Source organism: Eubalaena glacialis, chromosome 1 (genome assembly GCF_028564815.1).
Source record: "Eubalaena glacialis isolate mEubGla1 chromosome 1, mEubGla1.1.hap2.+ XY, whole genome shotgun sequence".
In the NCBI taxonomy this organism is placed as follows: Eukaryota; Metazoa; Chordata; class Mammalia; order Artiodactyla; family Balaenidae; genus Eubalaena; species Eubalaena glacialis.
Genome location: NC_083716.1, coordinates 212,329,257 through 212,473,435, shown reverse-complemented (window position 1 = coordinate 212,473,435; position 144,179 = coordinate 212,329,257). Strand labels below are relative to the sequence as shown.

The following is a 144,179-nucleotide window of genomic DNA, read 5'->3' as shown; positions in this document are numbered from 1 at the left end:
GAAAAAAAAAGGTGGGGGGGAAAGGCCTTGGCTGTGGAGGGTGGGGCCTAAGCAAGGGCAAGGTTTGGGTGGTGGGCAGGGCCTATGCTTAGGACCCAGGGCTGGAAAATGTCCCAGGGGGTTGGGGGGGGGGGTTAGGCTCAAGGAACAGAAGAGGCCCAGGCATGCCCCCCACCCCTGGTCTCGGAGGGAAGGGGACCTCACCTGGGAGCCCAGCAGGCTTCCTGGGCTCGAGTGGGCAGGGCAAATGCCCTCCTCTCCTCTCCTGCTCCTCCCAGAGGGCCCCTCCCACCTGCCTCTCCTGATCTCCCTGGCCTCCCTCCTATACCCCCAGGACCAATGTGGCCAGGGAGGAGGGGTGGCCTTGGAGGGCAGGGGACCAGCCTGGGAGCTCAGCAGCCTCCCCGTGCTGGAGTGGGCAGGGCAAACGCCCTCCCTCCTCTCCAGGTTTTCCCAGAGAGTCCCTCTCGCCTGCCTCTCCTGATCTCCCCAGCCTCAGGGGCGCCAATCCTGTCTGGCCTCCACTTCTCCTCCCCTCTCTGTCCCCTTATATCCTACCTGTTCACTTTGGGGTTCCTCCCATCTCCTTGGGCGTCAGAGTCCCCCACCAGTGGCCGGCAGGCACCCTAGTTGTGGGGAGATGCTAACTCCGCATCTTTCCACACTGCCATCTTGACTCCCTGTACATAACATTTTTTAAAGGATGAAAAACAGACTCAGTAAGAATGTTCAGTTGGGTGGGTTTTATTATTTAATTTTCTATACTTTCTATGTATTATATGATAAAACATTCTGGAAACAAAAAGTTATTAAATATTCTAGAAACAAAAAATCCACTGGGATGACTATCCTTGAACATGTATTTTTATGTAAATCATTGAATATTGTCTTAAATTTTTAAATCAAAAATTTTGTAAAAAGATATGCTCAAATTTAAGACTTATTGTAGATATTTATAAACTGAACTTGTTTATAGTCATTGTGAAGCATTTCCTTACTCTCTTGCTTTCACTGGTATCTTTTTAGAATCTTGTCCATTTCGCAAAGATGACATATCCTTAATTTTTTTAAAAAAATTTATTTATTTATTTAGTTTTGGCTGTGTTGGGTCTTTGTTGCTGCACGCGGGCTTTCTCTAGTTGCAGTGAGTGGGGGCTGCTCTTTGTTGCGGTGTGCGAGCTTCTCATTTTTGTGGCTTCTCTTGTTGCGCAGCACGGGCTCTAGGTGCGTGGGCTTCAGTAGTTGTGGCACACAGGCTCAGTAGTTGTGGCTCATGGGCTCTAGAGCGCAGGCTCAGTAGTTGCGGTGCACGGACTTAGTTGCTCCGCGGCATGTGAGATCTCCCCGACAAGGGCTCGAACCCGTGTCCCCTGCATTGGTAGGCAGATTCTTAACCACTGGGCCACCAGGGAATTCCCGACATGTCCTTATTGTTTTAATTTCACTTTTTAGTTTATTAATAAGGTTGAGTATTGCATACATTTATTGGCCAATTGTGTCACTTCTTTTCAAAACTTATTCTTGCCTCTTGAGGGAAGAAATGAAGTGGCACACAGCTTGAAGACAGAAAGCCTGGGTTTGAATTCTATCCCTGCCACTTCCTAGCTGTGTAACCCTGGGGAAATTACATAATGTCCTTCCTTTTTCTTAATCTCCTCAATCGTAAAATGGAGAAAATAAGAGTACCTTCCTCAAAAGTTTGTTGGAAAAGTTAAGTGGGTTAACAAACATAAGCACTGAGAACATATCTGGTTCAGCGGAAATGCTCAATAAATGTTAGCTATTGTGATTAGTATTGTTTTATTTACTATTACTATTATTAATGATTTTAGTCTTGTGACCATAGTGTGTGAATGGGCAAAGGACTGTGGTGAGTTTGAGTGATTCTTATTTATGTAGAAAAGTACTATCTCTATTTAGAATATTAAGTCTTTTTCTGTTATAAATACTAAAATGTCTTTTCAGTTTTGTTTCTGGCTTAATTTAAAACGTCTTAATCAGTGCAGAAGTTTTTTTTAAAACTTTTATGGATCTAAATCTATCAATCTTTTATAGTTTCTTTCTTAGTTTTTAAGCCAAGAAAGAAATTGCATTCTAAAAATTAGAACATCTTTTCATCAGATCTTTTTCTAACTGTTTTTTTTTACTATTTCGTAATTTCACGTTTAACATTTTAAAGTATTGACTTTTTAAAAATGGTGATTTAACCATTTTCCCAAGTACGTAACCAGTTAACACAGCATCATTTATTAAAGAATCCATCCGTTTAATGAGGAAGATATTTTGAAGAAAGGTGGAGAATGAACTTTGCTGATGGCTCTAAAATCACAACTTCGGCTCCACATAAGGCCGCTATGCTAGAAGACGTTTAGAAATTATAGCAAGGTTTGATAGAGCATCTGTCCATTTTATCCAGGGTGAAATCCCATTCATCAAATCCAGATGTCAAAAGCCCCTACCAAACAGTTGGCAATGTTTCTTCTGAGTATCTGACTGTTAGATTTGGAGAGCTGTAAGAAATTAGCCCTCTGAAGGCCCAGTCTTGAAGGCTTTCTGGCTGGAACTCAGGAAGCAGGCAGATAGCAGCAGGAAAAAGCCTGGCCATTTAAACACAGTTATTGGTCAGTTACCCCAGAAGAGAAAATGTGCTCCACAAGGAAAGGGCTTCTGTCTGGACCCCAGAATGATGTTCTGCGGCTCATATGCAAGTGGTTTCCTGTGTGTTTCATCAGGGAAGGTTGTTCTTAGTAATAACCACTCGCCTTACAATGTTTGTGTGAGAATTAAACAAGATAATGACAACGTCAAAGAAAGTTTTACCAGTTGCACAGAATTACACAAATGATAGTAAGTTTGGTATTTACAGAATACTTTCATGTACACTATCACACTCAACTTGTAATTGTTAATATGCAAAGCCTATTATAAAATACTTAGTAATTAACTGGTAGCTTAAGAGAAAATAATGAAAAGGAAGCAATAGCAAATCTTAAAATTTTCCTACTGAGAATTAAAGAAAACAATTAATTAATTCAGAACCCACCTTAGTCAAGATAAAGCCAAAGAAAATTAAGAATTTGAACACTTATGTGCCTGGCACCATTCCACTTCCTCTCTCTTTTCTTTTAATTTTTTTAAATTTTATTGAAGTATAGTTGATTTACAATGTTGTGTTAATTTCTGCTGTACAGCAAAGTGACTCAGTTATATATATATATTCTTTTTCATATTCTTTTCCATTATGGTTTATCACAGGATATTGAATATAGTTCCCTGTGCTGTACAGTAAGACCTTGTTATCTGTCCTATATATAATAGTCTGCATCTGCTAATCCGAAACTCCCAGTCCTTCCCTCCCCGACCCCCTCCCCCTTGGCAACCACAAGTCTGTTCTCTATACCTGTGAGTCTGTTTTTGCTTCGTAGATATGTTGATTTATGTCATATTTTAGATTCCACAGAAAAGAGATATCAGAATGGCCATCGTTAAAAAGTCTACAAATAACAAATGCTGGAGAGAGCGTGGAGAAAAGAGAACCCTCTTACACTGTTGGTGGGAATGTAAATTTGTGCAGCCACCATGGAAAAACAGTATGGATTTTTCTCAAAAAACTAAGAATAGAGTTGCCATATGATCCAGCAATCCCACTGCTGCATATATATCCAGACAAAACCCTAATTTGAAAAGATATATGCACCCCTATGTTCATAGCAGCACTATTTACAATAGCCAAGACATAGAAACAACCTAAATGTCCATTGACAGATAAGTGGATAAAGGAGATATGGTACATATATATAATGGAATATTACTCAGCCATCAAAAAGAATGAAATAATGCCCTTTGCAACAACATGCGTGGACCTTAATGCGTGGAGATTATCATACTAAGCAAAGTAAGTCAGAAAGAGACAGACAAATACCACTTCCTCTCTGTTAAATCTACATTTGCCCTGGCTTGTTAAATACCCAATATTTTTCATTCATTTCTTGAATAATTAGATGAGAATGTCTTTCCCAATAGCTAACTAACACCTCAACTCAACCTTCCCTCCAAGACTTCTGCCCTCTGTTCCCTCTTTGTATTCTCTATCTATAGAGGTTTTAAAACTTGTCCCCAAAATTCCTTGAAACTCTTCCCTTCTTGGGGGATGTGGGGGACGGTCTGTCTCCTCCCCTTGATTCTGTGACTGCTCAACCTATAAAATACAGTGGAGGTAAACCCTAGCTTAAAGAAACTGGCAGCTTCCACTTCTAAGGACTCAATTTCACTCTTGGAATTTAGCCTCCATGCTCTGTGGAAGTCCAAGAAGCCCACAGAGGAACTCACATGGAGACAACTAAGGATCTTAGCTCTCAACCCTAACTGATATTCCAGGCGAAGCCAATGCCAAGGCAGCCATATGAGTGAGCCATGTCAGAAATGGATCCTCTAGCCCAAGTTGAGCTTCCTCAGCTAATGCTGTGGGGAGCAGAGATGAGCCCTGCCCAAGTTACAGATTTCTGAGCTAATGAATGGTTATAGTTACTTTAAGTCATTACGTTTTGGGTTGGCAGGTTATGCCGTAGTCATAACCGAACACTACCATGCCATCTAACTGCTACTCCTGTGGCCTCATGAACTTACCTACCAAAGTTTATATGGAAGGCAAAAGACCCAGAATAGCCTACACAATATTGAAGGAGGAAAAAAGCTGGAGGGCTGATGCTATCTGACTTTAAAACTTACTAAAAAGCTATAGTAATCAAGACAGTGTGTTAATGGTGAAAGAACAGACAAATATATCAACGGAACAGAATAGAGAGCCCAGAAACAGACCCACATAAATACAGTCAATTGATCTTTGACAAAGGAGTAAAGGCAATACAATAGAGCAGAGACAGTGTCTTCAACAAATGATGCTGAAACAATGAGACATCCACACACAGAAAAAAAATGAATCTAGACACGAGCTTTACACCCTTTACAAAAATTAACTCAAAATGGATTACAGGCCTAAATGTAAAATGCAAAACTATAGAACTCCTAGAAGATAACATAGGAGAAAACCTGATGACCTTGGGTATGGTGATATCTTTTTAGATACAACACCAAACATCCATGAAAGAAATAATTGATAAGCTGGACTTTATTAAAATTTAAAAACTCTGCTCTGCAAAAGACAATATCAAGAGAATTAGAAGAGGGAAAAAATATTTCAAAAGACACATTTGATGAAGGACTGTTATCCAAAATATACAAAGAAGTCTTAAAACTCAGCAATAAAGAACAAACCACCCAATTAAAAAATGGGCCAAAGACCTTGACAGTTACCTCACAGTGGCAAATAAGCATATGAGAAGATGCTCCACAGCATCATTAAGGAAATGCAAATTAAAGGAACAATGAGATGCCACTACATACCTCTAGAATGGCCAAAATCTGGAACACAGAATTGAAGCCATGCATGTGTGGGGGTAGGAGGTATAAGAAAAATCTCCATACCTTTTTCTCCAGTTTGTTGTATACCTAAAACTACTCTTTAAAAAATTAAATCTTGAAAAAAATCTTATCTAGCTGATGGCATAGGATATGAGAATAATTTGGTTTCATTGTTAGTTCACTCGTGACCAGGATTCAATCCTGACCAAGTGTTGACTGGACAGGTGACCTCCTCTGTCCTTTTAACTCTATTTTTGTCTTTCCAAAATCTACTGGCTTTCTCAGAGTTGACTCATTCTTCTGTCCAGAATTTCTAAGAACTATGATTCTTCTCTAGAAATGACACAGAATATTGGAATTTGAAAATTTCAAACTTTTCAACTTCTTCCCAATACTTAAATTGCCCCTACAAATCTAAAGCAATATTTCCTCAATAAGAATAATTCAAGTGATGAAAATCTTACTAATTCAGTAGGTAGTGAGATTTACACGGAAAACAACTGATTGGACTAGCCAATACCATGGATTAAATGGCTACAGCTGGCTGACTATAACAATAACTCATATTTTATAGTGTTGTATAAAATTTTTACAAACTTTACAAATTCCCTTCAAAAATTCATACTTTGCAAAATATTTGTGTCAGCAAAATATCCTGGTCCTTCAAACAAGCAAATAGTTAGGTAAACTAAGGCGCCCATTTTAATGATGGTACCCATTTAGATGAGGAAACTGCAACTCGAAAGAAGCTAAGTGACTTGCAGAAGAATACACAGCAGCAAGTAAGAACTTAAGCTTTGGTCTTCTGTTTTCACATTTATCACTTTTCCTACTATCCTATCCTACCTTTATATGACGCACCATTTAACATTCGTATGGAACTTCACAGATCTATTAAGTGCCTTCTCCTTCATTTTCTCATTTCTCCCACAAAGATAATTTCCTAGTAGAATCACATTTTTAATGATATCCTTCTTAAACTACAGGATTAGTCACATCTCAGACAGTATGACATATCTCTGACTGATTTGAGTCTTTCAACACAGGGAGCCATATGCTCCCAAGAATGTACCAAATAACACTAAAAAGAGAAATTTAACCTAGATAAGAAAAGCAATGATCCTTTAACTTGGGGATGGATTAGGAAAGAACATTGAAATTTTTGAACTAGTTATTCCTCTATTTCTTAAAAAAAAAAGGTGCAAGAACCCTTGAAAAAGATAATTTGGCTAAGATTTTTAAGACTTAGGGAGCATGACAGTTTGTTAGCAGTTTATAGTCAGTACTTTCTAGACACAAAAGCTCACTGTAAGAAGTAAATGTTGATAAAAACAAAGAAGGAGAACATATTGTTTGTGTCCTAAAGAATTTATATGACAAAGCAAAATATCAACATAGACAAAATAAGGTATTATAAAAGTAGCTACAGGCTGCGGAGTGAGGGGATGATCACTCTGGGGCTGAGGTTACTTTAAAGGTTCTAGGAGGTGGGAAGATATGCAAAGCTCCTTAGGTGATATAACGGAGGGAGAAGGTGTTTTATGTGTTTTGTGTGGCATGAGCTTACCAAGAAGCTGGATGTATTACATATTATATATTATAATTTTCTAATCTGTATAAGAAACCACGAAGAAAACTGCCTTGTTGGTAAGAATGGGAAGGTGAGAAGCAGCAGGGGCTGGGAGTCCCTCCTTCCGGGCTAAGATATGGAATGTGGAATGGCATGGCAGCCAGTCATACACCACTGGAAAGTTGAGATATGAAAATGTCTTTATAGGAAAAGCATTCTGTTCTCTCTGTGTAGAGCAGTGAGGAGGAGCCAGGGTATTGTGTAAGAGGTCCACGTGCAATAATAACAACACACCAAGCACTGTGTTAGGTACTAGAGCTTCAGACAGGACAGTCTCGTCCTGTCTCTGATGTGGTCCCAAGAGACAGCAGCGGATGCAGTGGGAGCCCACTGCACCCTGTGTGGGTGAGAGAAGATTTCCAGGGGAAACTCGGGAACTGAGTGTGAAGAGCAGCTATGTGTGAGTCAACACAGGGGAGGGACGCTGAAGAGGACATTCAAGGCGGGGAGCAAAGTCTGCGCAAAGGGAAGGAGATCGGGGAGAGCATGATGGAACATCAGTGTGAGAAGGAAGGGGGAAGTGCAGCTGCAAGTCCTGAGGATGACAATGACAAGCAGGAAAACACAGAAGAAAGGGCAGAGCTGAGAGAAAACTTGAAAGCAAATATTAACAGGACTTGGTCACCGACTGGCACGGGAAGATAAAAGGCATGATGGGGTTTTAGAAAGTCCCCAGTTTTGCAAGTCTTGGGGACGAAAAGAATGGGAATAGTGTTGGCTGTAATGGAAAGGCAGGAAGGGTACTGTTTTGAGAGGGAAGAGGAGCTAATCTTGACTTTCCTCGTATTAAATTTCAGGTAATATTAGAACATAGAGGTGGCAGGTGGGGAAGAATTTGGGGATTGAAGAGAATGTGAAATTGGAGAGTGGAGCTAAGATGAGCGCTAGAGCCAGATTTAGGAATCGTCCAGATACAGGTGGAAGCCGAGACCACCTGTGCAGGAATTACTTGAAGAAACTCAAAGTAATGAGAATATAAATTATTTTCTCATAGAACTTGTACACACACATCTAATATATAGAGTATAGCATAATCCTGTTGTATGCCTCCTTCAGACGTTTGGAGTATAATTAACAAATGAGCAGGATGTTGGTAAACTAGCTCTACTGACTCTCACGTATCAATATCCAGTTGGTTTCTAATCTGGAGCTATGAGGTCAACACTTGTCAAACATTTATTAAGATGCACTATGAAATGTGTGTTTATTCTCTCCACAAAACTTTTTTGCTTGTACGGAAAAGTTCAAGACATACAAATATCTGTGTAGACGTCAAATATCTTTTGATAAAAGACTATCTTGATTAGTTGAATTATAACACACATACACTGTATTTCCAATAAGACATGAATAGGCTTTAGAAATTAAAGAAACTTAATAGAGCCATTATATATTGAACTCTAGCTGGCCTGATTTGAAAAACGTTTAGATAAAGTTAAGTTATTGTCTAATTTTTTCAGATCTAATAATTTTCCCTAAATTAAAATAAATCAATGGGATCTGTATAAAAAGTTATAGATAATATAATAAACCTAATACCAAAGTAACCACTAACATAATTTATTCTGAACCATCCATTAGTGACCTGGGTAATGCTATTTTTACTAGGTTACCAGGTTAAACTAGACATCTAAAAAAAAAGAGGCTTTAATGAGAAATTCAAATTGCTCTTGCCATTCCTGAAAATAAAAGAATATCCCTTCACAGAGTAAATAGCCATAGCCCTTCATTTCAGGTGGTCCCAAGGATAGGTACTGATGACTAGCTCAATAACTGGGCAGATTTTTTTGGCAGGTACTTCTCAGGATATTATAATATTACAAAAGAGAAACATCTACTAAAGTCAATTCTACCACTTACCTTTTAAGGAATTTGGACCTCACTAGTTAGAATTCATATTTTGTTTTATTTGCAATAAACAAGTACTGTACTAGCCTCTGGACATATAACTACTATAATACAATATTTATTTTCATAAGTTATAAAAAGCAGCATTACCTGCAAAGACAAAATAGGTCAAATAACTCAAGGAAGTAGTCTGAGATTTAGAAAGAGATTTTCCAGATTTAGAGAGATTTAATTTTCCAGGTGATTTAACTGAAGACCTGTTGAAATAAAGTTTTATTTTCTATGAGGTAATTAATGAAGGTTTTAACTGAAGACCTGTTGAAACAAAGTTTTATTTTCTATGAGGTAATTAATGAAGGTTTAAGGCTCCAGAAAAAATGAGTGTCATTATAAAGGGCTCTATAAATATTAACATAGAGGTTTGCATCTCTACTTCAGATGCTGGAAAGGAAAAGGTAAGCAGCAAGCCTGCGAACTTTTCTCTATCAGAGGGAGAAAAAACCCTCAAATCTCTTTGTGAACATGCTGTATTGGTGGGGGGGGGGCGGGGAATCCCACAATCTTCACTCTGGATGAATTGCTAGAAGGACTCCTAGGACACAGAAGCTATTATATGCGTGGTTACAGTTCGTTACAAAGAAAGCATACAGATTAAATTCAACATAGGGAAAAGGCACATGGGGCAAAATTCAGGAGAAACCAAGCACAAGCTTCCAGGTGTCTTCTCCCAGTGGAGTTGCACAGACTTTAATTCTCTCAGCAATGATGCATGCAAAGCACTGCCAACCAGGGAAGCTCACCCAAGCGTTAGTGTCCAGGGTTTTTACTGACCTTACCTACTCCAGCCTCCCCCTACCTCAAGCCAAAACAGATGCTCAAATATAGATCCCTTTTTTAGCATAAACTATCTGGTCAAGTCAGCAAGGTCTCAGGCATACAAAAATACTTTCATCCAGCAGAATATTGCCGGGGCTCAGAGCTTATCTCTCAGGAGTCACCCAAGGGCCAATCCTGAAGACTTGGCCTTTTGCAGGAATGTGCAGGAGGAGATCCACCCAGGCCTGCTGAGCTAACCCCCTCCTGCACACACGTTAATGACCAGACTTCCCAGTAAAGATACAAATGGTATTTACTAGGAATGGAAAGATAATGGCGAGAGATCTATATGTGTAAAATGTTGTTAGGAGGATATATCTTGACTATGTATGCTGTTTATTATAAATAAACTTAGAATTTACATATTTATGGGTGATATAGTTTGCTACAAAATGAGATGACCATGCAAAGTTAATCAACAGGGTGTGAAGAAGAGATGTTTCATAACCAGAATTACACCCTTTGTTTGAACAATGTCTCTGCCTACATTGCTTAGAAAGAAACCCGTCTGTTTAATCTAAAACCAAAGCTCACTCTACTGCAGGAGAATAGGGACATTTTCAGAGGGACATTTGCTGAGAGGTATCAGACTTCTCCAAGAAAAGACTGTCTTATTTGTGCCCGGTGTTTGCTTGATCTTTTGAATCATTAGTCAAGTTTGGTGCTGGTTAAGAGCTAGAATTCAAGAGAGTCTAATTTGAAAATTCAAGCCTCTGCTGTGTTATCACAAGGACATAGGTCAATGAGTCAACTCTTCTCTGCTTTAAGACACATTGTTCTAGGTATGAATCAAATGGCACAAGATCAAAATAGCGAATAAATTGGTAATATAACAACTTTGGGAAAGACAGAAGTCCCTTTAAATATTGTTAGCGGAATGTTCTAATCGCATTCCTAAATCACATCCATACACCCAATGTATGGGCTCTAAAATGACTCTCTAAATAAATATATGTCCCTAAAGAAGCTTTTCCTTTTGAACCCAAGAGTGTGATTGTCTTCCTTCTCCCTTTTTCTGTGTCTAAGATTCTGTGCCTAAGATTCTATATCTAAGGACACACATTTAACTCCTCCACTAAATCACAATGGTAACTGGAAATGGGTGAAGCACTGATGGCAGCTGCTACAAAAAAATAAACACTTCCAACCAACCATCACTATAAGTCCACAGTGAGTGTGCTGTTCCATTTCTTGCATAAAACATGTGTGTGCCTTTCACGGCCATTCTGGCATCAGATCCTTGAAGAGAATTCCAAGGAGTACTAAGTGTGACATGGACTCTGTATATTGAAAATTAAGAAACATCACTATTTCATTATAGATAATGAAGATATATCTGTTATGGGACTTAAAATATTTCATTCTGAGAGAAAAAGAAACTAATATTTTTGAACAAAATGCCTAGGGTAGTAAATTCATTTTTGTCCATGATTTCTGTGGCTTACAGAACACTAAAAATCCAAAAAACTAATTTTCTATTCTTTGACTTTATTTTTAGGCTGGATGATAAATTGCTTTCTAGCAATAAATCACATGTATTATTACTACTATTATTCATTGAATAATAAATACTTTCAATTAATATCTTCTGATATGTGGTATTTGGAAACCAAGAAAAATATGACTATGCTCTCAAAGACAGAACTAAAAGCAACTTGTTTATCTTTCCAAAAAATATTTGTTGAACACCTACTGTGTGCCAGATGCTTTTAGGTTGTGGTAATACCATAGTTTTTTGGGTTTTGTTTTTTTAACATCTTTATTGGAGTATAATTGCTTTACAATGGTGTGTTAGTTTCTGCTTTACAACAAAGTGAATCAGCTATACATAGACATATATCCCCATATCTCCTCCCTCTTGCATCTCCCTCCCACCCTCCCTATCCCACCCCTCTAGGTGGACACAAAGCACCGAGCTGATCTCCCTGTGCTATGCAGCTGCTTCCCACTAGTTATCTATTTTACATTTGGTAGTGTATATATGTCCATGCCACCCATAGTTTTTTAGAATCAGGAAAAAATCTTTCTTCAAGGATCTTAAAATTTTGCTCATCGATAGTCTGCAATAAAACATCAGTGTTTGGCGCACTGTGTTAGAGGTAATAGCAGAGCCAGTTAAACCGTGATTCACGACTTCCCCTTCTGGGTCATGTACAGCCTAGACTTGGCAAGAAGGTGCTATTCCAGGTCTACATACCCACAGCAACCTGCAAACTAACAGGAGCTAAATCCTATTTATAAGCTAGAAATTAAAAGATGCGTTTCATTATCAGTCCTCCAGTGCTTCTGTTATCTTTTGACATTTATGAGAGTTAATAAACCGCCGTGGCTTCTGCAAATACAACTGGCAGTAATCCACAATTGATTGAGTTAATTAAGCAGAACAGTTGTCAAGAGCTAAAAATAATGTGAAGGAAGAATTTTAATGAAACGGTGCATAATTCTATAGAGCTGCACAAAAGAGGGTAGACAGTTTATTTGCAGATTTTCCCTAATAAACTGTGTGTGGGGTGTGTGTGTGTGTGTGTGTGCTTGTTTTTAATGTATCATTCTATAAAGTATTAGCATATTCCTAACATTCAGAGTAATGGAAAATAAATTTTTAGAAATTCAGTCTTTTCCAATAGCTTGACTGTATAGTACTTTCTGATGTTTAAATTCTGATATAATGAAAGCATCTTCTCATTATGAACGCCCATTTATTATTAATCATAATCTTTTTAAAATTTATTTATTTAGTTATTTATTTTTGGCTGCATTGGGTCTTCATTGCTACGTGCAGGCTTTCTCCAGCTGCGGCGAGTGGGGGACTACTCTTCATTGCAGTGCACCTGCTTCTCGTTGCGGTGACTTCTCTTGTTGCGGAGCACAGGCTCTAAGCGTGTGGGCTTCAGTAGTTGTGGCACGCGGGCTCAGTAGTTGTGGCTCGCAGGCTCTAGAGCGCAGGCTCAGTAGTTGTGGCACACAGGCTTAGTTGCTCCACGGCATGTGGGATCATCCCGGACCAGGGCTCAAACCCGTGTCTCCTGCATTGGCAGGTGGATTCTTAACCACTGCGCCACCAGGGAAGTCCATAATCATAATCTTTTGATTCTGAGATGAAGAGGGCAAAGATGTTGATGCTAAGGTTACTTTATTCAATTCAACATATTCATTAAAAAGGTTCAAATATTCTTTCATTGCTTTCTTATTATGTGTGTGCTATGCTGCAAGGAACCTGGGCTACAGGATATTCACTGCTTATATCCATGAGTTCTTACCAGGTATCAGACCCTGGGTGAGTAGAATGATAACCAAACACCAGAAGAAGCAGAATTTCAGGGATTTGGGCAGTGAATTGGTGTGTGTCATATCCTAATAGTTTGGCCATCATCTTTGACAGTTTTCTTTCTAAAGTCATGTTTATTTCACCACTTCTACTTTGTCTATTCCAGAGCAGTTACTCCTACTTGATATTTCAAATCACACAATCCGTAAACATGTATTTCATGCAAAGATAGAGGATTTCAGGAGTTACAGTAGCTAGATACCAACACAGAGTAGGTAGATAGATAAATATGACCTAACAGTTTACCCCAAGTCTTGATGGAATGGGACTCATGAGTGGACACAACAGAAGAAAGACATCTCATGGCAGTGTTGAGGGGTGGCATGAAATGTTACCCAAGATGAGACCTTCCTGAAAGTATGTGTGAAATTCTAACTTTAGTGGTGTTAGGTCCAATGCAATTGGTCTTAAGCTGTTGCAAGTTCATCCTGACCTCATCTACTACTATGCAGCCTAACTCCCCAAGGAGTTTGTGAACCGGCTTTGAGTGCGAGAGCCCTGCACCCAAATCCAGGTTCTGTCAGTGCCAGAATCATCTGTGATCCTAGAATAAGTTATTTAACCCTTAAGCACCAGTTTCCTGCTTTTTGTAAAGCAAAGCAGAGGAGAACGATACCTATATCAGAGATTTGTTGCAATGATGGAATCCGTGACTGAGACAGATGTGGTCACTCCCCTTCAGAGAATAGTCAAGTAAAAAGATTACAATACCTCTAAGTATATTAGTATGATGGTAGAATAAAAAAGCAAAATCTCCCCAATGTCATTTTGGCTCAGTCATTTTCATTATGGAAAGTGATCTAATTGCAAAGAACAGAGCCAAACTTTTAAGAGGGGATAAAAGTCTAATATGATTAAGTGGCTCTTCATTTCTGAAGCCCCAGGAATTGGTCCTATAGGAATCAAAGCAGCGGAGTCAAGAGCTCCAGCGATTGGGAAGGCAGGGACAGAGAATGTACTGGAGGGAGACTTTTAGGAGGGTGCGTAGTGTTGTAAGTCAGGAACTGCCTGTTGGATTAACGTTTTAACTTAAAATTCTACCAATTATTAATTATGTTTTAAATATAGAATATAAATTCTTGAAATTTTTACCTTACCTGTTATGGGCTGAATGTTTGTGTACCCCCAAAATTCATATGTTGAAGCCCTAACCCCCAATGTGATGGTATTTGGAGGTGGAGTTTGGAGCTCTCTTTCTGCCATGTGAGGGTACTGCAAGAACCCTAACCTTGAACTTCCCAGCCTCCAGAACTGTGAGAAATAAATGTCTGTTATGTAAGCAACCCAGCCTATGGTATTTTGTTACAGCAGCCTGAACTAAAACATTATACAAATAAATTGTTATGCTTAGCAGGTTCTCTTTTTCTGTGACTCTCCCTGCTTGTCTCTCCAACTCTCTCACTAATTATTGATTGATGGCAGTGTGCCAAGTGCTCAGAGCTTCACAAGTATCAATTTATTTAAGCCTCACAACTCATTATTGTATTGATGTAGATACAGTCCAGATGTATATGAAATATAGATGTAATTATACAGCTGTCTGTATCTATGTCAATACTGTATCTACAGCCATCTGTAGCATCTGGGTGTATCTAAATTTAAATCCATGGATCACAATACAGACACAATGTGTTACACATACACAATGTATACACACATTCATGTGAGTTATATGAGCACAACTCCTCAGGGATTAACCTGTGATGTCCAGAAGATGAATATGATGAAGGATATAAGTCTAAATCTCACTTTCTCTGAAATAAGGTAACTGGGACACCTTCTTTGTCAGATATATGAAACAAATGAAAGATGTGATGATTCAGATCTTTTCAAGGATTCTGTATTTGAAGAGACATAGTAAAATCAAGAGTGGAGAACAGTAATCTAGCTACTTAAAATGATTACTAACAGAACATGGTAGAAATGAATGCCCAGATTTCTGGGTCTCTGAGTCAGTGTAGGCGTGGTGAGTTTTTTCATATGTGTGTTTCAGGAGGGAAGAGCTGCTTGGTTTAATATGAAAAAAAATTTCTTTTTCTTATAGAAGAACTTTTGTCTCAGTTTAACTCTATTGTCCTGGTAATTGGTAATTTTGGCAATAAGTTATCTGTCAAATTTGTTTCTTTATCTTCCGGGTCTAGGTCTTCATAGGTCTTTTACTGTGAAGTTGGGAGAAGTCACATCAAGGCTGAAAGCCTGATTCCATTTCAAATCCAGAGCCCTACAAATAAATTTGACCTAGGAGATTGATTGGTAATATGTGGTTGAAAATTAGAGAATGAACCACTGCAAAAAAGACTACAGCCCAGGAGAGAATTGCAGCATTTCCCTATCTTTACATTACTCTGACACCTCTAAACCTCACCAGGGTTTCTTCCAATGACCACAGAGCTTTACGTAGCAAAGCCTAGAAGTGGAAATGCTGGGTCAAAACATAAAAATATTTTTAAAGTTTCTATTATGTGCATCAATTTGCACTCCCAAAATGTGTGTTGATTTGCAACCCTATCCATAAAATTTACGCAACAATTTTAAAAGTATTAATTTGAGAGGCAAAATCGCATCCCATCATTTTAACTTGCATTTCTTTGAATATTAGTGAGGCAATATTTTTGACGTGTTTATTAACCACTTTTACTGCTTGTTTCTTAAATGACCTGTTCATGTCCTTTACCTAACAGGCCATCTGAAAATAATCATAGCACATGTCCAATTAAAGAACACGGTTTCTTGGAACAGACTGTTCCTCTGTATTTTTTAAAGGAAGGTACTAAATGAAAGTATTATTATCACTATCAGGTTAACAATTGTAACTTGGAGAATGACAAGTACACATAAAATTTCCCTATCCAATATTTTAAAGCAAAGGCTTTTATTTCTGTTCTAAGAAGGGAGTGCAGGATGGGTTGATTCCCTGAGTCTCAACACAAAATTGATAGTGAACGGTTTTCATTGTGGATCATTACCACCATCCCTCACACCCAGACTTTAAGTTCAGCTATTAGCAATTGACATGTTCCCCATTCATTACTTCAACCAAATGTTGTATTTCTAGATTGTTTTCCTGGGACCGTTTATAGTCTACAAGAAATTTAGATAAAGAGGCTAAAAATAACCACATTTTTCTATGCTGCACAATATGGCCAGAATATATGAAATTTTAGAGAGTCGTTAGGGTTGTCACTGAATGTTGTCTGAGTTTCACAAGGACATTTCAACATTTAAGCAATTCTACCTTTTGCAACAATTCTACCAGGAAATTTAAGGAATTCCTTACATCTTCTAAAGTGCCTTGGGGTCCGTGACAATGTTATTATTTCTCCTTGGCCGTGTATAACGCTCCCCTTGTAAACCTCTGCCTTGTAGCTACACGAGAGCAGTTAAGCAGAGATGCCCGATTGTTGGAGGAGGTCATCAAGAGGACGTGACCGACACCTGACATATAAGCTGTACCTGGACAATCAGAGGCTCCCCACCCTCACCCCTGTCCTTGGAATGTACATTCTGCCCACCGTTCCCATAGCCGGAGGCATTTTCAAGGACACTACTTTGAAAGAGCAATGTTATTGTGTGTTATTGAGACCATCTGGACACTGAACTCAGATAAAACCTCTATATCAACTTTTAAGATTCTGGCAGGCAGGTGCAGAGATCTACTTCTTGTGGCCGCCCAAGACAAGCTTCATATGTAAGTTCCTTTGCTAATCAAACTGGCCACCTACCAATCTTTGGTCTCTCGTTGCCATCCATGTCCAGGGGCCAGCTTCAGATTTCACCCAGGGAGCGCCTAAGGTTCTGAAGCAACACAGATACACCCTTACTTCATATCCATGATCTTTAAAAAGTTTCTGTCCAAAGTTTAAGAATCAATTGGTATATGCTGTACAAATAATAAAAGGAAAATTGCCCTTGCTTTATATCCAAATTACACTTAAAAAGAAAGAAAAATATTTAGCACCTAACAATCTCTAACTACTTCCCTTGGAGTAGTTTTCTCACTGATGAATTTCTAGAGAACATAACAGTGTGACTGTAAAACAGTCTTGGCACAGAAATTGAGGGTTTGGGCCAGCCCTAGATCTACCCATTAGTGTGAAATAGAAAGAGTAAACTGGTTAGTGCCCAGGTGCTGTTCTTAGGCAGACTAGACTAATAATAATGATAAGCCAGAGCCCCAGGTCTCCCAAGGGGACAGTAATGGGAAGGCAGAGCAAGGAGCTTAGAGTGGAATCAATGCTGAAGGCCCAGCTTTATGACCCAGGGCACACTAACAGCACAAAATGAACCTCAGAGAATAACAGAGCGTACTGGTCAATGCTGGGCTGATAAACCCCAGGTTGAGTTGGCAGCTGGGGGTGACCTGTATGGCCAACCAGGGATCCATAAGTACAGAGTAATATCAAAATTTCCTTGAAATAGCTTAAGTTCTTTCTGCCTCTGTTTGATGGTTCAGTAACTAGAGCAGAAAAGGGCCTAAATCCTGAAGACTACCTCTAAAGGTGAGGGGTTCAGGAGATCAGACTCAACAGTGAGATGGGATGGGCAGTTTTCCAAGCCAAGTTTCCCATGTACCTGCTCCATCCACATTCTCCGTGTATCACCTGGACAATTCCTACATTGATGGGGAAGCTTTTTGATTCTCTAAGCTGGTGGATATATAGCATCCAAAGAGCTAGCCTATTTCTTCTTTTAAAAATCAAGTATGGTAAAACCATTTTGGAAAACAGTTTGGCAATTTCTTATCACCTTAAACATATGCTTATCATAGGACCTAGCAATTCCACGACTACGTATTTAGTTAATAAGGTAGCTATTATCACCCCCATTTTATAAACAAGCCTCCATGAAGGGTAAGTGATTTGCCCAAAGTCACAGAGTTAATGAGTGATGGGAGCTGAAATTGATATTTAGGGGCATGTCCCCTCTACCAAACCTGGCATTCCATTATACATGGCACCTCCTCAAAAAAAAAAAAGAAAGAAAGAAAGATTTTTATTCCAAGTTTGGTTTAGGAAAAAAGTAGTCAAAAAATGAAACACTTTTTAAAAAATAACTCATTAAGAAAACTGTATTTTTCTGAATATTTCCATCATAGTGATTTTAATAATACCATTCACATGTTTCTTGTTTTATTAAAATATATGAATATTTAATATGTCCAATCAATTGTTTATAGTGCTGACTTCATAAAAATGGGGCCTGTATGATTATTACTAAAAATAGCTTGCTAGAGTTTTTATGGAAATCAATTTCTCATTTCAAGGCTGATTTGGGAAAGAATGAAACATGCCCACTTGGTTAAATGTCATGAGTTAAACAACACTATTTTTTTCCTGGAAAACAATTTTACATTCATTTCCAATTTGTTTACTAGCATAGAATATAGGTCTGTAAAACTTATCTTTAGTAACTTCTCTATTCTCTGGATATAAACATAAACCTGATTAGAGAATAAAGAAATTACTAAAGATAGGTTCTATGGATCTATAATATTATGCAGCAAACAAATTGGAAATGAATATAAAATTTGTTTTTCTGGGGGAAAAAACAAAACAATTATACACTTTGATTAATATAAATAGACCAGAATTTTACCTCTAATGTAAGACGGAACCACACAGGGCTTGTGAGGGCTGGCAGTGTATCAGAATAAAAATCACGGGCTTCCCTGGTGGTGCAGCGGTTGAGAATCCGCCTGCCAATGCAGGGGACACGGGTTCGAGCCCTGGTCTGGGAAGATCCCACATGCCGCGGAGCAACTGGGCCCGTGAGCCACAACGACTGAGCCTGCGCATCTGGAGCCTGTGCTCCGCAACAAGAGAGGCCGCGATAGTGAGAGGCCCGCGCACCGCGATGAAGAGTGGCCCCCGCTGGCCACAACTAGAGAAAGCCCTCGCACAGAAACAAAGACCCAACACAGCCAAAAATAAATCAATAAAAAAAAAAAAAAAGAATAAAAATCATGACTGAACCAAAGAAACTTTTTACATCCTTTGTAGTAACAACTAGTTAGACTCCAAAGAGCATAGCTGAGAACAGGAATCTCTGTAAGGTACTGCTGGCAATACTCCTGTTTGAGAGGAAGTAGCTATTATTGAATTTTATTGAAACAGAAATAACTTTTCACCAGAATAAAGGGTATTCTTTGTATGTGAGTCATTGTTTTCAGTAAGTGAAGATCTGCCAGCGAAATGAGTCAAAAAAGAAAACTAACAAACAAACAAAGAAAAACTACCAAAATTTATAGAATCATAGATCAGGCTCTGTTTACAACTTCCATGATCTTAATTTAGCAATAAATGCTTGCCTGTGAATTCAGGCTTAAATTAAATTCATAGGAGCCTAATACAAATCCAGCAACAATCCTTAAATAATCTGGCTACTTTCTTGCCTTCCTGTATTTTTCCATGTCCTTATGAAATTCTTGAGCTTTCATGAAGAGACCATTATATTTCCCGCATGTATACTTATAGTTTTTTACTAGTTATAACATTTATTCATATGAAAGGTCTGGGTTAATCATTTAAAAATATTTGCTAAATGCTTTTAAATACACAGAGCAGTAGGAACTGGGAGAAAACCCACATTGTCAGGTGCCCTGTAAAGTCAGTGCCACCTGGAAACTCCTGAATGGCCCACTGAGTTGGCTTGATAACTTAATTAAATTAAACCAAAACAGATCTGAATTCTGTTAAGAGCTCAAGTCAGTCTTAGGCACTAAGGAAGGATACCAGCTATGCCTATGAGACCAAACATGTCTGAATAACAGTTTTTCCCCCATTTGAACCTGAATTCCTGGTTTTATGTGTACAGACAGCCCATTTTAGAAAAAAGAAAAGAAAAGCACATGTTCTCAAGCCCCTGAGGAAAGGAAAGGGGAGGCATTAAGTGCTGAAGACAATCATCTGTCAAATGTACCTTAGATACCTGAAAGAGAAATTTTCCATTACAGGGGTGGGAGTGGGAGCACATAATAAGGGAAGATGGAAGGGGGACTGGGTACCACAGAGAATAGAGCTCATATATGTGAATATGACCAAGGCATGTGCTAAATATTATGAATGAAGAAATAAAATGCTACATCATTGGGTGGAACCTAGATTTTAATTGATGATTCAGATTTCTTTTTTCTTATTCTTACTTAATTGCCTGTGTGGGTTGGGGAGCAAGTCCAAAAATAATAGCAAGACCCTGTGGGTCCTCTTACGAATCAATTTATAGATTGTAAATGAGCTTCTGCTGATCAATTCTTGTGGTAACATGAAATTTCGACTTCAAACAAGGACAAGTTTTACAACCATATTTAGTCTTCAATCAAACAAAACCTATCTGATGAAAATCACATATTTGGAGTCCTAATTTTATTTGTATGTACAAAATACGTTAAAATATAACAGCAGGTATTTGGATTTAAATAAGAACTAGTCTAAAATAATATGGATAATAAAATTTCTTCTCAAGCTTGCCTGGTTGGTTTTCTTTGTACTACTTTTTAACGTGCTCATTTACATTAAAAAGCATAGTATTTCAAGTTATGCCATTTAACACTATTTTATTTTGGCAAAAATGCAAGCATTACTGACTGAAAAACATAAAACAACATGGTGAATTTGGCATGCTGCTACAATGTGTGATATGGCAATGGAAGTGTTAATAATTCCTTCTAGAATTATTAGCGCCTAATAATTAGGCGCTAGACTCTCACAAGCTGTAAGGAGCAGGCTACTCCCAGGTCACCCAATAGGCATTTGTTACATATGCGTAGGAAAAAAGTAGCAAACCCTCGGACCTATTTGGGTTTCACGGAGAGCTAGAAAAGTCATTCTTATCCACGAGGAAGTGTCAACTCTCGCAACTCCAAGGTGTGCCGGAGACATGAACGTCTAGTCATCCCATCAGAAGCCAGCTCTCTCTAACTCCTTCTACTGAGCCCACAACACTCACGACTCACCTTCCCTCTCACTTTTTCCCTCTGACGTCCCATCCCGGCTGACACACACAGTCCCAGCTTCTACTGCCTTCCCCGGGACATCAAAACGACCAAGGGAGAGAATTTGACTGGATCCATTAGGCACTATCCAACATGGAGCATCTCTATTGGACTGAGTCCTCAAACCAGATCACCTCATTGGCTGGTGGGCTCTATGCTTTTAACCTATGTGGCGAGTTGCTTTGGGCATAAAGAAGGGTTCAATCCATCAGTAAGGGTCATGATAACCATGTCACATGACAAAAAAACTGAAGAAACTACAGCTAAAAGTAGTAGCACTCTGTCCCTAGAGTGCCATGGCCTTGTTTCTAGTTCAACTATGCAAAGAACTGTTACCGAGGACACAGAAGTGAGTAAGGAGAGGTCCCTGCCTTCCTAGAGCAGTTTCAAACTATTAATATGTTTTTAGGTGGGATTTCATGTAACTGTCTCACAAGGGTTTCCAGTTATCCTTCTGCCTTAACTTAGAGAAACCCCCTCCCTGAGGCATTCAGCATGTTCCATGAGGGATGCTTTAAAATTAGGTGCTTAACTTAAACTTTCCTGACGTTCACAGCGGGGATGTATCACTTTACAAAGAAGACTACATAAGGTTTGCACCTTAAAAATGAATAAATAAAAGATTTTTGCAACTAACATGATTCTCTAAAATTAAAAAAGTAAAAAACAAATCTCTTTTCTTAATTCACTTAAACAGCATTCTTTCAATCAGCAAAATTGTCATGATGCTAATTGAATAAACATTCTCAATTAGAGAATGTTTGCCTCCATCAACAAAATAGATGTTTATCAGTCTCTACTCACATCTTACGGTTATTTGTTTTAAATCCATTGCCATCACTGAACTGTAAGCTCCTTGAAGATGGGAGTAGTGTCTTTCATCTGTGCAGCACCAGGAGCTAGCCAACAGTCCATGTTCCAGACATGTTTGTTGATAGAATGAGTGAAGTAGTGCCTGGATTTAGTTGTTTTTAAAAATAAATGTCTTTTCAATTCTAAATGGTAATCAACATGTAGTTAGGCCATTAGATTTCACAAGTATGCTAACTAAACCAATGACCTTCAAAGGAGAGATCAGTGGAGTAGAAAGCAGACTGCAGAGGGTGAGGTGAAATTAGTATTAGGTAGCAGTGAATGTGGCATGTGCTTTCTCAAATTCTGTAATAGGAAGAAGGGGAAGGAGAGGATTATAGCATTAGGGAAGGTTGAGAGAGAAGACTGTGACTGATTGGAACTTCAACAGACCAGCATATGGAAAGGAAAGAGTAAATACAACAGAAGAAGCTAAAGGCATAGGGAAAATAAGGGCTAATTTTTGAGAAAGATCCAGCAGGAGACAGGCGAGTAAAGAATTAAGAATAAAAGAGGAGACAGGAGGTCATCTTTGAGAGGAGAAGACACTCTTCCTCCTTCAGGATGAGGTTGAGAGGAATACAGGTGAATTGAGAAATGAATTCATCTAATTCACACAATAGACTTAAAATACTATATAAATGTACGTAATACTGAGTAATCTGAGGAGCCATGAAATTTCACATGAACTGTAAAGCTAACATTTGCATGGATTCCGTGTTCATCTTATTCTAAAAATGATATGATGCTGCTGCCCTGAGAACAATAAAATTCTTCATTTATCCATATGTAGATTTTGTTCTGGAACGATAGCTTTTAGTTGGCAATTTTTTAGATCAGCAAGTGTTGTAGCAGATATAATTGCCAAAATTAAAAGTTGTAAGTCTCATTTATATGATTATTTAAGCATAAAAATTTCAAAATCATCAGTTTATTCATCCATTGCTGCATCAGTTAATATATTAAAAAATAGCTTCTACTATACACAACTTAGGTTTTCTCTGGTTAATTAAACTTGGCTGAAAGCAAAGCAAGAACAAAAGAAAAAGTGCCTTAGAAACACCCAGCTGTTGATCATTTTCCCTGCGAATTGGAGTATACATACACACAGCAATTTGGGAAAATGTTGCAAAATCAAACAAGAATTGAGAAACAAAATAACATGAATCAAAATAGCCATGGGCTGATTTATTCCAGGGAAACCCTCTATTCACTCAGTGGTTTATTACCACCAGGATAGAGCATAAAGTGTTGCTGATATGGTATGAAGAATAGCACATGCCATGTTGCTGAGAAGTAGCAGACAAAAATCCCACTCCTGTGGCAGCCAGACTGAATGTGCCAGATAGCATCTTCCCAACTTGGATTAAGGCAGTGAGTATCCACCTTCCAACATAACCAAAGAGCTTGGATTTCTCAGTCATCTCATCCAGTTTCTTCAGTGTCACTGATAATTATATTTACTTCTAATGGACAGAAGGAAAGCACAATCCTCTTAAAGTAAGAATAATCCTTGTAATTTCCACCTCTGGGCATTTATAGATGAACACAGAAAAGAAACAGCAGGAGCCCTGTACAGTAGAGATGAGACCAGTCAAAATATAGAATTTACTAAAGGAATCATTTCCAGAATGCCGAGGTGTACGCTTCTGGAAGCAGCTTGAACTGCATTCCCCTAAGGAGTAGCTCTTTAGTGATATCATGTTGTCGTTTGGCCCTTTAAGTGATATTACTGGAGGGGATGATGACCTCAGTCTGGGGGGCTGGAGCTGCCAGATGGGATTTTCCTGGATGAAGTGGCAAGTTAGCAGCAGAAATGACAATCAAATTCTATGTGGAAAAATCTAGAAGAAGCTACCAAGTTCTGCTGCCAATAAGCTAAAGGGCAATTAATTATACCTATACATTCTTGAGCAATCTCGATGTTCAGCAGCACTTTCAAGATGAGAAGCTAAAAGGCAAAGATGGTGGCAACACCAGGAGTCTGGCTCAGGTGTTGTATCTCCCTGGAGTGTGCTCTGTCCAGGAGATGACATGTATCTGTGGATAGGGGCACAAATATGCTCAAGGCATATTTTCCCATGTTGAGCTAATTAAAAATTTCTCTTTCTGGTATGCTATTGTCTATTCTAATTTGTTGCAGATAACAGGACTTCAGTTAGGAGAAGAGACTGGATTTTTTAAAAACATTTTTAAAACAGTAATGAATAGAGAACTACCTTTTACTTTGGACAGAGAAAACATTGTATCAATGATCCAACAGAGCATTTAGATATAATCGTTATAAAATTTCATATGACTTGGCCTTCTGCTTCTGGGCAAGGTGAGATAATAGGGACCAGATTTACCCTCCTGCTTGAAACAATCAAGAAAACCAGGCAAAATATACAAAACGGCAGTTTTCGAGACAGCAGCAGATATTAGCCAATAAAGGACAGTAATCCTGGAGAGAGAGGAAACAAGTCAGGTGAGCCCTGTTTGTCCCCAGTTATGCCTGGAAGGATCCTGTTCTACTCCCTGAGGTCAGGAGACAGAGCTGAGAATCCAGGGAGACCAAGACCCTGAGTTTGAAGGGCAGAGTACTAGAGAGGAGAGAGCTGCACAGAGAGAGAGCCCCAGAGATCTGCAGAGGATGGGTATCCAGCAGGGCACTGATCCGACATACATGAAGAAACTACCCAAGGCCAGGGAGAGAGCCATCAGAAATGGCTCTACAGTCATCCCTCATTATCTGTGAGGAACTGGTTCCAGGCCCCCCACAGATACCAAAAGCCACAGTTGCTCAAGTCCCTTGCAGTTGGCCATCCACATCCACAGATGCAGAACCCAACCGTGTATCTTCATTTCACTTGCTTAGCTTCAAAATGTAGAGCAATTGGTTCTTTGGATTGGGGAAAGAAAAAATATTTTAATAGGACAGTAAGAACAAAAAAGACGTTCTAACTTAATCTCACTAAAATCAACGTCTCTAAGGTAAGGCTCTTCCTATCCACTGTAGAATCACTCATTTTGTTGTTTTTGTTTTGTTTGTTGGTTTCAGAAGAATAGCAAAGATAGTATAGACAGTTTCCATCTACTACTATTGCTGTACCCTGTTTCTCCTGTACCCCGTTTCTCCTACTATTGATGTCTTACATTTAGTAAAGTACAATTGTCACAATTAATGAATCAATGTTGAAACATTATTATTAATTCAAGTCCACACTTTACTGAGATTTCTCTAGTTTTTCCTAATGTCCTTTTTCTGATAGTCATTCATTTGTACAGCCTTGACTCTACTATTTCAGGGATGTATGGACAACAGATGTATCAAGCATGTGCTCTGTCAAATGAAAAGCTTTTAGTGTTACCTTCATCTGAAAAAAGAATTATACTCAGTAAAAAATATTAAGCTATTTCCAACTTAAACCTCCATATGAAAACTACATATTCTAAGATTTAACGCACTCTTGTAAAAGAATAACTTAGGACTCTGGCAAAGATTTGGGGGACTTGGGTTCCCCCAGTCCCACTGGTCCCTCTAACGGCTTCATACTGCTCTGCCAAGCAGATTTGTAAATCTTAAGATCAAGTAGTGATACTTCAGAGCCCTCCACTGGCCACTGCTCACTACTGCAACCTCATTTTTGTCCATTCTTGACCCTAGCAATCTCCCTGAAAATATCTTCCTCCACCAACATGAGCGAGGTCAGCTTTTATGGCACCTTGCTAAAAGCCACATAAGTGCAAGCGATGTCTTAAAGGTGAAAATTTATACAGTTAAAAGTTTACACCCCGCCACACATACTGTGGCAAATTTGAAAAATTTTAAAGTAATAGTCAGCAAACAACAACCAACCAGGGCCAAATTCAAGACACCTAACTCTAAAGATGCATTAAAGGACATTTACTACAGTAAAATTATCTTTTCATAAATTTCATTTTCAATTTAACAAATCAGGAGAAGATATAAACTTAAAAACATTTTCTTAATTAAAAAAAAATTTTAACTTCCTTCAGTAAGGTGAAGACATCAGAAAAAATTCCTAGGGCAGCAACTGGTGATTTGCTCATATATCTCATTCATGACTATCAGTTTCAAAACACTTTTCTTTGATCTCTGCCTCATCTTTCTTCTCTTTTGTTTTGGCCTAAGACATCAGTATACATGTTCTGGAACAAAAATTTTCTTCGGGGGCATAAATTGTTAACAAGAATGAAATCATACCAAGTATCTTTACCAACCACAATGGAATGAAATGACAAATCAATAACAGTAGGAAAACTAGAAATTTCACAATATGTGAAAATTAAACAACACATTCTTGACCAACCAAAAGATCAAGGAAGAAATCACAAGAGATTAGAAAAAAATCTCAAGATAAGTGAAAATGTAAACACAACATACCAAAACTTAAGGGATGCAGTGAAAGAAGAACTAAGAGGGAAGTTCATAGGTATAAATATGTACATTAAAAAAGAAAGATCTCAAATCAATAACCTAACTTTATACCTCAAGGAACTAGAAAAAGGAGAACAAACTAAACCCAAAGTTAGCAGATGGAATGAAATAATAAAGATTAGAGCAGAGATAAACAAAATAGAGAATAGAAACACAATAGGAAAAAAAATCCAAGAAACTAACAGTTGGTTTTTTGGAAGGATCAACAAAATTAACAATCCTTTAGCTAGATTAACTAAGAAAAAGAAAAGAGAAGACTCAAATAAGTAAAATCACAAATGAAAGAGGGGACATTACAACTGATGCCACAGAAATAAAAAGGATCATAAGAAAATACTATGAACAACTATAGGCCAAAAAATTGGATAACCTGGAAGAAATGGATAAATTCCTAGAAACATACAACCTACCAAGACTGAATCATGAAGAAATAGAAAGTCTGAACAGATCTATAACTAGTAAGAAGATTGAGTCAGCAATTGAAAACCTCCCAACAAAGAAAAATCAGGACCAGATGGCTTAACTGGTGAATTCTACCAAACGTTTAAGGAAGAATTAATGCCAATCCCGCCAAAAAATTGAAGAGATGGAAATACTCCCAAACTCATTTTATGAAGGCAGTATTACCCTGATCTCAAAGCCAGAGAAAGACACTACAAGAAAAGAAAATTATAGGCCAATATTCCTAACGTACATAGATGCAAAAATCCACAGCAAAATACTAGCAAACTGAATTCAACAGCATGTTAAAAGGATCAGACAACCATGATGAAGTGGGATTTATCCCTGGGATGCAAGGATGGTTCAACGTATGAAAATCAATCAATGTAATATACCACATTAACTGAAGGACAAAAATACACTTGATCATCTCAATCAAAGCAGAAAAAGCACCTGACAATAGTGAATACAGCTTCATGATAAAAATAGTCAATAAACTGGGAATACATGAAAACTACTTCAACGTAATCAATGTCATATATGAAAAGTCCACAGCTAACATCAGTCTCAATGGTGAAAACAGAGCTTTTCCTCTAAAGTCAGGAACAAGGCAAGAATGCCCACACTTGTCACTTCCATTCAAAATAGTATTAAAAGTCCTAGCCAGAAAAATTAGGCAAGAAAATAAAAGGCACAAAAATTGAAAAGGAAGAAGTAAAATGATCTCTGTTTGTAAATGAAATGTATACAAAAAGCCCTAAAGAGTACACACAAAAAAGTTAGAAGTAATAAATTCAGCAAAGTTGCAGATACAGAATCAATGCAGAAAAATCAGTTCTGTTTCTACACACTAACAATGAACAATCCAAAAAGAAAATTAACAAAACAATTCAATTTATAATAGCATCAAAAAGAATAAAATACTTAGGAATGAATCTAACCAAAAGGTGAAAGACTTGTACTCTGAAAACTACAAAACATTGCTGAAAGAAATTACAGAAAGAGCAAAAATGGAAAAGCATCTTGTGTTCATGAATTGGAAAATTTAATATTGTTAACATGTCCATATTACTCAACACAATCTACAGATTAAACACAATCCCTATCAAAATGCCAAAGGCATTTTTTGCAGAGATAGAATAATTCACCCTAAAACACCTCTAGAATCTCAAAGGACCCAAAATAGCCAAAACAATTTTGGAAAAGAAAAATGAAGTTGGAGAGAGATCTCACACTTCCTTATTTTAAAACATACTACAAAGCTATAATAATCAAAATAGCATGGCACTGGCATAAAGACAGACACATAGACCAATGGGATAGAATAGAGAGCTCAGAAATAAACCCTTGTTTGTACAGTCAAATGATCTTTGATAAGGACCACTCAATTGGGAAAGGACAGTATCTTTACCAAATGGTGTTAGGAAAACTGGATATCCATGTGCCAAAGAATGAAGTTGGACCCTTATTTTACACCACATACAAAAATTAGCTCAAAATGGGATAAAGACCTAAATGTAAGACCTAAAACTATAAAATTCCTAGAAGAAAACACGGGAAAAGTTTCAAGACATGAGATTTGGCAATGATTTCTGGATATGACACCAAAAGCACAGGCAACAAAAATAAAAGTAGACCAATGGCACTACATCAAACTTAAAAACGTTTGTGCATCAGAGGATACAATCAACAGAATCAAAAGGAAACCAATGGAATGAGAGAAAATATCAGCAAATCATATACCTGATAAGGTGTTAATATCAAGAATACATAAAGAACTCCTACAATTCAACAACAAAAAAATCAAGTAACCTGATTAAAAAATGGCCAAAACATTTGGACATTTCTCCAAAGATAATATTTAAATGACCAACAGGCATATGAAAATACACTCAACATCACTAGTCATCAGAGAAATGCAAATCAATACCACAATATTATGTCACACTCATCAGGATGCCTACCATCAAAATAAATAAATAAATAGATAAGCATTGGAGAGGATGTGGAGAAACTGGAACACTTGTGCACTGTGGATGGGATTGTAAAATAGTGCAACTACTGTGGAAAACAGTATGAAGTTTCCTCAAAACATTAAAAAATAGAACCACCATATTATCCAGCAATCCCACTTCTATTTACCCAAAAGAATTTTTAAAGGAATTTGAAGACATATTTGCACTACCATGTTCATAGAAGCATTATTCGTAATAGCCAGGAGGTGGAAGTAATCTAAATGTCCATTGATGAATAAATAAAGAAAATGTAGCAACATACACACAATGGAATACCTTTCAACCTTAAAAAAAAGTAAGGAAATGCTACAACATGGATGAACGTTGAGGACATTATGCTAAGTGACAAAAGTCAGTTACAAAAAGACAAATACTGCATGATTTCACTTATAAGGACGAATCTAAAGTAGTCAAATTCATGGTAATGGAAAGTAGACTGTGGTGGTTACCACGAGCTAGGGTGAGGGGGAAAAAAGACTTAATGGGTATAGCTTCAGTGTTTGCCAGAAGAAAAAGTTCTGGAGATGTATTGTGCAATGTAACACTTCTGAACTATATGCTTAAAAACAATTAAGATGATAATTTTTAATTTCTTTTCCGTAATTAAAAAAAATAGGTTTAGGGACTTCCCTGGTGGCACAGTGGTTAAGAATCCACCTGCCAATGCAGGGGACGTTCAAGCCCTGGTTCGGGAAGATCCCACATGCCGTGGAGCAACTAAGTCCGTGTGCCACAACTACTGAGCCCGCATGCCACAACTACTGAGCCCGCGCACCTAGAGCCCATGCTCCACAACAAGAGAAGCCACCGCAATGAGAAGCCTGAGCACCGCAACGAAGAGTAGCCCCCGCTCGCCGCAACTAGAGAAAGCCCGCGTGCAGCAACGAAGATCCAATGCAGCCAAAAATAAATAAATTTAAAAAAAAATAGGTTTAAAAAGTCTCTTTTAGCGTTAACCCAGGAATTTTATAAGTAATTAATTTCTGACACAAGACATGTCAAGATAGTGGGGACAGAAAACTGGTACTATGCATACGCCTTTTCCACCACTGTTGGGGGTTGAGAGAGAGCAGAGACAGGCCGCCTGGGCATCCCTGGGCACAGGGGCCATCCCCTCTGTCCAGCGGTTCTCACTTTCGCCCTGTGAGTCTGGGCATGGTGAGTGGGATTCGCTGTGCTTACAGCTGCGGGTTGCAGCACAATGGATCCACTTCAGGGATCCTGTAAAGGGTTGGAACAACTAATAGTGGAGGCTGCCCTCCAGGTGGACTCAGCCATTCCCCGATGGGCAAGGCCAAGCTTTCTAGAGCACCCCATAAGGAAAGCAGAAACACAGAATTGAAGAGAGGCAGGAGGACAGAAAAGGCCAGGCCCATACTGGGCAAAGTGAACCCAAGGATTTAGCACCCCCTTTCTGAGACCTAAAGAGGAGGGTTATTTACTGGAGAAAGACTTCAATTCTCCCATCGGAAGGGGGAGAGAATGAACAGAAGACAACACTGCTGGGCCAGGGGCACCAACTCCATCTCCTCTTAATTTCCTCAAGCAGATTCAAAACAAAGAGAAGTTGATTCTCAGTTTATTGTAAGTCCTCTTTTTACAGTGTAAGTCTCCAAAAGGTCAATGCAGTTTTATCTCATAAATAACATGTCAATCATATAAAACAGCTGGAACCAAAGTAGAGAAATATATACAATATAATACATTAAGTATTTTCAATATTGTTAATTGAATTTTTCATATTAAATTAAAAGAGGCTATTCTGATTTACAATGTCATTTCTCTAGTTAAAATTAAACCTGTCAAAGACGTAATATACATTTTTTACAAAACAAGCACAGCAGCATTAATAAAACTGCTCATGATTGTAATTTTTATTTTTCTATAATACAACTGCACCCGTGTTACAAAAACAAACAAAAAAGGCATTGCACTAGATGGTTTGAATACTGCTTAAGTCAGTATGTTAACACTTGAGGAATAATGAATGGCCTGATCTGTTTCACCACCAAGCTCATTCGCAAGGGTTTTCACTCTGCCAGCTAAGCAAACTTTCTATACAGGTAGATTACTTTCCTCAGCAGTTTTATACAAGCCCACCACACTAATGGCTAAAAAGCCAAGGAGAAGCTAATGCCACAAAAAACAATACAACCCTACTATTTACAATACCCAATAAAGGCCAAAGCTAGAAAACCACTCACTGCTGGATCAAGGAAAAAATTATAAGTAGGACATTCTGTAGGAAAATTTGAGTATCCATAAATTTAAAATATTCAATAGACTACAAAAGGGCTTGCAACAGCTTATTCCCCTTATTTTTCTTAGGCTTGGGTAAGAAAAAAGTGAATCCTTTTCAGTTTTAAATAAAGTTTTGATGGCATCAAAACACTTCACATTTATAAATAAGATTTTTATACAATGCAACATGTTCACATAGCTTTCTTGTGCTACTATCAATTATTCTCAGAATTCATTTTTTTATTCTAAAGAAGAAAGTATTAAGATTTCTTCCTCGTTCTTAACTTATCATCATCAAGGTTCTCCAGGCCTCAAAGGGGAATTCAAGAGAGGTAAACAGCCATTCAGTGCCTGACACTGAGTACACAGTATTTGAAAAGCCTTATGTATCTGGTAGTGGCCTAAACAAGAGCAGCAAGAGGCCGGGTATATAGTTCTACCACTCAAAACAAATTAAATTTTATATTTCCCCTTCATTAAGACAGTTTTAAAAGGACAGATCACCCTTGCAAGGCAACAAGTACTGTTTCAGATTATATCATATTGGAATTTTTTTTAGCCACAAAATTACCTAAGCAACAGCAGTACTTTAAAAAAAAATTGGTTCTTCAAGTCATGGGCAAGGAAAACAAAATCAACATGACACATTATTGTCAAGAGCTATTCCTATGGAGCATTCAAGCTATACACTGAGACTAAAACAAAGAAACAACCTGATTACAGCTGGGGGAAGACACCGGCTCCTGGAAGTGCTCCTGACTGGGGTGAGGGAAATGGACAGGATAAATAACCCTAAGTCTCCTGACAGAAAAAATAAACAGATGCAAAATATGTTTGCATTCAAAATGAGATGCAAAATCCATGTTCCTGACACATGAGCAGTGAATAATGTTCCACATCTTTCAGCCCTGTACAACTCCTTTACTGGCCTTTGATATCAAAACTAAAATCGCCATTGTTTTGTACGTTTTCAAAAGGCACATCACATGTTAAAAAAAAAAAAAAAGAAAAAAGTGCTTATCATCAGATCAGTCATAAGTCCTTGGTCAGTTTGTTTCTAGTACAGAACAAACCATGTTTCTAATAAGCACCAAACACCAAACTAATGCTTTCATTTCCTCGAGCAAACTTTCCAAAATGTTCCTATTTTACATACTTAGTCTCTGTAATTGGAATGTAACCAGATTTTTTTCTTATTATGTGAAAGTTGCAATAGAAACGTGCTACTATAGGAAGCCTGAAAAGAGTGGAACCCTTAAAACTTTACAAACCCCAAATTATCCTTATTATGGAAAAGAAACCAAGAGAAAATATTCAGGGTTGTGTTATTTCCTCAAAGACAGTTTAGTATACTTCTGATCACTTTTTAAATAAACAAAAACTCTATTAAACAATAAGTTTCTCACTAAGAATATCTTATCTGTTAACATTTCTCAATAGTCAGAACTGGCCTAGAAACTGGTACAGAAAGTTAGAAAACAGGGATGTCCATACTGGAAACTTCTTAATTTTATAGATGCCACATAAATTGCTAGTTATATTGAAAAGGATACTTTACCTTTATAAAAAATAAAGCAAGTGCTTCCCTCACCCAATTTATTGGATCAGGCCTAATTTATTTTTTATATTAAAAAAACCCCTTCATTAATAATTATCTCTTTGGGGATTTAGTCATTGTAGACTAATTTACTAATGTTTCCCTGAAAGTGGGAGAAAACCTAGAGTATGAGCATGTGTAGACAAGTGCAGTTCAGCATACTACTTGCACAAAAGCTGTAAACAAGCTTAAAAAAACAGGTCCAGAAAAAGGCTTAAAGTTAATGGCTGCAGCCTCCTGTCACCCACAGACAAGTAGAGACAGAACTTGAAAAATATCAAACACACTTGAAAACAGGGCAAGATACAGAACATGACAGGATTCTCAATTTAAGTCAAATTCCTCAGTAAAACAAGAATAGATTCTATCAATCTGTTTGTTTAACTGGCCATTAATAAAATAATTCAGAATTTTTTTAAGGTTTCAGAAATTCTGCTAAGAGGTAACATTAAATTGTTACATAACAAACACAAAACAAATTCACCAGCTCTACAAATGCTTTCTAGGTAAAGAATCTGTCCAATATGATGCCGGGAAGAGTCATAATCTATGAGACACTGTTTTCTTAACAGAATTGTTAGCAAATATGACAACCCATTTTTTCACCCTATCTCATCTCTAACCATACATTTGTCCTCAGCCCTTTGAAATGTGCCTAGATTTCAGCTTAAGTGAACAAAAGGTTCATGCAATGTCCCAGCCTATGGATAGCTCATTTGTAGGTATCAAAAACCAAAGTGCAAATCCATGGAGTTTTAACCCTTCAGGCTACAGATGGCCTCCACAGCTGCAGAACTGAAAGGGCTTTGCATACAGTGGTGAATGTGATGAAGGAATAAAACATGTAGCTTATTTTTGGTCCTTGGTTCCAGGCCCCTTTTCTCCCTGGTCCATTTCAAAATATGTGCTTCGTTTCAGCAGTTCAGACCCAAGCCTGTCCAGTGGTCTGGTACCATCAGGAAATACTTGTCCATTGCTTCACAAAATCTGGTCCTATACAACTCTGGAGAGACAACAGTCGGCATTTTACCTAGATTATGAAAGAGAAGAGGGAAAAGGAAGCTGTTACATAATTGATAAGACAACTGACTTCAACGGCTATGTTCTTTCATGTAAACAGACATAAAATGCCATGGTCTGTAAACAAACACACCACGTCGGGCTCAGAAAGGAGGGAGGGTGTTCACTGTGCCACATGACAAGGGACAGGTCCTTCTCGGTAGGAGTTGACGCTCTTGCTTACAGATGAGAGATGTCTAAAAGCACAAATGGCGCTGGCAGCTCTCAGAGAACTTAGAGGATTTCAAGTGTTAATTCAGGACAACCTCCTGTTCAGAACTTCTGGCCTTTTTAACTTATCATTTTGAGAACCTCTGGCATCTTAACACAAATTTAAAACCCCGTATTTCCCCACCTAAACAATTCCCCTTATTATTTGATCACCTTGGAAATGATGATAAAATCAAAGATAACCACTTATGTTTTAGAATTTTTTTAAAAGTATCCATTTAGTATATGTTAACTGATGAGGAAGATAATGAGAACAGTTTAAAGAGTAAACAGAACAAAAATTCTGCTCACCTTGTCCTCCTAAAATTCCTGTTGATTTCACAACCATCTCAAGCTTTTTGTCCCATGTAAATGTTCGGATATAATCTGTTGCAGGGGGCGAGATTAGCAGTAAAGGTTCTCTTAATAAATATAAGCAGATGACAACCGCAATTACCATTACTATTACTTCTACAATAGTTATTAAGTGCTGGCAATACTGCAGGTGCAGACAATATGCCAGGGACTGTCCTAAGGGTTTTTACCATATTAATTCATTTAATCCTCATAACAACCTCATAGGGCTTCATCTTCAAGTGACTTTTGAATACAGATATTTTTGGTAAAAATAATGAAAATGGAAATGAGGAACCTGAATAAAAGGTACCAGAATAGAAAAACTATTATTTTTAAAATTTCAAATGAAAGTTTGTGAAATTATTCAATAAGCTATTACTAGACCAGATAGTCTTCAAATTTTACTCTGGCTTCAATCATGAACTATACATAAGGCATGCTCATCAACTTACCTATAATTCCAACTACCAGCTCATTGCTGGTATCATCTCGCCCAACCAGCAAAGAATAATCTATAATGAGGTGGCTAGAAAGGAACTGGGAGTCGCTACGGATTGAGGCTCTCAGCACAGCTTTGGAATGAGAACGGATATACAGAGGGTTGTCTCGAACCATCTTTAAGAGATTTTCATCCAGCAGGACTACATCACAACTCTCTTTCCCGGTATCGGTTTTTACGTTTCGATTCCTAAGTGAACCCTTCAAATCAAAAACCTAGCAGAAAGAAAACTCTCTGTCATTTATGTGTGAGTTGTTACAAATGGTTAATTAAATTAAAAAGGCAGAAAGCTTCCTTGTAGGCACTACTGTTATAAACACTTTAAAATTTAATTTTAAAACCTAATAACTTATGTAACATAAGTCACTAAATGCATACATTGTAATTGTACAATACATAAAACACATGGTCATGTAATTGTATCATATGAAATTAATAGCTAGGTACTCATTTATTGAAATATTTCAGAAATATACTGACCCATTTAATCAACTCTAAGAAACATTAACAAGTAACTCCAAAAATATACTGTTGAATCATAAAGCAGTTTAAAAAACAGATGCAAACATTCAGAGGAAACTTTAAGTATCGATACCAAAACTGTGCAATTACTTAGGACAATGTAGAAGCAACAGCATATCTCTAGGAATTTCTGGGCATTAGGAAAAGCAACGCACTCAAAGGTCAGAGACTTGGGTACTAGACCAGTGCGACCTGAAGTGTTATTCGACAGACCACTGCTAGACAGGCTTTCCTGGCTCATGATGACAGAGAGGCTAGTGCCAGAATGTAAATCAATTACGTCATTAAACCCACAATTTAGTTCAGCAGATGCTTTTTCCATAGCAAGACATTCTCGATGAAGAAAGCAGTGTATTAAATTACATTCTATTGATTAGTACAAGCTCTCATCTCACCACGGACTGGAAACAGTTCAAGGACCAGCACAGTGAAGAGTACTGTTCTAGAATCTAGACCAACCTGAGTTCTAGGCATAGCTGTGTGACTCTGATAAAGTATCCAATGTCTCTGAGCCTCAGTTTCTTCATCTTTAAAACTGTTATGTTGCATCTGCCTTCTTTTTCTATAATTCTGTGTTTCTAGGATACTGGATATGTTAAATTTTAGGACCAGTCCACAATATTCCTCTTTATTCTTTCCTACAGGGTTCAATAACTCAAAAGTTAAATTTTGCCTAGTAATCAAAGTTTAATATTTACTATCAAATATCATGTTACTCTCTGATTCATTATGTTCAGGAACCAGAAATACAAAGGGTAAATGCTAGCTAAATGCTTTGCATAGTCCAGTATCCTTACCTGTGCCATCTTTCTCCCATAGAAAAGATTTTCCATGACAAGGAGATCTAGCTTCTTCTCAGTGTTGTTCTGGGAATTCTTATAACCAATTCTGTAAACTCCAAGAATCTTGGCCAATGCAGTGGGCTTCTAATCAAGAAAAAAGTAAACTCTTATCAAAAAGGGTTATTTATGAATATTATGCTTAGTGAAATAAGTCAGTGAAAGATAAATACTGTATGATATCACTTATATGTGGAATCTAAAAGTAATACAAATGAATGTACACGCAAAACAGAAACAGACTTAGATATAGAAAACAAGCTTGTGGTTATTACCAAAAGGGAAAGGGAATGGGGGAGGGACAAATTTTTTGTATGAGATTAATAAACTACTCTGTATCAAACAGATAAGCAATAAGAATATATTATATACACAGGGAATTATAGCCATTATCTTGTAACAACTTACAATGAAGTATAATCTGCAAAAATACCAAATCACTATGCTGTACACTTGAAACTAATACAATATTGTAAATCAACTATACTTCAATTTTTCAAAAGGATTATTTATAATTTAATACCAATATCTGGATTATTCATGTATTACCCAAACATGATTTTCTATTAATATGATCAGTCAGAGGACCTTAAAAACAAACTCAAACCTTTGAATCTATGAAGCAAGTAAAGCAGCAATGCCAATAAAATTATTAGATCTTTAACATTCTCCCAAGGGGTAATCGTTCTCAATTTCTCAAACTCACAAATTTTATTATGACATAATTTCTCCAATAATAGGCAATAAACCCATAAATGGAAAAAAAATGCTATGTGACTCTTTCATATTCACGGAAGGGTCACTGCTTCATGACAAGTGGGTAATCTATATCTCTCTCTATATATATGTAGGAAAAAGAGTTTGAAATCCCTGCATTCTACCACACCTCAATAGCATAGCAGAGATCTAGTCATGTTCTGTTCACATATTACCATGGAGAAAACCGCCATTAGGACTCTCAGGATGTGAAAAAGCCCAGTAAACTTACAGATCAAGGTTTGGGTTTCTACCTTTTGTTGAACGGCATTTGTAATATAATTGAAGTAGTGTGGTGCAAAGTCAAGGAAAGACTGGACTTCCAGACGAGGCATTTGCTTCAAAATGAATCTATCATCTAAAAGGCAAAAATTTCATGTTTATTCAATTGCAATATTTACTGAGGTAATCTAAAATAAATCATTCTAAAAATCCCAAATGATTTGTTTGCTTCACATTTTTAAGGGATATTTTCTGACACCACTGAGAAGATTTTGATCAGAACACAGCTCTCAAGTAATTGAAGGTTTGGAAGGGCTTCTGAGGATTTACATAGTCAAGAAACCTCTACTTTCGACAGTACCACACCTAAAGTCATCGCTAAATGATCTATTTCTTTTTAGCTACCAAGTAAAATGTTATAAATTCCTTTGTTAACAATCCAATAAGTGACAGTTATGAAAGTTCTTATCTAGCACATCTTTCCTGATGCATTTTCTCAAATAATTTTGCTTTCAGTGAGTATGGAAAATGGAATGGGAAATAAAAATGGTCACGATCTTCTGCAAAACTTTGTAGGTTAAGAACTTGGCCTTCTGGTTTTCAGGTCAAATGTTTCTATTTTTATCTTTCTCTCATGAGCTCTGAGGTACCTTTTGAGTCTTCTAGAAGTTCTCTGTTATTATTTACATTTGGAAAACTCAGGACTAGAAAGAATTTAGTAAGGATTTGATCAATATTTGTCTCTCATTACACACCATGCATCATATGTTCTTTTAAATATGCTTCTTTCATCCTCTCAAGCATAAAAAGAAAAACATGTTTGCAAAAAGGCAGTATCATATTACCTCAGTTCAAGGGATTCATAAATTATCCGAGGGAAAAAGATGGATACCGCTTAATTAGTAAATGATTAAAAAGACTTACCTTCAGTTGCGTAAAAGGCAGCTCCTGATTTGCCTCCTCGGGCCTGCCACGGAGAAGAGTGAGAAAGGGAACGAATGAAATCTTCTTCGCTGCTGCCCAGAATCACTTCTCGCATCTTATGAAACTCTCCCGCATAGTAGAGCCGACAGTAAAACTTGGCGTTGGCATCGGAAAATTCTATAAACAGAAGTGTTTTTTTAAAAAAAAGCTCTTCTGGATCAGAAATACCTTTTCCTTTTCCTTCTTGCTCACTCCCCACCCCCACCAAATGCAATCATTTAAGTTTCTCCATGATAGCATTTTTCACATTAAGTCTACTACATCCCTGTTTATCACAATTCAGTTAAAGTTATCTTCAGGAAGGATTAAAGAGCATTTTATGACCACCCTTCATATTTCTAGAAAAATCAAACAGAAAATAAGACCCATTTCTAATTTTATGCTGGTTACTGTATTTTCATCATTGTACTTTTACATCTTAAATTTTTCTATAGTGTTATAATTCTGGATAATAAATTTTTGGCACTCACATGTACACACACAATTCTAGATGCCTTATTAAGGCTCTGTGGCTCTAGATTACACAAAAAGTAATTATTTAAACATCAGACATTGCATTAAATTATAATTTATAAATTAAATTATAATTTTAATTAAATTTATAAATTTCCTCCTAAATTAAATAATGTATATTTTATAAACTAAATTTAGACTAAACAAATGTTCATCAGTACACAGACTTAATATTCATTTCAAGGAGTAGAATATTTATCTAGTGAGAAGCTGGAAGCTTCAAATAATGGAGTTTGCTCAATTATAGTCCTGGTCCCCAAACCAAAGGTATTTATCTCATACTTACGGAGCTCCACATGAGGATTTGTGAGTTGTTTCTTCTGTGTATCTCCTCCATCTACTTCATCTAAAAGATTTAACATCATTAGTAAAGCCAAAGTTTTAGATAGTTATCAGGTCATTTTGTCTCTTCTTTTTCCCCTGATATAACACTAAAAACAAGTCAATTCATGTTATCCTAGTCAAGTCACTCTCAAGCAAGCATCATGTATACAATTAACTGTGTAAATTACAATAAAAATCTATGTACCTTTTGAAAGATCAATTTTTAGATTAAAAATCAGAGAATTCAGATTGAAGAATAATTTTTCTTATAGTTAAGTAATCTCTACGATAGCAATAAAATAACTCAGCTCTAACATCACGACTTTCTGTGTGGCTTCTTTACCAGAGTTTATGACCAGTTTTCCCTGTGTATGGAATAATGCTTCCCCAATAGTCTGAGATGCTTTCTTTATCATATACTAAGATATATGTACAATATAGAAAATATACTAGTGTCTACTTCAGAGCTATTTTTTTAATTTACTGATTTGTCTGGCAAACCTACTGCCAGATCCACTCTAATTATTGTAGAGTTGTAATACATTTTAATATCTAGAAGAACAAGTCATCCACTAAGTTTCACATTTCAAAATTATTTTTTTCAAAGCACCAATGCCTTCCAAGGATCACAGCCCAATAGCAGCCTATAGAATACTTAACGCATATCTTAATTACTGATGAAAACTTATCATGCAGTTCCTATTTTTTAAACTAATAATTCATGATCTAACCCAGGGGTTGCCAAACTATTCCTGTAAAGGACCAGATGGTAAGTATTTTACTCAGTTGCAACTACTCAACTTGCCGATATAATGCGAAAACAGCCAGACAGTAAGTACACGAAAGGGTGTGCCTGTGTTCCAACACAACTTTATTTACAAAGACAGGTCAGCATAGTTTGCCAACTCCTGGTCTAACAACCCTGTATTCAAACACAATCAGGTAGATATATTTTTTAAATATCCAAATGAAGGTGGGTATCAACAGCTTCCACCTTACAGAGACTGGAAAAGAAACGTCCGAGGGGGTAGTGGGATGAAAACATTTGAATATATACTGTGAGCTACATAGTGAGACAGATATTTTACATGTATAATGTCACTTAGTCCTCAGTAAACCTTAGTCCTCAGTAAACCCAGTAAACCTTGGAAGACACTGCTTTTCCAGTTTATGAGTACAGAAAGTAAGGATTTCTGATTCCACCACACAGTAAGTGATAGCAATGACATCTGAAACCAGTTGGATTCTCCAAGCGCCATGCTTTTCCCATTCTACCCCCACCAAGGTGTGAGAAGAGAGGGAATGCCCTGGTCTCAGCAATAGAAGCATCTACTTCAAGCTACAAGGAACATAACCAACTAAAATAAGTAAATCGAAACCTAGAATAAGCATATTTGGTCTCCTTTAACACACCTTGAGGCTCAATGCCTTGATTCTCCGTTCCCTCCTTGCCCGTCTGCCCAACCTGGTAGTAAGCACTATCTGCTCCACGTAAGGTCTCTCTCTTCTGGGAAGAGAGATCAGGGCTTTTCCCTGCTGTCCCTCGGAAGAAGGACAACATTCCAGAAGCCTTTTTGGCTAAAAATAAGAGGTAACATATTAAGTACAGGTCACTGCAGGTAGAAAAATAAAAATTTTCAACTCATTCCTTTGTTAGCAGTAACCATTATATGAGAGTAATAAATATGAGTAACACTGATAGTTTTATTTGCACAGATTATTATTCCACATGTTTTATGGGATCTTTAGGGGGCAGTCAAGTACTCTTATCATCAGAAACATAAAAGAAGAGCAATGTTCAGACAGCTATATATCAAAATGTGAGAAATTATATAGAAGGCCTTTTAAAAATATCTTTCCAAGGCTGTCAGAATATCTTAAGCAACAAGATTAAGTTACGGCTGGGTTCTTACAGTATCGCAGTATAGTTAATTAAACTAATACAAAACAGTATTCCCAGCTACAATGCGTCAAAGTTAAAGGTTTTTATATCATCTGTCTTCCTACATTTCAACATAGCAAAATATACAGTTTTAGTTTTAGCATTTTTCAAAAATAAGTAGTACAGGATGACCAAAAATATCACTAAAGCTTGCTCTATACTTTTATTCTTAGTTTTGAGCTTCATCATATCACTAATACATATGATCCTAATCTTGTACATTTACCATTAACAAAACCCACATCAAATGTCGATCATGAAGTGCTTACGTAGGGCAGCAGACACCATTATGGACTCCTTAATATCCAATCCCACCTTGTTCCTTGCTAACAGAACTCCAATTTTGTTTGAGGCAGCAATGTGTAGAGTCCCAGGAAATGAATCATGGTTTATTTAAGCCAACCAGGACAATGCTGCTTACCACTTTCTCAGTCTCCTTTGCAGGAAAGGGTGGCCATGAGACTCACTTCTAACCAATGAGATTGAAGGCGGAAGGGAATTTCCCAAGAAAAGAGAACAGTTGCAGCTTGTACCTCCCTTCCTTCTGCCTCAAGTGCAGAGGTTAAGTGGGACATTTTTGACCATGAGTAAAACTTAAGAGAATCAAAGAGAAACTACCCTTATGTTGTCATGACAATGCTGAGTAGCTGAACCAATGCTAGCAACTGTCTACCTGCAGTTGCTATCTTAGAAAAATAAACTGTCATTCAAGACCCAATAGTCACTTGAGTTTTCTGCTACTTGTAGTGAATATTCCTAACTGACAAAGTCAAAGAGATCCAAGTTCAAATCCCAGCTCCCCATTACTTGTGTAACCTTCAGCAAATTGCATTATCTAAGTCTTAACTTACTTTCTGAAAAATGGAGATATGTCAAATAACTCTTATGGGGTTATTATGGGAATTAACGGAGACAATACATGAAAAGTTCTTTTCACAATGCCAACAATGCTGCAAAAACAAACAAGCAAAAACTGCTGTTATATTTCTTCAGTTATATGCTTTAAACTGAAAGCTCTAACCAGGAAGGCAGATTCTGCTTCTTTTTGCATAGACCTATGAGTTTCTAGGACTTTCAAATTCAATAAACTTAAGGTAAGAATCAAAGAAAAGTGAAATATGTACAAAAGAAGATATACAAAAAATTTTACATCCATACTGTATTTCAAAGACCAGAAGTAATATATCCTTGCCAGATGGCATTTCTTATTTAATGTGTTTTCTTCTTCAAACCACAATTACAAATAAAACTAGGAATTACTTCTCTATTTGTAATCTTACTTGGTTGTGGTTCTACTTCTGCTGTACGGTTTGTCTGTCCTCCACTGATCTCAGGTAATCTAATAGGGCTGCTACTCTTTGGTCTGCTGTCCAAAGTACTAAAATGAAAAACAAAAGAAAAGTTGGTTTTATATGATTCAGACACAAAATAGCAAGTACTCTAATTCCTGTATTAATCTACCCCCCACCTAACCCCACCCACAATATCAGAAATCTGATTCATAATTTATATAAACACAGGTTAGCATGGAAGAAAAAGGCTTGAAATGTCTACTGGGCTTAAGAAAAAGCAAAATGTAAAGCTATAAAAGCGTATGGAAAAATATATGAAAGTATAGGCTCTTATAATACTTTTCACAAGTCTATCAGAGCTATATTAGCATCCATAAGTCCAACAATTATGACAATTTCTGTCTCAAATGTCTAAAATACTGAACACACTTAAAAGAACTGGTTTGGTGGGGGGCTGTTTTATTTTTTAACTGTTAAGATCTTTAATTATTATGGAAAATTCATAAATACTTTAAATTACAAAATCAAGCAGTAGTTTACTAATTTCAAAGTTACTATTTTTTAAATGAAAACAATAAAGAGAACTTAAAATGTTAAAAGTTTAAATCTGCAATACACAATGAACTTCTATGACAAATTATCAGAAAACTGTATCCTAAGAGACTTCTTAAGGTCCTTTGCTATACCTCAATTTTGTTCTATCAACTATTGGCTAAAGGATGAGTGCCACTGACTGTATTCTAGAAACTTTTATATTGACAATAAGCTAAAATAAAATTGGAGTAGGAGCACCTAGAAAATGATGACGTAGCTCAATGAAAATAGATTTTACTCAATAGCAAATCACCTGTTTGTTGGAAGCCCTTCTTCAGCACTGTTCCGCAGAGTCACTTTGGACAATTCCTCTAAGGCATTCCGGTATTCTTTACAACTTAGGGTAGAAATAGGTTGAAAAATGTTAAACATTATGGTCTTCTTTTAAAGTAAATCTATGCTTTAGAATAAGCTTTGCATTGTAGAAACACAATCACTGTAAGCATCCATAATTAAACAAACACGAGTTAACTAACAAAAGTTATCAAGTACAAGCTTCATGAAGAAGGTCAATGTCTTCACAAAAAAATAATACAAAATACGACCCGACACACCAACCAGGCTCAATATCCTAAACTATGATTGTCAAGGCCTCCACACTAACATTTAGATCAAATGCCTTCAGGGGTTGAACAGCTAACTGAAAAGCATGAAACTTCACCATTTAGTATAACAGAGAGGAAAGGAACTTAGAGTACTTTTCAACTTAAAGGTACTGAACTTTAAGAAAAAGCATATTTTTTTAGTTTGCATTGGCCAAAAGAATCCAACTCTTGGACTAGCAGTCTGGAAGGCCTGATTTAGATAAATCAGATGTTAGGGAACAACGGAAGCATCTTAGCATGTATTATTTTTCCAAAACATTAGAAAAAGGTGACCTCAACTAGAAAACTTGCTTCCTCATAGTACAAAATATATGTTTTTCTTGGTTGACTTTCTTGCCTTTCTTATCTATTAATGTAGTATGTCTAACCAATAAAAGGAGAAGCAAATACTATCTTCACAAACGTCAAAAGGCAAAGATAAAAAATTTATCATATGGAATCTTCTAAAGGAAAAAAATTCCTCATTATCCAAATAGTAACTCTAAACTACATAAATGCTGAAGCCTATAAATCTATCTTGTTTACCACTGTATACCCAGTACCTAGTATACCACACATTGCAGACATTCAAATATTTGTTGATAAATGGACAACTTGTAACCAATATTAAAAATAAAATTTTAATTTCAATGTCTTCCAAGAGGAAAAAAAATGTTTATTAACCATCTTAGATTCTACTTAAACTAGGTTCTACCACTGCCAAGATACCATTAAGATTAAAAAGCTTTGTTCTTTTAGACATGATATATAAATATTTTTAATGAGGGGTCCTTCTTTAAGACACATGATAACTGTGGGCATGTAAATGGGTTAAGGCATAGGAACAGCATTACTCTAAGTAAGGAAACTTTACCTGCTATGTGTGGGAAGCAGGAAGGAAATGAATGAAGAATACAAAAAAGACATTCAGATGATATAAGGCAGGTATGTTCCAAGTATTATGCCAATAAATAAAGCAAAGGAAAGGATACAATGGATACATATTATAATACAGAGAATGGTTAAAGGATATAAGGATTAGTAAATAACTTGCCTAGTTAATTTAATTATTAGAAGCTTAAGAATCATCCTGTTATTATTTGGGTAAAGAGTACATTATCAGATACAAAAAGAATAAGCTGTCACACCCAAAGAATATATTCCTTTACTTATATTTAATATTTTACATTTACTTATATTTTGCTCTACTCTATGTAACAGAACTCAAAATACAGCAATTAATAAATACACATAAAATATAAAGATATAACCATAGGTGAAAAGGCCCCATGAATAATACCTGAGAGCAAAAGCAATGATGGAGCTGGGCTCCTTCTCACAGACTGCAATGGGCACTCGTTCATGTTCATACATTAAGTAGTGTTTATCTGGATCACTGTTCAAAATTTTTAAATACATAAATCAGAACAAAATTAGCAGAAAATCACACATACAAACCATTAGCACTATTACAAGTAAATCTCAGGACAATTTTAAGTTAACTAAATAATGTACAATTACAAGAATATAATTAAGCCAAAATGTATGCAGAACTTGAACAAACAGCCAAGGAAAATACATCAACAGAAAGTTTTTGAAGACAACTGAAAATTATCAGAATTGTTTTTCAAATCAGAGGGTTCTGGAATCATCACTCCAAACAAAGCTTTCCACACTGGCAGTGTAGAAAGCCAGCCTATGTTTTTCCCCACTCTGAGTGAGTCCAGTACAAACAAGATCACACGAAAACTTGTATAGCCATTGCAATTCATCATCACTATTAAAAAAGCATCACGTCCCAGTAAACTACTGGGTCAGTAATATCCTCATATACAATCAGCAATATGTTTTTATGATTATGAGATCAACAGATGTAGCAGTATATCTTAATAATATATATATATATAAGCAATTCTTTTCAGAATCAGTACTCTTAAGCATTAAGTAATATTAGTTAATGCTTTTTTATCCACTCATTTACTATATAATGATTACATGTTCTACAAATTATATTATACCAAAAGACATCTCTTTTACTATGATGAAGTATAATTTTGGATTGAGAAATACATATATACAGTTAAATAAACATATTTAAATATGTAGAGAGTATATCTATAGAGAGATTTTTTAAATGAAGTAAAAATAAAACCACCCAACAGCCACTGGCTTTTATAATACTTACAAAGGAAACGGAATAGGGTTATAGCTGTTTCCTGGAAGCAAATTTGCAAAGATGGCTTTCATGGTTGATTTTTCCTTCACCTGGCTGTCTGCGGATCCCAGCAAATGTCCATCAAATACATCTAGAATGAAAAATATTCTATTTATACGTTAATATTCAGAAAGAGTAAAAGAAAGTATAAAGCGTCAACTATATTTCATTTCCTTTTTGGAACACAGACATGTGCACACCATAATTACCAATTATGGTGTAAAATTTTTGATCTAGGAATAATGACTATCAAACAGGAAGCAATAGTGAAGCATACATAGCACTGACCCCAAGTGGCTCATTTTTTTTTTTACACTTCAACATGTTTGAAGTTGAGATCATCCTGCAACCGATGGCCTCTTACCGTCACAGGGCCAGGCGGCAGCCATGGCATAATTACTGGCCGAGCATGCGTGAACTCAGTCACAGCTGTTCCTGTTGCCACTTCAACTCAGTTATGCACACTGTGGCTATTACATCTGAGTTTAACTGCAATTTAAAAGTTATTTTTAAAGTTTACGCTACAATTAAGTAGTTGGTGCTTAAACAGAAAGCAAGGAAAGCAAGAAAAAAGGTATACATTTGTTATTAGTGAAACAAATATTTGTTGTTAGATAAATGGCTGCAATTTCTCTTTCTTTCTTACAAGGCAAAAATCATGTGCTTTAATGAGACTTAAGAAAGTAATATCCCCAGAAAGTAGATGAAGCTGAATAACATTTTGTTACTGAGATATTTACATGTCAAGCAGTGCAACTGAAGAAGGGATATGGTAAAAAGCTGTATCTAAAAGAGCCCTTTCAATAGTAAAAACTTTAAATCCTAAGGGCTAAGAAAGCATTGTGTCACAGCACTTAGCGTGTTTGTCTCTATTGGATGAAGTGCAGTAAAAGTGACTTGACCTGTACCTTCGGAACTGCTGGCGGTATCAAGTTCTGGAGGCCCTCCCACGGCCTGCTCAGGCACGCCTTCGGGAGGAGTGGGCAGCTGGAGGTGGGGGGAATTGGTGGAGCTCTGACTGGACAGGGTAGCTAAGAAGCGGTCCTCTAAAGAAAAACAGAGTGCAAATGAGTCACTTTAAAACATTATGTCCATTTCTATCTAACAGCAATGTTTCTAAAATGCCAACTCCTATTTCTACTTCATAAACCAAAGAATTTTAGCTTCTTAAAAGTTATGTAGGCCATTTCAGTGCATATTTTAGAAATGGATACAAAAATCCAGACAGGTTATATGACTTGACGCCAATCAGATCTTAGTGACAGCACTGTGACTGGCAACCAATTCCGGCTCCTATGCCATATTCTTTGCACTAGACCATAATGCCTACCTAAATATTAGTTCATTCAATTAAATAGAGAATGCAATTATGACACTACTGGGGGGAAAAAATCACATGCTTATTCTCAGGGGGGAAATTCACTTATGATAGAAAAATGCCAAGAATTCTGAGTTGAGCTCTTGTTCTACAAAGATAGTCTAAGTAAATTTCCCTACCAATTTTCTAGGAAAGCACCTAGAAAAGTTATTCTATGAAATACTGAGGAAAAATTAAGTCTGGAAAAGATTTTAGTGATATAAAAATATAAATTAAACTTTATAAGATTTTTTTCCATGAAACCTGGCAGTTGACTTTATAACAGTCAAGACAGAAATTCAGTTTCCTTTTGTCTTTTTGTTCTTTTCCTAAAAGCAGTCTTCTCTATTTATCATGTACTTCTATATCCTAACTTATCTTATGCAATGTACTTTATGATAATCTTAAACTTAGAGTGCTACAAACGTTTTACAGGAAGGAAAAAAAAGTCTATGTCCAATTGCATCAGAAAAAAATTCTCAATATTTAGTAGTTAAAAACAACTTATAGACTAAGAAATGTCTTAAATTCAATGACAGGTGATCACCAGACTCAAGGACCAACCTTTTTCCCCATTTTGAAGTCCTGGAGAAGCATTCCGTGGAGATGCATCCATTGCACTTATCTGTAGAGAACAAAATACTCTGTTCTTAAGGAAACATTAAATTTAAAAATTTTAATTTTTAAAAAAATTTTTTTAACCCAGTGAATCTTAACCATTTTGGCCTCAAGACCCTTTCAACCTCTTAAGAATTATTAAGACAGTCAGATAGCTTTTGTTTATGTGGGTTATATCTTCCAATTTTTCCTTATTAGAAAATTGAAACTGAAAAAGTTATAGAACATGCATTTATTAATGCATTTAAAAATAACAATAATAAACCCATTACATATTAACATAAAAAACATATTTTAATTTAAAAGATTTTTTTAAAAAAATTGTTAAGAGTTTAAGGCATTGTTTTATACTTCTACAAATACTTTAATGCCTACCTTAATAGAAGACAGTTAAATTCCTCTCTGACTTCTGCATTTAACCTGTTGAGCTATATTATTATGATTGAAGTATATAAAGAAAATCTAGCCTCACACAGATATACAGTTGAAAAAGGGAAGGCTTCCCTGGTGGCGCAGTGGTTAAGAATCCTCCTGCCAATGCAGGGGACACGGGTTCGATCCCTGGTCCGGGAAGATCCCAGATGCTGTGGAGCAACTAAGCCCATGAGCCACAACTACTGAGCCCGTGTGCCACAACTACTGAAGCCCGCGCACCCAAAGCCCATGCTCCGCAACAGGAGAGGCCACAGCAATGAGAAGCCCGTGCACCACAGCAAAGAGTAGCCCCTGCTCGCCACAACTAGAGAAAGCCTGTGCGCAGCAACGACGACCCAACACAGCCGTAAATTAATTAATTAATTAATTAATTAATTAATTAAAAAAGAAAAAGAGAAACCTTGTGGAGCCCTTGAAAAGGGTCTTGGACCCCCAGGATCCTTGAACCATACACTTTGAGAATACTGTTCTAAACAGTGGCTCACAGACCCATTAAAGCATCTAGGAACTACTTATGATTATCCATTAAGCCTAGTAATCTTTGATTACCCAATGGACTTTCGCAAGTCCCATTATCCATAGATAAGATACATTTTAAATGACTATCAGCCCTGTGTACAATTTCATTACAAAGTCATTTCTTAGATTGCTACTTAAAATGTTCTTTGATTTGTTCACCATACCAGAGAGACCTCCCTGGGCACCCTATATAAAATAACTCACCATCACCTACTCCCCTAGCAATACTCTCCATTTCTCTTAATTTTTTCTTCATAGCCTTGTTTCCATTTGTTTTTTAAATGTTTATTGGTTCATCTGTTTATTGTCAGTCTCATTAGACAAACGCTCCATAGGGACAATAACTATGGCCTTCATTCACAAACGTGAATTCCTTGCACTCAGAACAGTGCCTAAAAGCACTCAAGAACTATTTATCAAATGAATGAATACAAAGGCAGTGCTACAGATTGTCAAATCAACTTTCCATCTTTCAGAAAGATAAATGATTATCTACTGACTGATTTTGTATTTTAAATTCTATGTCTCAATATTATAATTAGAGGTCTTACACCACTAGCTTCACTGTTTCATCAGTAGGCAAACGGAAAGGCCACTAGCAGTTTGTGATAGCCGTTAATTGTCCTAAACTACTTGGCAAATACTAATAAATCATCTTCAGTAATTCTTATTCTTACTCTCACCTAAACTTTAAGGAAAAGTGATTCCTACACAGTTATTTATGAGACAAAAAGGAAGAATTCAGTTACACAGTGTTACTACTAAATAACACAAAGATCCAAGGCACTTGAACCCATCATTCCATGAAAATACTCTGCTACAGATACTACACACTTGTACAAAAAGATATTCTCTCAAAAGCCCTCATGATAACAGAATATTAAGCCCTTATAATATACTGACATTAACTCATCTGTTCATGGTTAGCATGGTAAGCAGAATTCTGTGATGGCCCCCAGGAGCTCCGCCCTCTGGCATACACACACACACAGTTATTCAACCAAACATTAATCCAGATACTGTTGTGAAGGGATTTTACCATGTATGTAAGGTCCCAAATCAGTTAACCTTAAACTACGGAGATTAACCAGGTAGGCCTGACCTAATCACATGTGCCCTTTAAATCTGTGTCCAGAGGTCAGACACAGCAGAAGAAATCAGAGATTTGAAACATGAAAAGGATTCAATCCACTGCTGTAGGCTTTGAAGATGAACAGAGCCACATGTAAGGAATCAGGCAGCCTCTAGGAGTTGAGAATCGTCTCTAGTCAACTGCCAGCAACAAATGGGGGACCTCAGTCCTATAACCACTAGGAATTGAACTCTGCCAACAACCTAGATGAGCCTGGAAGAAGATCCTGAGCCTCAGGTAACAGCCCTGGCCAAAACCTTCATCTCAGTTCTGTGAGCAGAGAACCCAGCCACACTGTGCCAGAGTCCTGGCACACTGTGAGATAATAAATTTATGTTTTAGGTCACTAAGTTTGGGGTAATGTGCTGTGCAGCAAGAGAAAACTAATACAGTTAGGAAAGGTTAATTAAATCAACATGTAGAACTAACCTGGTGCAGACCCCTTAAGAAAAGCTTCTCACTTAAGCACAGAGATAAGAACACCCAAAACTCATAGTAAAGTAAATTAGGACTCTATTATACACTCAGCACATCCACACCTTCTCCTTTATAGCACTTACTGCCTCTGTGATACTATCCTCAGTGATGCCAGTAGACAGTAGCTTTTGATAAATGTTTCCAATAAATGAATTATAATGTATTTTATTTCAGGCTAAGATAAAAAAAATTAATCCAGGTCACACCACCAAGAAAGCTCATAACTTCAAAATTAAAAACTCCTACTATTATTAATAAAGTATATATTAAGCTACCACTTTATTTTTTTTTGGCTGCGTTGGGTCTTCGCTGCTGCACGTGGCTTTTCTAGTTGCGACGAGCGGGGGCTACTCTTCGTTGTGGTGCGCGGGCTTCTCACTGTGTTGGCTTCTCTTGTTGTGGAGCATGGGCTCTAGGTGCACAGGCTTCAGTAGCTGTGGCTCGCGGGCTCTAGGGCACAGGCTCAGTAATTGTGGCACACGGGCTTAGTTGCTCCGTGGCATGTGGGATCTTCCCAGACCAGGGATCGAACCCGTGTCCCCTGCGTTGGCAGGTGGATTCTTAACCACTGCACCACCAGGGAAGTCCTTAAACTACCACTTCTAAGTGTCATAAGAGAAATTAATTATATCTATACCAATATATATAGGCCCAAAGACAAAACTACATTTCATTACCTTGCTTTCTTCCCCTTGCCTCAGTCTTCCAGGACTTGGAGGAACTGAAGGCCGCTTTCTACCCTTCTCTTGCTGGAAAAGGTCCTGCAACCTATAGTTAATGAAAAAAAGGAAAAGAGAAAAGAAGAATATGATTTTCCTTCTAATATCCTGAATAATGTTTACACATATTCTCCTTATAACTTTGAAACCACAAGAATTAGATTTTCCTATTTCGAATGTAATAGATTTTAAAACTGTACATAACTAAGACTAAATTTTTGTTTTCTTTCTAATCAATTAATCACTTGTTACTGATATGACTATAGTTATAAAAGAACAGCAAGTTATAATGAGACAATACAACATAACGTAAAAAATACGGGTGTTAAAGACCAACAGACCTGGGCTCAAAGCCGAGCTCTGACAATTAACAGCTATATAACTTGGGCAAATCCCTTAGTCTCGTAGAGCCCCAGTTTCCTCTGTAAAATGGAATCAGTATATATACATTGCAGGACTCAAAATCAAATAAAAGAGTGCATGTCCATCTACTGCCTGACTTAGTGCCTAGCATGATCCAAGTGCTCAATAAATAAATGCTATAATAATCTAACTGAACTTTTCAATAAGCATTAAAGGGAAAGATTTCCCCAAATAAATATTTAAATAAAGGTACAAGATACACAAAATAATAGAGTTGAAAGTCACGGCCTAAAACCCAATAATCACTCCATGACATACTAATACAGACAAATTAGATTCAGTAAGCACACACACTGTATTTGAAACAGCAATGAAGGCTATTCTCATCTTTGTTTTTTTTATCTTCACAACCTACACTTTAAAGGATGAAAGAGGTGGAGGGTGGTAGTGGCAATAAAAATAAAGCTCCTACAACTTGAGAGTAAAAGGAAACATCCAAATTAATAAGGACATTTACATCAAAAACATGATAGCAGAGCAAATTTTGCAATAATATAAAGGAAACAGCAGACTGCAAAGTCACACCTGTTATTCCAAGCCTGCAGCACTTCGCAGAGGCTTTGTTTCTTGGCAATGAGTGACTCGAAGACCGACTGCAGTTGCTGAGGGGTCTCCACAGAGGAAGACAGGAGCCGTGCTTGCATCTTCTCAGTCCAGCTCTTGAACTCGCTTTCTTCCATCTACGAGGAACAGAAAGCACTCCAGCAATCTGAGACACACCCCAAAAGGAACCTCTAACAAGTTCACAGCTAACATTTGGGTTTCTGTCAGAAAAATGAATTACCTCTTTTTGTGCAAAGATATCTTCCATTTTCTCCTCTCTTGTTTTGCTAAATGTATCAGTTTTCAAAGATGCGAGTCTTTCATCCACAGCAAGATATACCTGTGAAACTCTAACAATATAAACATAAACAATATTAAACACTTTAGAAAAGTCAGAATCAAATTGTCTAATCTCACACAAGTAGAAAAAAGATGTACACACAAAACTTTAACTAGGTCTTATCTAATTAAGAATCACATTCAATTTTGCAGAACAAAAGAGGACGTATATCAAAATTTTAACAGTTGTTATGCCTGAGAGCGTTTGACTTCCTTGTTAATACTTTTATGAACTGTCTACACTTTTCCTTTTTTACATCAGGCATATATAACATACAATTAGAAAAATAGGTTATTTTTGTTTTCAAAGAAAGCTAAATGAACAAACATGATATTTAAAATAGTTTAGATTTCAGGCAGTACTAAACAAAAACAGATGATCAAAGAAAATAAAACTTACTTTTGAAAGAAGTCCTTCAGATCCTGAAGAAGGGACACTTTTAGTGGGACCTGACGTTTAATGAATATTTTGGGAAGTGGAACACACACTTCAAGAAGCCGAATGGGAGAATAACTGAGAGGAAAAAATACAAGTAACAGTAGAAAAGTGAAAAATATTTTAATATTTTGAGTAGAGGTATATCATTGACAGCCAACTAAGTCCTATGAGGTGCAAGAGATCATAAAGTTTCTATGAAATGGCATTTTTAAAACAATCAAAAATATTGAAGGCAACTTTCAGCCATTACAAATATCTTCCCCAGTTTTAAAAAGATTTTGTTTTATTTTTCCCTTGCATTGTGATGTCATCATTTATCCCCCGAGGCCATTCTCATGTGCTTTAAAAACAAATGACTGGGATATAAACCTCCATGAATGAGGAGAGGGACTCCTTCCTACAATTAGCTTAGACACAGGTGTTCACTACCTTCTCAGTTCCCAAGGATTCTTTGTGAGTTTCCTTTCCACCTGAAGTTCATGATGTCTAGTAAATGCTATATCCCACCTAGGCCCTAGGTTCATGGTTAACAGCTCTTGCTTAAAAAAGGAAATAGGGTTCAATTACAAGTATTTCCTATTTGTGCCTATTATGTGTCAGATGCTGTTTTAGGTGCTGAGATACAGCATGGAGTAAGGGCCAAAATTCTTGCTCTCGTGATTCAGGAATAATAAGACTTGGGCGATAAACAAAAACAAATACTTAAAACATATCTTACGCCAGATAGTAGGTGCTACAGGGCAAAATAAAGCAGGAAAGGGAAGCAAGGAGTGCCAGGGGTGAGAGGGAGTCAGGGCAGGTGAAATCTGAACAAAGACCTACAGGAAATAAGGAAAAGTAGGCAGATATCTGGGAGCAGGCAGCTCAGAGACAGAAGAGCAAGTGCAGGGCTCCCAGGTAGGAGCCTACCTGACATAGCTGAGGTCCAGCCAGGAGGCCAGTGAGGCTGAAGTACGGTGAGCGAGGCGGGAGTAGTAGGGGGTGAGAAGCCAGAGCGTGTAGGGGCTCACAGGCCCGTAAATGGACTCTGGCCTTCACTCAGGGTGAAACAGACACCCACTGGAGGCTCTAGAGCACATGAGTGGCCTGAGTTGATTTTCATATAACAGGACCACTCTGACTGCTGTGTTGAGAACAGGCTGCGGCGGGTAAGGCCAAAAGGAAACTGATTGAGGTTAGTGCAATAATCTAGTAAAAGACAACAGAGGTTCAGTCCAGAGTGGTAGTGGTGAAGGTGGTGAGACATGTTCTGGGTATATTCTGAAGGCAGAGCCTGAAGGCTTTCTCAAATCATTTAAAAACAAGTGTAAATACCCATTCTTTGAACTAGTGATTTTAGCTCTATCCGGAATATCCGATTACCCTTATGCTAAGTAATGTCTTAGCAAAAATTCTGATAAGCTCTCAGATGGAAAAACAATGGTTAAGAGTAATACCTGCAGTAGCAAGAATCATGGATCATGACTTCCTAGCTCTATTTGTCAGCTATAAGCTCTCTAAGTTAGGGTGATAATAATACATATTTCTTAAAGGATTAAATAAAATAATAACACTGAAAGCTCTTCACAGAGTATGGCCCTCTGCCTTTGCAAGAGTGGGAATGGGGAACAACACACACCAAAAATTAATTCAATCTAGTAATACTGGAAATGTTACAAAGCCTTCCAGGGAGTATGTGATTGTGACAAGGTCGCTCAGACTTCTTACCTGAAAGATGCCACCATCTGGTTATAGGAGAAATACTGGTGATAATCATGGTGGATGGAGTGACCACACGGCTCAGCATTGGCTCTACGGGTGTACTGGTGCCCATAAAACCTAAGTTCAAGGTATTTTGCAAATGACATGGACCAGGACTCATTGGAAAGAGCAACAACTGGTGTTACCTGAAATTCAGCATAAATTGTTATCTAATCACATATCGAGAATCTCTTTTTTAAAAAACAATGTATTTTCTTCTCTAGTACAAATCTAGTATATTCTGACTGCAGAAAACTAGAAGAAGAAAAAAATGCTTTGAGGTGGGTGGAGTTAGGGATGGCTGGGGAAAACTGTCTTGCCAGTAATCCCACTACCACCATCAATATGCTAGTATGTTTGCTTTCTTTCTATACATGAATACATATATGCTTAGCTGGGATGTTTATAAATAAAAACTGTTCCCTATAATTAGCTTCATAACCTTTTTTTATTAGCAATATATCATATTTTCCCACATAGAATATTCTTGTACAATTTAATGTTTAATGGCTGCAAAGTATCCCATAATATGGAATTATTTAACCAATCTCTATTGATGTGCATTTAAGACATTACAAGTTTTTCATTATTTTGATGAACGTCCCTGTTTGTGTGTGTGTGTGTATATATATATATATATATATATATATATACTTATAAATATCCATAATTATTATTTCCTTGGAATAAATTAATGAAGCTGGAAATTGGTAGGTCAAAGGGCATGAACATTTATATGGTCTTTGATACTTTCTGCCACATTGTGTAAACCAGTACACCTGTTTCGGGAGACAATCTCCAACAGTATCTGAGAATATCAATTTCCCTACTTTCTTACCAATCTCAGGAATTATAAATCTTTGAAATGTAACTTCTTTAAAAAATAAATAAATAAAAACACATTCCACTTATTTTATTTATTTATATTTATTTATACTTCTTTGATTATTACTAATGAGTAAAATGTATTTGCACATGTCTACTGGCCATTTGTATTAAATTGCTTTGTCACACCCTTTGCCCATTTTTCTATTATCATGGCTTACAGAAATTTAATAGTAAGTATACTAATATTTGGTCATATATATTATAACTTTTTTGGACACCTAAAAGTTTTCATTTCTGTGTAACAAAAACTGTTTACCTTTTCCTTTCTAACATAACCCCAAAGGCAGAAGTTTTTGTTTTAAAATAAAGTGCATACACCAAACATGCAAGATATAAAGATCGAATTTAAGTTATTCATTTAGTTCACTGGTCAATCTACAGAAGTTCACATATTCTACAACAAAATATTGCCAGCTGTCTAACAGCAACTAAAGGCCTAGAAGAACAAGTATAAAAAGACCAATCATTGCAAGAAATGATCTCATGGCTCTATGTTCCTACCGAAGAAGGAACTACCTTTGACTTTGCCCTCCTCAACCTCTGATACTGAAATAGGTTGCACTATTATTTTATCTGGAATTCCCATATGTGCTTCCAAACATACACTCCAAAATAAGCCAATTAAGATAACAATGAAGTTAAATTTGGCATATGCTCACTGTAAACAATTTGAATAAAAAGTATATATTAAAAACATAATATTGGCACCAAATATTCCCTCCAGAGTTAGAAAAACACACAGAAGAAATAAAACACATGGTTCTTTCCTCAAGAATGTATATGAAAACCAGCAGAGATCAATTAAACATGGTCTCTCATCTGTATGTCTTAAGATAGAAATGTTGACATAGACTTAAACTTACACAAACATTCTAGCATACTGTAATCACTGTAAGTCTGTCTCCCCGCCTAGAGGACAGGAGCCTTACCTTGTTCTTCCTTCATTCCTAGGGCCTAGCACAGTATCTGGCACCTAGGTGGTGCTCAATAAGCATTTACTGAATGAATAAACAAACATAATGGAGAACTGTCAAGATAAAATCTCCACCTATTTTACTGGACATGGTACCTATGTTTTATATAATGACTGATAAATCCTAAAATGGAATCTTTAGGAAACAAACATTAAAGGGAACATACAGCACTAGAAGGTAAAATAAATAAGAGCCCAAAGACAAATACTAAATCCAAAAAAATAGAGGCCACCCTCCCCCCCAAAAAAGAACTATATAAATATAGAAATAAAAGATACTATGTGATGTATTACAGCAACAGGGTACACTTACCTGTTTGCAGATTCTGCACCAGGAATAGGTGAGAATTGTATGCTGATATCCAGGTACTGGAGAATCCAGCTCCTTCAGGATTATCTGCACACAGCCTTGGCCATGGACAAAGCGTCGAATGTGATGCACCATGGGGGTATCACAGAACATGCTAGGACACTGATAGGAAGGCCTTTGACAAAAAGAAAGTCCTCACATTAACCACGAAACCGAGGAGCAGTGTATAGTGAATCCTGGCTAATCAGGACCACTGTAGAGAAAGTGCAGCATCCTCTCAAGAGTAAGGATGACTGGTGGATGATCTGCTCGGGGTAGCACTCATCCTGCTCAGAGCCTGCAGCTGAACATCCTGCCTTCAACCACATCACACTGACAGGTTCCACTTGTTAAGCACCTTCTATTTGCCAAGTATTTCTAAAACATCATCTCATTTTACCTATTAAAACTCCTGACATTTGTGGAGTTTGTTAATACCTATAAAGGGGGCTGGTAAAGATTAAACTACTTGCTCTTTGTCATATTAAGTGGCAGGTGATAGCTCTAAGACTTAACTGAGGTCCTTAGCTTCTCTTGCCTCTCATTTGAATCACTGTGAAAACAGACATTCTAAAAAAAGTCTGTGGGATTGAGGGCAATTAGATGGGCAAAGATCTGAGGAATGAACTGGAGAAGACATGCCGGGTTGAATATGAAAGGATTACTTCTCTGTATAGTAAACCCTGGCATGTGGCATGAACAGGAAGGTCACACAACAGTGCTCCAACTCATGTTTATATTTAGGTTGAAATTCTAGGCATCAAAAAAGCATAAATGGAACATAAGGAGAAAATTGGTTCTTACCGGAAACAGTATCTCTCTAAAAATATTCCTAATGTAAGATCATTTTTTCCATAAAATTCCATTGTTACAATCCTAAAAGAAAAGATTTCTTAGAAACATATCATATGAATTACCACCCAGCAAAAGATATTTCATGAGACTCCAAACTGATACCTGTTAGATCTGCTTATAATACAGTATTAAAACAGGTACTACTCTTTTGTTGTTACGGAACAGGTTTTACCTCATCTGATAGACCAGGTTTGTACTAGCCACACTACAGCATCGTATCCATTCCCAGTCCATTAGTATCCTATGAAACTATTTAATCAGGATGCACAAACTGTAATATTAAATGAGTAAAACTGATCTGAGTTAGGAAGCAGTAAAAGTTTCCCTTACAAAGCCTTAAGCCCGGTCAATATAAAATGGGACTCCTGCCTCTGCTCTCTAGTCCACCCCATTGCTGAGCACGAAGAGCAGCAGCTCATATTCCTCCAGGAAAGGCACTTCTTAACTTTATACCCAACTTATAAATGCCCACAAATAAGAGAGTTCAGCTATACATACCTGTCGAAACCCACATCTTATATCAAGCCTTGACCTAAACTCCCAGAGAAAATTCCCATGGGCTCACCCAGCCCCAAGTCAGACTGCTAGAGCTCTACTGATGCTGGAAGAATCCCTGATCTCACTGGTAGAAATAAGGGTTTCTGGTGTCCAAAATTAAAATAAGGAACACATTTTGTCATGGAAAGTACTCCAAAAACAAGCAGTTATGTTCTTTAGTACTTTTAAAACTGAACTATGTAATAACTAGGCTTTTGTGACTATTACTGGAAATAAATTATAACATTATAAAATGTGTTTCTATCAATCTACTTAGAATTAAGTTTTAGAATAAAACTTAAGACAAAAGACGGACTGCTTTTATGAAAACGATGCCTAAAGAAAACCTGCCTGATTTGTACATGTTATCAAAATGCTTAAAACTAGCTTTTATGCATCAACTTTCTCACTTTTATAACTACAAATTTCTCTTCCATCCCTCACATCCGTTTTCACTCTCACTAAAGGTACTTTCATTTACTTCTACCCATGAACAAATACAAATTTCATATGTAATTCACAAGTTCAAAAGTTCCATCAATTCACATATGACCAGCAGCATGCCATTCACCTAAAAACAGAGCCTAATGGCTGAATTTTGTTCAGACTTGCTGGAATTCTATCCTCAAGTACAATGGGGGGGGGGGTGCAAGGGGGGTGGGCAAGGAACCCTACCACGGACTGACGCAGGCACTGGGAGCGTTGCTGGACTGGGCAGAAGAGCTGCTGAAGAGCACGCACAGTCTCTGGTGGTTGGCAGGATTCAGACAGTCCACCTGCAAGAGAAGGAACATCCAGATGAGCACCCGCAAGCCATCACGCACTCCAACCCCAAGGCCTGTCTCCAACATCCGACACACTCCACTCGATTTGTAAAGCCTCTGCCCTCACTACAGGGGTTTCAGTGAAGACACTAAATATAAGGAAGAAGAGCAGTTAGTTTTTGAGGTAAAACAATCCAAAAGGTTTAAGTGAAATGTAAACATACAAATAGATGTCTAAACAGTTTGTTTTCTTAAATACTCTTATTTTTACAAAACTACATTAAATTATCTTGGAAGTAAATAGTTAATTAAATATGAAACAGTCTGAATTGATAGCTGGATATAACATCCACCTGAGATACCCAGAAATCTAAATCCTGAGGTATTTATTTGTACTTTATACCTGTTTTTGGTCATTACAAAGTAACACCTGTCTCTGCTGAAATTCAAACAGTACAGAGGTATATGAAGAAGTTCATGAAGTACTTAAAGCCTCTCCTCCTTCGATGCTGCCCCACCTCCCAAATTGACAAATTTGACTGTATGGTTAAAAACCATGTACTTTCGCTAGTTCATACACATAAACACACAAAAACACCCACATAAGTATACACAGGTGATTTTGGTTTTTTACAAAAAATGGTTTGATGCTATGTATATTAAAACACAATTTGCTTTTTAACACTAGAAAATATATCATGGGTTCTCTCTGGGTCATTAAACAAGATCCAACTCATCCTTTTAACAGCAAACAATCAGAAATAATGCTTCTAATAAAATGTAAGCATCCTTATACCAAATGCTTACTTATCTGCAGGAATAAGTTATAAAAGATAGGAATCCTAAATAAAAAATATATATGTGCTCATGTAAATTTAAAAGACCTCCCTATCACTTTTAGTAAGTTTACATAAATGTATATAAACATAAATTTATTTAAAGTTTATTATAAGTATTTTTCTATACCTCATTAACCATGGCCCTTATCACATTCTTTTTTGCCAATTTCATGTATTAAAAACGGTGTACCATTATTATTTAATCATTCCCAGACTTGTGAAAGTGAACATCTTTTTTTTTTTTTTATAGATTTTTTTTTTTTTTCTTTTTAATGAAAGCTTCTTTATTTATTTATCTATTTTTGGCTGCGTTGGGTCTTCGCCTCTGTGCAAGGGCTCTCTCCAGTTGCGGCGAGCGGGGGCCACTCTTCATCGTGGTGCGCGGGCCTCTCACTGTCGCGGCCTCTCTTGTTGTGGAGCACAGGCTCCAGACGCGCATGCTCAGTAGTTGTGGCACACGGGCCTAGTTGCTCCGCGGCATGTGGGATCTTCCCAGACCAGGGCTCGAACCCATGTCCCCTGCATTGGCAGGCAGATTCTCAACCACTGCGCCACTAGGGAAGCCCCCGTGAACATCTTTTTGTTTTATTAAAAAACTGTATTTCCTCATCTAGAGATAGATTTGTTCATTAGTTTTATTGTCACCATTATCAATAATGTATCCATGAATAAATCTTCCTTATTTTTTTAAAACACATCCATTTCCTACAATAAACTTCCAACCCTTACTGTCCTGCTCACTGCCATTAAAAGGATCAAGGACGCATCACACTAAACCCAAGTCATCATGCCAGAAATTTTAAGCAGCTCCACGCTGTCCCCCTACCTCAGAGCTCCTCCTAGTTTACTGTGAGCTTAGCCTGAAACCCTCAAAATCCAGTTTCATTACATTACACTCCTATTTCATACATTTTAAAGCAACACATAAGCTGAAAGACCTAGACAAAAAAAAAAGCATAGAGGAAATATTTAATAAATCTGCATGCAATTTGTCATATTTGATTATTTTTACCCTGCCACAGCAGAGATTTTCAACACATTTTTTTTAAAGACATGTATGCTAAGTAGATTTATTTATTTATTTGGCCGCACCTCAAGGCATGTGAGATCTTAAGTTACCCGACCGGGGACCGAACCTGCACCCCCTGCAGCGGGAGCGTGGAGTCTTAACCACTGGACAGCCAGGAAAGTCCCCAACACATTTTAAATTTACACAAGCACACAAAGTGATCTTGCTCACCTTTGTTGACCACACTGCATCACTTGTAATCAACCCTTTCTCTTCGTCACCTTCACTTTTGCTTCCGGATTTGCCACTTGAAGTATCCGATGCATCCTTAGAATAAGCGAAAGGGTCTGAATTTTTCTGCTGAATTCTTCCTCCTCTGGCCCGATAATCGGCCAGCATTCTCCCCAGGCTCTGGCTATCACCCAGGTGCTCGGCAATTCTGGTGCTCACTAGCTCGTGTGAGGGCAGGACTTGAATAGACTTGGCCTGAACACTTCCATTCATGCCCTGAAGGCCAGAGAGATCCCTGAGCATCTGTTTCTTCCGCCTGCTCTCCATTTCTTTGAACTCTTTATTGAGGAGAGGAGACCAGTAAACCTGCTCCGCAAAATAATCTCGGGTAGAGCATCTCATCCCCTTTTCAGTTAAAAGGAAGGGCTCCCGGAATGTGATTACTGGGGAGATACAGAGGATCACATCTTTCAATTCCTGTTTAAAGGTCAAACAATAAGTCTTTCGTTTATCTTCAGAGGAGGTAACTTCCTCCGTAATATACAGGCCAGTGTCATCCTGTAGAGGGTCTCTAAAGGCTCTCATCTGGCTTTTGGGATCCTGTAGCTCCTCTGTTTGCTGCAAAGCCTCTGGCTGCTCACTGCCTACGGCATCCTGTTGGTCGTCTATATGGAGCGGCAGCAATGATTCCGGTACCGATGGAAAGAGAGCACAGGGGGCACCTGCTGGGCAAGCTGCTGTGGCATGCTCTTGATGCTTCGAAGAGCCAACATCCTGTGGCACACTCTTAGTTTCCTGATCACCCTTCTCAAACAGAATCCTTGATTCTAGCAAACTGCTATCATCAGAGGGCAGAAAGTCCGGAGGGAAGTCAGGCTCCCGGGGGAGGGGACTTCCGCTGAATGGCTCTTGTGCGGCCCCTTCATCCTCCTGTCCCTCAATCAGAGAATGGAAGGAGGGGTTTGGTGTTAATGTAGGAGGCATAGCAAATTCATCCATGAGGAAGGAGATTTCTAGTTGAGAATGATAAGCTACACAGATCATAAATATTAGGATCTCCTTAACTCGAGCCAGCTCATAATCAGAGCCTCCTCTAAGCTTGATTGTACAGCCCAAGTGCTGTGGACAGCCTTCAAAAAACATCAGTGTTTTGGTTTGTTCTACAAATAAACAAACACAAGGTTAAGAAGGCTTAGGTGGCAATCCAGAAGTCCAGACAGAACTCACCATCTTAACATCTACCAGAGAAAAACCCTTAAGTAAAACCACAGTTGCCTGTCCTCACTTAACCACTGCTAATAGCTATTTCCTACTAAGTCAACCTTGTAGTACTGATGAATTTACTCACGTCCTCAGGTCCCCAATTCCAGGTAAATCTATACTAGAGATCACTCACCATTAGGCAGCTGAAACATCTGCATGTAAAATTTGTGACAGGTGCCCAGGTGAGGTTTTGTAAGCAGCTGGTCCATCGACATCACCAAATCACCTTGGGTCATCCGACTGATTCGTTCTAAAACTTGCTAGAACACAGAACAACATTATATTACAAAATTAGACAGAGAAGAATAAAATTCTTAGAAAATTTAATATGAAAAAATAATAGGAACATATGAAAATGCCCTCGCAATGAATTTCCTTGATTTTAATAATTAAATGGCTTTTACTGACTCTAGATTAGTCTCCACTTAGAAATCAATATGTGCCTACTAAAATATACCATACTCATATTAATGACATTATCAAAAGACATTTAAGCATCATGCACTGGCAAAAGGTACTGATTCAGGGGCGGAGGGTGGGAAGCTTCCAGGAGGGTGGGAAACTTCCAGAATTGACCTCTGTTCTGAAGAGGGTAACTTTTCAAGGGAGAGAACATTTTCTGCTACAAAATGAAGTCTCCACAAATACTTCTTATTAACTAATGTCTATTACACCTTTGGTCTTGTAGAACCTATGATGAGCATTATATAACTCGTATGAGTGCCATATGAATCATACTTTCTTCCAGCCTGAGATCCTCCAGTCTTATAAATAATGAAATCACTACCATGCCTGTCCTACTTTCAATATATATGGCACAGCAAAGAAATAAATAATTAAAGATCCCTGCATATCTACCATACATGCATATAAATTTACAAGCCGTGATTTTTTTTAAATGATATAAAAATAGAAAAATAAGAACACTCACTGATTTTACATTAATGACCAAAGTAATGCCATGTTCCAGTAACATATCCTGGGCAATTCGAGATACCGTTTTCTCAACTAAAACCAATGTGGGCCGAACATCAACTATTCGCTGAACGTAGTTCTTCAAGAATTCCCTTTCCTAAGTAAGATAAATCAAAAATATTATGTGTGGTACAATTCAAGATCTAGACATGTAAAAATATCAGGATAGTTTGACTATTAATATCAAACTCAGCCTAAGTTTTCTTTGCCCACAAACCACTACTAATAAATATTTCCTACTAAGTAAACACTGTAGTACTGATGTGTTAACTCATTTCTCAGGTCCCCAATCTCAGGTGAAACTATGCTAAAGATCACTTACCACTGCTATAAGCAAATTAACTCAAACACAACCAAGAATATTTTTCATCATTCTAATCTGCTGATTATGCTGAAAAGAGTTTCAGGAGAAATTTCATTCTCCAACTCACTAACTTTACTTTGAAGGATTTTGAATTCTTAATAACCTATGACATAAAAGCCAAGAATCCAATTATCTAGCTCTCAAAGGTTATAAATAAATAAATAAATAAATAAAAAACCCTAACCCTAAATGAAAGCAATTTCTAAACGTTTTTAATATAGTTATGAATTCCCCCTTTTACAATCTGAAAGTAACCGGAATATCTCTTCTTTTGGGTATCTGAATAAATAACTCTTTAACAGATGCTATTTCAGCTACTTCCTAATTTCAATCTCCGAACAGGTAATATTCTACCTAGAACAGCTATAGTTAAAAATTAAAACATTTTTAATACAATTTCATGACAAAGGCTTACTTTCAAAGCAAATGAATATTGTAAATAACAACCAGAGTTAAAACAATAAAATTCATTAATTGTTTCATAAAATTTCTGGGCTCAGAGAGGTGACAATGGAATGTGGGAGCACATCTATCACTTCTGCTCCCTATGCCCAGTGCTTTCTGAGTAAGACTGTATTCATGGTCAGTGCCACCAGCAATGGAAGAGCCTATTCCCTGCAATGAACCTGCCCTGTTATGGAGTATATTTCTTCTCACCCTTCTCTGTTTTACTGATAGAAATTGCACATTTTCAAATTCTCCCATTATTAACAAAATGGAATTTTTTTCCTTGAAACATGTTAATTTCCTTCTCTGCTTACTAAATTGTTATTTAATGACATTTTAAATGATTTTATTTGTGCAGCTCCAATAAAGAATAACTAAAATAAGGTGATTTTTTTTTTTTAAGTTTCTGGCCTCTGATACAGGGATAGCAAATACATTTCCTCTCAGTTCCAGCTCCAGTCAACTATTATGATTATACATGAAGCACCATGCTAAAAAGGGGTCCTGGGAGAGGCTCAGCAAGGAAAGAGTATCAGAAGGTAGGCCAGGAACACAATGGAGCAGTGGCAGACCAACAGATCTTGAGGGCTGACCTTGTGAAGACAGTATGGCACCACAGGCTAATTATCCCTTTGTCCACTGTTTCTCATCCTCCTTTTTCTAACTATCTACCTTTCAGCTTCTTCTTTGATTGGTTATTCCACAATGAGTGGACCAAAAAAAAGGATAAAAAAAAAGTCATATCAATTGATACTTTCTATCAATTCAAACTTTAATAGGTCAGAACTTAAAGATATAATAAACTATGTTTTATAGCACTGATGAACCAGATGCTTTAAATTATATGAATTAAATCATGTTTACTAATATACATTGCCCAGAGCATACTTCTCTAACATAAACATTTTAGTCTGTTAACCTGGTCATAAGGATGGAGTTAAAATAAAGCAGATAAATTTAAGTATAACTTCTTTGTAACTAAATAGCTATGGATTCTGATTACTAGTTCATCAACTCCAAGACATAAAATTTTACACATTTTAACATCTCTGCAATTAGGATGCATCTTGCAATCCATGTGGTTGTGATCTAAACCTAGAAAAGTCTTTTCACTGACACCTTCAGTGAGATCAAGAAAAGTCCAGCATCACAGTACCTTAGATTCCACGAACGATAATTGTGTTTCCCCTTTTTCCTTATTTCAGTTGTCATTGAAAAGTCATAGTAAATAAGAGCTAGAAGGAATGGTATAAATCTAGCTGAAACCCCTCACTTTTACTGATACACAGCTGAATTCCAAAAAGGAAACAGTCCCAGTTAACAGAGTTCATTAAGCAATAGAGCAGAGTTTCATAACCCATGGTGCCTTTCACCACAATTAAGTTTTTTCTGTTGCTGTCTACGAATTCAGAACAGAAGTTATTGCTCTTACCACTCTTGAGAAAATGTACCTATCACCTACGAATTTTCAAGCAATGCTTTTCCTAAATGTTTCTGGAACTGAATGTAAGTGTTTCTGCTATTATAGGAATACACATTCCTGAAAACTTCCCATTTTGAACAACTACAAATTAATTAATAGCATTTATGGGAGAAAAGAGGTTGGGGCAGACAACTTTTAAAACCTATGTAACTTCATATTCAGAGTACTAACAAGAATAAAAATTGGTACCTTGACAGAGAACTTGGACAGCCCAGACAGGCAGCTCAGTGTAGCTGGAGGTGGCCTCAAGGGAAATTTAAAATGTACAAAAGCAAGTGCAACAGTACAATTGGAAATGGAACTCTGAACAGTGAATGCCTAAGAGCCATCCAGGCCCAGGGGTTGCATCTCTCTAGGGAGAGAACTCTTCAAACAGGAGCTCACTTCTAATTTCTTAAAATAGAGCTAAAAGGGTTCCTGCCTTTACAGGAGCTGAGCTGAGGCTGATTTTCTCTCCAGCTGAGGGTTATAATCCTACCGCAGTTTTTCTGGGCCTCCTCACTTAAACAAAACAAGACAGAAACTGACACAACTTCCATCTGATGTTATTCCCTTTTACCAACTGTGTGTAAGCTACTTAGTGTTCTAGAAACACGTGTTTTAGTAGAACAGACTGTATTAAAAATCAGGTATTATCATTCGGAACCTGATTAAGTTAGAGAAATCCTTAAAGTAAATCCATGACCCAGGTGGGAAGGAAAAACAGGATTTGGATTGTCACTTTTTCTTCACATATACCCAAAAAGTCATGTGTTGCCTTTAACACTTTGCAACTAAAAATAGTGAGAGAGGTTTTGGTAAGCTTCTAAAGTGTGATACATAAAAACATCTTTTATAATAAATTTTTCAAATGAAACAACAGCAATTAAGTTTGTCTGTCCAATTTAACCAGCTGGAATGCGTTATAAGAGCTGGCAAGCATCATAGTATGCAAACATCCCTCCAGATTACTGTTTCAGTAAGTTCTTACCTGAAGCACAATAGGATCAATGCAAGTAAATTTAGTTTCTTCTCTGTAGAGATACTCAATGGAACACTTCAACAGAAGAATTTTGGGGTTTTTAATAGAAGAATTCATCTAAAAAATAAATGAACAGTTTGTTAAAACTTCGAAGTTTGCACCTTGTAGTCCTCCTTTAATCACAACTTTAAATTCACTGTTCATAATTCCTCTTAAATAGATAATCTCATTATATTCATATTAAAATACTCTCATTTAGTTCTTCTGTGGTATTCTCTTACTTTTTTTCAAAGCAAATTATTAGTTTAGGGCTATGCAAAATTCTTCAAAAATTGGCTTCTTTTCTAATAATGCTATTTTACCTAATCTTCTATACTCTTAACTATTTTTTTTTTTTTAATTTCTAATGTTGCAAGAAAAGCTATCCAGCCCTGGGTAGGGCAGAGAGGGGCTTAAAGACAGACTACTCCACAAACTCCCACAAATCAGCAACTCTGAAGGCAGAATTTAACTTTTCTGAAATTCAAGAAGGGTAGATGAGGGAGAAAAGAATTAAAACACCTGCTGAATATATTTTTAATGAAATAAATTTCCAAGCAGTCGTAAATTTGCAAGCCAAATTGGGTAATAAGAAGTTAAAACAGAAAACCTTAAAGCATATCCTGAAGCAGTGACTCAAACAATATATCCTAACCACGCAACTAAAGCCACAAGCAGAACAGCCAGGGCCTGCAATCCAAGTTTCCGACTGACCAAGCTTATCAGGGCCAAACCAGTAAATGGTCCTGAAAACAGTGACTCATCAGCTGGGAAACTACATTCAGGGCTCTTTTAGCAACTACAAATTAAAGACTAACTCTAAACATGGTCAGTGGAGCAAGACAGTCATTCATGCATATGCGTCTACCACACCCACATAACAGTTTTTAATTCCGGAGATGAGCACAACATACCTACCTCTGAATTCAACAAAGACCATTTAACTTGATTTAAAGTACTACTTTGGGGACTTCCCTGGTGGTCCAGTGGTAAAGAATCCACCTTGCAATACAGGGGACTTGATCCCTGGTCAGGGAACTAAGGTCCCACGCACCGTGGGGCAACTAAGCCCGCGTGCCACAACTACTGAGTTTGCGCACCTCAACTAGAGCCCGTGTGCCGCAAACTACAGAGCCCACGTGCTCTGGAGCCCACGCACCACAACTAGAGAAGAGAAAACCCGCATGACACAACAAAGATCCCGCGTGCTGCAACTAAGACCCGACACAGCCAAAAATAAAAAAAAACCTTTTTTAAAAAAAATAAATAAATCTTTAAAAAAATAAAGTACTACTTTGATGGGTAAAATGTTTTAATAAGACTCTATGTAGAAATATGAACTCTGGATCATTGCTATAATATCAAATCCAAACATACTTTTATTTCTCTTTGGTCACTAACAACTTTCAGGAGGCTTAATGACTTACAAAAAATAAATTATTAGACTCTGCTTAGAAAAGAGTGAAAACAGGACTGCAGTTTCTCCATCTAGTTGTTCAGGCTTGAGATCTGCCTGAGCTCTCACTGTAACCAAATCAGTATCCTCAGAGGTGGGGCCAGGGTGTCTCTATGTTTGATAAGTTCCCTTAGTGATTCTGAAGCACAGCAAGGTTTGAGAACACTGTTACAGATCAACGGTTTCTCAAAATGTGAGAACCAATAAATGACACTGGAAACACCCAGAGTGCCTCCATTAAAAGCAGTCCCAGCCGAATGTGAATTGGTGCAGCCACTATGGAAAGCAGTATGGAGGTTCCTTAAAAAACTAAAAACAGAGTTACCACATGATCCGCAATCCCACTCCTGAGGATACATCCAGAGAAAACTCTAATTTGAAAAGATACATGCACCCCAATGTTCATAGCAGCACTATTTACAATAGCCAAGACACGGAAGCAACCTAAACGTCTATCGACAGATGAATCGATAAAGAAAATGTGGTACATATATACACAATGGAATACTACTCAGCCATAAAAAGGAATGAAAAAATGCCATTTGCCAACAATGAGGATGGATCTAGAGATTACCATACTAAGTGAAGTAAGTCAGACAGAGAAAGACAAATATTACATAATATCGCTTATATGTGGAATCTAAAATATGACACAAATGAACTTATATACAAAACAGAAACAGACTCACAGACATAGAAAACAAACTTTTGGTTACCAAAGGGGAAAGCAGTGCAGGGAGGGATAAATTGGGAGTTTGGGAATGGTAGATGTAAGCCACTGTGTATAAAATAAATAAAACAACAAGGTCCTACTGTACAGCACAGGGAACTATATTCAGTATCTTGTAATAAACTATAATGAAAAAGAATATGAAAAAAATATATATATGTGTATAAAAAACTGAATCACTTTGCTGTACACCGGAAACTAACATAACATTGTAAATTAACTATACTTCCTTAAAAAAAAAATTTTAAAGTAGTCCCACCTTTCCCCTACCCACCCCCCAATTCCCACCCCTGTAAACCTACTGAATGAGAATTTCCAGGGTTTGGACTTAGGGATCTACATTTTTAACAAGGTCCACAGGTGATCCTGATGCACACTACACTTTGCTAATCAGTAGTCTTCAGAATAAAGGGAGGTACAAAGCCCCTGCCTGCTTCCTCCACAGCCCCATCTCCTGCCATTTCCCATCTTGCACCTTAGGATCTCAGAGTTTCCTTAGTCCACCAGGTTATTTCACCCTACTCTCTGTGCTAGTGCTAGAAAGAGCCTCAGGGTTGAAGGTAGAGATAAAAGGGGAGAAGGATAACAGAATTCCAGTGATAATTCTGAGCTCAGCCCTATGAGGAAGAACAAAGTTGTCAAATGGTAGGCCTCTGGAAGGACTCCAGTCTGTTAGAAAATCCTGTCTCCTTGAGATGCGGTGGGGTGAAGGGAGAAATGATACCAGTGTCCTGTCAGCCTGCTGGCTGGGAAGCCTTCTTCTGTCTGATGAGTTCCCACTGTCCAAGTCCCAATCATCATCTGCTCTGGGAGACTCTCCCTCAACCCCCAAAATTTCACCCCTATGGGAGACATTGCTAGTCACCCCTCAATGTCCAATCTCCTTTTCTTCCATGATTAAGGTACCCCCAGCTTGTTAGCTTGGCACACAGTCATAGTATGCTGAACGTCACTGTTGAACTGAATCACATTACCTTTTTATGGGCAATATTCTTGGTACAAACAAACCCACTGACAACCACAGAGTCAAACTTCTTTCCACCTGGGATCTAATGAAACAATTAAGAAAACAATAAAATTCAATGATACATCCTTAGAATCCAGTCAAATAAATTCTATTATTTATTATTTATTTCCAAATAAGTACAAAAAGTTCCAGGATGCATTTCTTCCTTTCAACCAATAATTAATGGCCTCTTAGCAAGATCATCAACACTCTAACGTACTACCTGGTACTTGATGCCAGATGTCAATTAAGACCACTATTAAGTTACATATCATAGGCAAAAAATACAGGCAAAACTCCACTACTCTCTAAATAAAGCAATTACCCACTGCTTTTACTCAGAACAGTGACAATAATCTGTGCGAAGAGGCCCTCTCATAGATGACACATCAAGAAGAGGAAGCAAGAAAGTCTGGGTTCCCAACTCATTGCAAGCCCAACTTACCCCCCACCCCCATTCACCTCTCACTTCCTAACAGTGGCTTCTATGACCCTTAAGTGCACTGCTAACAAATAGAGCAGGCAGAACAACTTCCCCCTCCTCACCTAGCACCCCTCCTGGTAATGACCCTTTCAGATTACCATTAAGAGACAAATTACTATCAGGCCCATCTCATCAATTCCTAGCATTAGGAAAGCATTAGCAGAGCTCACTTTTTTGATGTGGACAAACTGACGGACATCCATGTCATCATCCCGGTTCTTGACATCAGGTCGGACTGTCTGAACAACCTGGCAGACTAGTGATACAATGATGTCCCTCCAAGATGGTGACAATGACTCACTATGGAGCAACTGCTGGAGTAGTGCCATCATGTGGTTGTGATTAGCTGAGCTACAAAAATGTTACAGGAAAGAAGTCTGCATAGTTAATACTGCCAGAGACAACAGTTTTGAAGATACAACACAGTCTACCAAAGAAATAAGCACACAAATTATGGTTCACAGATGAGATCTTCTTGGTCAATTTTATTCTTTCTGCATATCTGCACCTTAATGATTTTTCACATAAAGAAAATCTGTGAATATCTTCAACTAAGATGACCCATTTAATTTGATTAAACTTTAACACATAAATGACAATGGGGACAGATAAGCACAATTTAGGACACTTTTTGTTTTATAAGAAATTTCACCAGAACAGGCTTTATTTCCTAAGTAATGTTAGTGTTTTTGACTTTCTAAGGAAGAACTATGCACATGCCTATCAAGTCACTGAAGATTATAAAAATGGAGAATTAAAATTAAAAAGCTCACTGCCTTACAGCAACCTCTCCATGGCTTGTTTCTCTCCATTCTCCTCCCTCAGCAGCTCCAGGTTGTTATGATGCCAGCCCAAAGGTGTGAAAGGCAGCTCTTTAGATTTTTCCTCAACTCGACGGTTAAATAAGGATTCTAAGTGTAAAATAAGAAATCATACAAATGAAAATGAAAATTATGCATATAAAAATTGGCAGGAATCAGATAAATCAATGCTTAGAGATAAATTTATAGCATTAAATGTCTGTATTATAATATAGCTGATTCACTTTGTTATACAGCAGAAACTAATACAACATTGTAAAGCAATTATACTCCAATAAAGACATTAAAAAATGAAAAAAAAAAGAAATTATACTTCATTGTCACGTTTTATACCATCTACTCACAGATTTAGAAATTGCCAACTTACGTTTTTACATTTTTTAAGTTAGCCAATTCAATTGTTGGTGTAAAAAAAGCAAGGACATGTTTAAATTCATAAATAAAAAAATGAACTCTGAGTTACATCATCAATATTCTCAACAGACAAAATCAGAGACAGAAGTGTGAAAAGTAAATTTACATAAGCAACCAGGACTCTCAAGAAAATAATTATAAATACGGCTTCTGAAAAGCAAATAAAATGAGATTTTTTTACAGTCTTTTTATTTATTTGGGGACATTAACAAAACAAGGTAGTTAATTTTTCCTATAAAATCACAAACTGAAAACTGCATTCAATAGAAATCAGAATGCAAGCAGAACATGTGATAGTGTAGGTGCTGAACTTTAAAGAGAAAAGCTCAGCCCTGATACGTCTGAACCAGTACATGACAGTATAGAAAGTCTACTCAGACAATCCTTTTAGTGTTTCTTTTTCAATACAGGAACAAAAGGCTTTCTTTTTAAATTGTCAAAACTTTTACAAGTCAGACCTAAAAATTAACTGTAAAGAAATTAAAACATGGTAAATAACAACTTATGTAAAATTCTGTTAATGGATCAAGACCAAAAAAATAATAGATAATACTACATGCTTTGCAAAAAAAGATGCTCACTAAATGCTGAAAAATGTGATTGAATAAATGCAAAGAAAAGAGGTGAGACATGCTTACAAAAATTCTCAAATCTTTCCCCTCTTAAAGCAAACTAAACAAACAAAAAAACTTTCAACTAAACATTCCAGCTGCTTACACAGTAAAGCAAGTGTCCATGACAAATGAAGTACAAAAATGGCACATTTCAATTATTTAAACCCCTGGTCTATAAACACCTAGTTGAACCAGATGCTTGGAGGTGAATTCAGAAACACTGCTAAGTTATGACACCAGCTGCAAGTGGCTGCCCTTGTACCAGCTTGCCCTACTTTCTCTCTTTTGTGTGAAACCCTCCCATTATCTGAGGCCTAAGCTGTAGAGTGTTATGGACCATTTAAGTAAGTGTGTCTTCACTCCACAGCAAGCTAAGTAGGGTCACGGTTAGAAAAGGCTTGTACTTCCTCTTGTCCCCAGGGAAATGATCAGCAGAATTAGTTCTTTATCCCCTTCTGTCCACTTGTCTTCCCAACTCCACAGGGCAAGCAGCATCCTCAATTGGATGAGATCTGCCTGTAGGCTTTTTGATAAGCTTGACAATCACTGATGATATATATATCAATACTTAATACTATACTCATGATATAGGAAAGCATAAACTATTCATGCCTTTAAATGAATAAAATTTAAAATCTATTTAAAAGCTTTTAAACAATTACTTTTCAGATCAGAGACCTTCTTTCAAACCAAATCCGAATTTATATTTTTGGTTCTCAACAGTCTCAAAGTTACTACACATATTAAAATCTGTGTTCCCATGATACTAAAATAATCATATACATTGTCAGTACCTACTCTGCACCTATCAATGTGCTAGGCCCCAAGTATATCCCCATGAACAAAAGAGACACCATCCCATGTATAGCTTTTGATAAAATTACCTTTGATGAAGGCATCACTTATTGAGAGCTGTTGTCCTCCATTGTCAGAAATCAAATACTCTGCATAGCAGGGAGAGAGGAGAGAGAGGAGGAAGGAAAGGAGAAGCTTATGACTATAACATGCCAGCATAATTATACAGAAAACACACCCACACACAAAGTATTACCCATACTAAACCCATCAGTACACAGCCAAGTCACGAAAACTTTAGGCTAAAATGATGCTTTATAACTTGTTCTACACACTTCATACTAAACTTGACAGACTTAAATTAATAACTCAACAGAACCTTGAAACAGTAATGACAGATAATCTTTAACAGATCATTCTTCCCTTATCAAAACTGAACTGGTTTATGAAAACTGAGATCGTCAGTAATTTTCATGACAAGCCTAAAAAGTTACTCTTTTTCTCATGCACAACTGTATTATTTAACAAACAATGAGTTCAGATAGAGAAGCCACCTCATAATACAATATAAGGTGGGGTTTTTTAAATTTCAGAATATAAGCTATAAAATAAATTAACACAAAAGTGACAATGGCAGGGAATAAAGATGTAACTCGTAAGGATTTATATTAGTTTTTAGAGTTTTAATTTTCAAAAATTCTAACCAAATACTTCCAAATAGTTGCTGAAAGATAACTTCTGAACACACTGTGAATGTGTTCTTTTAGAACTTTTAGAATAGTAATTATTTTTCTTATAAGTGAAACTTACTCTTTACTTCCCCATGACCTTTTCTCTAGGTCTGTGCCCAAGCACAGCTCAAATGAGGTTCTTTCTACCGTGCAAATTTAACCAAAATGCATTTTAAGCCCTTTAAGGCAAAGGTGCTCCACAAAATTCTTTGCAGGTAGAGTTTATTTATAAACAAATGGGCTTCAAAAGTCAATGTGTCTATAAGCCAATATGCTCATCCTTCAAACAAGAAAGTGGAGAAAAAAATTTAGAAAGTTCAAGTGTGCCATGTCAAATACAATAAAATCAAGTATTATATGGACCAGTGAAAACAGATGTTATACTTTATTCCTATACCTCCCGCACAGAAATTAATAATGCCTACCCCTATTTGTTCAACTAATGTAGAGGCTTTACAAGCTTTACTCTTCATACTAAAGGATATATATATATAAAATTCCAGAAGCGATGGATTTTCCCCATTATGAAAAAATTTCAAACATACAGAAAATCCTGTATACCCTCCACCTAGACTGAACAATTGTTGATGATTTGCCATATCTGATTTCTCTCTACATGTGTGCTTTTTTTCCAGACCATTTGAAATTACACATATCATGACATTTTACCACTAATACTTCAGCATGCATCTCTTAAAAATAAGGGCATTCTCCTCTATAGCCGTAATATTTACACACTTAAGAAAACTGACAATTTCTTAATATCATTGAGTTAGTCCATATTCTAATTTATCTAACTGTTCCCAAAATGCTTTAATAAATGTTTTCTTCCCCCTCAAACCTGGATCCGTTAAGGTTCATACATTACATTCTCTTTATTCTCTTTTAGTCTAAAGTAGACTTCCTACCTTTTTTTTTTCATGATATTGAATTTTGAAAGAACCCAGGCCAAATGTCCTGGTGAACATCCCACATTCTGGATTTGATGGACTGTTTCCTCATGGTGCTGTTTAAATTGCTCTTATACCCCCTGTTTCCCTATAAATGGGAAGTTAGGTCTAGAGGTTTGTGGAAGCCATGATTTTCACTTTCTTCTCTAGGTTCTACTTGCTAACTTTCCAAGAATGGTTCAGAATCCTGCGACCAACACAGAATAAAATATTTTTTAATTGCATAACTCTCCAAGACCAATAATGAAAAATTAATCAAACCAGAAGATCGCGCTGTCTCAGTTTTACAAGTTTCTGAAAATGAGAGGTTTGCTTATGTAACATAAAAAACATGACCAGTTTTTTTTTAAGTACAGCTATTTCAACCAATTTTATAAATTCAAATTTCCTCAGCCTTAAAAGCTTGCAGATGATCCCAAAGAAAAGACTTAATAAGTATTACCTTTAACTTTAATGGAAAGATAAAAAGCACCCATTCTCATTTTTATTTAAGAGAAATGAAAACCAGAAGCAGAGGAAGTCTTTCACTTCCCTAACTAGGTCACTCTGACGACCTTTATTTTCTGGTAACCAGTGTTCCTCCTAACTACAGTGAAGAAAAAAATAATTTATTGTATCTCAACTTCACAAGAAAAATAGAAAAAAGAATAATTCCTGTTAGTATGCTAAAAATTAACAAGAGAGAACTGTGAAAGCCAGAAATGTTTATTAAGGGATTTATAAAGTCCTCAAATTACAGGCTCTCAAGGTTGCAAATGACCTAAGAGGTCAATCTAATAATTACCTTCTTTCTGGGGTGGGTGGGTGTGTGTGTGTGTGTGTGTGTGTGTACACATATACAATGTAATATTACTCAGCCACAAGAAAGAATAAAATCTTGCTATTTGTGAAAACATGGGTGGAACTAGAGGGTATTATGTTAGGTGAAATGAGTCAGAGAAAGACAAATTCTGTATGATTTCACTTATTTGTGGAATCTAAAAAACAAAACAAATGAACAAACAGAACAGAAAAGAAACAGAGTTATAGATACAGAGAACAAACAGGGGTTGCCAGAGGGGAGGGGGGTGGAAGGAGAAAAGAAATAGGTAAGGAAGATTAGGGGTACAAACTTTCAGTTGCGAAATAACTAAGTCATGGGTGTAAAATATACAGGGTGGGGCATATAGTCAATAACTATGTAATATCTTTGTATGGTGACATACTGTAACTAGACTTAACTGGTGATCATTTCAAAATGTATAGAAATATGGAATCACTATGATGCGTAACAGTTGGAGATCAATTATACTTCAAAAACAAACTCAGAAAAAGAGATCAGATTGGTAGTTACTAGAGGAAGGGGGTGGGGGAGGGGAAATTAGACGCAGGCAGTCAAAAGGCAGAAACTTCCAGTACTAGGGACGGATGTACAACACAATCAATACAATTAACACTGCTGTATGTCATATATGAAAGTTGTTAAGAGAGTAAATTCTAATAGTTCTCATCACAAAGAAAAGAATTTTTTCTATTTCTTTAATTTTCTATCTATGGGAGATGACGGATGTTCACATAAGTAAACTTATGCTGCACACGTTAAACTTATACAGTGCTTTATGTCAATTATATCTCAGTAAAACTAGAAGGGAAAACAAACAACAACGAGGCATCCTCTAACTCTTCATTATTTTGGACTTCACTTCCTCTTAACACACAGTGTTCTTTCCTGGGTAAGATTATCTCGACAGAGGTTAAAAAAAAAAAAAAAAAAAAAGTTCAATTAATATTGTATCAACTTCCCCAAATAACTGGCCTAATTTTTCTTTCTTTGCATCACAATTTTAAAAATCTTTCCCAAGATATCCTTGGCATTTCCTCCAATCTTCAGTGCAGTCTGGACTTCTGCTATCCTGCCACTTTTCTAAAAGCACTGGCCCCTCTTTCAGACTGATCCTCATATGAAGGTTTCCTCTCACAATTTTTCTAGAAAAAGATTGTTAAAGGTTGAGATCAGAAAGTTGCCAGAGCAGTCATGATGGTTTTTTTTCAACTGCAGGTGCTGCCCCTTTAATTTTCCTTATAAATGCAGTTTGAGGTTGTACTGTAAAAACGTCATTATCGGAGCCTTCTATTCCCATTCTTCCCCCAACATTATGAAGTTAGGTTTCCTAAAGCAAATGCCTGACTGTGCTCAGCAGTCCACCTTTTGCTATTATTAGTTGCATGATGACAGGTCACTTTCTTCATGATTTTCAAAAGTTCCTTAACTTTCCAAGAGATGAAATCACCAGCAAGTCAAAAATGTATTTCACACTCTTCTTTCAGCATAATGAAATTGCCAACAGAAGTGTCCAGAGAACAGATACCCTCCGTCATGACAGATCATCCCACCTCTGAACCACATCTGTCATTTATATTACAAAAATCCAATATCCTCCATGTGACCAGAGTCTACAGTTAATTCTCACACAAGTGCCACGTCTGCTTCACTGTCCTTTCATACTCACCCAAATGTCTGCCATCATTTTTCCAATTTCTGCTTTGAGGATTCCCATAACGATGTGTATCTTACTTGTGCTCAATGCTAGTCAGGTGTCCTCTTTTCTCACACCCTCTCTAAGTTTCTATTCTTAAATAAGATATACCTTTTTATTACTATAACCCTTAAATGCCATTTTACCACATCTTGATGATAGTGGCTAATATCGACAATTATGAGAAATCTGTTGTAGAAATGTGAATTTGTTTCTAATTATTTTCGCATAGATGTTTACATTCAAAAGCTTCTCTCTCCTGATAATATTTTGAGGCTCAAAGTAGGCAGCAGCAAAGAATTAGGCAGGAATTTCAGATCTAAGTAAAGAGACAATTCAAATTTAGAGCGCTAAATATTAAAAATTCAAACTACAGGTGAAATCATGGAATAAATTGCTTCATCTGTAGAATAATGATTTTTCAGTTACTGTAACATAATGAAATGCCACAGTTACTGATTACTTATGTTTTTTTCTTTTTTTTGGCTGCACAGCATGCGGGATCTTAGTTCCCTGACCAGGGATCGAACCCGTGCCGCCTGCAGTGAAGTACGGAGTCCTAACCACTGGACCGCCAAAGAATTCCCAATTATGTATTTTTTATTTATTTCCCTTTACTAATGCCACTTTAGAGCTAAAATTTAAATTGCCTTTTAATTATATCCAACAAAGTAAACCTCACCATCCATTTTTAAAGAAAGCATTTCATTTCTATGTACCGCTATGTTAGATTTTAGTAATGGTTTACCTTATTTTTCCTTTTATACCGAATGTCTTTTGAATTATTATTTTTCAGTAGACTAAAGCCTCAAATAAGACAGCTAAAAGAAGAAATTTGTTTTGTATTAAAGAAGAAACCTTTTTTATAAATATAGCATATGCACAATAAGCATTTTAAATTAGAGTAGAAAGATGTTTTGGAATGTGTGAACGTTTTTCACCAGTCGAGTTCAAGCATCTGGAAAGCTTTAGTGGAATACTATGCTACTGGGTAATAGCATAAGCAAATAAGCTTTAAAATATTAAATGAAGAAAGAGAAATGAATAGAGCAGAACATCCATGTTATAAATGCAAAGAAATGCCACCTTGGAAGTTGCACATTATGCTAAGGGAAAAGCAGTCAGATGTAGTTCCTTTTAAAGACTGCAAGCTTTAAACTGGGTGTGGTGGTACTGAGGTAGAAAACAAGAAATAAAAGGAACCAGAACCAACCAAAAAAACAAACAAAAAAAACATGTGGGGAAGAGGTGTGGGGAAAATGAGAAGGGGTGGACCAAAACCCACACCAAATCCCCTCAGCCATAGGGGTCAGAGGGAGCCAGAAGGACGAGCTGGCTTGAGATCTCTCCAGCCTGTGTTTGGACTGCAGATGGTGACTACCTCCTACCTTTTTGGTCAGCAGGGTGAGGGGGCACATGTGGGTACTTGGAGGGCTTCTTGATATGGAAGTTCACGTTGTCCAGCTCCACGTTCAGGCTGATGGACGCGGCTGAGTCACTGTCCACTGTGGACTGGAAACTGCTGACTGAGGTGCGCTTGCTAGGACTGGCAGAGTCTTTTAGTGTTGGGGAGGGGAAAGAAATATAGGGAGAGGGGGGAGTAAAAATGGGTTTCATCAGGGTATCGGAGGAAAGGAGAAAAATGGTTTTTTTTAATATACAAGCCCAATGTGCAATACCAAAATGGATACAGTATTTTCATGTACTTCTGTGTAGACTTAATAAAATTTGAGCACGTTAAATATAAAATGAATTTTTAAAATGAAGAAATATGTTGGAGGTTCTGCAGAGAGAAGGTCTGATATCATAGTGAAGAGGTGAGAAAGTTGTCTACTGCAATATTAGCTCGGAGTTATTTTTAAGCTGCTGCAAACTAAAGACTACGGCAAAATCTGAAAACACCAGTAGCCTAACAAGTTGGTTTCTTAAGAAAATACTGTATCTAAGACAAGGATTGCTATCAGATGTTGTTACATTTAGTTGGAGCCATAAATCTGAAAAGTAGGACTGTTTCAACTAAATAAACAAAACACTCATTTTATCATACATACACAGTAATGATTCATAAAAACTAAAATGTCAGAAAGTGAAACTCACTGGTCAAATTGTCGTCACCTTCTTCAGCTATCTGCTCTGTGTCGCTGTCATCAAACTTGATGTCTTTAAACCAGGATGGCTCAGAGTGTCCTTCCACAGAGTTCACTGAGTCACTGTCCGGAGAAGGGGTCTCCGAAAATTCTGTACTCTGAAAGGGTCAAGACAGGATCCAAGCGATTGACCCTCAATGGCAACAATGTTGAGGCTGTCACACTACAAATAAATTCTAGCCCAATATCTGTACAAGGCTAACCACTAAATAAATTTATGTAAAAATAAGCAAATTAATAGAAGCTAAGTTGTAAACCAGCATCATGCTGGCAACTCCACTCTTACAATTATAATATTTATGAATCAGTAAGCTTAAAGGCAGCATATTACAAAGAAAACATACAGATTTTATAGTGTTTCATCTTTTATTCCTCAGAGTAAAGACAGCTCAGAATTTATCCTAACCCTGTGCCAACATACTGGAAAACAACTGTTAGATTTTAACACATAACACCACACTAGTGTTTTGGGTCTTTGTCTTTTCTAACCATTGATTTTTCAATTTTAGTTCACAAAGGTATTACTGAATATTATTTATATCAAATTAACATAAACCAAAAGTGAAAGTGTATCTTTTTTTAAAAGTTCTATCTTTAAGTAATTTCCAATTTCCTAATTAAAGTAAAAAAAAAAAAAACAGAAAAGAGAATATTCACCGTTTTACCATTACTGTACAGTTGAATACTGCTATAGAGTCAAAATCTATTGCAATGGTACCATGAAGTTTTTTCAATTGTTTTATTATGTATACTCCCTCTTAGTCCTAAAAATGCGGACATAGTAAAACTGAAAACCACTGAAGATAAATGACAAGCAACTACAATATCACAAAGCCAAGCTTAAGAGAAGCCACACCAACTGAACAGTGTTTGATTCCAATGGGTTTTTTAATCACCACTACCTATCAAGTAAAAATGTTTAACTTTCCTCAAACGGCAGGGAAAACATGTTAGAAAAGTGTATCTTTGGGTAATTCAGATAGTTTTTATTCCCGCTGATGGAGAAGACTTGGCAGCAAAGCTCACTATACTCCTCTTAGCGGTGCCGCTGAACACTACCTGCAGTGGTCTGTACAGCGCGTACTCATCCCGGAAGAGCTGGTCGTGATGGCTGACGCAATCCAGCCAACGTCCATCCACCATTGCCTGTCCAATTGCTATAGCTTGTGCCCTGAATCAAGACCAAGAAAAGTGAAAACTTTTAAAAGTCAGTCAGAATAATTTTACAAGTACAAGATCAGACAGAAACTGAATTTTTCTTCCATTCTAATCAGAGTTGGAATTTCAAATGGTCCTTGGATAGGTGAGGGATAAAACAAGAGAGACTTGAAGCTAAATTAAAAGATATTCCCATGTACCATAGTAAAGGAGAACCAGTCCCAAGAAAACCTAATTTCAATTACACAAACATTTACAAGTACTCAGTGCATGCACACCCCTGTACTTACTAGGAGTAAAAAGTGTTGAGAATAGCATGGCTCCTGTCCTCAAGGAGCTTACAGTCTTTGATGAGAAGACAATACCAAATATTATAAATATAGATATAAAATGTATATCTATATATATACATGAAATACACTTATTAACACATTACATTCATATGGCAGTTCACAATGTACCAAACACATTAGCCCATATTATTTCATTCTCACAGCTTCTTCATAGGATCACATATTGTCCTCATATTAGAGCTGAGAGGTCAAGTCTCTAAGAGATTGAATAACTTGACAAAGGGCACAAAACTAAAGAGAGATACAACCCAAACTGGAACCCAGGGCTTCACTGCTTACAGCTGTTTCTTCTCTTCCTACATACTTGTTTCTTCTAAGCAAGCAGAAAAGCCAGGTGACGCATTACCCTGAAAGGCAACAAGACCTGTCTGTCTCTTTCCAACAAATGATTTGTGAGGCAGGCTAGGACACTCCAGGTGTGGTTAATGGACCCAATTCTCAAGACAGGTTGAAAGTTCAGATTAGGGAGCAGTAGCAGGAGAATCTACTGTGGCCTTAGGATCTAGCTGCATTCCCCAATCCGGCTTAACTAGAGAGCTCTGGGCTTTGGGAATTAACTGCACATTTCTGCTTTTAATAAATAAGGTGAACTGTGACCCCATTTGGCTCCTTGCATGTATTCTTTACTGATTACAACTCAGAAGGGAGGAGGGTTGAGTAATTAGCAGCCCAAACACCAAATGCAGAACACAAGCAGCACCCCACTCACAAAGAAATTTGCTCCCTTTATATCTACATGATATGTCATTAAAAATAAATTCATAAATAATATCAAAAAGTCTTTCTTAAGCTCCATTACCTTGTAGCAATGTGTCCATTTCGGATTAACCAGTTGACTAACTCCTTTCCTACAATGCAGTTGGGATGAGTTCTCAGCCAGTAGCGGTGATCCTGAAACTCCATTCCACTACTGTGATGGCAAATTTTTTTCCACAGGTCTTTTAACTGAACACTGTCCTGAAATCACATTATGAGGAAGTAATTACTCCTGAGAAGGATGCTATATACCTTTTCAGACTGCTTCTTGTGATTTTTAGATTCATAAAAGGAAACTCAATTCAGATTTTTTTGTCATAGCTAACTTACATGATTTAATAGAAATGACACATGCATGGGGAACAGCTTGAACTCAGCTCATCTAATTGCAAACATAACTTTTTCTCTTGAGAAAAAAAAACAAAAAACTATCCCAAATAATTTTTTTTTCAGTCAATGGCACATACTATCAGTCTCCTGATTATCTAAACACAGAATGTCACACCCCTCTTTGGAGACAGAACAAAAGAGAAGGAGGGAACAGTAAATCACATTAATCTAAAGTAACTTTCTGTAGCTTTTACCCCACCAGATTCTTACCATTCTCACATATACCCAACTGCCAGGTGAATTTCCTAGAGAAAGGCCGTCAGGGAATTACTCCCTGCTCAAAAAAACCTCAACACTGCTCAGCACCTACAGGTTCAAATCTAAAACTTACAGAGACTGAATTCACCACCTTCCACCAAGTAGCCCCAAATGACTTTCCATTCTCATTGCCCACAGAATTGAACTTAATATCCCTCCCAACATCTCCCAATTAATCAACCTCACTTCAGTCCACAAAAAATGCCATGCTTATTCTCACCTCTATAGCTTCTGAATTATAAACCTGAGGACAGAAGCCATATCTTCCATTTCTTTGAGTCACTCTTATGATTGAACACAGTATTTTACAAAGATAAATTCAATAAACAACTGATTACTACCTACTTAAACATATAATATTAAATGTCTGAAAAGTATTCCATGTGTATAAGAAACATGTTCCAAAGTTTAAACAGCAATCTGGGACCTAACTCAAAGTTAAGCTCTAGTATTATGCAGGCATCTGAATTCTGATTTTGCCAGATGAAAGCAGTCAAGAAAATATTAATGTAGCATATGAGCATGGAATGCTTGACCAATTTCAGGTCATCCTAATAAAAACTTAGCAAATTATTTCCTCTATTTAATTTATATGATAACTGGCTATTTCATTTGTATTTGTCTTAAAAAAAAATTAGTGAGATAAACATTCTTTATGCTCAAAAGTTGCAATGGGTCAAAGATACTGGACCGGTACCAGAAGAATTTTGCGTTCATCCTCAGTGGTCTCTGTCCTAACATATGTTCGGTTAGCCTGGGGACTGACAGATGTCTCATATGATGGTACCATGGGAGACCCAGATCGATCCAGTGACAGGTTAGTAATGCTGGCTGATCTGGAAATAAAAACAGAAAGTGAAAACACAGTTGTAAATTCTTCATCAATAAACAGGATTATAATGAAAGTTCATTTTTAAATAAGTGGTTACTTGCCAATGTTAAGGGCACTTGTAAAAGTAGTTATGATGATTATGTATGATACTATCATTGGGGAAGCTGGGACAAAAGTATCCAGAAATTCTCTGCACTATTATTTCCAACTTATATATTAGTCTGTAATTATTTCAAATTAAGTTTAAAAGAAAGTCGTTATGGACCTAAGTGTCCATCGACAGATGAATGGATAAAGAAGATGTGGCACATATATACAATGGAATATTACTCAGCCATAAAAAGAAACGAAATTGAGTTACTTGTAGTGAGGTGGATGGACCTAGAGTCTGTCATACAGAGTGAAGTAAGTCAGAAGGAGAAAAACAAATATGGTATGCTAACACATATATATGGAATCTAAAAAAAAAAAAAAAAAAAAAATGGTTCTGAAGAACCTAGGGGCAGGACAGGAATAAAGACGCAGACGTAGAGGATGGACTTGAGGACACGGGAAGGGTAAGCTGGGACGAAGTGAGAGAGTGGCATGGACATATATACACTACCAAATGTAAAATAGATAGCTAGTGGGAAGCAGCTGCATAGCACAGGGAGATCAGCTTGGTGCTCTGTGACCACCTAGAGGGGTGGGATAGGGAGGATGGGAGGGAGACGCAAGAGGGAGGAGATATGGGGATATATGTATATGTACAGCTGATTCAGTTTGTTATAAAGCAGAAACTAACACACCACTGTAAAGCAATTATACCCCAATAAAGATGTTAAAAAAAAGTCATTATGAAAAGACTACAGGAAAAAAATTATAGATGTAGTTCATACACCAGTAATATCTCAAAGGAAATAAATACTAACTCTTCTTAAAATGCTGAAAATTAGGGTGTTTTCTTTTTTTTAACTGACGAATACAAAGCATCACAGTCTAAATGCAGAAATAATCTTGCAGATCAGGCATGGGAAATTATGGTCCACAATCCAAAAAGTTTTTGCATAACCACTGAACTAACAAGTTTTTTTTTAGTTGAACATCTGTAATATTCTGATGACAAGAAACACACTAATTTTGAACCCCAACTCAGCAAAATCATCCCCCAAAAAAGAATTCCTTTCTTCTCATTAGTAGACCTATGTTAAAAATATTGTCCTCAATTATTATTATATTTTGAATTTGATCGACAGAAAAAGTAGTGAAAATTAATTTCCTCTCTTGGTATATAAGTACTTACGAAATATCTTTTTTTTTTTTAACATAGGAAAAAAATTGTATTTCTAAAGTTTACAGTCAATCATTAGGTAAGTGTAATATCAATAAGTTACCAGATAAGTGACTTGTAAATGGAATATCAATAGCAGCAAGCAAGCTTTTATTTATAAATAAATTTTAATTAGAAATTTAGTTAGCTTCTACATAGAAAAAATGAAACCCAATTTTAGCTTCTATATAAAGGATAAAAGGCAGAAGCATCTACAATGTGTTCAAGTCCCTCTCAGGATGTATTTTCCCTCATTTGGTCTCACAGAATCCTATTGAATAGGTACAACTAGATCCATTCTACAGATAAAGAAATCAAGAGTCAGAGATTAAGGAATTTGTCTAACTCAGCTAATAAATAACAGGACTGCCATTCAAACCAGGTCTCAATTGAAAACCTATGTTCTCCTAGCATAAAGATACTTTTAAGATAATTTAAGAAATTATTCACAGGTCTGTAACAGGTTTAGGCAAAAAAATCATTCTTAATAAGAAACCCTGATATCAAATAAATATAGTCTATAAACAAGACTTTTTAAGTAACCAGTTCTTCATGGGTTTTTTTCCTTTTTTTTTTTTCTTCTTCATGACTTGGCATATTCTTTTAGTGAAAAGTTGCCACTATGTCTTATTCAACCAGTTAAAGTCTCTTGTCCAATATGTGCTTTATCCATGCATTCTTCTTCTCTAAAAGTCCATCATCCCTACACATATTCTGATATAGTGGCAACAAGAGTAAAAGAAAATTAGTCAATTTTGTTGTCAAATATTCAAATAAGTAGCCTAGTGGTAAGAATGCTAGCTAAAATTTTATTTAGAGACAGTACTCACTGACTAAATTACATCTTTCCTAAAGACATATATCAATATTAGCATTAATTCAAAACACACAGAGATATACTCTAAACTAGCACAGCTATCTCTACATTTGTATATGTGCCAACAGGAATCTTGGAATTTGTCCCATCTTTTAAAAAATTGTCTTGACTTCACATTCTTCTAGTGCATTCCCCTGCTTCAGTATAACAAAACTCGTCTCCAATTCTTCCACTCTCGCCAGAACCCCGAACAACCCATTGAAATTGCCTATACCAATGTTATTGTTAAATCCCATAGTCAGTTTTTACTCTTCATCTCATTTGACGTATCAGCAGGATAACTCCCTCTTCCCTGAAATACAATACTTTCTTCACTTGGCTACTAAGACAACACACTCTCCTGACTCCCTTTCACCTTATCACTAGTCTCTCCTTCTCAGTCTCCTTTTCTGGTTCCTCTTCATTTCCCCAGTCTCAGTCCCTGGTCCTTACTTCCTCACTTTCCACACTCACTCTTTTGATGATCTCCACACAGGTTCATAGTTTTAAATACCATCCACATGATAACAACACCCAAGTTTATATCTCCGACTTGTACCCCTCTCCTGAACTCTAGATGTATATATCCAACTATTTGATATCTCAGTTGGATGTCTAGAAGGTATCTCAAATTCAACATGTCTAAATGTTCCTCCCCCTCTTCCCCATATCAATAAATGGCAACTCTGTCCTTTCAACTGCACAGGCAGGAACAAGGTAAGGATGTCCTCTCAAGACTTATTTTCAGAATCATACTAGAAGCACTAGCTAATGTAATAAGAAAAGGAAATAAAAGGAATACAGAATGGGAAGGAAGAATTAAAACTGTCTTTCTTCACAGATGGCATGATCTTCTACATAAAAATCTGAAAGAATCAACCAAAAAACTCCCAGAACTATAGCAAGGTTGCATGATGCAAGGTTAATATACAAAAGTCAGTCACTTTCCTATATAACAACAATGAATAAGTGAAGTTAAAAATTAAAACACATTACCATTTACATCAGCACCCAAAAAAATGAAATACTTAGGTATAAATCCAACAAAATATATACAAGATCTGAATGAGGAAAACCACAAAACTCTGATGAAAGATATCAAAGAACTAAATTAATGGAGAAACAGTCATTGTTCATGGCTAGGAAGACTCAATATTGTCAAGGTGTCAGTTCTTCTCAACCTGATCTATAGATTCAATACAATCTCAATCAAAATCCCAGCAAGTTATTCTGTGGATATTGACAAACTGATTCTAAGGTTTATATGTTGAGGCAAAAGACCCAGAATAGCCAGCATAATACTGAAGGAGAAGAACAAAGTCGGAGGACTGACACAATCCAACTTTAAGACTTACCATAACGCTACAGTAACCAAGACAATGTGGTACTGGTGAAAGAACAAATAGATCAATGGAACAAAACAGAGAGCCCAGAAACAGATCCACATAAATATAGTCACTAATCTTTGATGAAGGAGCAAAGGCAATACAATGGAGCAAAGACAGTCTTTTCAACAAATGGTGCTGGAACAACTGGACATCCACATGCAAAAAAATTAACCTAGACACATACCTTCTACCTTTCTAAAAAATTAACTCAAAATGAATCACAGATCTAAATGTAAAACGTAAAACTAACTCCCAGAAAATTACATAGGAGAAAATCTAGATGACCTAGGGTATGCAGATGACTTTTTAGATACAACACTAAAGCATCATCCATGAAAAAATTGATAAGCTTTTGTACTTCATTAAAATTAAATTGTACTTCACTAAAATTAAAAACTTATGCTCTGCAAAAGACAACAGCAAGAGAGTTAGCAGACAAGCCAGAGACTGGGAGAAAATATCTGCGAAAGACCCATTTGACGAAGGACGGTTATCCAAAATATACAAAGAACTCTTAAAACTCAACAATAAGAAAACTCAGTTAAAAAATGGGCCAAAGCCTAGACAGACACGTCACCAAAGAAGGTATACAGATGGAAAGGATGGAACCATATGAAAAGATGTTCAACATCACATCATTAGGGAAACGCAAATTATGAGATAGCATTATACACCTATTAGAATGGCCAAAATCCAGAATACAGATGACACCAAATACCGCCAAGGATATGTAACAACAGAACTCCCATTCATTGTTGGTGGGAATGCAAAATAGTACAGCCATTTTAGAAGAGAGTTTGGCAGTTTCTCACAAAACTAAACATACTCTTAACCATAGGATCCAGTGATCACAATCCTTGGTATTTACCCAAATGAATGAAAAACATATCCATACGAAAACCTGCACATGGATGTTTATGAAGCCTTATTCATAGTTGCCAAAACTTGGGAGCAACCAAGATGTCCTTCAGTAGGTGAGTGGATAAATATAACTGTGGTACTTCCAGACAATGGAATATTCCTCAGCGCTAAAAAGAAATGAGTTATCGAGCCATAAAAACACATGAAAGAAACTAAAATGCATATTACTAAGTGAAAGGAATCAACCTGAAAAGATTATATACTGTATGACTCCAACTATATAACATCCTGGAAAAGGCAAAACTATGAAGACAGTAAAAAGATCAGTGGTTGCCATGGGTTGAGGCAGGGAGGGAGGGATCAATAAGCAGAGCACAGAGGATTTTTAAAACACTGAAACTATTCTGTACTTTACTATAATGGTGAATATATGTCATTACATATTTGTTTAAACCCACAAAACGTACAACACCAAGAGTGAACCCTAATGTAAGCTACAGACTTGGGTGATAATGCTGTGTCATTGTAGGTTCATCAGTTTTAACAACATACCTCTCTAGTGTGAGATGGTTATAGTGAGGGAGGTTGTGGGGAGCAGGGGTATATGGGAACTCTCTGTACTTTCCGGTCAATCCTGCTGTGAACCTAAAACTGTTCTACAAAGTGGAGTTTATAAATTTTTTTTTTAAGTAAAGGATGATGATGTCTGCAACTTACTCTCAAATAGTCTAGAAAAAAAAAGTAACAAAGCAAATGGGCAATATGTAAATTAGTGAACCTTAATGAAGAATATATGAAAATTTATTTTATTCTATTACTTGCAACTTTTTTGCAAGTATAAAATATTTTCAAACTAAATAAAAAATGAAACTCTACAACGGCTTCCCATCTCACTCATTAAATGACAAAGTCCTTACAATGAATTGTAAGAAGGTTCTACTCCTGGCACACAGGACTCTTTGTTATTCCCTGCCAGACATGTTCCCTCTCAGGAATGAGCAATTCCCTGTTTGTTTGGTAAACTCTTCTACAAAATTTCCACACGGCTTACTCCCTCACTTCCTCAAGTCTTTGCTTAAACGTCACCATCTCTGTGAGGTCTTCACTGACCACACTACTCAAAATTCCAACCCTGGGACTTCCTTGGTGGTCTAATGGTTAAGACTCGCCTCCAATGCTGGGGGGAGGGGGGGAGGGGGGGAGGGGGAGAAGGGGGGGTTCGACCCCTGGTCAAGGAGCTAAGATCCCACACACCTCACCACCAAAAATCCGAAACATAAAACAGAAGCAATATTGTAACAAATTCAATCAAAGACTTTAAAAATGGTCCACATCAAAAAAAATCTAAAAAAAACACACCAAAATTCCAACCTCCTCCCCTATTCCTTATGTTTTCGTATGCTTTAAATTTTTGTTTATTTGATTCACTGTTATACAAGTACATAGTTCGTAGGTACTTATTAATTACTTGTTGAAAGAATAAATTGAAAGTATGTTAAACCATGGTGAGTCAGATATCTTGTTCTTCAGGTTTATAACCACTTACCAATTGATTTTGTAATGACAGTATTTTTGGTGGGAAGGTGTGGATGTTAGTAACACCCTAGTAAGTTGAAAAGGAGAAGGAAGTGTGCAGGTATAGAACAGTTATGGGCTATTATTTCAAGGAATTTGGCTAAGAAAATAAATTGAGACTACAGATAACTAGAGGTAAAACACAAAGGAGGGGTTTTGTTTGTTTGTTTGTTTTTAATAGGTAAGGCTTGAGCTTGTTTAAATGCAGACAGTAAGGAGTCAGCAGAGAGAAGTGAAAGATAAGGAACACTAATACGGTAACTAATAAAAACTGGTAAGGGATGAGAACCAGAACACAAGTGGAGAACCAGAAGTGAAGAGAAAAAGGATGAGCTGCAACTGTAATCAAGTTGGTAAGTGATGTTAAGAGTTGAGGACACCCTCATCTGTTATCTCCCCTCTGCTGTGTAACTGAAGGAGAGGTCACCTGTTAAGCGTGAAGAAAGAAGGAATGAAGGTTCCGAGATCTGAAGCCAATAGAGAATAGTAGAAAACGGCCACTGAGAGAATGCAAGTGACAGCTAACTAGCAAAAAGGAAACAACAGTTTAGTTTAGCTTTTAGAGCTAAGAAAGTGTATAACAATCCATCCCATCCATTTTATGTCTGTTCTTCTCATTACTATAAAAAAGAAAAACCAGACACAGAACAGTGCTTTCATTTGGCAGTTTACCTATTTCGAGCAGGAGATTTCCCAGCGTCCTCTTGAACAGACACAAGTCTTGTTGAAAGAGCAGTATTTGAGGAGTCTGGATGAATCAAACTATAAAGAAAATAAGAAAATACTGAGATGATTTAAGAGAGTTACAGGCAAATCCAATTTCAATAAAATGCTTTAACATTTAAAAGCAGGTTGTTTTTCTGCAATAATGAGCTTATGGGTCATTTTTGTTTTCTTCTTTTAGTTGAAGTGGAAATAGGATGGTTTTTGTCTTAAGGATATCAAATACCAAAAGAGCGATAAAGAGAGTTTATTAAGTATAATGGGTGTCAATGAAATAATAAAATTGGCTGTTTGAGTGACTTGTAGAACTCCTTCTCACATCCCATATACAAGATTGAAGTGCTCTGAGGGGGGCCGGAATCCTGAGTTCAAATATTTTATTCTCAGTCCCCATAACTAGGTGGAATAGCACTGCAGAGTCACACAAACCTAGGTCCAAGTGCAGGCTCTACCTCTTACTAGCTGTGTGACCTTGGGCACGTTACTTAATCTCTCTGAACTTCAGCACCCACATCTGTCAAAAGGAGAAAGTAGTGCCTACCACAGAGATATGATGGCTAAAAGAGAATGAACATTAAACTATTAGCACAGAACCTAAAGTTATTCTGCCTTTGCAATCTATCCGGCATCTCCCAGGAAGTTTTCAAACCTGGTTTGTTTTATTAAATCACACTTGCCAATTCTGGGCTCACACAACAGGGCCAGGCATCCACGTGGCATTGCTTACTGAAGTAAGAAATGAAGAATCCCTCTACTTTCTTTCTTGTTCATTAAATGCAGAGTCAGTCTTTAAAACTTATAAAATATATGTAAGGTATAAAGAATCATGATGCCACAAACACCAATGCACCCATGGAGCAATTTAAGAAAAAGAAAATTACCACCGACTTTGAAGTGCTTGTTCCCCTGACCCAATCCCATTCCCTTCCCTGCCCTCAATGAAACTACTGTTGTAAATTTTATATATATCATTCTCCTCCTTTTCTTTAAGTTTACCATGTTTGTACCCCTAGATAGTGTATTCATTTGTATATTTTTGAACTTTCTATAAATAATCACTGGCTATATCATATGTGACTTTCTTTTCTCCTCCACATTATATCCCCGAGATTCATACATGTTGAATGTAGGTATAATTCATTCATTTTTTACTTTTGCCTAAATTCATTGGTTACCTATTAATTCCTCACTCCATTAAGAGGTAACTGAGAAAATAACAGAAAGATGCTAGTTAAAACTTCAAGCACTTTGACATGGCCATATGTGGTATGATGCATGAGAAAATTATTTAGCTAACGAAAAACAACCAGAAACTGATGAACCTAGGATTCTAATTCAAACAGTTCCAGGTAAAGAAAGAGTAACATCCTCCACAACCAGACAGTGTAGCATATTTAGACATATGAAAAAAGATGAAATGTTCCTCAGGAAGGGAAAAAATCTAATTTCATTTGCAAATATTATGAACACAAATCTTATGAGCATCCTCCTTCTCAAAGAAGGCTACATTAGAAATTATTAATGGAAATAACTTCTGTTGTTTATTCAACAAATATTATCAGGATCATATATACGCCATACACTGTTCTTGGTGCCAGGTGTAGAAGAGCAAACAAGAAAAAGTCTCTCCTCTTGTGGAGCTAACATTCTACCTAGTCAACATTATCACTATCCATAAACATCTTCTGTGATCCTTCCTAAGGCAAGCTGAGAAAAAAGGAGAAAACGGTGTATTTTCAGGAAACAATTCAAAGAAGTTAAATGTTAACTTAAAGCACCCTTAGGTCACAAGACTATCAGTATTTATCAAATATAAATAAAATTACATGTAAGTGACAGTACCTTTGCCAGGCAAAATCATCCTCTAAAAATATGTTGCGGCTGGCTTTTCTACTCCCTACAGGTGTTCGGGGTTCACTCGGATCAAGTACAGACACAGAGGAAGCAGAATCTGAAAGAGCATTCAAGTCTTCACCAATGGAATTACTGTCTGTGGAATGAGCATAACTTAAGGCTATTTTTCTACAGTATGTACAGGCTCGGAGGTCCCCTAGGAGGAAAAAAAAAAAGAAAATTAAGTAAAAGATAACTAATATATTACTTACCAGAACATATTAAACCCTTGGGTTAATAGTTAATCTAATAACAGGAACCATCCTCAAGTAAAGACTACCAAAAAAGACATCTTTTAAAAGTGAGAGATGCAAGGGAGATGCAAGAGGGAAGAGATATGGGAACATATGTATATGTATAACTGATTCACCTTGTTATAAAGCAGAAACTAACACACCATTGTAAAGCAATTATACTTCAATAAAGATGTTTAAAAAAAAAAAAAAGTGAAGTAACTCTGTTAGCTCTGTTATATATTTTAAAAACCATCATTATGCAAAATCCATCCAGGTATCCAAATTACCTCAAATATTTATAACAAGAAAATATGACTCAAGGTACTAGAAAACTCTGCTAAAAGAATATTCCTCAAGGTTCCAAAAGTGAAGTAGGGATCTATCAGAGACAGGAGGTTCAAGAAAAAAAATTTTTTTAATTGAGTACATAAACCAGCACAAATAGAAGTAACACTTTTTCCCTAAATAACAAGTAAGGAGGAAAATGTTATTTAGTTATCTATATGAAGCCATGAAGAGTGGCCTCCACAAGGGGGCACAGTTTTAAAAACAAACTAACAAAATTGGCTTACAAGCAATATGAAATATGGGGGGGAAATATAAAGGAAATTCTTTAGTGAAAGTAAGGGTGGAAATGAAATATTCTTGGGAAGACAAAAAATAAGGCTATTTAATAATTTTAAATGCATTTTTTTCAGGATGCAGTCCTGCCCAAATGTAAGTTTTCATTTCTACCCTCTTTTTCTGTAACAATTTTTTGTGTGACTCTATAACAATTTAGTGTACTAAAAAAGGAGGTAAGATAATTAAACTTTACTAATAACATGTTATGTAACAATTCTACCTTAATTCTTTTTTACCATTAAGATTAGAGAACTGAAGTGACATGAACAAAAGACTTCTGAAAGTCAACTGTACTGTGTTTTTACCATAATTACTACCAAGTACAATAAAGGGTCTTTTATTTTTCATTTTAAGACAACTATTACATAGTACTCAGCTTTATTAAATTATGCATGTATTTTAAGCAAAATTAAATATCACTTGTTGTGTTACTCATTTCTAACACCATGATTCAACAGATGAATCTAAAGAATGATATCTCCAATCAAGAGCCCCCCCAAAAAATTGAATTCCAGTCCAGGATAAATGAGAGTGCTAGGACATACCACCACCGGCTGACCAAAGTAGAATTGTAGTAAGGAGATGAAATTACTTCCTGCAGAAAGGTCTTTAAGTTGCCATAACAAAGGCTTGGTTCTTACACTGTAAAGGAAATCTCCCTTCATCGTTCAGCTATTAGAATGAAAATGATCAGATCAATAAAGGGAGCCAACCCTGACCAGAAAAGTTTTCATTTCCTGAAGAATCCTCACCAGCAAGGGCCTACTGAGCACATGCCTAAATTAAAGGACGTGGTAAAAAGGTCAATGAGACACAGCCCTGCCATCAAAGAACTCAGTCCACTGGAGACAAGAGACACATACAATCAGAAAGTTGCATGGCAGATACAGAGATAGCACTGCTACACCACTATAACTTAACATTCATTGATCTGTTTCTATGTGCCTAGGTATTCTAGGTATTTATTCGGGGCCTGGATATACAATTGTGTCCAGAATTCATTGTCCCATCTGCAATGGTTAACTTTATGTGTCAACTTGGCAAGACTGATTATTTGGTCCAACAATAGTCTAGCTGTTACTGTGAAGGTTTTTTTTTTTTAAGATATGATTAACATTTACCATCTGTTGACTTTAACCAGATTGCCCTCCATAATATGGATGGATCTCATCCAATCATTTGAAGGCCTTATGATCAAAGACTGAGGATTCTTAAAAAAAAAAAAAAATTCTGTCTCAAGTCTTATTTATTTATTTTTGGCTGTGTTGGGTCTTCGTTGCTGCGCGCGGGCTTTCTCTAGTTGTGGCGAGCGGGGGCTACTCTTCGTTGCGGTGCGCAGGCTTCTCATTGCGGTGGCTTCTCTTGCTGCAGAGCACGGGCTCTAGGCGCGCGGGCTTCAGTAGTTGTGGCTCGCGGGCTCTAGAGCTCAGGCTCAGTAGTTGTGGCGCACGGGCTTAGTTGCTCCGCGGCATGTGGGATCTTCCACACCAGGGATCAAACCCGTGTCCCCTGAATTGGCAGGCGGATTCTTAACCACTGCGCCACCAGGGAAGCCCTGTCTCAAGTCTTTAAGACAGAAATTCTGCCTGAGTTTCCAGCCCGCTGGCCTATCCTAAGAATTTCAGACTTGCCAGCTCCCTTAATCACTTGAGCCAATTCCTTAAAATAAATCTTTCTTTCTATATAAATGTGTGTGTGCTGGGGGTGGGGGACGTAAATACCCTATTAGTTCTGTTTCTCTGGAGAACCCTAATACAAATTTTGGTACCAAGAGAAGTTCTAGAGTAACAAAATCTTAAGGTTGAATTTTCTGAATTGGTTTTTGGGTTTCTGGAATTGGTTCTCTAATTAGATTTAAAGGCAATAAGTACTCTATTCCCAGTAGTAAAGAGAATGCTGATAGTCCACGGTGTGATGGGGCAACAGAGTCACGTAAAGTATCACCTATGGATACTCCTAATCAAATACTTATAAGAGGCAAAGACCTGATTGACCATGTACTGCACATCTTAGAACATTTTTGTCAAACTAATGAGTATGAGATTAGCTGCTCCTAATTGCACTGGACAAAAAGGGAAAAGAATGACATCAGAAATTCAGATTCCCAGCTCAAGAACTGTACAATGTACCTGAAAGTGTCTATGTCTTCCCTGAAAGAAACCATATACAGCTGCAGAGCTGAGATTGCTGAAAATCAAACCAAGAGTCTCATCATGCAAGTGACTGAACCACAACACACACTGAATCACTTAACCTTACATTGTGTCTATTAAAGTTGGGGCATTGATTAGAAAGGAATGAGATCCTGAAAACTGGAAGGGGATATTTGGGGAAGCTGGGAACACTGAACTGCCAACTTCTACTTAGTCTTCTTTGCGAGTAGAAGTAGCCTTTCCACCCTGTCTGAGATTAACCCTGCTTTGCCTGAGAAATTCACAACGGCCTCCCATGAGTTAGCTGCCTTGCAAGACCTTGCTTATTCTCCTCAGGACCCACTCCCACTACCCTCTTTGCGTCTAGGCCTATAATAAGACTCAGGTCCCCTGAAAGGAGAGTTATAAAGTGTGACCCATGAGGAAGTACACTACACTCCAAAAGAACTACATGATTTTTCCAATTTAGACAAACAGAAACCCAGGGAATACGTGTGGGAATGGCTACCAAGGGTATAGAATAATACTGGAAAGAACATAAAGTCAGATCAAACTGGATCTATTGATATGGACCCACTAAGCAGAGATTCTGGATTTAATGTTATAGCTCAAGGTGTTCAAAGGGGCTCTAACAGTCTGGTTAATTGGTTGGTTGGCTAAAACATGGACCAAAAGTGTCCTATACTAAATGAAGTTGAAATGCCAGAATTACCCTGGAATGCTATAAAGGAAGGGATCCAAAAGCTTAGGGAAACTGTTAAGAGCAGATTTACCAAGTAAGATCTGCTCACTTGCCCCAGGAGGATCCAGGGGACATACCTTTCACCATGACTATGAGAAAAAAAATTTGTGAGGGGAGCCCCAGCATCCCTGTAAAGCTTTGCAGTCACCCATTATAGTGGGAACTGCTGGTGCTGAACTGGGTAATCTAAACACACTGGGGACCACTGGATCCCAGGTTGGCAGGGGCAGAGTGGTGGCATTTAATCGCCAAAGACAAGGTAGGCATGTTACCAGAACAGACATCAGAGTCAAAGCTGTAAGCAGAATAGTGTAACATATACAGAGATCTATGACACATCTGATCATGGTGTTCCTAAAAGTAAATGGGAAGTCTTCTAAACTGTTACTGAATTTGCATAAGAAAAAGAGTTCTAGATCAAGTGAACAAAACTCAAACTTGAATCAAAAAGAGTCATGACCCCTCAACCAATTCTCAGACTTAAGCCATTTACAGACCCAGAATTCCTTGAATGAAGGGAGGCTGGGTCACCTTGAGGAAGGACCCCACTACACTGCCAAAAAATGTATACTGTTTATCTTCCTAAAAGGCTTCCCCAAAAGACCTATATAGCCTTTCACCAGAGTGACAGTGCATTGAGAAAAAGGTAACAGTCAAACTTTTAGGAGATGACTGGACTTTGGCACTGAATTAACACTAATTCCAAGAGGCTCAAAATGTTACTATAGTTTCAAGTCACAGCAGGGGCTTACAGAGGTCAGGTGATCAACAGAGTTCCAGCTTAGGTCCATCTTACAGTGGGTTCAGTGAGTCCCCGAACCCATTTGTGGTTATCCCTCAGTTCTAGAATATATAATTGGAATAGACATACTCAGCAAATGACAAAATCCCTACATTTGTTCCTGACCTGTGGAATGAGGGCTATTATGGTAGTTCTGGCCTCCAGAACTGTGAGACAACAAATTTCTGTCTGTCCTAAGCCACTCAGTTTGTGGTATTTTGTTAAGAAAGCCCTAGGGAATCCATACACCAACCATATTAACAAGACAGGATTTTATGCTAAAGGTAATGAGAACTCTGAAAGGGTTTTAAGCAAGGGAATTTGACATGATCAAATTAGCATTTAACAAGATACTGACTAGAGTATGAAAAATGAATTCGAGATAGGGAAAAACTAAAGGTAAAAAAATCTTTTAAAGGCTGCAGCCATAATCTGGATGAAAGATAACTGGGGTCTGAACTCTGAAGCAGCTTAGGTTAAAAAAAAAAAATCTTTTTTTTTAAAGTGAGTAAGGCCAAAAGGAAGACCTACATGATAATAAAAATAACATGAGAGAGATACTAAGTGTTCTCGGACTTCCCTGGTGGTTCAGTGGCTAAGACTCCGCGCTCCCAATGCAGGGGACCTGGGTTCAATCCCTGGTCAGGGAACTAGATCCCACATGCCGCAACTAAGAGTTCACATGCCGCAGCTAAAGATCCCGCATGCAGCAACTAAAAGATTCCCGCATGCTGCAACTAAAGACCTGGCGCAGCCAAAATAAATAAATAAATTTTTAAATTACATATATATATATATATATATACACACACACACACATATATACACACACACACACATATATACACACACACACATATATATATACACACACATATATATACTTTAAAAAAAAGAAAAGTGTTCTCTTTTTGGTAACTTCTGCCCACCTTCTACTTCCATTCCCTAATCACTACACACACCGTTTAGTTTTTTCTGCTTCAACAAATAATTTTAAATCTCTATATTACTAAAATTTAGGGAAGAATATGAGTAAATGCAATTTGCTAAAGCACACTGTCATATAACTCAAGGAATATCTGTATTTTATAAAATAAAAACTCTCATAATAATATAAATTAGTGGGCTTCCCTGGTGGCGCAGTGGTTGAGGGTCTGCCTGCCAATGCAGGGGACACGTGTTCGAGCCCTGGTCTGGGAAGATCCCACGTGCCGCGGAGCAATTGGGCCCATGAGCCACAACAACTGAGCCTGCGCATCTGGAGCCTGTGCTCCGCCACAAGAGAGGGCGCGACAGTGAGAGGCCCGCGCACCGCGGTGAAGAGTGGCCCCCCGCTCGCCGCAACTAGAGGAAGCCCTCGCGTAGAAAACGAAGACCCAACACAGCCAAAAATAAATAAATAAATAAATAAATTTAAAACACCGAAAAAAAAAAAAACATTCCTAAGTTCTCTGACCACCTAGACCACTCTTTCTTTAAAAAAAATAATAATAATAATATAAATTAGTGATCACTCCAACCAACTTGTCTAATAAACATTAACGGTCCCATGGTTTTTTGGTAGCATCTATGATACACTGTCTTTTACTCACGTTATTTATGAATATCCCCATCTACTTTATTATTTGACTATAAGGTCCTTAAAAGCAAAGCCATGTCTCCCTCATGTTTGTACCCCCCATAACTCACAAATGATGTCCAAAATTAAAAAAATGACTTAACATGGGTACTGTATTATAACTATCTTATTGTTATGACCTTTAAAAATTGTAAGCTTGTCAATGAGCTCATTTACCTGTATAACCCATAAATTTTCCAGGGATTTCTTGATTGCAGCAACGACTGCAGAAAATCTGCCCACACAGTCGGCAGTGGTGTCTGCGCCTAAAAGTGGTAAATTTCTCATTACAGTCATAGCACTCTTTACACTGGCTATCTGGCATCCAGTATTGCTTCAGGTCACTATCCTGTAACAATAAAAATGTGTGAAGGCTTCTTGAAACTATTGATTATTAAAATGCAATGGCAAATGCAATGCTAATCAAAATCCTAGAAGATTTCTTTTGCAGAAATTAACAAGCTATTTCTAAAATTCATATGGGAATGCAAAAGGTCAAAATGACCAAAACAATCTTGAAGCAGAATAAACTGAAGGACGTATAATGTCAGCCATTAAGATTTATTCCAAAGCTACAGTAATCTTAGAGTATTAGTGGAAGGAAAAAATGGAGCTGTGGAAGAAAAAGGAGAGCCCTGGACATATATGGACTCACCCTCACACATATAAATGGATTTCTGACAAGATCTGTAATGCAGTCAGTGAAGGGTGGTCTTTAAAAAAAAAATGGTGCTGGGACTTCCCCAGCGGTTAAGACTCTGAACTTCCGCTGCAGGAGACACGGGTTCGATCCATGGTCCAGGAACTAAGATCCCGCATGCCGTGTGGCGCAGCCAATAAATAAATAAATAAATAAATTTTAAAAATTTAAAAAATGGTGCTGGGTCCAACTGGACATCCATGGGGAAAAAAATGAATCTTGATCCATATACTTCACACAAATAATAAAGCTTCTTAAAGAAACTATGGGAGAATATTTACTACCCCAGGCTAGAAAAACATTTCTTAAACAGAACACAAAAAGCACAATCCATAAAACGAAAAAAATTGATAAATTAAAATTAGGAACTTATGAGTAAAAAATATGGTGTCCACAGGTGAAGTTAGTATTAACTGAAATTTCTTTCAAGTGGCATTGTACCATTTTTAGTGAGTACCGCATGGTCCCCATGTAAGTGCTTAAAAAGTAATCTTCTAAAGCCTCTAGACAGTACCTGGCTCTTCCCCTCCATGATTTCCTTGAGGCGTTTTAATACTGTGCTGAGGCTTCGGAGCTGAACAGCTGTACGAGGGTCATGACCTCCAAAGGCAGGTTCTGCCTTCCTTCTGGTATCTGAGTCAGATTTACAAAACAAAAAACAAAAAAAACTACCTTAATAGTCTCTAGTACCTCTTATTTTTAGCATATATCAATACTTACGTTCTCCCAGCCAGTGACACAGACTGAGAGTTAAAACTAGTCTCTATAAGGGTAAGAGGCTGTTGAAAGTGTTTCTTATTACCATGTGAAACACTGCTTCACAAGCAAATGAGGGCTACCTGAGACAAACACTGTCTGAGACCACTGATGATTTTAAGGCCTGGATGGGAGCATCACTTAACATGGCCCAAAATTCATTAATGATTTCTCGGGCTCTTCGGTCCTGCTAGAAATACCTGCGAGAAATTTAACAGAAGGAAAAGCAATTCCCGTGTGTTATCCTAGCCCAGTCTCTACAGTCAAACAGGTCAGCGACAGGGTTGAACAGTTCAGTTCAGTCTGCAGACCACAAACCCAAAGGCTCGTGGAGTAGATCATCAGAAAGGAATTTAATAGCCAACCCCATAGAGTCTGACAGACTTCAGAACATCCAGGATGGTAATTTATCCACAAACTTCCCTTCACCAATGTCCAAGCAGACTTCTCTTCCCCAAAGAATTGCTAGAATCCCAATGCTACCCTTCCCTGCCACCTCCCTACTCCTACAATTCCAAACTAGGCGGGATCACTTGCTCTTGAAACAGCAATACTGAAGCCAGTCCTGTCAATAATAAAACACGCCCATGTTCCAGCTTTGTGTCCACCAAAGCTGTCATGTATCATTTCCTTATTTTAGAGCAAGATTACAACTGAAGTTTCTACCTATTCCTGGCTCCAGCAGTTATTAAACCTAAGGATGAAGTAGAGGTGGCTTGACAAAAAGAATGAACATCCTTATTAGCTTAAACTCATTACCCTAATAACCTATGGTAAAGCAAGATGGAAAATAGCCCTCTCTAAATCCTTCCCAAACTCACTTGTTTGCTAGATTAGATTTAGGCGTTCTTTGTTTTGGTTGAGTGGGAAAGAAAAGATTACAAAAAATGTGAAGTTGGTATCTAAATCTAAATTGACGAAGAACTTTCCAAGATATTAATTACGGAAATAATTACCTAAACAGCACCTATGTTAGAAAACTTTGAAAACTTTATCTTTCTATAAATAATATCTTAATTTCAGCAGATACCTCAGATGTGTTATTACTAGAATAAAAATGTATGTGTATTAGAATGACCAAATTGTTCTTGAGTCTCTATGATAAACCAACTCTCCATGATTTACGAATTGAAAAAGGAGACAGACGAAGCTGTTAGAACAGTAAGGCTGTGCTCCCATGCACAGGCAACAATTAATTGTGAAGCCCCTTGCATTTAGCCACTTAGGAGTATGAGAAAGTAAAAACAGCATCATCCACAGAAAAAGCAGGAGCAAGACTGTTCCTGGAACCAACAGATGATGGTTTCATCATGGATGAAGATGAAAGAAACATGAGAGAAAATCTGGTCTAGCACTCTGCCCTCAAGCAAATCATCTTAGTTGCTTCCCTTGTAAAATGAATATTAGAAAATTAAATAACTTCCCAAGGTCACAGAGCTAGTAGATTGTGGAATCACAGCCTTTTAGTAGGAAAAGATTGGTAAAACAGTCCCAGGCTTGTGAAACGCAAATGCCTCTAGCAGCTAAGGCAGAATCAAAGAATCAAGTGGACTTGATAAAAGACAGTAAGGAATGGTGGGGATTGCAGCAAACTAGACATTACAAGCTCCACCTAGTGATATTTAAATTCAAGTTTATCAAAACACCAAGGCAAGGTTTGGTAGGCTGTCAGTTTGTAACCCCTAAATGATTAGATTCTAGTCCAACTCCTCAATTTTATAAACAAAGAAATCCTATGCTTGACTCAGTATAGGATTTAGTCAAAAGAGCTCCCTTAACAAAAATAGGAGTGTTGCCACAGGCCAGGTTCAAGAGCTAAGGAGAGTTTAAGGTTAAAAGTGGGGATGGTCTCTTCCCTCCATCCATTTGGAGTAAAGAGCTCACTTCTCTCTCTCCCCCTTCCTACCTTCTGATTCTTCCTTCCAAACAGCTGATATGACCCAGGCTGAGTCCCTTTGCCCTGGGAAACCTACAGAGGTGATACAGCCAGCTCCGCTCCAGTCCTTAGAGTGAAACTCTTCTTCTGCTTGGTTTCTCCTTCTCCTCTGACCCACCAGAAGAAGGTTCTGAGCCAAGTCTCAACTAGCAATAAAATATCCTTCAGCCAACAACCATTACCTGTGCCTGCCTACTTTTCACTCGAAGACCTCATGGGGAAGACTGGCCAGACAAGGCAGGATCTGACATTCACGGACACCTGATTTCCAATGCTACATCCCTTTCCCTCTCTTATGCCACCTCTCATTGCCTTTCTCCTGTCACCTTGAGTTGGGCAAACCACTGCACTGAGTTTAATAATCTAACAGAAATAAAACATAAAACAACTCACTTTATCTAGTCTGTGGATTCAGGCTGATCCCAGTCTGTACTCAACAGAACAGCATGAAAATGAAGGACATGACCACATAGCAGACCAGGATGGAGAACAAACAGGCAAGAGGAGCTCAGCTTATCCAGCCACACTGACAGTTTGCACCCCGACAAGGACAGAAGGCCAAGAGCAAGTGGCAGCCCACTAATGGAATTGAGAGACTTCTGCAGCCAGAGGCATGCACATCACATTACACTGGCCACCCCAAGAATAGATGCAGCAGTCAGTCACAAAGTTGAAACTAACCTGTGTTCTCCTGGGGGTGTCGCAAACTGTCCTCTGCTGAAACCCAAGCAAGTAATTAATCAAAAGACAGTCAAAGAAAGCTCTGCCTTGCCTGAAGTTTAATGAAATGTTTAAGACTCTTGCTTAGGTATTAACAGTTATCCAGGTAACAGTTTCATTAATTCTTAAGAGCACCTGACTATTCCAAATAGCAAAAAAGTTAAGTCAATAAACAACCTGCAAAACACAATGACTGTGGGAAAAGTCTAATACACAGAGAGGAATGAAACGAGAACAGTGTCATACCTAACACTGAAGATCGCCGCTGGAGCTCCTCATTAAGCTGTTTTTTATAAGGTGTAGGTGATCTCACAGATTGTGTCCTTGAAGGGAGCTGAGGGCTGGTCCAACTTCCACTCAGAGACTGTTGCTCTCCCTGAGCCCCTTCTCCTCTCTCTGCAGCAAACAAAAGCTTGGAATTATTGGAAAAACTAAGACTCAGAGTTCAGCAAAGAGAAGGAAATAGATGAGAATTTTTTAGGAAAGAATGTGTACTTGTATTACATGCCTAAGTAAAAATTAGGTTTTTCTTAAAGAAAAAAGAGAGAGAAATTCAAAGAAGGTGGCAAAATTACATCCTTGGTATATGTGACCTTCAGTTTGTTTCACTTTTTTTTTTTTTTTTAAATATTTATTTATTTGGCTGAGCCAGGTCTTGGTTGCAGCATGTGGGATCTAGTTCCCTGACCAGGAATCGAACCCAGGCCCCCTGCACTGGGATCACGGAGTCTTAACCACTGGACCACCAGGGAAGTCCCTGTTTTACTTTTCATTAGAAATTTCTTGAGCATATTTAAGGAAACAGAATGCAAGCTCCACACGAAGGCAGTGATTTTTTTTGTTGTTCCGCTTTATTTATGGGATAGATCCCTTGTACTATTAAAATAGTGCCCAGTGGATAGTAGGTGCTCAATAAATATATGCTAAATAAAAAGACTACTGTCATTTAATGGCTAAATGTAACATATCCTAGACAGGATCCTGGAACAGAAAAAGGACATTAGGTAGAAACTGAAGAAATATGAATAAAATACTTACTTCAATTACTAATAATGTATCAATAATAGTTCATTAATTGTAATAAACGTACTCTACCAATGTAAGATGTTAATAACACAGGAAACTGGGTGTAGGGGTATATGAAAACTTCCTGTATTATTTTCCTAATTTTTCCATAAATCTAAAACTATTCTAAAAAATAAGATTGTTGCGGTTTCTTTAAAAAAAAGATTATTGTCTTCAAAATGGACTAACAGGTTTTACAGAGCTTTAAACATGACTGCTAATAAAAGTCAGTTAATACTATTAAAATTTCTACTGAGTTAATTAAACTATTAACCCCCAAATCCGTTACAACTAGAGGGATTACTTTCTAACACATTTCAAACAATACAGGCAAATATAAAGCAAAAGATGTAGGCCATGTTTTTTTTTTTAATTCTTCTAACAAGTAAAAAATATATTACTTAAAAAGAGCTCATTTTAAAATTATCTTTCCATTTGGTGTCATTAAATGTATACCTTAACAGGTCAACAACAGGCCTGCTGACAGCTTTCAATTTTTGAAAAATATGAACCCTTCCTCCCATGTGCTGGTCCTTTAGTTTCATTGCTTTAATTAAAATCTTTTGGCTATTAACCCCTAAAAGAGAAAAGTCCATTCTATGAACTTAAGAAAACTGAGATATATTAAGAAAGGAAAAAAAAAAGAATGCTAACTTCTCTTTAAAAAGAGACCCCCTTTTAACATTTAGTTTTCAATTCTGATCTTCAGTTGCCAATAATTAATAAGATTAAAGTGAAAATTCTAGCTTTCTCTTCTTATGCAGTTAACCCCAGTGACCTATGATTATAAAGCTACCTCCTTGTTAATATTTCACTTTCTTGCAAAGACACAGCATGAAAGCTGAACAAGAGAATTTCAGAGAATCAAGATGGTAGGGGCTCTGATCTTTAAGAATAAGTCTTACCTTTGTTAAATCGAAAGAGATTTACAAAAGAACTATACGCTGATTTAAAAGGAGGTTCGTCCTGATCAGGAGTCAAAGGTTTGAAGTGTGTGAGATGAGAAGGACTAGTAGGAGATCGAGGCAAATCATTAGCAGAGTCCAATGTAGGGGAAGTCTTATCATCTGTGGCCATTTCATGAGTCTAGTAAACAAAAGAAATAAGCAAAAGTAAGTTCCTCAGGAAGCCCGAAGGTTGATTCCAAACAGCATCCAAATATCTAGAAATCTGACTTCAAAAATTCAGACCTAAAAAAACCAACGAGTAAATAAATCTAGTTCAGCATACACTCCAAATTAAGACTTGAAAACACTGAAGTCTAGATCATAAGGAAGAGTCTCAATTACCTAAAACTAGGAACATATAGTCAATCTCATTTTCAAAATTACTATTCAAATACAGAAAAATACCAAAATTATTAAAAATTTGAAGGCAAGGCATAAATGTGAGCAGGCAAAAAGGAAAAAAGACGATTTTTCACATGATTTATATAGTTTTCATTTTAAGATTTTTTTGAAAAAATAGCTTTTTAAAGGGGAAAACTGGTTTTACACAAGCATACAAATTCCTCAAAGTTTTATTTTACTTATTTCAATGTTTTCTTTCAAAAAAATATAAAAAATGAATATTTCCAAGAACAGGAAATGAAATAGTCATCCCTTAACGACATTTCTATATAACCTCAAGTTACCTCAAACTATGCCTCATCACCTATAAGAACTATCCAAATCAACAAGCTGATTGATCCCCATCATATGTCCTCCTAGGCACAGGAGCCTGGTTTTTCTCCTTTTAAGCCTAAATTCACAGGCATTAAAATGAAGATCTTAAAGGGCTTTTTTTTAAATAACCAAAAATTATAATTCAACCAAAGCTGTAAAGCTAACCACATCACCAGATGCAGGTAACAGAAAAGCACTGATGTCTATTTTCTGCCATATTGATTAATACTTCAAAGAGAAGACCATGAATTATGCATAACTCATTAAAATGCTATAGCTTGTAATCTAATTTATATTTACAAGGAGGACACTACACTCTTACAAAATGCTTTTCACTTTCAAAATCCTATCTACCATCTCATTTCATTTTTATAAAAGCCTGAAAGATACAGAGCTGGGCTTATTACCACATTTCACCTCTGAAGCAACCAATGTACACTGAACCTAAAACAACTTTCTCGAGGGTCACATAGCTAGTCAGTGGTAGAGCTGTAACTAGATGCCAAGTTGTTTTTTTTTTTAATAAGGGATTTTAATGGTTCTACAACTTTTTTTTTGTTTGTTTTTTTGTTTTGGCTGTGTTGGGTCTTAGTTTCTGTGCTGAGGGCTTTCTCTAGTTGCGGCAAGCGGGGGCCACTCTACATCGCGGTTCGCGGGCCTCTCACTGTCGCGGCCTCTCTTGTTGCGGAGCACAGGCTCCAGACGCGCAAGCTCAGTAGTTGTGGCTCACGGGCCTAGTTGCTCCGCGGTATGTGGGATCTTCCCAGACCAGGGCTCGAACCCGTGTGCCCTGCATTGGCAGGCAGATTCTCAACCACTGCGCTACCAGGGAAGCCCCTAGATGCCAAGTTTTACCCCAGAATTACTCTTTATTTTTTCCTGAGGGCAGCATTTTATTTAATTATTTCTTCTTTTAATTAAAGAGATATTTCGAGTTTGCATTGGTTTTGGAGGCAGACACTCTTGGTTTCAAATTCTGACTCTGAAATATCTTAGCTGAGTAAATTTGGGTAAGAGCCCTGTGAGATATGTATTACTATCTTCATTTTACATAGTGGAAACAGGCTTAGGGTGATTAAGTGGGACAGTATATGTGAAGCACGTTTAGCAGAGTGCTTGCCCATAAAAGGCACAGAATTAGTCTTTAGAGCAAAATTATCTTGTAGCTCTTCCCAGACTTTCAATTCTGGCCTACCTGAATTCTAACTACTCAGGACACTGCCAAATTAAAACTTTAATTGATTATTAATTAAACAAAGCAAAAATAAAAGCACTGATGAGGAGAATGTTGGCAACAAATGTTTATTGGAATGGAGGGAGGGGGAAGAAAAAGAGGAAGGAGAAGAGGAAGGGGCAGAGGAAGAAGAGGAGGAAGAGGGGGAGGAGGAGGGGGAGAAGAGGAAGAAGGAAAGAGGGAAAGGACACGTCCTTCTAAAGTGTCTTGACAACCCATATTCCAGCATAAAGGATTGGGAAATCAGCTGGTGATTGATCAAGTGTAAACTCAAAAAGGTAAAAAGAGGAAAAAAAAAAAAGAGGGTCCTGGAGAGAAACAATAATGTGATAGCAGTAACAACCTGAAGGCCTCAGAGAACATCCTACATTCTACTTTGACACAAGTAACATGAGAAGGAGAGTTAGCAACCTTCCTAAAGAGTCTTAGCATCACACCTAAGGGTCACCCATGCAGAAACTTTTATTAGGTTTTGAAGATGTGAGGATAAAAATTACCATGAAAACACTCACCAGTGTAGTTTCTAAAACAATACAATCACACAGAGTCAATATTAACAACTACATAATAATACCAGGACCCTGAAAAAACTACCTTACAACTCTTATTCTGTGGTAGCTTAATAACTAACTGTGTGTGATATAAACTAGGATTCTTTCCTATCGGAGAGGTAATTAGAAGCATTCACTTACTCATTCAAAGACCTCTCCTGTATCACCAGCACTTTGCCTCTTCTCACTTGAATGCGACTAGTATATGCAGACCCACTCAGCACTATCAAAAGGCTTGTCAGGAATTGAAATTTAGAAAATAAGCCTGCTCTACCAGCCAAATCAAAATTTTAGCAAACAGAAAAATGCAAGTATCAGTTCAGTCATTTCTAAGTACAGTGTTGTTTTTTTTTTTAATACTCAAAATATATCTAACAATGCAGGACAGCTGAATACTAGAAATGTTAGTTTCCATCTACAAAGATTTTTTTGTTCAATTTTTGATCGACATACCAACAGATGGAGGTTTTCTAAAGGAAAACCATATGATCCATATTATTCTTCCCAGAAAGAAGAAAAAGAGAGGACACAGGAAAGCAGTCTTGCTCTGCAAAAGAAACTTAACCTGCCCTTCTTTGTCACAAACTCGAATCTAACCGAAAGAAACTAAGAAACTTTTTTGTAAGAATCCTGATAGTGGGAGTGCCAAAAAACAAGATTCAAATAAATCAGAAATAAGACACTACAATATACCAAGAGACCACCTCTACTGTCAATATCGGAGTAGTTTTACAAAAGGATGCACTGAATCAGTACGGGATAATATAATAAATACACTCACCAGATAAACAGGAATAACTTGACTAATACAGAACTCCAGCATTTCTCATATTTCTCGAATGCCTTAACAGTGACTTCTACATAGAACAGAAGACCCCTAATTCCTAAAAATATTCCATTCTCATCTTTTTGTTGAGAACGTTCTAAACAAGGGGAAAATACTAACTGGGAAATCAAGTCTTCTCCTCAAGAGACTTTGAAACATACGTACACATGGAATAGCCTCAAAGAGCAGAGGCAAGCATTTAAGGAGGTATATACATATTTGAAACCCCACTACCGGTACCGTTTCTGTAGACGAGGAACTTTCTTGCCCAGTCTACGCATACACCTCCGAAACACAGGCTCAGAGCTTATCCATCAGAGGGAGGAAGAACTGGACTATGCATCTCCGAAATAAGTTCAAGTACACGGGACAAGAGAGGAGCAAGAGAACTTCAAATGCTTCCAAGGAAACCTCTTCCAGAACAGCCCCACCCGGCTCCCTTCCCCACTCGCCAGACAAGGGGCAGCCGGAGAATCAAGGGAGCCGCCTGAATGCGGGCACAGGTTCTCTGCCCTTCCTTGCCCAGCCTCGGCCGCAGCCGCGGCTGCAAAGCCCTAGCTCTCGCCTTCACTTCAGACTTCCCCTCCGCTTCGGCCCCAAAGCTTCCTAAACCCGCCTTCTTCACCACTCTCAGGCCCAGCCGGCCGCGCGCCAGCCCCCTCCCTTACCTGCGCCTCCCGCCGCGGCCCCGCCGGCCACCCTCCACCCGAGACCCCGCTTCACCGGGTCCAAGCGCAGGAAGGCAGCTTCAGAGCCCAGCGCCGCGGTTCTCAGGCAGCCGGCGGTTACGGCAGGAACCAAAGCTGCTTACATGGTTGCTGCGGCTTCTCTCGTCCGCCACCCCCCCAGGCTCCGCCCTCTGTTCCTCCTCCCCTCCAATCCGTAACTCTCCCGGGCGCCGGCTCCGCCCCCCCAGCTCCGCCCGCACGACGTTCGGATCAGACGCTCAGGCAGAAGGAGTCGAGCCCAGATAGAGTCGTGCTCGACACCTTGACCGAGATTAGGCCGCCTCAGCCTTCCTAGAGGAAACCACGGCGACTGCGCGCGTGAGCGTCAAGTGTACGGGGTCACCAGATGGGTGCTGGCTGGACTGCGGTTACCGTATGTGTCCGATGATATGGGCACTCATAATATGTTACAGCGCTCAGCGTTCTTACGGACTGACATTCACTTGCGTAACACTTGTGCCTAAAGCGAATACTGTTATCAGACTTGGGTGACTCCGCCAACAACTAGCCAAGTAACCTTAAATTACCAATTTCTTTAGGCTCCAGGCCTCTTATCTGTAAAACGGAGCTAATGATAGTACCCTTCACAGATAGTTTTTTGAAGATTAAGTAAAACATTGCACGTAAATGTTTGTAGACATTTGGCACAATGTCTAATCCGGAATAAGTGATGTTAGCTCTATAGCTATTTTTTTCACTCAAGTTTTGTGTTGCAAAGACTGGCGCAAATAAAGTTACCAAGCCCCGTATTGCTCGGCCGGGCTAGCATTATCCATCATTTTGTCCTGCTAGAGTGTTTTGCCATTAGCTAGCTGAAGAGAACATACCAAAACCTGCTGACAGGATTGTGGGACTTGGCAGGGGCAGTCAGAAAGGAAGTGAAACCCAAAGTGAGGTGCTGTTTTAATTAAACTCTGCAGACCCATTTTCCCCAAGAGTTTTGGCAAGTTCCCACCCATTTCTCCTTGATCTGGGTCTTTTCAGCCACTGGAGAGTAGCATCGAAGCCTGAAGGCTGATAGCAGTATAAATGCCAGTCACCACCCTCAGCTGAGCCCCTCAGCAATCTTCCTAGGAGTCAGCAGTCAACTTCCTCTTCCATTCCTCACTACTGCTATTCCGCACCAACACCACCTTGACTATCATTCTCACCAAGAGACTCTCATCTACCTGAGTGAAATAGCCGAGGTATTGGGTGCGATCCCTAACTACCTAACCACCCCAATCACATTTACCTGCATTCACATCCACCCTGGCCTGACTCTTGCCCTCATTTCTGGGAGAAAAGAGCCTCTTCTCCTGCTCAATCCTCCCAGCTCTCAAGCCAGTCTCTCCTCTCTCCCCTGGGAGCGTCACCAAGTCCAAGCTCCAACTGCTGGCAGCGCGACAGGCCAATAAATCGAGAGACGAGGTGTTGGGGCAAGCGACTTTATTCAGAAAGCCAGCAAACCAAGAAGATGGTGAACTCGTGCCCCCAAAGAACCATCTTGCCTGAGTTAGAATTCAGGCTTCTTTTATATTAAAAGGGGAGGGAGTGAAGTCACACATTTCCTGGTTCCACTCAGCCTCCACACGAGATGTGTTAATTTCTTCCTTCCTGCAGTCATCCACAGGTCCGCCTGGTCAGGATGTTTCCTATGAGCTAAGCAAAGGTATTTTAGCTTAATACTCATTACCTGGGAGGCAGGATTCCCAGAGATGGGCTATTATGTATAATTTAAGCTTACAGGCAACATTTCTTTAGTGATTAACTCATAATAGAGTACAAAGTGTCTTCCCAATTACAGAAGTTTGTGCCGTCTCTTCAACCTCTCTTTTTCCAATGACTCTTCCTCCTTAACCCATGAACGTGCTCAAGTCTATCCCTTCCAGAAACAAAAACAAAGACAAGCAAAATAATTCCCCCCTCTTGTAGTTAGCCTGGTGACGTTAATATTTCATAAACATACAATAAAGTATAAATTAGACCAAAAGATCATATGAACAGAATAGATAGCCCAGTAAAGACAGTCCACTGTACAGCAAAGTGATTCAGTTATACAGATGTATACATTCTTTTTTATATTCTTTTCTAATCTGTTTTATCACAGGATATTGAATATAGTTCCCTGAGATATACAGTAGGACCTGGTTGTTTATCCACTCTATACATGATAGTTGGCATGTGCTAACCCGAAATTCCCAATCCATTCCAACCCCACCCGCGCTCCCCCTCGGCAACCACAGGTCTGTTCCCTACGTCTGTGAGTCTGGAAGACTGGTGTTCTAAATGAATCCTCACATGGCATCCAGTGGAAAAGCCAAGCTAAATTCAAAAGAACCAGAATGTAAGCAGTGAGTTTCATATTCAAATTGCAAGCAGTAATTTAATTTCAGCCAAACATCGTTTGTTACATTTAATTAATGTTGACAATGGTAATATATTTTTTATAGTTTTGCTTCTAGTCATTTTGTCTATCAGTTTGTTATTTTATAGTTGTATGAGAGCTACCAGCATAAGGAGCATATATCTGTATATATTAATATAAGTCACTGCTCGGGATCTACAAAAAAACTTTTCAGTTGAAAAGTACTTCCTACATTACTGACTTAGGAAACGCTGTTTTAGATGCTGAGACCCCCTTAAGTGTTACCTTTCCTCCCACATTGGCTTAGAGCCAAATGTGTAGCCCCCTTTTGGCACTGTTCAGGATTTGATGGAATACATTTTGTGATTAAACTCACCTTGGTTCTGTACAATTTCCTGTATTTATTCTGTCTTTTCCTCACTATATTCAATGTCCTTTGTCGTGCTATACTGTATGTATCTTGAAGGTTGCCCTAAATCCTTTCTGGAACAAGAATGAATATAAATAATTTTAGTAGTGGACAAGGGATAATAACGTGAGCCTGATATAATATAGAGTAAATTTACAATCTCAGGTGATTTGGAGTCTCAGATTAGAGATGAAAATACAAGACCATATACCTCTATAATCAGTTCTATAGGAATAAATGGAAGTGACCGCTATTTTCAGTTAATCCATCTCAATAATCAACAAGCGCGAGGCTGTGTATGCTTTCCTTCTTCCTTTTCTCTTGGGAAAAATACCAGTGCCCTCTAGTGACCAAAATGCACCTCGCATAGTACCCTTCATAAGAGTGATAATAATAACCCGATATTAGAGATAATTTTAAAAAATAAATTTGGGGGCATTGAATCCTGGACCAAGCATGCGATTATCCTACAAATCACGATCGAAAATACTCCTCCCCCGCCTTCCATGTTTTCAAGAGTAAGGAATACACAAAAAATAATTCCTTGCAGAGGACAGAATTTTTTTTTAATCCACTGTTCTCTAAGACTTCCGATCTTTATTTGAACTTCTCTGGAACCCAGATAATAATCTCATTATCCTTATCTTCTAACGCAAATGCCTGCGTTTATTTATAGTACGCAGTAGTAATTGAAATTATAGATACAGAAGCTCTAAAGACTTAGTCATCGGCGGTGGCGGAAATTTACTGTAGCATGCCTGCTTGTGCAACTGTTCAATCCTTTGCATTCCAGCTGCGCGGAGCCCCCAAAGCGACGTCACGCTTGCCCAGGGCACTTTTCCTTCTGTCCAAGCGCGTTCCAGTCTACCCCACAGCCGGGGCGCGCAGGGAAGGGGATCGGTCCGAGCCACGCCGTCTCCGCTTTGCCTTTATTGCAGACGTGGAAACTCACTCCTCCGGGCCCTAGGTTGTTATAAAGCCCGGGGGGCCCTTTCGCGGCGGAGGATTCAGAATACCAGCCCAGGCGTGCCCTGCTCCCCAGCCTGCAGGTGGCAATCTCGTCTTTCCGCCGTAGAGGAGTGGAGGCCGACTCCAAAGGCGCTGCAAGGCCTTCCCCACCGCGAGCGCTTGGAATTCGCCGCGGAATTCGACCTAGCCTTCCGGGACCCGCCCCTGGCCCCTGGCCCCGCCCATCTCAGCGGGTCAGCGCGCGGCGATTGGCGGCGGGGCAGGGGCGGAGCTCCGGGAGGTGGACTGAGGGGGCCGGGCCTGGGTCGGGACAAAAGCCTGGAAGCGCCGCGGTTTCAGCTCTCGGTTTCTGCGGAGGCCGTGTCAGAAACCGAAACAGCTGGAGTGCAGCTGGGATTGCCAGAGTGTGCGCTTGTGGGGTTAAGCGTGTGAGGGCTGTGGCGTTCCCGGGTCATCGCCAGCGTACCTTCTCCTGCAGGTAACCGCAGGCTTCGAGGGGCGTCTCCGGCCCCTGGCTTTTGTGGGGAGGCTCTGTCAATAGCTGGAGTGGGAAAAAGGAAGGAAGCTCAGATCTTGGGTATGGTAGGGGCAACTTAGCGGCGAGTCGTGGAAGCAAGGCAGGGGAAAAAATCCAGGTATTGGGCGTGGGAAAAGGAAATGGGGAGGAAGAAGGTGCTGGATACCTGGATGTGTAGAAGGTCCGCTCTTAGGCAAGGGAGGACGAAAACTGGGCGGCGGAAGGTTGCATGCCATGACAGACGGAAGGCCAGGTCTGCAACAGAAAGGACAATCGGGGCGGGAGGATGCAGGGACGCGTGGAAGACGAAGTCTTGGGTTTACGGGGAAGAAAACGTGCGGCCTCGGGAGCTGGAGGACTTGGGCGTGTGCATCGAACTTGGGCGGCTGGGACTGGCGGTGCGGCTAGCTGGATGCGTCCGCCTGGGGATCCTGAAAGGGGGCGGCGAGGGGCGTTCGCTAGGCCACCTGGTGGCGGTCGGGGGCGGAGTGAGGGTGGAGGAAACCACGCCGCCGCCGGCATCTCGAGTTCTGGGGGAGGCGTCCTTCGGGCTGCTCCTGGCGCCCGGGTTTTAAAGGTCCCGGCACCTGGGAGGGAAGGGGCGGGCGTGGAGACCTGGAAGGAGAAACCGAGCCAGCTTCGGTTGCAGCCCTCTTGCACAATGGCCCCAAAGACGCATGCAGGCCAAGAGTCCGCTGGTCACAGCGTCCCCTAGGGACGTGCAAACCCCAAGACTAGCTAACGGACGACGAACCCGGGACTCCCCACGGGCGCACCCTCCAGTGTGTGCAGAGATATTTACTTTATTTGAAAGGTGCCTGCGGACCTAAAACTGCCCTTTGCCCCCCCTGTGTACACTCAGCACTGTACTTTAAACCAGACAAACCGGGCTGCCTGGCCCGTACTGAAATCAGCTAAATTCTCCTGACAGGAGTGCCTTGTACTTTACCTTTCTCTTCCCTTTTTTGATTTGTTTTAGGAGATAAACTGCACTCAGCTGAGTCTGAAAGATTGAGAGGTGTTGGGGTGATTAGAAGTTGTAAAGGTGAGAATTAGCAATTTCTTCCATTCTTTGATATGGCAATACTGCGTTTAATTGGTCTTGGAGATCTTGGAAGTAGTCGGAGCCACTGCAAGGGAGTGAGTCAGGAATATTTCCAGCAATAAATTGCACTTGCTTCCTTGTTTCTTTCAGTCTAGTCTTCTCTGCAAGAGACTGGTTTTTTGGGGGGTTTTGCCCAGAAATTAATGTAGTTTATGAACTCAGCCCCCCAAAAAATGTGGCTAAAAATTTGGGAATAATGAAAATAAAATTAAACAAGGTGAGCAGCTCTTTTTTCTTAAACTACTTTGTATTAGTCCAGGTTTATTTTCTAGCATTGCACATGTGTGTCAGGAGATTGGAATTCAGCTGCTTTCAGAATAAATTAACTGGCTTGTTGGAAAAGGCCTTCCTTCTGAAGTCAGGGTTTGGGTGGAGACAGAAAATCTGAGGGACTAGGGTAGAAAGTGAATTCAGTGGTGTCTAATGCTCACCGCATGGAATTCAAATCTAGGAGAAATAAAATAGTGTGCTACATTGTAGTAAGCCAGGGTCTACAATAAAGCTTCACATTTTTAGTGAAACGATAGTAAAAATGTAATGGATAAGTAACGTGAAGAAAACTTGAAATGTTTCAGTTATGCATTATGAAATATAGAAAGATTACTGCAGAAAGTGTTTGTTTCAATTGAGAAGAAAATAATTAACTAAAAAACATCATCACTCATTATTGAAATTTCAAGTATGATATATGACCTTTATTTTAAATACAAAGACAGATGTGACAGTGGGATCAGCATGACTAAATCATACACTTTAAGCTGTACTTTAAATTATCCTTGAAATTACAAATGGGAAGTAGCTGACTCATTCACACCAGTTTGTTCACTTTTTTATTCTAGTTGAGTTCCAGATGGTTCCCCAGTAATGGTCTAGGGAACCTCCTAAATACTAATAAGCAGGATCCCAGAGTTAGAAATTAGGAAGTGAAAATGGGCCTAGGGGTTAGGAATATATCCTGGCTTGTGGTGAGGAACTGAAGCTCACAGTCTACTAATCATTACGTTTTAAAATTTAAAGGCCTAATTACTTTAGCTTAACTTTTTAAGAAATACTGTGTACAGGCCTCTTACTTCATAATTTTTTTAGTCAGTTCTCCTGACTTCCAGTCCTCAGCCATAACTTAAAAGAATAAAAGCAATCTGCAGTTATGTTGCTAGGGGGAAAAAAGAAAGTTTCCATTAGAGCACCATGAAAGGGAACCTTTAGCAGGCTCAGGGCCTCCTCTGCCTCTCAGGAAACATGCCTTTCTTTAAGCCTCATCCAAAGGGTGTACCCCTGCCCTCTCTGGGAATCAGATTGATTTCTATCTGGCATCCGCCCACATCCCAGGAAGACACCTCTTCCTGGAACAATTCCAATCCCCTGTTCCACCCACTGGCAGCTTGCCTTTGCCCACTAACAGCCTGAAGAACAGTCCAGGAGTTGGGATACTGAGGACAGGACAGGGGCATGTCCTGGACAGTAGTCCTTCTCTATACGTACAGATTTCTCTAACTGAGAAATCACTTTGTATTCAGTGTGACATCCCCAATATCCATTATTGTCTCTAGGAAAATATAGTTCCACCTGGAATTCTTCATCTTTCACTTTTAAAAGGACTTAATTAAAGTTTCTTTAAAATGGGTCGCGCTAGAACTTGTTGAATCTCCTCAAGGATAGTTGTTTTAACCAAAACAGCCTCTTAAAAGAGGGGAAATAGTAGCACACGTCATTCTGCTCCTCTTGAGGGCCCAGTAAAATGAGGAGTTGGATAGAGGTTTTCAAATAAACATGATATTGTGGAAATAATCTCATTTTATAGGACAAACCAACAGTCAAGAATAATGATTACATTATTAAGGGCATGTGACAGGCTCAGGCTCCCCGACCCTCCAGCCGGATGGCCTTGCGAAAGCTTTTTTTTCTTTTAGCAAAGTAGAATGGAAAAATAATTTCCATCTTACAGGGTTGTTGTGAGTGTTGATTCAGAAACCACACAAAAAGCACGTAACACAATGCTTTATACAGCGAATGTATTCAATTCTAATGGTTAATGTAATTGTTATTATTAGCTTTTTATGCAATCATGCTGTTATGAATTGTTCTTTTAGTAGTCACCAAATTGTATTTTGTTTTTACATGGTAATGAGGCAAATGATGAGATATGTGTCTTATCATTTTTCCTCTTGAAGGTTTATTGAAGTCAAAATGTCTCAAAAAATCCAAGGCGGTTCTGTAGTAGAGATGCAAGGAGATGAAATGACACGAATCATTTGGGAGTTGATTAAAGAGAAACTTATTTTTCCCTATGTGGAATTGGACCTGCACAGGTAAATGAATCACTCTGCCAAGCAGCGAAGTCAGAAAGCATATGTGATTTCAGGGTATAAGTCGCTTTTTTACATAGATACCACTGTATCTTGTGTATAAAGCTTTTGGTGAGCTTATATGCAAATGAATGTGTAACTGGTGTGCCCCTGGTGCAGAAAGCCAAACTCTGACAGTAGGTGTTTGCAGCAAAGTAAGGGTTTATTTGCAGGGCGCCAAGAAGGGAGTGGGAGACAAGTCTCAGATCCACTCCAAATTCGTCTTTGAGTTGGGGTTATTCTTAAAGGGGAAGAACTGAGAAGCTTGTGAAATTTCTGTGACATTTCTTAAATGTTAGTTTCAGTGGGTCAGAATGTGTCCTGTTTACCTTCTCTGGCCAGGTGGTTCATGGCTTGGGGGTCTGTTAGCTCATCTTGACCTGGAGAAACAACCTGAGTTTGTAGTAACTGATGATATCTACAACAGCAATTTTAGTCATTAACAATGTTGTCTATAATAGCAATTTCAGTCATTTGATTCTGGTTTTTTAGTGTTAAATTAGCACAGGATTGAGGTCAGAGGGGACCAGCAAGGGGATAAAGTTTCAGATAGAGAGATTAATCATAAACTCAGGGAATTCGATTTTAGGGGAACTGGGTTTCAAATATATATGCAAATGAATCTTCTATTTTAATTTTAACATAATACTAGAAACACTGAAGTTGTCATTTTTCAGAAGAGAAGAATTATGATGGCAACAAAGTAATTCTCAGGTCTTTCCAAGCCTCTATTTCCTGTGAGGGTTTTATTTGTAATAAATCAGTGGCCAAGAGCAGCACGAGGCATTATTTGCGGAGGGGAAAATAATAGAGCTACATGCTCTGTTAATCGGTAAAGAATGTAGTTAACACAATTTTGTCCTTTCAGAAGGTTAGTGTATTTTCTGTCACTCTACTTAACTAGTCAGTGGGCCTTGCTACCTTTTCATTCCTTGTCTTTTACCCTTTTCATACAATTGTAGCACAGAAAGAATTCTTGACATTATCTAATACAACCCCGACCTTTCAGAAGTTCCCTAAACCATTTGTGTCCTGGAGATTGGAGCCTTTGCCCTGTATTAAAAGCATTTGGAGACAGATATGAAAATCTCTATAGAATTCTTTCATTTTTTTTTCCCCCTATGTTTTTCATACATTTTCTCATGCTCCTTGTACATTTGGACTAGGTAGAGACAGAATTTTCACAGGGGTGGAGTGGCTGAAGACTGGCAGGGTAATATGTTGAACAACACGTTTCAGCCAAACTATTGGCAACTGTAAGTGTGTTTGCCTTGACCCAGAATTATTCCTCAGACTGTCCTGAGGACCTGTTATTTGCTTGGGTGTAGACATTTAATTCACATGTTGTCATTAAATGCCCTTTTTAATTATTCTAAGCCTAAGGTGTTGATAATATCTATATTGCAGCCATGAGAGGGAGGGAGCAAATATCTGCAGAGGTCCACCAAACACACAGGAAATGACGCTTTTAAACCATCATCCAAGTGGTTAAAGAAGCATTTTACAAACACTTTACATGACAACTTGCAGAGCTCTTCCCAGTATAGTAGCTGCAAAGATGGTTTTGAACTTCTTTAGTATAGAGGCATACGGAGTTTTAAAGGACAGTCATTATGCCTAGAAGGCAAAGAGTCACTGGCTAAAGACTAAAGAATTTTTGGAGACTTAAACAAGTGTAAGTTGTTCCAAAATTGCTATTATTATTACATGATTGGTTCTTTTTGAGGGGAGTGGAGCGATTCATTTGTTTTATTTTCTGTTGGCTAGGCAGTAATCGAGGCCATTTATTCATTCTTTTCGCTTAGAAATGTTAAGAAGAGAAGCAAAAAATCCACTAATTTGCTGGCAGGTTCTTCTGATGAAAAATGTTTCCTACGAACATAAATACTGCTGACCACACTGCTTGTTTGAGTTAGGAGTAGACATTTATAGATATTGAGCACTCCCTAAACCATAAGAATGTCAGTGGCTTTGTAAGTGTCGATGAAAAAAAAATTAACCAATAATCGATCTAAGAAAGAAATGGAAAATTTTATTCATGCCAACTTGAGGATTATAACCCAGGAGACAGTCTTTCAGAAAGCTCTGAGGACTGTTCTGCCCGCTAGAGGTCAAAGAGCAGTTAAGGAAGTTTTTGAGTAAAGGGTTGTACGTCAAATGATGTATTGACAGTTTACACACAATCCGCATCTGTGCGTACAAAGCAAGTAGTGGGTCATCAAGACCCCTTACAAGACTAAGAAGGAAGGTCTGCTTAATGCAAATGCACGATACACCCTCAAGGGGAGGGAGGAAGCCAAAACAGTCAAAGCAATTTGGAATTATTTTTATTTGGAAATACATTGTAAGATTGGATTCCCTTTTGCATTTCCATCACAAGTTGGGATATCTAAGGAAAGGAAAATACAGGAACTGAAGGGAGAAATCTAGAGGCTTAATGGTTCAGCAAGTTTTGAAAGCTGAAAAAATTTGGAAAATTTTTAAAGCCTTGGAGAACAAAATAAACTGTTCATTACTGTTTTGTTTTTCCTGCTTTTGACAAACTATTACATACTTTAAATAAAGCTTTACAGTCTTTTTCTATACTTCACGGACAACCAGCATTCTTTCCTGCTCTGAATAACCTGCAGTCTGGGTGTTGGTGTGTATTAAGCTATAATTCACTGGGGTATATAAAACCACTGCTGGATTCCATTACTTATTCTATAAACTGCAGGCTTGTTTCCAGAAGAAAGAGATTTGCCCAAGGTTTAGGGAAAGGTTCTTCATATGACTAATTGTCATTAATGAAGGGGTCATTAGCTTTTTCTGGCAGTGTCCGTCTCATCTGTAACTCCAACACTTCAATGCCAAAATACTAGAAACCCTTTAAACCCTCTGGCCCCTTTATTTTTAGAGCACAGTATTTACTAAGGGAAAATTAATGTTTGGGCTTGCATTCTTATGTTAATCGTGCAGCGGAAGGCAGTCTGCAGAAAGGTGGCTGGTGTGCTATTATTGCCTCTATGGTGAAGAGCAGGCAGCAGGGCAGAGCGCAGTGGTTTCCATTTAGTTTCCTTCTAGACAGCTTCCCACAACACGGGGAGGCATGCGTGGCCTAGCAGTCCAGCCTTTCTTGGTGCTTTTTTTTAGTTGGCAGCCATCTTCTGTGTCTAGGATACACTAATGCTAAAACTTGGCAGATTTGGGTACATATGGAGTCTTCACTTTCTGCAGGGCAGGCCCTGCATGCCATCACCATGCACAGAGTGGTACATGGGGATAGAATAGGAGTACCCTCAATCTCCTGTCGGTTTGCCTGGAAAGTTACGCTTACAGTTTTCCCCTCCCAGCTATGATTTAGGCGTAGAGAATCGCGATGCCACCAATGACCAGGTCACCAAGGATGCTGCAGAAGCTATAAAGAAGTACAACGTTGGTGTCAAGTGTGCCACCATCACCCCCGATGAGAAGAGGGTGGAGGAGTTCAAGTTGAAACAAATGTGGAAATCACCAAATGGCACCATCCGAAATATTCTGGGTGGCACTGTGTTCAGAGAAGCTATTATCTGCAAAAACATCCCCCGGCTTGTGAGTGGATGGGTAAAACCCATCATCATAGGTCGTCATGCTTATGGCGATCAAGTAAGTGTTGTTGGCCTAACTTGATTTTCCATATTCTTTTTTCACGGGCTTTGACTGCCCAGCAGTTCTGATTTATATGTGCTTTATTCTTATCTTTATTTTATCTTATCTACTCCCATTAATTGAGGTACAGAATTGAGAAATGAATATATGTATACATTTAGATAAAAGTAAATACAGATAAACTTACAGATAGGTACCTGTCTCAACACAAATGATTTTTTTCAGGCATGTTTTTTCTTCCTTATCTTTTTATTAGATTAAACCATATGATGTAGACATTTTTATTTAGATAGTTTCCTGTGGTTCGGCCAAATCAGTGGTTCAGCCAAACCCTGTGGCTGTACAGTAAGGTCCCTTTACAGGTTTTTTGGTGTTTGTTTTATTTTGCTTCGCGTTTTAAAAAAATTTTGTTTGTTTTAATTCCAGTGCCTGAGTCCCACCCTACACCAGCTAAATCTGAATTCCATGGCATTTTAAGGCTCCCCAGGTGATTCTAATGTGCAGACAGAGTTGAGAACTACCAAAGATTATATTAAACATGATCGTTTCATGCATAAAAGGAAAAACTGACTCAGCAGTTGAAAACAGTCTCTTTAAAACATTCCCTTCCTGCTTGGGAAAAAAAAAGTATAGTTTCTGTACTTCTATACAAGTAGGCTTTTTGCCAAATTAAACAAAAATTGCCAACTAAACAAAATAAAAGTTCTGTGTTGAAACTGAAGTTTTAGACTTTCATAGAAAGCAGCTTATGTCTTAAAAGAACCTTAAAAACAAGACTCCCTGATGCTGACGCCCAGAGGCTTTGATGTAGCCGTCCTTAAAAATAGTATGGATAGAACAGACCACTCTCCGTTCCTGGGGGCAGGGTCACCAGGTCAGTCCTTGAGGGGTAGTTCACTTTGTTCTACTGTGTGGCTCAGACTATCCCTTCATCCTGGCCAGTCCCTTCACAGATACCTCTCAGAGACCCAGGAGAGGGGATGTAGATGGGAGTGCTACAAGCTCACTAATCCTGGGAACACCACTCTTAAGTTCTTACGAGTTCAATGATGTCCTTTTCCTTTCTTTTTTTTTTTTAATTATTATTTTGGCATCAATCACCTGGAAGAATGGTCATTCTATTTATTAAAGTCTAGATTGAAAATTCCAAACCTCTAGAAAGCATTTATTGTACTTTGGTGCCTCGGTTTCTGCCTTTTGAGAAATGGGAATCAATTACCACCCATAGTGAAGGACTTTCTATGTCAGAAATATTCTGCATAGAGTAGATATTTAATCTGTATAGTTATCTGACAGCTTTTCTACCAGCTGTCATTAGTATTATTCTACACAAATGTAGACAAATAGGTTTGGCTGGCATCAGCTGGTACCTGACTCTGAAAGTATTCTAATCTAAGCCATTGAAGAAGATACAAAGCAGCAAAGGTTGACATAAGCCTAGTGTGGGCTGGGCACATTTTCCATACCCATGACAAAGGTAGCTGTCCTCCAAAGGCCCTTTCCTAAGGGTTGTCAGCCTGTTGGCAGCTGCTTTCAGAATGATTGCTTCATGTGGAAAGGTCCTGGGCTGGGCATTAGTAGCAGTGATTACCATGAAGAGACCGAGTCCTGAAGGTCCAAGGACCAGATCCCGAGTCTTTTGACCCTAGATGCATTATTTCCACTACATCACAGTTCCTCCCTTGTAAGATTGATGGAAGAATCAAATGAGGTAATAAGGGATACAAGTTAATCACTTACAGTATGTCATATACTGAGAACCAGGCATTGCCATTGGCATCATCATCTTCAGTGCTACAGCTAGTATATTATCTCCCTATAGGAAGACTTCCTTGACCTCCAGGTTATAGTCATTCCTCTTCCTCTGTCTTCCAATAGCATTTTTTATCTGTGCCCCCTTTTGACATTTGAAAGCTCTAATGTTACTTCTTTTGTATGTCTTTGCTAGGTCGTAAGCTTCATAAGGGGAAATACTTTGTTATTCTCTCTCATACCCATATCTGAACTCAGAAAACTGCCCCATGCATGGTAGGCGCCTGATAAATATTGATTTCTAATGTGTACTACCACTAACTAGCTAGGACAGTTTTGGGTTTTTGTGGGGGGGTTTTTTGTTTTTGTTTTTTTAATATACCTTTTTTCCCCCATACAGTACAGAGCAACTGATTTTGTTGTCCCGGGGCCTGGAAAAGTAGAGATATCCTACACGCCGAGCGATGGATCCCCCAAAACGACATACCTAGTACATCACTTCACAGGTATGTGTAAGTCCACCATGAGCTACATCTTTCATTTTTTTAGCAGATCATTTAGACAGCGTTATTGCTGGTTTTTTAAAGTTCTGTGAAAATTGTGTGGCTGCCTAAAAATACAACCTGAATCTACAACATTTCCATAGGACTCAAAATCAGTGCCATGGCTTCCTGTGGCATTGCTAAAGGCATAAAAAGAACTAGCCACTTAATTGGAAATGCATATAGATAATTGGAAATGCAAGTAGATAATTATGCGTCTCTCTTAAAACATGGAGGGAAGGTTGACAGGAGTCTGTTGTGCACAAATTATACAAATTAAACATTAATAGCCCCAAATCGCCTGTCATGTAATCCTGCCGTTTGGCTCTGGTAGGGTTTGTATTTGAAAATGGCTGCATTATTTATTTGCTGAAGTTTTCTTCTTGTCCTTCTGTGTATTTGTTCTGTGAAAGTGGAATGTTTGGTTTTTTTGCCTCTTCTTTCCCCCCATCCTGCTGCTTCTAAGGTCCATTATGGCAAATCCCTCCCAAAAGCTGTTGAAAGAACAGAGGACCTTCTTTCTCCACTGTTGAGTTTGCTAAAAGCACTCACAAAAACAAAACCTCAAAACTTACCTAGCTGTTGTTTTCCTTGCCTCCTCTAAATCATATCATTTTAATGGAATCTAGTTCTGCCAGTTTCAGCAGCTCTAACATCCTCAGCCCAAGCTGGCCCTGGGCGGTGGCACAGATTCAAGTTCTAGCTTTCAGTAATAACAAAGTTCAAACAATAAGAGCTGTGAAACACCAGTGATTACATGGAGCGTAATTATTGCTACCAATGACAGAATGAACTTTCAGTATCCACCAGGAAATTACAAGAATTTTCATCCAGTATTTGAAATGCAAAGTTTTCTCAGTAGCTAAGGATTGAGTTCACACTTAGAGTTTAAAAAACATGCTTGAAAATTTTAAAGTATGAAAAGAGAGTTTAAAAATTATTCACCTCTTGAGTGTATTTCTGGTTCGTATCAGCAGCTTTTGGTAGAACTTTAGAATCCTAAAGACCATGTTTTTCTCATTTATGTTGCCCTTTCAGAACAAGTTAGAATGTCCTTACCTAGAACTGACTTTCCTCCGATTATGTGTCTCAAGAACTCATGGAATATTGAAGTTTGAAGCCTGGACTCAGACATGAGAGCCGGGAATTGGGTGTTTTGGGGGTGGTGGGTGTATATAGACTTGTTACAACTATACCCTGTTTACCTTTCTTTTTTCCCTCATTGTTGTCCCCCCACAGAGGGTGGTGGTGTTGCCATGGGGATGTACAATCAAGATAAGGCAATTGAAGATTTTGCACACAGTTCTTTCCTGATGGCTCTGTCTAAGAATTGGCCTTTGTATCTGAGCACCAAAAACACTATTCTAAAGAAATATGATGGACGTTTTAAAGACATCTTTCAGGAGATATATGACAAGTAACTACAGTTCTTTTTCTTCTTTTTTGTCACATAAGCTGGCATTTATAATATAGAATTTGTATGCTTATCCCTTTGATTGTGGGACAAATTGAGTGAAAACCATCACTATCCCATTAAGATAAGGACAAAACTGAGATTTAACAGGAGTGAAACGAAACTCTTAAATTGCTTTTAGAAGGGAAATGTGTTCTCAGATAAAGGCCCCACGTTTATTTTCTTCAGGGTCAGAGTTATTTAATGTGTGAGTAAAGGTACCCTGTTAGTGATAGAAAGTTCTGATTTTTCATGGGTGTGAGTTTGAGTTTGGGCCCATTTCCATTCTTTCTGAAGCCCACTGTTATGATTTAAAACTCTGCTTTTGGGAATTCCCTGGTGGTCCAGTGGTTAGGACTCCACGCTTTTACTGCCGAGGGCAGGGGTTCAATCCCTGGTCCGGGGAACTAAGATCCCATAAGCCGTGGGCCAAAAAGTTTAAATTAATTAATTGATTGATTGATTGATTTTATTAAAAATAAATAAAACTCTGCTTTAGTGGAGTCATTGGAACTTAAGTCTACATTTATAACAACTTTGTGTTCAACACTACCTGAGCACTTGATGACTTTTAAGGTGGCATTCCTCCCTTTTAGATACAAGCATTCAGGCCAGGGCTAGGATTTTAGGTATCTTTCCTGAGACATTTTAATTCTCTGTCTACTACCTATCTATATCAAACCTAGAAGCTGTCCTAGTTTCCTGAATGATACTGAGCAGTAAAGTAGTCTTTTTCTCCCCGATTACATTCTTAAAGTAAGCTGAATCTCATGAATCTCATTAGTGGTGTATTGAAAACTGTAAAAGTAGTACTTGGAACATTCCACCGTCTTGCTTAATTCTCACATCTCTGCAGAGTGGATGAAATCACCCTTGCAGAAGGGGAAATTGGGGTTTCACAACTAGAAAATGAGTGGGCAGAGATTTGAGCCCATGTCTGTCTGGTTCCCAAATTTGTGTTGCTTCAACTAAACTGTGCTGCTTCCAACCCCACCCCGACTCCTTTGGAGAGGCACATGGTATCCCAACAAAACCAGTTTTCTTTGTCCGTTGTTCTCTTTTCTTTCTTGTTTCTCAGGCAGTACAAATCTCAGTTTGAAGCTCAGAATATCTGGTATGAGCACAGGCTCATAGATGACATGGTGGCCCAAGCTATGAAATCAGAGGGAGGCTTCATCTGGGCCTGTAAAAACTATGATGGGGATGTGCAGTCGGACTCCGTGGCCCAAGGTAAGGAGCTGGAGAACCAAGTGGAGGTGGGCTTGGCCTGCAGCAGACAGGTCGTGCCCTGCTAGCTCTCTGGCGCAGGAAGGGGGATTCTATAGCCCTTTGCTGCTAAAAGTCATGAAATGTTAACACCGCAAGGCGTCCAGGTCCATCTTCTCAGCTGACAGATGAGGAAATTAAGCTCAGACTGGGTAGGCGACTTCTGGCAGGGACGAGATTCCCGGCTCCAGCCTCAGAGGCTGGCACAGCTCATGTCTCAGCCCTTTCCCTGCTTGAAGCTTCCCTGCCTCCAACGGTAGCCCAGCGGCCCGATCTGAAAACCACTCCCGACCCTTATCTGTCTTCTGATGACAATGTAAAAAGCTAGGGTACTCAGGCAAGGAGGGCCCAGGGTTGTCTGCTAAGCGAGGGGCCTCCCTCCGAGAGCCCATTCATCTGGAGACAGTTACAAATCATGCCCCTTTTGCCAGCCTTGACGGCTCTTCTGTCACCATGTAAGACACATGTGTTTACTGCTTAGCTTGAAACACACAGAATTGAGCAAAGAAGCCCCGGGCTCTTCACAGAAATTCCAGGAACCAGGAGCTTCATGCCAGAGATAAGGACCAAATGAGCAAAAATGCTCCCTTCCCTGATTTCCTCGGCACCAAGTTGCCCTCCAACTTCAATTACTCAGGGTAGCTGTGTAAACTGAATTTGCCCCTATGAATGTTTGTGGTAGCTTTAATTATTATGTTTGCTTTTCCCCAGGAAGTACTACTTTTTCTTTCTCTTATGAAAAGTTAATCATCTCCTATCAGTTTGAAAAGCAGTAAATCTGCCTGGTTAAAGATAACTTTTATGTCAGATAAATGAGTTACCCAGTTCTCCTTCTTTACCCTCCTTCTGTTTCTCTTAAGTCCTCACAATCGTTTATATTGAATGCAGCAGAGGAAGGAGTGTTGCTTTGTGGTGATTCTGTGGTGCGTAAAAAAGCTTCCTGGTAATCAGAGTTCTTAGAAAGGGACCCAAATCATTCCATCATTTCTAAATGTCCTCATGGCAATAAGAAGAGGGTATCTGGAGGGGTATCTCCAATATAATTGTCAAGTTATGGAGGTTCAAAGGACTTCAAAATAGGGATGTGGAATTGCAGTGTCCAGCAGTGCACCGATAAGACACCTGGAACCAAGGCTCTGTGTCTGAGCAGCGCCTGTAGATAAAGGTGACCTCAACGTAGCTAAACAGATTAAAAGGCAGCCGAGCTGTTCTTACGTTCATTCTTCTCTAGAGGCATGAACTATCACACCAAACATTTTGTTTCTGTCCTCAGTTTTGACAGTGGTACCAACTAGTGTCTCCTAATATAAATAGATAGACACATTCACTGTGGATATGGCCCTAAACGTCTCCAATCAATGAATATTTGCGACTCTACTAAAGCCTCATACCAACACAGTGACACAGTGATAGGAAAGGAGCTGCTAATTCAGCACAGAAATTGCCATTGTACTCAAAGATGAGTTTAAAAAGTGTTTATTTACTTACTCTCAAACAAACAAAGTAGCAGCCTATTATAAATTCACATTATTAACTCCACAGGTGTTATTGGGAGGTAGCAAAAATGGAGAAAAGTGTTCTTTGAATTCGAGTGTAAAAAAAGAAAAAAGAAGAAAAATCAATTGTATGGACTTAAAAGTTGTAATGTGGTTCTCTGAATAGGAAACCACAGAATAGAGTCATTCTGGGGAGGCTGTGAAAGAGAGCACGGGCGAGTGGGAGGTGCTTGGATCTATCCCATTCTGTGTTTTTTTTTAATTTATTTATTTTATTTATTTATTTTTGGCTGTGTTGGGTCTTTGTTGCTGCGTGCAGGCTTTCTCTAGTTGCGGCAAGTGGGGGCTGCTCTTCATTGCAGTGCGTGGGCTTCTCATTGCAGTGGCTTCTCTTGTTGCGGAACACGGGCTCTAGGTGCGCGGGCTTCAGGAGTTGTGGCTCACGGGCTCTGGAGCGCAGGCTCAGTAGTTGTGGCGCACGGGCTTAGTTGCTCCACAGCATGTGGGATCTTCCCGGACCAGGGCTTGAACCCGTGTCCCCTGCATTGGCAGGCAGATTCTTAACCACTGCGCCACCAGGGAAGCCCTATCCCATTCTGTTTTTAATCAGCTTTCTCTTCCCAGTCCCACATGAGCCTGTGAGCAGCTTGATGGCAGGAGACAACTCATTAATCTTTATTTTCCTGGAACAGCAGAGTATCTGCACATAAGCATGACAGTAATATATTGAGCTCTTACTCTGTGGCGGGTACTAGTCTAAGGAACAGGAATATGTATTCTCTTCATATATATTCACGAACGTATGCATATTCATCTAATTCTCACAACAACCCTATGAAGTAGGTGTTTCTACTATTCCCATTTTACAGGTAAGAAAACTGAGCCACAGTAGTTAGGGAGTCACGGAACTAGGGTGGAATGCCGGCAGTCAGACCATGAGTTCTTCATCATGGAGCAGGTGCCTCTGAGGTAGATAAGTGAGGAAGAAGCACAGCCTTTTCTGAAAGGCAGAAGAATTACTGGTGACTCCACGTGCTCATGTTTATTTTGCTCACTGAGACCTGTCAAGACGAAGTCATTTTCTCTCATCTCTGGGAGACCCAGTGCTCTTCATGCAGTTGAATCCCATACTTCATGTTCTGCCACTCATAGGTTATGGCTCTCTTGGCATGATGACCAGTGTGCTGGTTTGTCCAGATGGCAAGACAGTAGAAGCAGAGGCTGCCCACGGGACTGTAACACGTCACTACCGAATGTACCAGAAAGGACAGGAGACATCCACCAATCCCATTGGTAAGATAGTGTTTGCTGCCACATTGATTTCCAACCAGAATAGAAATCTCCAAAGGAGCTCAGACGTGTTCCTTTGGCTGCCCAATGCCTTGTGTATAAAATCATCACCAAACAGCTGATTTGCTCTACTCATAAGAACTGTTTTAATATGTTTCTTAAAATATACACAATATATGCTTTTCCAGTTTGTGGGAGAATATTCATTACAGAGAAGAATGTTATCAACAAGCATTTTCCTTTTCCTCTGCTGCAGTGAAATGTCACATGTAGCTAAGAATCTAAAGCCACATTGTTAGATCCTTTTAACTAGGTTTTAGGGATAGCACTTTAAAAACAGATTCTAGCCTGGAAAGAGGAGAAGAGACCAATATAGACAAGAGGTAGAAGAGATTGTGACCTTTTCCAAATTCGTAAATGCCTTAAGCGTCATGTATTCCTACCCTGAATATGTGCTTTCTTAAAGGTCTAACAAAATCCAAAACATTTCCTCTACAAAAATGCAGGTTTTTTTAAAAGTTTCAATTTGGTAAAATGTTTCCAACTTTCCTAAAACTTACAGCTCATGCAGATAGCATCCAATGAAGTCAGTTACCTAAACAAACAAACAAAAAAAATGTTCAGTTTTGGGGAACTGAGGCACTTGGGAATATTTCTAACCAGTGTGATTGAAGTGTGCTTTTTTTTTTCTCCCTCTCTTTTAGCTTCCATTTTTGCCTGGACCAGAGGCTTAGCCCACAGAGCTAAACTTGATAACAATAAAGACCTCAGCTTCTTTGCAAAGATTTTGGAAGAAGTCTGTATTGAGACCATTGAGGCTGGCTTCATGACCAAGGACTTGGCTGCTTGTATTAAAGGTTTACCCAAGTAAGTATAAGATGCCCTAAGCTCTGTGGTCAAATTACCATTTATCCTCACTGGACTCAAAATATCAAGTGCTTTTTGGAGTTGCATGAATTAGTATTTGTCATCTGGTTTAGGAGTCAGCAGACATCTGTAAATTGTCAGATAATAAACATTTCAGGCTTTGTAGAACATACGGCAATTATTGAACTTTGCCTCCATGGCAGGAAAGCAATCAGTGGTGACACAAAAGCTAATGGGTGTGGCAGTGTTCCAATCAAACCCTGTGTACAGAACTGGGCTGCAGCCCAGACTGGGTTCATGGGCCAAGCTGTAGTTTGCTCACCCCTGATCTAGTTACAATCAAGTGGGTGGCAAGGTTCTGCTTAATTTAACAAGAAAATTATAGGCATTTAGAAACAAAGGGACCCCCAAGACTATTTTATTCCACCTCTTTATTTTCTTCAATTTACAGTAAGAAAAGTAAGCAGTGCAGGTATAAGATGTCCGGTTTATCATAGTCCCTTCCTTAAGTATCTGTAACCAGCAGTCAGATATTTGAGGGCCCATGTATCGCCCAGGACTTTTTTGAGAACATGGTAGCCTGTGTCCCAGCTGGATCAGCTGCTGATCAGGGATTCCTCCCTCAATCAAAGTTGGCTACTATGACTCACATCAAGAAACAATACTAAAATTTAACACCAGTCCCGTGTCCCATCCATGTGTCCTCAGAGATCTCTGTTAGGGTCAGTATACCTCAGTAATGGGGATACACTCCATCACTACATCTTTCTCATCTTAAATTTCCAGCAAGAATACAGTGTTTGAAATGTTCCTATGAGTTTGTTACTTCCAAGCCGATTTGAATAGGCACCTATTAGCAGGATTAGATAGCCAGTCCATTGTCTTTTGCTTTTTAAGTAAGACAAAGGTAGAAATAAGAGCACTAAAGCTTTTCTTTTTTTTTTTTTAATGTGAAAAGAAGTGATGAAATTGTCTTTATTTTCAGGTTATAAATTATATATCTATAAAATTCAAACAATTCAACAAAAAAAGGCTAAGGTAGCTGGATACTAGATAAATAAGCAATAACAAGGCAGCTTTTCCTTACACCACCAATAAACAAAAATGGAAATGGAAGAACCATCACATTCACAGTGGGAACAAAACTTTTTTTTTTGAAATATTTGAAAAACATATTTGAAATATTCTATTTATGATAGCATCAAAAAGAATAAAATACTTAGGAATAAATTTTTTACAAAAGGTTTTTTTTGAGGACATGTGACATTTTGTGGGGATATGAGTAAAAACATGACTGTACCTGGATATGTTCTATTATTTTTAAGAATGAGGAATAAGAAGTGGGATGATTTCAGTGTCCCAGGCATTAGTCTGAATGAAGCTCTGGGGCAGTTTCACCCTCAGAGCTACATGGCCAGGAACCTCCTGTGAGTGTGTGTGTGGCCCAGCCTCTGCTCAGACTGCCTGTAACCTGGGTTAGCCCCTTGAACCTTGAACGCAGTCATCGGCCATAAACTTTCAGCTTGTTCACATTAATCAGTTTCCTTCTAGAAATAAATAGAATGTTACTTTAAGTAGCATGTCTCGGACTTTTCCTCTACCTGCCACCAGATCAAAGACAAACTAAATTTCCTTCTTTGCTTTTTCCTCTGCTATTAGTGTGCAGCGTTCTGACTACTTGAATACATTTGAGTTCATGGATAAACTCGGAGAAAACTTGAAGACAAAACTAGCTCAGGCCAAACTTTAAGGTCATCCCTCGTCTTTGGAGGATGTGTGTTTTTGGTAACTAGGTCCACTGGTTTACATTTTTCTCTATAACACTCAAGAGTAAAGGCAAAATCAATTCTGTAATTTGTGTAGAAGCCAGAGTTTATCTTTTCTATAAGTTTACAGCCTTTTTCTTATCCATACAGTTATGCCACCTCTGTGAACGTGGCAGGGGACTTTTTTTAAATCTTATTTTATTTTCTACTAGTAGCCTAGGAATTACTTTTAGTGTCCATTTGTACTCACTGTCACTTTTCTTCATGTTCTGATATAAATGACCAAAATGAAGAGTGCTTGAAAGGGTAAACTATAGCCACGGTACTATTCCCTAAAATTGTATAAAGTAGAAATTCATTCCCTTTCCCACTTTCCATGGCCTGTGGCACTGGGTAGATTTGATTTAACAGATGTCCCATTATGTGAGGTAGAAGCTGTACGTTAAACTTGCGCATGACTTGGAATGAAAAGCATGGCTGTAACTAAAAGGTGTTGAAGACACAGTCATCCTTGTAAAGAGCTCTAGCTGAATGTTTCAAAAATACTACATATTTTTGAGCTCGCTGGAGAATCCAGAATAAATACTAACTGGGGGTTTGTCCTCTGTGTTTATCTCCTCCTCCTTGCCTTGTGTGGCCTAAGTATTATGCTACCCTGAACAGCGTATTTCATCCACGTGCAATACTACGAGCTGCACCTTTCTTGGACTTCTGCTCACCTGTTTTATTTCCTTTATATAAATGTGATTTTTCAGAAGTTGATTGTAAACAGTATTCTAGTCCTGTTCTTAATCTAAACTATCAATTTTAATTAAAATTAAGTGCTGATGAGTAGTCTTCTGAGTTTTTATTTATCAAGTATACTTCAGTTGCCAGGCTACGTCCTAGCCATAGGAATTTGATTTTAAAAAGTCTCTGTCCTCAAGGAGTTTACTGAGGGGAAAATGGATAAGTAAACAGACAGTAAGATGTAGATTCTACAGTGAAAGGGAAAGAAGACCAAAGAGAACAAAAGGGTAATAATGGAATATTGGGGAATTGAGTCTATGCATATGCTAAGGGGTTTAGGTATTATTAGCACGTAAGTTAATAGGGAGCCAATTAAGACTTAGGAAGGGAGGGACGTGATCATATTTTCATTTAAAAAAATAGCACTCTGGGCAGCTTTTATGAAGAATGGATAGTAGTGGAGTGAGGCAGGGAGTAGTGGGCACAACTGAGGAAGGAAGACCAGTTACAAGGTGGGAAAAGGTGAAGATCTCAACTGGGACAATGGCGCTGAAAGTAGAGAGAATGGGGTGGATCCTGAGAAATGAAAGTGGAATGGATGGGGATTGGGGGATCCCAGGATATGTGAGGGTTGAGGGAAAGAAACAAGTCAGAGATTTCCCAAATTTCTGACTCCATACCTGGAGAAAGGTTGGTCCACATCCCAACATTATCTGTATTTGGGGGAAGAAAATTGAGGCTTGAGAGGAGTTTTGATCAAGCTGACACAATACATCTGTGGCCATTTTGGCCTGGAATCCAGGAATCCTTAGAGCTGAGCTAGGGCTCTTTCTACTATACCAGCATACGTTCAGGTTTGGATGGAAGGGGAAAGCATCCCGTGAAACAAAATGGTGGCGTTGGATTGGTTGATCTTAAATAGTCCTTCCAGCACTCATCCTGGGAGTCAATCAGATGAGTGTTCGTGGCACCAAACCCCACTCTGAACGATGTCTATCAGGATCAGCATTTGGCCAAGAACCAGTTAATGTTCTAAAATAATCAGCAAATGAACAGATGCTGACCAATACATCCAGAAGCTAATGGTTTATTTTGTAACTAGAGGATCAGAATTGTTGGCCTGGAAAATGGCTGGTGCTTAGCATAACACTGAAGGCAGCAGGATCCAGGGACAGAGAAGATGAGAGTTCGAAATTCTCTGTATTGCAAGTATCGTTTCTTAGGTAGAATTTTTAACTGAAAATATTTAAGATCTAATCTTAATTAGAATCACAGCTGCCTGTATTCTTGCCTGATACAATCTTTCTGAGACACTTCTGACAAGTGATTTCCCATCTTCCATTTGAATATTTACCTAATAAAAATTTCCCCCAAATTCAGGGTTTTATCTCTTCCTGTGAAGAAGGAAATAAGATTAGAAACCAACATAAAAAATATTTAGGAAGACTTTGAATATTTATATAAATACTAATAAAAATGTACTTTTATCACTTAATATTTTGTTTCATAGTCCCTGTTTTTAATACTAGGGAGAATATAAAATCCAAACTGCTAATTCCTCTGCAACAAGAAATTTGAACAGCTCTGAATTTGGATGGTTTCTCAAACTCTGAAAGAGGTGAATTTTGCAGACATTGTAGCATTGTTTATAACTTGTAATTTTGATACTGCAAATTTACAGAAAAGTTGTGAGAACGGCATGAGGAAATCCCATAATCCTTTACCAAATTCTTACTCAAACACACACTTTTTTTTTTTTCTGAACCATTTCAAAGTTGAAGACTTGTAACCATCTATCCCTAAGTAATCCAGTGTGTACTTCTTAAGAAGAACAAGGACGTTCTCTTATATAACCACAATACAATGATAAAAATCAGGAAATTTAATATCAATACAGTATAGTCCCTATTTAAATTTCAACAACTGGTCCAATTATCTTTACAGCTTCCCCTCCAGGATCCAATCCAGGATCATGCGTTATAGATAGTTGTCTTATCTCTTAAGTCTCCTTTTGTCTGAAACAGTTCCTAAACGTTTCTTTTTCTTCCTAGAACTTGACATTTTGAAGAGTATAGGCTAGTTATTTTGTAGAAAGTCCCTCCATTTGAGTTTGTCTGATGTCTCCTTGCAATTAGATCCAAGTTACACATTTTTGGTAGAAATACCAGAAATACAATTGAAGTGGTATAGTATCCTTCTCAGGGTACAGTAGTGGGGAAAGGACATATGATGTTGGTTTGTCCCAATATTGGTGAAGTTAGCTTTCCTTTTTTTGGGGGCTGCACCTTGTGGCATGTGGGATCTTCGTTCCCCGACCAGGGATCGAACCCGAGCCCCCTGCAGTGGAAACGCAGAGTCTTAACCACTGGACTGCCAGGGAATTCCCCCTATAAGATTTTTGACACTGCAAATTTCCCACATAAATTCCGAAGTGTTTTACTATTTGATAGAAACTGAAAACTTTGATTCTGAATTTTGATTCTAACATTCTAGAGCTACTCTCACCTGTTTAAAAATTTCCATATTTTCTGGTTGCAATTATTTCACTTGCTAGAATTACTCAATGAATTTATTTTTCATGTTTCTATTTTTATTGTTTGAGAGAGCCTGCATGTTGGTGACTTGTTTGTTGCTGCAAATTAATTAACACAGTGGAGTACTAGACCATGAAACCTGCAACTTGGATCTCAGACAATGTTTTAATTCTGTTTTTTCCATTTGTATCAACTTATTTATATGAGGGTTTTTTTCTTTTCTTATATCTTTGAACACAATTCACCCAACAAACAGATGAAGTATATCCTCTAATTCTGACACCTTCTTGGGATATCAGTGTCCCATAAGGCCCACAACCTCTAGGTTGGGGTACTTCTCTTACAGTTAAGGTTATACCAGATGCTCAAATTGTACCGGGCAGCTTGGGTTTTGAGTCATTGGGTTCATTACAGTGTTTCTTTACTGTTGTAATGGGAATGACTTTCAGAATTTATTTAGAGTTAACTTGGGTCTGTTTCCATGAATACCTTCTTCAAATGTCCTAAAACTATGGCAAGACACACAACATCTTTATCTGTACAATAAGTGCTTTAATCCTCGCCCTTTTACACAGTTATGTCTAACTCACCTGGTTCAGTGATACTGGTTCTATTTCCTCAGACAATTACTGGAAAAGTATCAGTAATTGTGATACTGCTTCACAGACTCCCAGCTGAGCACAGGAGGAGATCTAAGACATCAGAGGATGGAATTTTCCTACCGACACATTTATTTCTAGTCTAATTCTCTTTTAGGAAGTGGTTGGAGGTTATTCCTTTCTCAGAGTCTCCGGTGATAGACTCATTAGTGATTTTGTATATAGAAGTGGTATTCAGATCTTATCATTTGCCTGTACACAAAGCATTAACCCATTTTTGGATTCTCAACTACATTTGGAATGCTTTCAATGCTTCCCGTAAGAAACAAGGTGGCATGTGATACCTTCTCAGAGTCAAGAAGACATAAGCCTTTCCACTTGAAATAGTTTGCAGATGGTTATTTTAATTATATAGTGTCAGTCACCCTTGAGAAATAGCAGGCCACTAACTATTTTGCCTATAAATACCATAATAGGAATCAAGTCCATAGGCTTATTTTTTATGTAACTAATACCATGTGTTTCTTTGCTATAAACTTCGTTGGGTTCGAAGCCACAGATTAAAAATATAAAACCTGAGTGGAGGCTGAAAGGAGGAGTCCGCGCAAGCAGCGGTGTAGAGGTGACGGGACGTCTGGATTCCTCAGTTTCCTTCTTTTTCCATTCCTGGGCTGGAGGAAATACCTGAACATGTGGAATCCCAATGCCGGGCAGCCAGGGCCATATCCACACCCTCCTAACGTCGGGTACCCTGGAGGTTGCAATCCTGCCCATCCACCACCTGCCACCCCTACCTTTCCTCCAGGCCCCTTTCCCACTCCCCCAGGAGCACCCCAGGGGAATCCAGCCTTTCCCCCTGGTGGGTCCTGTCATCCTGTGCCACAACCAGGGTATCCAGGATGCCAACCCTCAGGTCCCTACCCCCCTCCATACCCACCACCTGCCCCTGGCATGTGTCCTGTGAATCCATTGGCTCCTGGCATGGTAGGACCAGGAATGGTGATTGAAAAGAAGATGCAAAAGAAAATGAAAAAAGCTCATAAAAAGAAGCAGAAACACCACAAACATGGCAAGCATTCCTCCTCCTCCTCCTCCTCTTCCAGCAGTGACTCTGACTGAATACAGGGCCTGGACCCTTCCCTCAAGTCTCTCCAGTTCTGCTCTCCCATCAAGCTTCAGATGCCATCTTGTACTGGGGGAAATTAGCCCTTGTGTCCCTCCCCCCGCCACCCCTGCAATCTAAGCCTCACTCTGCTGTTCAACCCTAACTGGCTAGGGAAAATGGGAAAAGAATTGCCATGGGCTAGCAAAGGCCATCTTCCCACTGCTTGGATAGAACTTTTAGCTGGTGAATTTTGCAGGAGAACTAGTTTTTGAAGATGGTGAGATTTGAGCTAAATGCTGAAGACAAGTCTAAGATCTGTAAAATGTGATTTTTTTACTTTCTTTTGTAATACTCATGATTGGGGAGATACTGTGGAAATTTAATTATGGAAAGGAAAAAATGACCTGTACCTTTCTTGTAATTGTGGCATGCTTGGATGATTTAGTGGCAAATAAACATTTCCCAGCAGGCCTTTTATTGATTGCACTCACTGCAAGGCTGCTGGGAAGTGGAGTCCATTTGGCTGATGAGCTCTGCCTGCCATTTTGGAAACTGATCTCTACCCCTTAGCTCAGTATGCTATCTCAGGTCCTCCTCTCACTCTCCAACTCTCAGTCCAAATAAAGCTGTTTCTCCTGGTCAAAAAAAAAATATATATATATAAAACCTGCTATAACTGTGAGGTAATCTGATTTTGCAGTAGAGGTTACCATACCCCATTAAGAAGAATCTGTCAAAAGCCAATGGCAAGGAGAAAATCTTGAAAGCAGTGAGAGAGAAGCTACTTATCATGTACAAGGGATCTTCAATAAAATTAACAGCTGATTTCTCATCAGTAACCATGGAGTCCAAAAGGCAGTGGAATAATCTATTCAAAGTGTTGGGGGTAAAAAAATAGTCCAGACACACTTGAGAACTGTTGAGTCTATATGTAAGAATAGCCTAGGAATTGGAATGACTTCTGAGGGTAGTTAGATCACTTTTTTTTTTAATATATAAACTTATTTATTTGTTTATTTTTGGCTGCATTGGGTTTTCATTGCTGCGAGCGGGCTTTCTCTAGTTGCAGTGAGCAGGGGCTACTCTTCCTTGTGGTGCACGGGCTTCTCATTGCGGTGGCTTCTCTGTTGTGGAGCGCAGGCTCTAGGCACGCGGGCTTTGGCAGTTGTGGCACGTGAGCTCAGTAGTTGTGGCTTGTGGGCTCTAGAGCGCAGGCTCAGTAGTTGTGGTGCATGGGCTTAGTTGCTCCGCAGCATGTGGGATCTTCACGGACCAGGGCTCAAACCCGTGTCCCCTGCACTGGCAGGTGGATTCTTAATCACTGCGCCACCAGGGAAGTCCCAGTTAGATCAATTTTGAACTTCCTTTCTTACTACCAGGATCTGTTCAACCTAAAAATATGTCAATGAATATGTCTCAAAGTAACATCCAGCATCTTACTGGTATCACACAAACATTTTTTCCTAATCTGCTGTATAAAGAGTATGGATTTCTAACAACCACTAAAAGGCCTTGTTAACAACTATTAACTCTACATATATTTATATCTATCACACATACTTAATGTCTATGGTAAAAATATTAGGAAAAAATACAAGTAAGCATTGTATAGTCTGGAGCTCTGTACTATCTATTTTGTTTAATCTCTTTATCAACTTGGTTTTTAGGGTTAACTGATACACTATTCAGTAAATCTTCTATATTGGTAGAAGCCATTTCACATGTCTTTGGAATGATAGTGTCTTAGTTTCCACATTATCCACTCAGCAGTCAAGAGATTTCACTTTCAAAATAAAAAGGAGAAAATGCATTTTAAAGATTCTTCTTTTTGAGTCTGGAGGAGTGAATCACTAAGGGACCACCGTCAGAAATAGAGAAGTCCCAAGAAGATTGCTGGTTCCAAGCTAAAGATGAGTTCGGTTATAGACACAATGAATTTGAGATAGGCAGGACACCCAATTGGAGAATTCCTAGCAGCATTTGAAGATGAAGGATTGAAGTCAGGGCTAGAGATGTAGTCAGTAGCTGAAGTCTTGAAAATAGATATGCTCTAAGAAAGAATAGCAAAATAAGAACAATAGATGGTCAATGACTGCCACATTTAGGAATCAGGAAGAAGGACAAAGGAGGAACAGTCTGACAGACAGGGGAGGTCAGTGTCAAAGAAAGTCAGAAGAAAAGCTAATTCATGTAGAAAGGGGTAGGCATTCAGGTAGATGTTAGAGAAAAATGTCAGAGAGAGGGATCAAGGTGAATGAAAACTGAAAAACTATCACTGGCAACTCCTGACAATTATACTCTAAAAGGCCTCCAAAGATTTTAAAATAAACGTTGAAATAAATGTTTTACTCATTTGTATGAGGCTTATCACATTCCCATCTTCTAAACTGATACACCTTGCCATCTATGATTAAGAATCACCTTGAACAAAGGCAGTAAAATCATTATCAGTAAGGGAACAAAATAAAGGGCATCACATAAGCAACTGAATAAAGTTCTTTTTTTAATTGAAGTATAGTTGGTTTACAATATTATATTAGTTTCAGGTGTACAACATAGTGATTCAATATTTTTATAGATAATACTCCATTTAAAGTTATTACAAAATAGTGGTTATATTTTCCTGTGCTGTACTATATATCCTTGTTGCTTATTCACTTTATACATAGTAGTTTGTATCTTTTAATCTTCTACCCCTAATTTGCCCCTCCCCCCTTCCCTCTCCCCACTGGTAACCGCTAGTTTGTACTCTATATCTGAACAACTGAATAAAGTTCTAGGAGAAATTTAACTCTACTGAAACTCCAAACCTGTGTATTAATCCAACAGATATTTTTTGAGGATCCGCTGTGGGCCAGTTACTGGCCTAAACAATGGGCACACTGCGGTGACTTACACTTGACCTCTGCCCTCTTGAAGTTTACTATTACACCATTTACATTCTACCCAGAGGGAGGGGGGCTGGTAAGAATATATATTATGTATATTACATATCACTTTAGATCGGCATTTAGGGCCTACGTTTATAAATTATACAGGCAATTTTCATCAAACAAATGTAAATCCATTTATCATTTCAATAATTATATCAATTCCTCATGGAGGATTTGGTCTTGTTTTTATTCAGATACAAAGTGAGTAGGCACTTTTGAAGTTTTAGTCTCAAGTGGCATAATTATATCTTAAATATAGTTTTCTCATTCTGATCTGCTTATGGAAAAAAATTAGTTAACATTTTGCAGGGGGTAGGGTGGACTAGGAAAAGAAATACAAAGAAAAGAGAAAAATGAACACCTGCAGAGTCCTAGACAGTGAAAGGGTGACCAATTGTAGACATAAGTTAGAGTGGTTGGGGTATATGAGTAGAATTACCCACGTAAACTGGAGTTATGGAAAAGCAGATTATAGACTGAGTTCTATGCAAAATTAATGACCTTAGCATTTATGCTGACAAGCCATAAAATCAGAAAATAAATTGTTTTCTGGACACATGGTTTTCTGTAAATAAGGTTAACCTTATACCAGGCTGAAGTTGCAAGCCTGCAAATAGACCATGTTTCCAAAGTTTGTATAATTCAGTTGTTTGCCACTAGAACACAATTTCTTGCGGAAGTAACGTAGTAAGTGTTTAATTTCTAACTAGGTTGAGAGAACTCACATTTGTGCATGTGGTCCTTAACATGCATTTGCATTTAATTCCCACCACAATATATCACTGCATTTTATAGGGGGAAACTGAGGCCCAGAGAATAAAAGTGATTGCCCAGGGACAGCTAATAAGTAGCAGAATAGAGGTCAAACTTCTCAGTCAGCTACAAAGAATGTTTCTCAAAACATGAACCGCAGGCCTCATGAACCTGAGGCTCACTAGGGATGGGCAGAACACCCAAACAGAAAATTAAATGCAAAACCCCCAACTGGATATTCACATGCAGATTCCTGGGCTCCATCTACCGAATCACACTCTGAAGGCAGCATTCCAGGAATTTTCAGGTTAAACAAGCTTCCCAGGTGATTCTTATGAATGCTAAAGTTTGAGAACCACAGAAGAGGGTTAGGAAAAAGCCCCCAGATGTACGCAAAGTTTTACGCAAAGTTTTGATTGGCTAATAACAGCCATTTAATAAAGAGGGGGATGATGATGAATTGCGAGTAATCCCTAACAGGTGCAATTTAAGGTGTATTACTTACTTTATGCCCCTTGTATTATTTACTTGAATTACTTGTATTATTTATGCCCCTTGTGTTATTTACTTTATGCCCCATTGGCAATTTTCATTTATAGAAACTTTCTCTGAGGTTCACTATCCAACCTGTTGTTTTCAACTTCCTTCCTTTCTTCCACTTCAGAACCCATAGGCTTTATCAAATACTTAAGCTGGGGTTGGTGTCACTGTCATTCTTTTAAGAACTCCCAGTGGTGAGGTCAGGAGAGTGTCAGGGCCAGCTGTGGTACTTCGTAAAACAAGTCATTTGTAAAGCAGGAGTTCTTGATTCTCTAACTATTGAGATATTTGTCCTGGTTTTCAGGCAACTCTATGATATTTTCCCCAACATCTCCTGGATAAAATGCACATTTGCATTCAAAGCCACCTTGGATGTGAAAACCTTAATGATAAAGGCCATTAATCACAGATACATCAGGAGATATGCTATCACAACATTGTTACAACTGCAGCAGGGAAATATAGCTCAGGTTATATTTTAATGGTGTTTTGTGATAACTCAGATAAAGAGTTCAAATTGATGATGCAGAAACTGTTCCATCATCTGTGTGGGTGTGGGTGTGGGTGTGTCCCCAGCATCCCTATCCTCCTTCCCCTGTCCCACACATCAAGTTTTTTTCCTCTCTCATTTTTTTCTTTCTGTGTAGGGATTAAGTATTACAGACAAGGTTGACTGGGCTGAGTTAGTCATAGTGAAGCCAGATTCCAGGGCAACTTCCAAAAACACCCATACAGGTCACAGGCAAGGACTAAAACCTAAGGGTTAATGATTCGGCATTTTCCAAAGTCTGAAGTTCTAAGTATTTATCCAGATGCTGCCCAAGGGCTTCTATTGCTGCAGCGCATCCCTGCCCTGCCAGGCAGCTGTAGTCAGCACTTTCGGGTGAAGTGACCCCTCCTTGGTTTCCGACCAGGCACTCTCTCTTGAGAGAAATTCAGACTCCTTGGGGGTGGCCTCAGGACACCATGCTCCTCTGAATCAATTCTGCCTCCCCTTCTGTCAATTCTTCCTTCCAAAGGTTGTCTGCTGTCCTGACCTGTAGGTGCAATAACTATGTGGTCAGGAGGTAGGAGTAGGGTGGGAATTATAGGATAATTTTTTTTTAATGGTGCAGTGAAAAGAGGGCTTTGATTTAGCACATTCTGTGCTCAAATTGGGGAAAGGGAGAAGGCCTTTCTTAATGCTGTGTATTACAAAGTGGGCTTCCAACTAGCTGAAATGTTGCTCAAGCAACAGACATTTTCCATAAAAGAATGTTCTTCGTCCCAAGGAGCAGATTAGCACCCACAAATACTTCTAACCCATATAGAAGAAAAAAGTTACTCCCTCTGGGGTTGAGGGAGAGGGGGGTAACTTAATAGAGCCATCATTTATTTTTAGAATGTACACTTACCCCACAGGCAAACCACAGGGTAGAGGTCATACAAGGATGTGCTCAAGATAGAAGCCACTCCATTGCCAAGTTCTTGTGTCTTGCTCTCAATCTCTGGGGATAAGAGGAAACAAGTCATTTAGTGTCATTTTGGAATTGACCCAGAGCTAAATGGGCTATTTAATATCTTGCTTGTCCTGTTGTTATAGTTTGGATACACAGTAATAATAACTGGAGCTAACATTTATGAACCTCGTTAAGCACTGCCCTAGATTCTTTACTTGATTACTTGTTTCATGCTTGCAATAAACTGTGGTGCAGGCACTATTACTTTTTCATAAGTAAATAAAAAACCTGGGGCACAGAGGTGCCCAGGTCACATTGATGGTATTCTGGTCATCTTTTGTTGCCTAATGAATTATCTCAAACCCTAGTGGCTTAAAGCAATAATATTACTTTACTGTTACCTCACTAGAGGTTGACTGGGCTCAGCTGGGCAGTTCTTACTTAGAGATTCTCACCTGGGGTCTCACATGCGGTTGCAGTCAGATGGCAGCTGTGGCTGTTTCCCCACTCATGTGTCTGTTGACTGGGACCCCAGATGGGGCTGTCATGCAGAACGCCACAATAACCTCTCCATGTGGCCTGGACATGCCTATAGCATCGCAGCTGGTCTCCAAAAACAAGCATCCCGAAAGGACCGATGAAACCTGTAAGGCCTTTAAAAAAACAAACAAACAAAAAAAAACTTTTTATATTGAGTTAATTATAGACTAACAGGAAGTTGCAAATATAGTAATAGAGTCCCATGAACCTGTCACTCAGCTTCCCCCAATAGTGATCTTCTGTAACTGGAGGCCAATATGATAACCAGGAAACTAACAATACAATTAACTAGACTGTGAACTTACTCCATTTTACTAGTTATTACATGCCCTCATTTGTGTATGTGTGTGCCTGTGCGTGTGTTCTGTGCAATTCGATTTCACGTTAAGATGCATGTAATTGCCACCACAATCAACATACAAAACTGTTCCATCCAGGGACTCCCTTGTGCTATTTCTTTATAGTCACGCCCACTCCTCCCCACCCTGATACCTGTCCCTTGGCAACAGTGCACCTGTTCTTCAACTCTATAGCTTTATCATTTCAAGAATGTTACATAAATGGAATCGCACAGTACATCATACCCTTTTAAGATTGGCTTTTTTTTCACTACACATAATGCCCTTCAGATCCATCCACTTGTGCATGTATCAATTGTTAGTTCCTTGTGTTGCTGTGTAATGGTCCACATATGCCTTTTAAGACCTAGTCTTGAAAGTCACATAGTTTTACTTCTATGATAATTAGAGACCTGTCCAGATTCAAGGGGAGAAATCTGCCCCCTACCTTGATAAAAGTGGAGTCAATATCCCCTTATAAGAAAAGCATGAGGGGGCTTCCCTGGTGGCGCAGTGCTTAAGAATCCACCTGCCAAAGCAGGGGACACGGGTTCGAGCCCTGGTCCGGGAAGATCCCACATGCCATGGAGCAACTAAGCCCGTGCGCTACAACTACTGAGCCTGCGCTCTAGAGCCCGTGAGCCACAACTACTGAGCCCGCGTGCCACAACTACTGAAGCCTGTGCACCTAGAGCCGGTGCTCCGCAACAAGAGAAGCCACCGCAATGAGAAGCCTGTGCACCGCAATGAAGAGTTGCCCCCGCTCTCCGCAATTAGAGAAAGCCCGCGCGCAGCAACAAGACCCAATGCAGCCAAAAATAAATAAATAAATAAATTTATAAGGGGAAAAAAAAAAAAAGAAGAGCATGAGGAATAGGAGGACTGCTGTGGCCATCTGGGAAAATGTAACCTGCCACAGAGGGTAAGTGGCAAAGATGGGATTCAAACCCGGGTAGTTTGACTCCAGGTCCCATATTTTTAGGGTGACAACATGGCCATTCTTGCCACAACAAAGGGAATGAAATCATTACAAACTTAATTGAAGAACAGGCTGATAAGCATATTTTAAATATGCAACATTCGTTATATTTAATTTAAAGAATTCGGAGACTATTAGGAAATGCTTGGCAACATTAGAATCCTATATGTTCGCTGAAAAAAAAATGATGATAAGAAACGTTTAGGGGGCTTCCCTGGTGGCGCAGTGGTTGAGAATCTGCCTGCTAATGCAGGGCACACGGGTTCGAGCCCTGGTCTGGGAAGATCCCACATGCCGCGGAGCAACTAGGCCTGTGAGCCACAACTACTGAGCCTGTGCGTCTGGAGCCTGTGCTCTGCACCAAGAGAGGCCGCGATAGAGAGAGGCCCGCACCCCCGCTTGCCACAACTAGAGAAAGCCCTCGCACAGAAATGAAGACCCAACACAGCCATAAATAAATAAATAAATAAATAAATAAATAAAGCTTCTTTCCTTCTGCCCCATTTAAAAAAAAAAAAAAAAGGAAACGTTTAGGTAAGCATCCTGGAAGTAAAAAGACAGATATTATAATTCCTTTTTCATTTTACAGAACTTCTGATCTCCTAGCTTTCTGTTGACTGGAAATACTCCATGAATGTTTACTACTTAGGAAGATCTCTAACTGAAGTTGGAACCTAAAAAGCCCTATCTTAGAGGTAGATTGTCCAGAATACTTTTCTGAGAGGAAAGAATTCTGGAACCACAGCAGAGTTACTGCCCCAAATAAGTTAATCTTCTGTCCTCTCTAGGACCATCACTAGCCCATAGGCACCTTTGAGTGAATTAGAAGACACCCCTTCCTCTGGGCAGATGCAGCCTGGCACCAACTCTCATAGCTTAGCCTTTGTTGCTGTGAGATAATAGAAAATGTATATATTCATCTCTGCTCCCAGTTCCTGGCACAGAGCTCCTAAAACCATTGTAATTTCCTAAATAGATACACCAGGAGCATCTTTTATTCTAATATTGGTCTTTGACCCTGCATCCTGACACGGAGCTCCTAAATCCCTTGGAATTTCCTGGATGATAGGAATATATTTTGTTCTAATGAGGTGACTCTTGGTGGGCTTCTGGATGGGACTGGTCATCAAAAAGACCAAGCCATGATTAGAAGCTTGAAACTTTCACCTCCGCCCACCCACCCAGTTCTCTGAAGAGGGGCTGGAAATTCAGTTAATGTTCAATCATGCCTATATGATGAAACTTCCATAAAAATCCCCAGTTGGCACTTTTATGCTCTGAATAAACATAGCAATCAGTTGAGCTCTACCTCCTGCCCTGCAGTCGTAAAGGCTAAACCTAGGATGATAATTCAAATCTCTGTTATTCCAGGGTTTGGGTTCATCACTAAGCTGCATCCATTTCTCTCTCCAAAAGACAAATAAAAGTACTCTTATTTTTATGGCTAAGTAATATTCCATTGTATATATGTACCACATGTCCTTCATCCATTCCTCTGTTGATGGACATTCAGGTTGCTTCCATGTCTTGGCAATTGTAAATAGTGCCGTAGTGAACATTGGGTTGCATGTATCAATATCTTTTCCAATTATGGTTTTCTCTGGATATATCCCATTTGCAGCAACATGGATTGACCTAGAGATTATCATACTAAGTGAAGTAAGTCAGACAGAGAAAGACAAATATCATATGATATCGTTTATATGTGGAATCTAAAAAAATGATGTAAATGAACTTATTTACAAAACAGAAAGACTCAGAGACTTCAAAAACAAATTTATGGTTACCAAAGGGGAAAGGTGGCAGGAGAGGGATAAATTAGGAGTTTGGGGATTAACATATACACACTCCTATATATAAAATAGATAATCAACAAGGACCTACTGTATAGCACAGGAAACTCTACTCAATAATCTTTAATAACCTATATGGGAAAAGAATCTGAAAAGAATGGATATATGTATATGTATAACTGAATCAGTTTGCTGTACACCTGAAACAAACACAACATTGTAAATCAACTATACTTTAACATAAAAAAAAATTAAATTTAAGAAAGTACTCTTAAAAACAATCTACAGAACCTATTCAGAACTTTTCACTTTAAGTTAGAACCTTGGAAGGAATGAAACTAAGCTCTGTTCAAATATGGTAACAAAAAAGTTGGATTTAATCAAGCAAATAAATCAGAGAAAGTAAGGAATTAGAAGTGAAAAGGAAAGTTAGAGAAAAAAGCCTTTCACTGATTTTTTTGGATTTCCCCTCAGATTGACACTTGT

General features: G+C 38.3%; 3 protein-coding genes across 8 annotated transcripts; 2 read left to right on the top strand and 1 right to left on the bottom strand.

The window, feature by feature from the left end:
- Nucleotides 1-33,071: 33,071 nt before the first annotated feature.
- Nucleotides 33,072-107,757, bottom strand: PIKFYVE (phosphoinositide kinase, FYVE-type zinc finger containing). 5 transcript variants are annotated; one of them, XM_061186912.1, is made up of 42 exons: nt 107,601-107,757; nt 103,563-103,743; nt 101,839-101,988; nt 98,695-98,813; nt 97,658-97,829; nt 91,276-91,483; nt 89,383-89,472; nt 82,587-82,725; nt 81,285-81,442; nt 80,034-80,145; nt 78,925-79,072; nt 78,216-78,383; nt 72,720-72,779; nt 70,768-70,897; nt 70,157-70,337; nt 69,471-69,545; nt 66,281-66,388; nt 62,973-63,113; nt 62,175-62,301; nt 60,779-61,938; nt 58,611-58,711; nt 57,348-57,419; nt 56,508-56,679; nt 54,301-54,479; nt 52,555-52,668; nt 52,057-52,165; nt 51,798-51,952; nt 50,808-50,898; nt 47,514-47,574; nt 46,501-46,638; nt 45,563-45,683; nt 44,678-44,773; nt 43,047-43,130; nt 42,188-42,285; nt 40,379-40,543; nt 38,928-38,987; nt 38,069-38,245; nt 37,177-37,280; nt 36,125-36,253; nt 34,759-35,020; nt 34,262-34,336; nt 33,072-33,710 (listed from the first exon to the last, which is right to left on the bottom strand). In XM_061186912.1, the coding sequence occupies exons 2-42, from the start codon at nt 103,732-103,734 to the stop codon at nt 33,595-33,597; spliced, it is 6,297 nt and encodes a 2,098-aa protein (XP_061042895.1). In that variant the 5' UTR covers nt 103,735-103,743; nt 107,601-107,757; the 3' UTR covers nt 33,072-33,594. The 5 variants fall into 5 exon arrangements, with proteins under 5 accessions (XP_061042895.1, XP_061042904.1, XP_061042913.1 ...); XM_061186921.1 differs by having other exon boundaries at nt 107,656-107,757; XM_061186930.1 differs by lacking the exon at nt 78,216-78,383 and having other exon boundaries at nt 82,581-82,725.
- A 3,917-nt stretch (nt 107,758-111,674) lies between these two features.
- On the top strand, nt 111,675-130,237 carry IDH1 (isocitrate dehydrogenase (NADP(+)) 1). Of its 2 annotated transcripts, none has more exons than XM_061186895.1 (10): nt 111,675-111,863; nt 112,882-112,947; nt 115,179-115,316; nt 118,685-118,976; nt 121,132-121,237; nt 122,513-122,690; nt 123,805-123,956; nt 126,641-126,781; nt 127,483-127,645; nt 129,305-130,237. In XM_061186895.1, the coding sequence occupies exons 3-10, from the start codon at nt 115,195-115,197 to the stop codon at nt 129,393-129,395; spliced, it is 1,245 nt and encodes a 414-aa protein (XP_061042878.1). In that variant the 5' UTR covers nt 111,675-111,863; nt 112,882-112,947; nt 115,179-115,194; the 3' UTR covers nt 129,396-130,237. The 2 variants fall into 2 exon arrangements, with proteins under 2 accessions (XP_061042878.1, XP_061042885.1); XM_061186902.1 differs by lacking the exon at nt 111,675-111,863 and adding an exon at nt 112,003-112,020.
- A 3,619-nt stretch (nt 130,238-133,856) lies between these two features.
- LOC133100430 (proline-rich protein 13-like) lies at nt 133,857-135,017 on the top strand. The gene has a single exon (XM_061204497.1). It carries the CDS (start codon nt 133,964-133,966, stop codon nt 134,390-134,392), a length of 429 nt encoding a protein of 142 aa, XP_061060480.1. The 5' UTR covers nt 133,857-133,963; the 3' UTR covers nt 134,393-135,017.
- Nucleotides 135,018-144,179: the final 9,162 nt, after the last annotated feature.

What these genes read in the sequence shown, in the direction of transcription:
- PIKFYVE (XM_061186912.1), bottom strand. Translation starts at nt 103,734, where the DNA reads ATGGCCACAGATGATAAGACTTCCCCTACATTGGACTCTGCTAATGAT. An exon ending in ATGAACGCAAAATTCTTCTG is followed by an intron (nt 81,443 to 82,586) that starts GTACCGGTCCAG and finishes ATGTGATTTCAG; the next exon opens with GACAGTGTTCAGTTAAAAGA. An exon ending in GATGTTTCAGCTGCCTAATG is followed by an intron (nt 61,939 to 62,174) that starts GTGAGTGATCTC and finishes GTTTATTTGTAG; the next exon opens with AACAAACCAAAACACTGATG.
- IDH1 (XM_061186895.1), top strand. Translation starts at nt 115,195, where the DNA reads ATGTCTCAAAAAATCCAAGGCGGTTCTGTAGTAGAGATGCAAGGAGAT. An exon ending in GTGGAATTGGACCTGCACAG is followed by an intron (nt 115,317 to 118,684) that starts GTAAATGAATCA and finishes TTCCCCTCCCAG; the next exon opens with CTATGATTTAGGCGTAGAGA. An exon ending in GACATCCACCAATCCCATTG is followed by an intron (nt 126,782 to 127,482) that starts GTAAGATAGTGT and finishes CCTCTCTTTTAG; the next exon opens with CTTCCATTTTTGCCTGGACC.
- LOC133100430 (XM_061204497.1), top strand. Translation starts at nt 133,964, where the DNA reads ATGTGGAATCCCAATGCCGGGCAGCCAGGGCCATATCCACACCCTCCT.